Genomic DNA, 144179 nt, shown 5'->3' on the forward strand with positions numbered 1-144179 from the left:
GACCTCCATAGGGAGAAATTATCATCATAATAAAATAAGGAAATCAAAACTCGCTCGGGAAGATGTAGGTGTTCGTTTTTTTCTCGCGCTGTTTGGGATTGAAATAACAGAGGATTATTGTGAAAGTGGACCGATGAACCCTTTGCCAAGTACGTAAGTGTGATTTGTAAAGTATCCATGTAGACGTAGATGTAGATTACGAGTTTACTACGAGTGATATTATAGTGGACTTGAAAGGCCGTTTATTGTTCTTTCACTTGCTCGCATAAACTGTGGTAATAATTCATTTAATGCATGTGTTTCTTTTATGTTGTTACTTTCTTTTTTGTTACCCCAATTTCTTTTCCGATAAAACTTTTGGCTATGTAATTAATCACGTGAGCTGCAATGGAATTTTATTATATGTATGTTTATTATCTTTCTTTTCTGTCATACATTCTTTGGTTTAGGAATAAACCCCTCTGCCTTCAGATATTGCCTCTAAGTAGCATCTGTGACTCAGATATGACGTCGGTGAAAGCCATAAAGTAGAAAAATTTCTGGAGTAAACATTTCGTGCTGCACTAGTTGTCAACATTAAGCTGAGATTGTCGCGTGATCTCGGGATGACTCTTTTTAAGACCAGTTCACCTTGGGCGTCAGGTCCTGTCATGTCAGATTCAAAGATTCCACAATTTACTTCAAACGGCGGCATTCAGACAAGTCGTCAACAGACCGTCACGTCACGTCACGGCAGCTCAAGGTTTCTCGGGAAGGAAGTATCGACAGCATCATCGCCTGCTAACATCGTAAGTTAACCTATTTTGCCGCGCTCACTCGTATTGTAGTAGTGGATTGTGTGCTTTTGTAACTTCTTAACCTATATTTCGATATTGTGTTTTGTTTTCGTGGCAAATTGCAGATGTACCATGACGACTTGGATGTTTATTGCATTGGATATTGTTACACAAGCAACGTGAGATATCTGAAGGCGAAAAATTATTTACGTTTCATGATAACGGAACAAATGTCCGCTTCCCCAAACCACAGAAATGTCGATGTTTTGAAATGTTGTGTCACATCTCAGTACTTCAACAAACAAAACTGATCAAGAACGCAAGTTATGAGGTTTGCTTTACCCATGAATCACCTTAGTTCCTCAGCTGCAGTACTGTACTCTGACGCGGACTAAGCGGAATGACGTGACGGTGCCATGCCGTGGTGCCCGCTAATTTTGCTCATCAAAGCTAAGAGAACAATTTATTCTAGGTATCAAATGCCAATTGTTATGGTGTCTACAAAACGCCTGTCCCAAATACACAGCACATATGAGGGCAATCTATCTGTACTGACGATATGGCGGCATTCAAAATTTATAGGACGTTTTACGGGCAAACCTATGCCGACCCCAGATCTCGTGCCCACGGTGGCAATGTGTGTCGACAACAGAAAATCAGTTCTGTGCATCTGAATGCTCACTCTGTGATTAAGGCCGACGGTGAAATCGTACACTAGAATTTGTTCATTGTTTCTTTCTGTTTGTGTATCATTAAATGAGGCGTCTTTATCGTCCTCGTGCCAGTGTAATTCGTATCCTTAACACCAGTGCAGTACTGTCGCATGATCTTGGCCTCTCACCTCCCTAGAATTGAATCAGTAGAGACTGCGCCAATTCGGGCTGCTGATATGTTGGTTCATTCCGCTGTCAGCTTTGCCATTCAGGCCATAGACCTGACACTATAGTGGTGTGCAACATATCGCTTACAATGCAAAATATTGCAATCGCAAACTTTCGCCATTGTCTGTACCATGGTTATATATGGCACATGGACATTTTTATCATTTAAACCGGTATATGATGTGGGTATTTCTTTCGGCATGCTGTCATATTTTTGTGCTATGAACATGCTATTTACACCTTGTGGTCACTATTAACAGATGATTTTATGTACCTATGGTATTCCTGTGAACATGTCCATCATGGACTCACAACCTATGCTTTTCATATTTGGCCATGTCAACCATTATTTTCCGTAGTATATTTTCAGATCAAACGCACTACACGTGTAACTGCTGCCCTGGTGTTCATTCTGTGGCTCGATTGTTTAATGACTGGAAAACTTATTTGCTACCAGTCTGCCATAGATTTTTACGATTTTGCACTTTCTGCACGCTGGGGCATCCATTACAATAGATCTTGGCAATGACATCACTTAACAATGTCTAATTTTACCCGACATTGTTGACTTAAGACCAAAATCATGATATTAATATAGAATAAGGAAGTTTTATACCGTCAGAAGGTGGAAATATCATTCTAAAGCTATATTCGTCATTGTTTAATGCTGTGTTTCATTTCGGTGATGCGTAACTTATAGCAGTGAGCGTCATTTGCACAGTTGTGTGTCCCACGATGTGACAGGTTCGCCGACGACGAGTTCATCTAGCAGCACACACGCGACCGATATATCGCTAGCAATGTCGCTAGAAATTGGTCACAAAACACACCAGCGATTTATATAGCAATTTTAATCAGTAATTCGAACGTCACTACGTCTGGAACACCTGCTATCAAAAATTATCTGCAGTGATTAACAAGATTTCGTATGTCGGTTAATACCCGCAGAAAAACAAGAGTTGAAATGCGTTACAGTTGTTTTGGGATTTTACCGACTGGGCACTGTAACATATCAAGTAAAATGGTGTTGAGATTTAAACTGTCTGCTCTTTTTCTTTTTTCCCTACCTCGGCGTCAGTACGTTAATCTGTCAGTGCTTTAGGGTCGCGGGATGCTCCTTTCTGTTGCCAACCTTTTACCCTCCCCTAATTTTTGGAGTGAGTGGTGGGGGACAAAGGCAGTTTCGGCATTCCTAACAAGGGCTCAGGATTGCGCCATTGGAGCTTATATGTCTTTATAGCATATTTCATGGTGTATGACATGGTTGTCAGTTAATTTTTCTCAAAATTTCCCTGGGAAAGAACTACTCACGACAAATCAAAAGTGAGACTTACGTAGTACGTATACATTTCTGAAATGCCAATAACAAACTCCCAGTAGATCTCTTTCACTATTCCACAGCCTCTCCGGCCAGAATTTTGCAGGAGGATTTTTAGATATGGCAAAGATTGTACTGAAACATTCGCCTGTGTCATATTATACGAAAATAATAGTAAGCCACAAAGTAGTATTGTATTTTGTAAAGAAGCATAAAAAAGATTATGGAATATACAAAATATACATGTGACATGCACATAGTCACTGTAAACAAGTGATAAAAAGTAGTGGTGCTAAGTCGCTTTTAAATTAATTTGCAAAAATCTTCGTACATTTCGTGCTCAGGTACACTCCAAGTAAAGTTACAAATGTTGTTTATATTGGCGTTCAGGTTTACTTACAATACGTCACGTTCTGTTTGAAATAAGTGTGCACAGGTTAAAAAAAATTGTTCACTACATTAGTGTGCGCTAGTGGCAAAGTCATTAATCGTGGGAGAAATGACATTCATGGCATTTTTCTTTGTCGTTATTTTGCACAAAATCTCGTGTAACTGATTGTGATTACATTGTCTTTTAGTCGTAGCAAATATGTATCGAAGCAATAACTTGTCGTGGTTTTCATACACGAAGCTGTTGACACGAGTGTGCACAGTAAACAAAGTGACACATGTTGAAGAGTCTTCCAGCACTTATGACGCTGTAATATCCCATCGTGTGAAAGCGTCGTATCGCGATTGTTTGGGAGGCGACTGAGAGCACACTTAGTGGGTGCAGTACGTGTCTATAATAAATCCAGTGACAACTCAGAGCCACACCGCTCACAAAAGGCACCTCCATGTCACTTTAGTAAAATGTCTATGAAGTCATCTAAAGTCACGATAATTGACTTGGCATGTCGTGGTAAAGAAAATATTTATAATGTTTCGAACTTTCTCACAGTGCACAGAATAACTCTACTCAAGTCCATAAATGTGTTGTTTTCACAAAGTACTTATATTCTGTTACAATACAGTGAAAGAAAATAAAGCATACAGATTTATCTAAATATGGTGAATTCTCAGATTAAATGACAAAAAATTACAAACATTTCTTACCAATATCGAAATTACAGATATGTCGGTAGTGACATCTCAAACAGAATAATCATAATCGAAATCTGTTTTACGCTGTGAAAGAAAAGAAACATTAAAATGAAGTAATGCATTACATGTACAACTCGTTGTGAAAATATCAACAGGCAAACACTGTTATCAGTCTTCTTACTTTTTACATGAGCACGAGTCGACCACTGGTGTTGTTATGCAAGAGTACAATAGTGATTTCTGCAGAGTGTATGTTTTTATATACTCCAGTAAATGCGCATAAGAATACAGGCTAAAGGAAAGGACAGGGAGCGAGTGTGAACAACATTTTATTGCTGTAGAGAAAAATAGGAATTGTTACATTTATCTGTTGTCCGTCAGTCACCAAAGAAAATAAAATAAAAGTGTGTTCACAAAACCTTAACCTACGCACGTGCCAGTTACTTATAATTACCCCAAATGCAAAATTTAAGTATTAAGAAGACGAGTAGTTAGTAACTATGAACAAGTAAAGTGAATGTACAGAATGAAAATAATTAAGAAATATTGTCTTTCCGATGAAATCGGTTAACTACAGCCGAAAAGTTATGAGAAACGGTATTTTCCTGTGAATGAGAAAAGACTCATTAGCAGAAGCGAAGTGACAAATTCATCAAAGCAAGTACACGGCAATAACAGTCTCCAATCCTTCACGTTGTTGTTCACAAACAAAAAAATTCATATTTTTGAAAGAAAGTTTTATATTCCTGTAACTTCATAGCCTTGTGTTATCGTTTGGCAACACCTTATCAGACGTCATTATAAATATTACTTATCAGAGATACATACCAAAACACAATCAACAAAGCACACACCAAGGGTAAAATCATCACGTAATCCCTGACAATCCCTAAGATCAGTATGCCACACTTCATATCATAAATCATAAACGTCTGCATAATAATCATAACAAGTTTGCTATCCTCACTTCCTATTATCTCACCATATCCTCATTATAAAAATCCATAAATCATTGCTACGCATACTTCACCTATAGTTAATCCTTAAGTCTTCACTTCACATACGACACGTACAGCAAAATCCTTACAGTCAATGAAGAAACCCTGATTCTACCACGGTGTTACAGTATCTCGGTGCAAGACGATGAAATTAAATATCTTCTCCGATAGTTGACAGTACGTGTTACACATGTTCAAATATATACTGTCTACCTGTTGTATCAGTACTATCTGGAATCCGTTATTGCATACTTTTGTACGTTAGCCTGTAAGAGAAAATGCATTACAACGCACAAAATTCGATGTTATTGTTTCTCATGTTGAATTTATCTTTTGTGATGCCTTTGTCTTTGACGAAAAAATCATTGCTGTCTTCTTTTACGTAGCATTTGCTTGTAAAACAATGGACTGTAAAGATCTGGGTTAATTATCTTAGAACATCATGTGGTGTATGCTCTGTAAGAATCGTTGTATCTATTTACATAAAAGCCATTACACAGTGAAATTAAACATACGAAATGGCTTGTACTTATGGTACTGTATGAGGGAAAAATGTTATTGTCATATACACCTACATGTCAATGAAGGAACACCTGTAGAAAAAGTTAAACTACTGTGTACAAAGGGTTGATGTCATGAAAAAAAATGAAGTTCGTGTTGTCAGAACGTACCTGATATACTGCGTGATTATAATTAAAGTCAAACTTTCAGAGTGCTGTAGAAATAACACCGCTGGGCAGAATGACGTCAAATTGCAACGGAATATTATCGGAGAAGGGGGAAATCGCATGGCAGTAGAAAAATAAATAGTTACAAAATGTAGCAATACATGGCGCTGTAGGCATCATAATTTAATGTGGTCGACTACAAATGACAAATGAATTATACAAGAAACTGTACTCAGTGTGCGTGGGTGTACCGGTGTGGTACTGTCATCTACGTAAGCCCATCCACCAGGGCAAGGTCATATCACATGGATTGGGAAAAATCGGTTTTTAATTGTCCTGAGCCCAAAAACAGCATAAAAAGCATCAATCAAAATCAAATCTGACTATTAATTTCCTTGTGACTGGCGGAAAACATATTCAATATGCTGTCGACCGTTTTGTGCAACAAGTTGATGGTTCAAATGGCTCTGAGCACTATGGGACTCAACTGCTGAGGTCATTAGTCCCCTAGAACTTAGAACTAGTTAAACCTAACTAACCTAAGGACATCACAAACATCCATGCCCGAGGCAGGATTCGAACCTGCGACCGTAGCGGTCTTGCGGTTCCAGACTGCAGCGCCTTTAACCGCACGGCCACTTCGGCCGGCGCAACAAGTTGAAGTCGAGAAACAGCACGTTCCACTACTGATCGTAGTGGTTTCCGGGATCACGTTCAGAATGTGTTGCGCAGTGCGTGCCTTCAGTGCAGCTAAGTTCGCAGTCTCAACACGGAACGCAACATCTTTCAGACAGCCGCACAGCCAGAAGTCACACGGATCAAGATCAGGTGACCTGGACGGCCAGGCTGTAGGAAAATGGCGGCTGATAATTGTAGCATTTCCGAAATGGCGCTTCAGCAGCTGCTTAACTGGATTTGCAGCGTGCGGAGGTGCGCCATCTTGCATAAAAATGATCCCATCCACACATCCACGCTGTTGGAGAGCTGGGATGACGTGGTTGCGCTAAAGACACTGATAGCGCTTTCCAGTGACGGTACAGGTAACAGGACCGGAAGCACCTGTCTCTCCCAAAAATTATGGTGCTATGAAAAACCATGACGTAAGCCCACACCACACAGAGACCTTTTCAGGATGAAGTGGTACTGGTTGGTTTGCGTGTGGATTTTCCGTTGCCCATATTCGACAATTCTGTGTACTGACATATCCTGTCTGATGAAAGTGGGCTTCGTCTATCCACAAAATCTTCCACGGTCGATCATTGTCCATTTCCGTGCGAACAAGAAATTCTAAATCAAAGGTCTCTCTTGCTGGCACATCGGCAGGAAGCAACTCGTGCACATGGGAAATTCTGAATGGATAGCAAAGAACGATGTATCGTAGGATTTTACGCGCCGTGCTCTCAGGTGTGTCCAACGTTCCTGCAGTTCTCCGTGCACCACACGTTTGCACTCCGCCACTCGCCTCCTCCTGCACTGCTGTGGCCGCTGCTTCCACTGACGTCGAACCAGTTCGTTTCCGCCCTCTACCAGGTTGCACACCAAAATAATCCGTCTTTCGAATTTCGGAATCTTTTTCTCCAGACCCACGGCAGTCATCGCCTTTTCTCAAACCCTTCAGTGTCCGAAACTTCTGCAGGGCGACGTGTTTTTTTCTTCTGCCATACGTTTCCCACCTTCTCCTATAATATTACGTTGCAGTTCGACGTTATTCTCACGAGTGGTGTTATTTCGACAGCGTTTTGAAAGTTTAACTTTAATTATAGTCCCCCTGTATAAAGGTGTGGTGTTGTCGTCATTAAGGAGTAGAAAGTCAAGTATTTGTTCAATGAACGATGTTGTATTGGTGATGTGATGAACACCTCTCCAAGCTTTCATTCTGAGAGTTCCAAGATGTACTACGTTGGGAAGTGGAATTCGTCGAATCCGAAACGGTCGTTATAAAGTACTGCAAGTTTCTGACACTTGTTTGCCCCACAAGATAATGGATATACTCGAACTAAAACTTTTTGTCCAACTCTGAATTTTCTAGTGCGACTTATCTTCTTTTGTAGCATTTTCCTCCTCCCAATTGCTTTTTTTATATTAGTAACTGCAATCTCAATCAGTTCACGATGACGTAAAAAATGTGACTTGGGGAAAGTAATTAGTTCTTTTATTTTGTCTGGTCGATTTATATTGTTCAAAACTAAATGTGGCGAGAGCAAAGCTGAATCTCTAGGAATTGAATTAATGCTGTCCTGAAAAATCTGAATATGTCTGTCCCGTTCAGTGTGTTGTTTGTCTTCGTCTGTTACTGCTTCATAATTGTCTAACTTGGCTTCCATTATCTGCGAAACGTCTAATTAAATTCTTCATGTCCAGTGTCAGTATCAAAAGACGGGTAGTGAAAAATAGTGTGTACCACTGTGTATTCTTCGAGTATGAAAAAAGCTGTAATTTGTTTATATGCTGTTCGTCCGTTGAAATGCTCTGCTGCAACTGTAATGCAACTTGCTCGTTATTGTTGCGTAGTACAATAGAAGAGTCCTAAAGGACCAAAATCTGTTCGTGTTCTGTCAAGGAGTCCATGCCTAGCATAACTTCATTTGTTAAAAGTGGGTCGATCCAAAAATTTGTATAAAATATGTGGCCATGAAGAGCAAATTTTAGATGTTTCTGTAGGTTTACATCTACTCCTGTTCCTGAAACTGCTCCTCTAACTTTAGTCTTTTCTAATGGGATTGCAGGGCAAGAATTATTCGCATTGACTCTATTTATTACCTGCTTGATCAGTAATCGATGTAACCGGAGAGCCATAGTCAGTCAGTGCGCTGAAATTATGTGAGTCAGTTGGTGTCTTTACAACCGGATGGTACACATTCTACTGTGCCTGTTGTTTTTGCTGCAATAACGGGAAAACACGCTCGGTTACTGTGTTCATATAGTAAAAATGTGCAAACTGATTAAATCCTGAACTTTACTATTAATCTCTTTAATAAAAACAAAGTGTCCCCGTGCGTTAATGATCTGTAAATAATCCTATTGTTGAAATGATCCCTGTCCGTTGGCGATTTTCGTAGCAAACAGGTCCTGAAATGAAAATGTCTCACCTCGTAATGTAATTTCTTGGAAACGCGCTCCTTGCTGCTCTCTGCGCTCCAGTCGCAAATTTCTGACTCCAGTCGCTGAGAGCCCAGTGCAGTGCTCCAGACAGCGAGCAAAATGTTTTATACACACCACTGAGTGCGGCACGATTTTATATAAATATGCTCTTAGGTGAAATATGCCTTTAACAAACTGTTTTTGCATTATCTGATATGTAATTAACTGTATGATATTCATGTTACAACACGCATTAACATTGACAAATGGCAATATTGTTAACAACACTCATTGTCAAAAATGTGGGACAAACAATTGACAGACATGAAGAAACCGTTACAGAAAAACTCATTCAATTTTTTTAAAAAAAACCTCAATTTCCTTGATATGGCCGTCTAATTCAACAATGAATGTTGACTGCAGTGCCACCAAATAAAAAATGTTACCTTCATACTCTTTTCTAATATCCTTACATCTCATTTCTTTCTGAACCCTTATCTTTCTCTTCTGTTTCACACAAAGCACTTTACTTAAACGCAGGTGCACTTAACTTTACGCCTGCACTGCCCAGAGTCCTCTGCTCGGCGTCTTAACTCACAACTACCCTCCTGACACTGGAACTCCAGCGCCCGTCTCGCTCCCCGGCAGCGACGACAAATACGTGGATACCTTCCAGCAACGCAGCTGCTCTGACCAAAGACTGCACGCGAATAATAAGCGACTCACAGTTGTCGCTTAGTGTCTGAGCCATACGCTAAGGAAGTGCGTACAAAATCCAGAAATGCATATAACAAACTCCCAGTAGACCTGTCCAGTAACAGGTTTGTTCTCCTGTTCTTTGTCAGCAGGTTGACGAGTGTATTCTAGCTGCCACCATTTACTTTGCCATCGACTGCCTTTTATTTTCAATGGGAAGATACCGTGTTTGAGAGGAGGCTTTTAAATGTAGAGAAATGAGCCTTCTATCTTTGGGTAAGTAATTATATCTGGTAGACGATTTTAATATTATATTCTGCTACGTCAAAGACTATCTCCAGATTCCTATTTGGGATGTAATAACACGGTTCTTCTCCTCTACTTCATCAGGTTAATGAGCGCGTTGAGATTTCTACCGTTCATCCTGCCATCGACTGGATTTTTTCGGCAAAGGGAAGGTGCCCTAGTCGGTAGCTCGCTTTGACATGTAAAGAAACGATTACATCTTTTTTTAATTTGCTACGTAATTGTATTGCAATTTACTCTTTGAGAAGTTTTGTCGCCATCCCTACACGCCCAGTCTTTTTTTGGTGTAATATGCTTGCAGCACTTCCCATCCCGCACTTCTTTGCACAACGAGCGTAATCCTGGCCGCTTAATAAATCATCTACGAAGCCTTCACTGGCCGTGCACGAGACTCTTGAACATCCCTCTACGTGCAATCTGCTCCTCACGATTTCACAGGCGTCCGTAAGGAATGCATACTCTGCACTACTTGTCAAAAAGTCTGGTGAGTTCACATCGTCAAGGACAGCTGCAATCATCTTTTATTTTCTGAAATTCTACCACCACAATGGTGAAGAATTTCGTTCAATACATTCAAACATAGGAGAAAACAAGGAATTGTCTGCCCCATGGACATGATATTACGTACGCATTTCAATATCCTGTGGTCTCTTACTGTTTTCCCTTATTACTATAGTGCACTTTCTGGATTTTCTGGAATGGGACGGATATCCATTACTTCTCTCTCTCTCTCTCACACACTCTACTATACTGATTGATTAATAACCTAGAGAATTTACTAACGGTCAGTTTATTCAAGGATATTCACACGAAGCATTTGGTTGTATTGACAAGGGATTTCCGATTGATTTCGTCTTTCCAGAGTTCCAGAAGACAGCTGACACTGTACCTCACAAGCGGCTTGTAGTCAAATTGCGTGGTTATGGAATATCGTCACAGGCTGGCCAGTGACTTGATTCGTGATTTCCTGTCACAGAGTTCACAATTCGTATTAATTGGCAATTGATCCTAAATAATGAAAAGTGTGAGGTCATCCACATGAGTGCTAAACGGAATCGGTTAGACTTCGGTTAGACGATAAATCAGTCAAATCTAAAGGCCGGAAATTGAACTAAATACCTAGGAATCACCGTTACGAACAACATAAATTGGAAAGAACGCATAGGAAATATTGTGGGGGAGGAGAACCAAAGACAGCGATTTATTGGCTGAAGATGCAACAGATCTACTAGAGAGACTGCCTACACTACGGTTGTCCGTCCTCTTCTAGAATACTGCTGTGCAGTGTGGGATCATTACCAGGTAGAATTAACGGACTTCATCGAGAATGTTCAGGGAAAAGCAGCACATTTTGTATTGTCGAGAAATAGGGGAGGGTGTGTCACTGACATGATACAGAATTTGGGGCGGACATATTTAAAACAAAGGCATGTTTCGTTGCGGCAGAACCTTACCACGAAATTTCGATTACTAACTTTCTCCTCCGAATGCGAAAGCATTTTTTTTTTTCGCCGACATCCACAGGGAGAAACGATCATCATCATAAAATAAGGAAATTAGGTCTCGCTCGGAAAGGTACATCTGTTCGTTTCTTCTGCATTCCGTTTCAGACTGGAATAATAGAGGATTATTGTGAAAAATGGTTCGATGAACACTTTGCCAAGCACGTAAGTGTGATTTGCAAACTGTCCATGTAGATGTAAATTACGAGTTTACTACGAGTGATATTGTAGTGGACTTTAAAGGACATGCATGGTTCTTTCACTTGCACACGTGAACTGTGATAATTTGTTTCATGCATGTATGGTTTTTTATGTTGTTACTTTCTTTTTTGTTAGCTCAATTTATTTGCAATATAGCTTATAACTATGTAATTAATCGCATGAGCTGCAATCGAATTTTATTGTATGTATGTATATTATCTGTCTTTTTTGTGATACTTTCTTTTGTTTAGGATTGAACCTCATTGCCTTTAGATGTCGCCTCTAAGTAGCATCTGTGAGTCAGATATGACGTCGATCAAAGCCATAGAGTAGAAAGATCTCTGGTGTGAGCATTGCGTGGTGTGCATGTTGTCAACATTAAGCTGAAATTGTCGCATGATCTCGGGATGCCGTCAAGTCTCGTCGTGTGAAAACATTCCACAATGCATTTCAAATGGCGGCATTCAGACAAGTCGTCAACAGACCGTCACGTCACGTCACGTCACGTCACGTCACGTCACGGCAGGTCACGGTTTCCAGGGAATGAAGTGTCGACTGTATCATCATCTGCTATCAGCGTAAGTTAACTCGTTGTATAGTAGTGGATATTGTGCTTTTGTAACTTTTTACTCTCCATTTTCTTATTGTGCTTTGATTTCGTGGCAAATTGTAAATGTTCGATGCCGACTTGGAGGTTTTTTGCACTGGATGTTCTCACACAAGCAATGTGAGATATCTGAAAGCGAAAAATTATTTAGGTTGGTTGGTTGGTTGGTTTGGGGAAGGAGACCAGACAGCGTGGTCATCGGTCTCATCGGATTATGGGAGGATGGGGAAGGAAGTCGGCCGTGCCCTTTCAGAGGAACCATCCCGGCATTTGCCTGGAGTGATTTAGGGAAATCACGGAAAACCTAAATCAGGATGGCCGGACCCGGGATTGAACCGTCGTCCTTCCGAATGCGAGAATTATTTAGGTTTGGCAATAACAGAAGAGACGCCCACTCACCCGTAACATAGAAATGTCGATGTTTTGAGGTGTTGCTTCACGCCTCAGCACTTCAGCAAACAAGACTGATCAAGAACACAAGTTACGAGGTTTGCTTTGGCCATTAGTAACCTTAGTTCCTCAATTGAAATACTGTACTCTGACACAGACTAAGCGAATTGACGTTACATGACGTGACAGACGGTGTGAGTACACGCTGACGTGACGGTGCTGCGACGTGATGTCTGCTCATTTTGTTCGTCAAAGCTGAGAGAACAATTTATTCCAGGTATCAAATGCAAGTTGTTATGGTGTCTGCATAACGCCTGTCCCTAATACACAGCACATAGGATTGGAACCTATCTGAACTAACAATTTGGCGACATTCAAAATTTATAGGACGTTTTACGCACACACCTATGCCAACCCAAGGATACACAACCACTGTGGCAATGTGTGTCGACAACAGAAAATAAATTCTGTGCATGTGAATCCTCACGCTATGGTCAAAGCGGAGGGTGGAATCGGGCACTAGAATATGTTCATTGTTTTTTTCCGTTTATGTATCATTAAATGAGGCGTCCTTATCATCCTTGTGCCAATGTAATTCGCATCCTTAACACCAGTGCAGTACTCCCATGTTATCTTGGCTCCTCATCTCCCTAGAACTGAATTATACACACTGCGCGAATTTGAGCTGCCGGTATGTTGACTAATGTCGCTGTCAACTTTGGCATTCAGGCCATAGGCCTGAAACTGTAATGATCTGCCACATATTGATTACAACGCAAACTATTTTTATGGCAAACTTTCGAAATTTTCTGTACCATGGTATGTATGAAACATGGACATTTTTCTCATTTAAACCAGTAAAGACGTGGGTATTTCTTTCGGCATGATGTCATATTTTTGTGCTACAAACATACTTTTTACACCTTGTGCTCACAGATAACACTGCCCTTCCACAGATGTATTTATAAATGTATTCACAGATACCATAGTTCTTCCAAAGATGTTTGATTTTATGTACCTATGATCTTCCTGTGGACTTGGATTGTCCAACATAGACATGTTATTCATCTTTGGCCACGTCAACCAGTATCTTCCATAGTATAATTTCAGATCAGATTCATTACACATGTAACTACTGTACTGATGTTCATTCTGTGGCTCGACCGTTTAATGACTGGAAACCATATTTGCTACCTGTCTGTCGTTGACTTGGACCATTAAGCACTTTCTTGATGCTGGAACATCCATTTTAGATCTTGACGATGCCTTCACACACACTATGTGGTCAAAAGTATCGGGACACCTGGCTGAAAATGACTTACAAGTTCGTGGCGCCCCCCGTCAGCAATGCTGGAATGCAATGTGGTGTTCGATTTGTTATCATCCACAACTCCAAATGGATTACACGCTTTCTCTTTAAAGTACTTTAATCACCACATGGGGTCGCAGTAACCTTGAAAATTAAATTTCAAATGGTCTTGGGAAATCGTAAATTAAAAAAAAAAAACCAGGAGAAAAGTTGTGCATTATTCGGGCTAAGCTTGGCAGCACTTACTCAGTCGTATTCCACGCTAAACTCCAGCCGTGACAGAGATCTCGTTCAGACACCGACTTCAGTTCTCCAGTCGCTAGGCTGGAGTGAGAGCGGCACTGTTGCAGGGACGTCGCTAATGAGGAAAATGGAAGAGGAAAAGGGGTTGATTTCGGAATCCCAAAGTGGAAGGAGTGAAGATTAAAGAGAAAGGAAACAGAAATAAACACGGAAACACTATCTAATACAACGTTTCTGGCGATTGACAACCCAGTGTTGGACGCCATTAATTGGAAAGGACCGAAATAACTCTTGGCCCCACCCGATTCTGCCGAAAGCCCGCAGAAATTGACAGGTATGTGGTACTAACGTCGTAGAAAAACAGTACATTGCCTCCTGTGCGGCAAACGTTCGTCACAACTAGTATTGCTGTGTTTGGGACAGAATTGTACATTTCGATTTGCAGCTTCAGAGTGAATAATGTAACAGCTTCTGAAGCAGCCTGCTGGACACCCAGTACTTGCCGCCGTCCAGAGCGAAAACTTTCTGAGGCGAATTACCTCTCTAAGTGTGCGTCATCATGGTTTCGTGCAACTTACAGAATCGCGACCTTCGGTCATATGAATAAAACGGAGAATGTACTTTATACTCGAAATTGTGGAGAACATCCCAGGTTCGCGCGGATAAAGCGAGTCGGAAAATATACTTCACCCGAGAAATTTCTCAGCTTGAGTAAATGAGTGGAAGAAGCCGCTAAAAACAAAGAACATGCTCCTATTTCGTATGAATAAAACTAGAGGGGCGAATCACGAACCGAGAACATTCTCCGTTTTTTGAGGTGTGCTCTGTAGCATACATCGAACTGATTAAGTTTTGATGACGTTAGCTTTTGCACACTTTTTGGTATTAAAGGCAGAGTTTATATTGCCTGGACGGCAAGAAGGTATACGTAGCCGAAGAAATACAGAAGAGAGGCACTTCAGAAACTTCTACGAGTTTTCCAATGCAAACATTATTTGCATGGCGAATTTCCTTCCAAAAAATCATGAAAGAAGAGATGAGCGACCTTTCAAAAGAAGTGAAAATTAAAATGTTTTTGTTGCTATTTAGTAGACTCAAGTTTTCACACTGATGTACGAGAAGACTTTGGTATACACACAACACCTGTGCCGGCCGAAGTGGCCGCGCGGTTCTGGCGCTGCAGTCTGGAACCGCGAGACCGCTACGGTCGCAGGTTCGAATCCTGGCTCGGGCATCGATGTGTGTGATGTCCTTAGGTTAGTTAGGTTTAACTAGTTCTAAGTTCTAGGGGACTAATGACCTCAGCAGTTGAGTCCCATAGTGCTCAGAGCCATTTGAACCCACAACACCTGTGCCGCTGACGTTTCCGGATATTCGTGTCTTCTCACACCGTAAATCTTACACTTCGTTAAGTTCGGAATATAGACGAATCAGAAAAATTAACAGCTGGCTGATTACAAACCTAGCGATCTGTTTCTCGTAACGAACGCCACGGGCGATCGCTTGCGTCCTTGACACGCGAGCACACCAATCTGCGTCGTATTTGAACAAAATTATATCTTCTTAGAAAACTCGGCCATAGTTCCGGTTTGGAGTCGATGAAAAATTATGTAATTTTAAGATTTCATTCACATAATGTGTTCACCTAACTTCAGTAACAGAAAAGGTTCGTACGAGTCGTATACTCAATACGATCGCAGAAAATGCGTTTTTCCAATTGTCTTTAATCGTCTTAACTATTTGCTGCCGCACATAAAAGTGAAATCTAAACGTAGTGCAGCTCTTTACAGAACACACTGACGCCAGTTCCATCTCCGTACACTGAACGGTTTGCCTGTTTGAGCGAGCTGAATGAAGTCTGACGTCACGCGTGACACGGCAGACGACACACACAAGAGAACCTTCTCAGGGAGGTGGGGAGGCAGTGGGGAGGAAACTGTCTCGCCACAGAATACGCTTCCGATTTTTCATTCATGGGAAAGTGAAACTTTCTGAGAGAATATTCTTTTGCTCTGATAATCTTCTCCGGACAAAGATGTCTTTTTATGTATACGACTCCTAATCCTCACGATTTCTCCCCACGAATGCGAAATCGAAGGGCGTACCCACGACATAAACTAGAGCAATTGTGGCGGGAGGGGGCAGGTCATACTATTCGCAAAGGGAGTAGTCAAACCAGGCATCATTTCTTGATAGAGAAAACAGAAAACTGGCGACAAACTGCTTTCAATAAACATTTTAAACATAAGAATGCACTCCCGAAAGAATACAATAATTTAAGTTCTTGGATTGGACTCAGATGTTTCTGATACTTTCTTTTTTTAAATCTCGCCGTATTCTTTCACGTAGTTTCGGTGATCGCTCAGCAGGAACAACGCAGCCAGTCTCCCTGGTCTGTCTCGATTCGGTTCTAAGCCAAGTCTTTGCTGGTCGTAGGGTATTGAAGCATCGTTCCATAGCCACAGTTTCCGTGGAATAGTACTCAAAATATTTTGTGCTTCTATAATGCTAGAGAAAAGATTCTTGCCCTAGTGAAACAGATCTGCGACCTATAAACCACTTAATTTAGAGTCAGAGACACACTTTCTCCTCGATCAGTTGTACTGCGGGTGCAGCTGAATGGCAATGGCCTTAAAACCGTGAAGCTTTTAAAACAACTCGGTGTTTTTATGGAAGTTCAGTGCGCTACTTTTGCACATATTCAGGGGATGTAGCTTGTTCAGAGCAAGCGCTGGAACACTTTCAGGGGAAACTGAATACTTAACGCAGACGGGAGTGATTCGATATACGGTAATACGACCGAACGTCATCAGCACTTCGTCTCAATTTATGTCAAATTTTTTCTTTCGAATTTTTACTTACGAGCCAAAAGTCAAAATTTAATTTCTACCTCCGGTCCCCCTGCAGGAGCAGCCTGTGCTTCTACAAGTAATTCCACACTCATCGTGTCTCGTTCACTTAGGTCTGCACTCAGATGGTCGATAACCCATGCCGTGTGTTCACCCACCGACTTACATTGCAGGACATCCACAACGGGTACCACAACTCTAGAGACCTCGCTACTACTATTCTGCGAAGAGAAGATAAACTACACCTACGTTGTCTTTAACATGTGGATAACTGAAAACCACTTTCTGTTACTTGGTAAGTAATTATATCTGATTAACTTTTTACAGATTCATACACGTCATGTAGTAATACGCTTATTCTCCTGTTCTTCATCAGCAGCATAACAAGTACCGTCTGCCTGCCACCATTAACTCTACAGTCGACTGCCTTTCATCTGAAAACAGAACATGCCCTGCTCGAAAGCTGCCTTTGAGGTGTAGGGATGTGTCTTTCTTTCTTTAATTTGATAAAAATTATATCTACAAATTCCTATACGAAATGTAGTGCATCTACACAGATGGGTTACTGCTGCTACGATGGCAGCTTATCAACATTTAAGTGAGTCTGAACGCGGTGTTATAGTCGGCGCACCAGCGATGGGACACAGCAACTCCGAGGTAGCGATGAAGTGGGCATTTTACTGGACGACCATTTCAGTGGTGTACCTACAATTTCAGGATACAGGAAAACATCAAATCTCCAACGTCGCTGCGGTCTAAAAAACATCCTGCAAGAACAGGAGCATCAACGACTGAAGAGAATCGTTCGACGTGACAGAAGTGCAATCCTTCCGCAAATTTCTGCAGATTGCAGTGCTGGGCCATCGACAAGTGTCGGCGTGGCAACCACTCAACGAAAAATCATCGAAAAGGGGTTTCGGATCCGAAGACCCACTCGTGTACCCTTGATGACTGCACGACACAAAGCTTTACGACCGTCACCACCATCACTGGACTGTTGATGATTGGAAACGCGTTGGCTGGTCGGACGAATCTCCTTCCACATTGTACCGAGTGGATGGACGTGTACGGGTGTGGATACAACCACATCAATCAATGGACCCTGAATTTCAGCAGGGGACTGTTCAAGCTGGTGGAGGCGCTGTACTGGTGTAGCTGGAGTGATGTGGGACCCGTGACACGTCTAGATACGACCCTGAGAGGTGACAAGTACGTAACCATCCTGTCTGATCACATGCGTCCATTCACGTCCGTTGTGCACAACGACGGATTTTGGGAATTCCAGCAGGACAATGCGACATCCCGCTCGTCCAGAGATACTACAGAGTGGCTCCAGGAACACTCTTCTGATTTTAAACACTTCCGCCGGCTGTCAAACTTGCAGCATACTGTTCAGAGGAGATCTCCAGCCCCTCTTATTCTTCCGGATTTGTGGACATCCCTGCAGGATTCATGGTGTCAGTTCCCTCCAGCACTACTTCAGATATTAGGCGAGTCCATACCTCGTCGTGTTGCGGCACTTGTGCATAAAATATGTCGACTTGAACAGCAAATATTAAGTGTGTCTTTAGGGTTACATCTACACCTTTTCCTGAAACTGCTCCTCTATCTTTATTCTTTTCTAATGGGACTGTAGGGCAAGAATTATTCGGACTGCATTTATTACATGCTGCATAAGTAATCAATGTAACTGGAGATCCATAGTCAATTCCCGCAGTGAAATTATGTGTCAGTTGGTATCTTTATAATCGCAAGATACACATTCTTTTGTGGCTGTTCTTTTCCCTGCAATAACGTGTCTCTTACATCTTCCAACGTGATAAACGTTCTGTTACTGTGTTCATATTGTAAAAATGTGCAAACTGATTAAATCCTGAACTTAACTACTGATCTACTTAACAGAAACAAAGTGGTCCTCATGTGTTAATGCTCCTGTTGATGAAATGATCCCTGTCCGTTGACGATTTTCGTAGCAAACTGATCCTGAAATGAAAATATCTCACTTGTTTTGCAAGTAGTGGCGACTACTCGCTCATAAATTATTTTGCAGAAAGCTTCGTCCATTTCGCGCTCAGGTGAACGCCAAGTCAAGTTACAAATGTTGTTTACATTGGTGCTCAGGTGTACTCAGAATACGTTACATTTCGTTTGAAAGAAGTGTGCGCAAGTTGAGAAAATGGTCTACTCCATTATTGTGCATTAGCTATAAAGTCATCAATTGAGGGAAATAATTACATTCATTGCTTTATTTTTTATCGTTGTTCTGCACAAAATCTCGTGAGACTTATTGTGATTACGTCGAAGCAATGTCTTTTTCTGCTTTTCATACACGCAGCTGTTGGTCTGAGAGTACCCAGCACGCTATGTAGCACCTGTTGGAGTGTCTTCCAGCACTCATGACGTCGTATCGTGACTATGTGGGAGGCGGCTGAGAGCACACTTGGTGCACTCCGTACGTGTCAGCAACAAACCCAGTGACAACTCAGGGCCAGACCGCTCACAGAAGGTACCTCCATGTTACTTTAACAAAATGTCTGTTAAGTCACCCAAAATCACGATAATCGATGCGGCATGTCGTGGTGTGGAAAACGTTAATAATACCTCCAACTTGCTCACAGTCCAAAGAATAACTATACTCGAGTCCACGAATGTGCCGCTTTCACAAAGAACGTATATTCTGTTACAATACAGTGAAAGAAAATAAAGCCAAGATGTTTATCTAAAACTACGTATCGTAGATTCTCGGATTACATGACAAAGACTAACAAACATTTGTCACGAATATCGACATTGCAATTTAAACAGATGTGTCCGTAGTAACATGTCAAACAGAAAAATCATAATCGAAATTTGTTTTACTGTGCTAGAAAAGAAACATTAAAATACAGTAATCATTACATGTATAATGCATTACGAAAATATCAATAGGTAAACATTGTGTTATGCAAGAGTACAATAGTGATTTCTGCAGAGTGCGTGTTTCTATGTACTCGAGTAAATGCGCCGAAGTATACAGGCTAAAGGAAAGGAACAATGTGTTGCTGCATTCTCTGTTGTCTGTCAGTAACAAAAAAAAAAGATAAAGCAAATGAAAATGTGTCCACAAAACCTTAATCTATGCACGTGCCAGTTACTTATAATTACCCCAAATGCGAAATTTAAGTGTTATCAAGAAGAGTACTTAATACTTATGAACAACTAAAGGCAACGTGCAGAATAAAAATAATTAAGAAATTATCTCTTTCCCATGAAGTCGATTAAATGTGGGTGAAAAGTAATGATAAATGATATTATTCTGTGAATGAGAAGAAAATCGATTAGTGGAAGCAAAGTCACAAATGTCATCAAAGCAAGTAAATCGTAATAAGCGTCTTCAATCCTTCAGGTTGTTATTCCCAAAGAAAAAAAGGCATATGTTTGAAAGAAAGTGTTTATCTTTAAGTAAATTCATAGTTTTGTCTTACAGCTTTGTAACACCTTATCGCAAACCATTAGAAGTTCTAGAATGAGAGTTTAATTCTGCAGCGGAGTGTGCGCCGATATCAAACTTCCTGGCAGAGTAAAACTATGTGCCGGACCGAGACTCCAACTCGGGACCTTTGCCTTTCGCGTGCAAGTGCTCTACCATCTGAGCTGCCCAAGCACGACTCACGCCCCGTCCTCACAGCTTTACTTCCGTCAGTACCTCGTCTCCTACCTTCCAAACTTCACAGAAGCTCTCCTTCGAAAGGCAAAGGTCCTGAGTTCGAGTCTCTGTCAGGCACACAGTTTTTATCTGCTCGCAAGTTTCATTAGAAATTCTATTCATCAGAGAAACACACCAAAACACAATCATCAAAACATGCTACAAAGGTTAAATCATCTCGTAATACCTAACACTCCCAAACATCAGTGTGCCACACTTCATATTATAAATCATAAACGTCTGCATAATAATCGTGAAAAGTTCGCTATCCTCACTTCCTATTATCTCACCATATCTTTGTTGCAAAAATCCATAAATCATTGCTACACATGCTCCATCTAAAATTAATCCTTAAGTCTTCACATACGACACAGAGTAAAATTCTTACAGTCAATGAAGAAATCCTGGTTATAGCTCAGGATTGGAGTATCCCAGTGGAAGACGAAGAAATTAAATACCTTCTCCGATAGTTGACAGTACGTGTGATAGCTGTGCAAATACACATTGTCTACCTGTTTTATCAGTACTATCTGGAATCCGTTATTGCATACTTCTGTACCTTAACCTGTAAGAGAAAATGTATTAGCTCGGGCGAAATTCTATGTTATTGTTTCACATGTTGCTTTTATCTTTTGTGATGCGTTTGTCTTTGGCGAAGGAGTCGTTACTGTCTTCTTTTACGTAACTTTTGCTTTTAAAATGATGTATTGTAAAAATCGGGGTCAGTTATGTTAGAACACGGAATGGTATATACTCTGTAACAATCATGACACAGTGAAAATAAACATCCGAAATGGCTTGTGCTGTATGAGATAAAAATGTTATTGTCATGTACACATACATGTCAATGAAAGAAAATTTGCAGAAAAAGTTTAATTTCTACCTACAAACGGTTGACGTCATAAGGAAACGAAGTGTTATGTATCGTTGTGGTGTTGTCCTCAATAAGGAGTACAAAGTCAAACAATTACACAGTGAACGGTTTTGTATTGGTGATGTGATGAAGACCTCTCGAAGCTTTCGTTCTGAGTGTTTCAAGATGTCCTACGTTAGGAAGTGGGATTCGTCGATTCCGAAATGGTTCGTTATAAAGCAATGCAAATTTCTGAGACCTGTTCTTTGCTTTACAAGACAGTGGGCGTGATTGAACTAAAACCTTTTGTCCAACTTCTAATTTTTTAGTGTGACTTACCTTCTGTTGTAGGGTTTTTCTCTTCTCAGCTGCCTCTTTTGTATTAACTGTTGCAGTGTCTGTCAGTTTACGATGACGTAGACGTTGTGACTTGGGGAAAGACACAAGTTCTTTTATTTTGTCTGGCTGATTTTTATCCTTCAAAATTAAATGTGGCGAGAGCAAAGTTGTATCAATAGCGATTGAATTAGTGGTGATCTGAAAAATCTGTCCAATGGAGTGTGTTGTTTGGTTCGTCTGTTGCTGCTTCACGACTGTCTTCCTTGGCTTTGATTGTCTGCGAAACGTCGAAATTTAATTCTGCATTTGTCGGTGGCAAAAGACGTGTCAGTGAAAAATGATGTGCACCATTCTGTATTCTTTGTGTATGAAAATGTTCCCATCTGTTAATTTCCTATTCGTGTATTGAAATGCTCTGCTGAAAGTGTAATCCATCTTCATAGTCCGAAATGCCATCATGTTCTGTTAAAAACCCATACCCAGCATAACTTGATTTCTTACAAGTGGAAGGATCCAAAAATTTGCATAAATTTTCTGGCTGTGAACAATAAATTTTAAGTGTGTGTGTGTGTGTGTGTGTGTGTGTGTGTGTGTGTGTGAGTGGTTTTTACATCTATTCTTTTTCCCGAAACTACTCCTCTAACTTTAGTCCTTTGTAATGGGATTGTACAGCAAGAATTATTCGCATTGTGTTTATTGCCCGATGCATCACTAATCGATGTAACTGGAGACCGATAGTCAGTCAGTGCGGTGAAATTATGTAAGTCAGTTGGTATGCTTCTAATCGCATGATGCACATTCTTTTGTGGCTGTTCTTTTCCCTGCAATAACGTGTCTCTTATGTGTTCCAACGTGATGATATGTTGTTTTACTGTATTGATACCGTAAAAACTGTAAACTGATTAAATCCTGAACTTTACTATTAATCTCTTTAATAAAAACAAAGTGGTCCCCGTGTGTTAATGGTCTGCAAGTAATGCTGTTTGTGAAATGTTCCCTGTCCGTTGATAATTTTCGTAGCAAACAGATCCTGAAATGGAAACATCTCACCTCGTAATGTAATTGCTTGGAAACACACTGCTTGGCTGCCCTCTGCGCTCCAGTTGCATATTTCTGACTCCAGTTGCTGAGGGCCCAGTGCAATGCTCCAGACAGCGAGCAAACTGTTTTACACACACCACTGAGTGAGACACTGCTTTGAATAAAAATGGCTTGGACCGAGGATGTGGTGAAATGTGCCTTTAGCAAAATGTTTTTACATTATCAGATATGTTATTACCCGTATGCAGTTCATATTACAACATTTATTAATATTGTCAAAGGAAGACACCGGTACCAAAATCTTACTCTCACAAACGTCAGTGAAATAATTGACAGACATGAAAAAACCCTCACCGTGAAAATTAAACAATCTTTAATGAAAAATCTCAATTTCCTTGATGTTGCTGTCTAATTCAACAATGAAACTAATGTAACTAGCGCGACTGCAGTGCCACTAAATAAAAAAATGTTACCTTCATTGCTCTTCATACTCTTTTCTGATACCCTTACACCTCATTTCATTCTGAACCGTTAATCGTATCTCTCTCCTCTGTTTCACAGCATTCAAACACAGAGCACTTTACTCAAACGCAGGCGCTCTTAACTTTACGCCTGCACTGCCCAGAGTCCCCTGCTCGGCGTCTCAACTCACAACTACCATCCTGACGCTGGAACTCCAGCGCCCCTCTCTCTCCCCGGCAGCGACGACAAACACGTGGACACCCTCCAGCGACGCAGCTGCTCCTCCCTTCTTCCGCTTGGTAGGCAAACAGACCTGGTTAGACACTGTTCATATGGGACCCTGCTGCCTCAAATGCTGTCTCCTGTTCCTTACCAGCAGGTTAATGAGCGCCACGTCGCTGCCGCCATTTATTCTGATATCGACCGCATTTTTTAATTTTTTTTTTTTGCCAAGGAAAGATGCCCAAATGAAGAGAAATAAGTACTTCCTTCTAGCACTGGATAAGTAATGACATGTGGTTAACATTTTTTGATATTACTCTCTGCAACGTCAAAGGCTATTGTCTACAGCTTCCTATTTGGAATGTGGTAACAGGGGGTACTCTCCTGTTCTTTATCAGCATTTAACGGACGCCTTTCAGTCTACTCTGCCGATGACTGCATTTTATCTGCAAATGGAAGATGCCCTCCTCGAACAATCTTTTTGAGAACATCTTTTTTATAACAAATTACATCTGGTTAACGTTTTAAACATTACATTCTGCTGCCTCAAATGTTTTCTACAGAGCCCCACATGAATTGTAGTAATAGCACTGTTCTTTTCCAGCACGTTATGAATGTCTTTTGGCTGCCACCATTTCCTCTGTCAACAACTGTGTTTTATTTGCTAAGTGAAGACGCCCTGCCCAAAAGCACGCTATGAAACGTACAGAAATCAGTACCTCCTCCTTTCATTTGGTAAGTGATTACATCTGGTTTAGACTTTCAATATTACGTTCCACATATTGAAAATGTTACAATTGTCGTAACGATAATGGAAAAGAAAAACGTTGTAATTTTGTGTCGCGTCACCAAGACCTCAGTGAGTGTGTCTGCAGTTTCTTTGCCTCAGTCTGTCATCAACTGGAGGCCGCGGCAGGCGCCTCTTGCCGACACACTGTGGTGACGTCACAACACCACCGCCCACACACGCTGGCCCCGCAATCGAGTGAGCCTGGCCTTGTTGCCTCTCACCGGAACAACAAATCAACACTTTGAAGTCTGGGACTCAGTATGACACACTAGCACGCCAGACTGGGGTCTTCTGTCGTTTTTTAAAAAAAAATCACAATTTACGAACGGTTACAGATAAATCGTTGCACTTTGTCCGTTTCACCCCTGTACATTAAACTTTAAAATGAAGTAACGCGTTATAGTAAAAAACTCCGCTTAAATTTACACTGTTATCGCAAGTTTATAGCTGAAACAAAGAAAATAAAGTTTTTACAGTAGGGTTTATTATAGGTAGAATGAATATTGGACTTGTTTATGTTTTATAAAAACAAACTGAAACGCGTTTATTAAAAAATATCCCAATACACAACTAATTACAATTTTTTATAAATAATTTGTATACGTAAATGGCTTTCGTGTTGTAATGGTTCTTTATTTAACTGACCATTACGGCACTCCAACTCCAGTTGTCGATACCAGTAATATCTTACTACTTTTCTGCCAAGTAACAGACATATTTTTGTGACAATATTCACATTTTTTTTATTAATGTATAGCTACTCTGATGTATCGATATATTACAGTGATATGGTTCTTGTGTGTATTCTTTTCTGTGAGACTGTCATAATCTTTGACTTAATTGTAACCATTTTGGCGCGAATGCGCACAGAGCAGTCTTTGTTTCGCTTTGGCAGAAGTTATTTCGCTTTATAAAAGAGCAGTCAAGTCTTGTATTTCGTTAAAGTGGAAATGAAGTATACGAAGATTGATACAAAACTGTTTTCTTGATTTGACAATTAAGAAGAAGTATATGTGAATTTACAAGAAGTTTAATAAAAATGTGGATCGTGAACACCAAGTCAAAAATTACTTCTACCATACCATTATTCTGATCTGGGATTGTTTGATCGTCAAGAATTTCCGCAAAAACGCATTTGTTACGTCTTCAAATATTGCTAAAACACAGATCTGGAACTTCTAGCAGTCAAAGTGGAATCACCCTAGAATCAACAAGATGAGCCATAACGACTTGGACGAAATCTACGTGGGAATCCATTCAGGGTAAGTGCCAAATTAATGACTCTTTTTGCAGTGACCTCATTATTTCCATTCTGACGATACCATCCAAAGTGAATAACTTTGATGATGCCCGATAAAGATAACATATGCTGCGTGAGCAACATTATTAATCTGATTTCTAACTTACTTTGCAAGTGCTGGTATATTGTTAGAGCGTGAAACGATTCAAAGCATTCTGCCTTGCACAGCGCAACATCACACACTGAACATCAGTATGTTGTTTCTTTCCGTTTCGACTCTCCAGTTTCTTTTTTAACTTTGTCACCACACGCTTTACACCATCTTCACGGCCTCGCTTTGCTGACAGTTGGAGGAATTTTTCTTCCAAAATGTCGCCCAGTTAGTCTGTCGCCTGCAGTCGAAGGCTTCGCCCATACTTGTTCCTTTCCAGCCACCGTGGCCAGTGTTTCTCCAGTTAACACACATGAGTTTATCTGGAGGACATGGCTGCCTGTATAGCATTTTATACATGACTGTTTACTATTCCCCAAATGAAAATTCTGTAGATAAGTAAGTCGTATCTAGGACTTGCCAACATGTTTTGTATTATTTACTGTCTGATATGTCACGTGAACGAATTATTTTTTTGAGTGATGTAGTGGCAATTACTAATTATTCTTACAAGTATCAAATAATTCAAAATGTAATTCACGCTTTACTTCAATCCTGTAGGCGACATTTGTAACTAATTTCCGACCACCGGGTTTTGCAAGGTTCAGCCGCCACTCACTCGCGTTACGGAAGAAACGTCTGCGGTTAACCCACGATTTGTACCGACCAATGAAATGTATATTCACCGATGTTATGTGGAGGAGGTTACAATTTAATTTTCGTTATCCTCTGCCAATTATTTTGGGACGAGGTAGACCTTTTGCTTTCACAATTACAGTGTCACAGTCGAAGAAGCCGACAGGGGCTGCGTCGTAATCCTGCACAGTTACTCACACCCCCCTGTGGTGTGGAGTCTGTCAGGCCTCGAAGCCGACACTGGCGAGGCGTGCGTGCAGTGAGTGCGTGTGGCGGCGCGCCGCTCAGCTGCGGCTTCCGTGTCCAGACCTGCAGTCAGGTTTTGCAGGGCGCCACAGAAGGGTGTCGCACCTTCTGAGTCGATGGCTGAAAAATCTTTCCCTTGGAGCTCTCTTGTTTGATGCGGAGGGAGTGCAGAGGTTTAGAGAGGTGACCACATTCGCAGCTCCTGTAACAATTCGTCCTCCCGGCTGTTTTTCTACATCCTTTAGTTACTGTGTTCGTGAAGAGTTACTCAGTGAAAAAGGCGCAAAATCTGCATTACGAAACTCTGCACTTGGCCGGTGGCCACCCGAGCGAGAAGCAGAAGGCGTACTTCTGCGCATGCGCGGGCGTATCGAATCCGTTTGCTGACTGACGCTGGCACCCTTTCTGCCTCCAGACGGCTGTCGCGCTGGAACTGTACCGTACGTTTTTGACAGTTCGGTCACTCTCTTACTAGTAACTGGTTCCAGAACAGAGGAGCGTTCCGTTCGGACAGCTAGGCCCACAAATTTAATTACCATCAATGTTCATGTCCACCGCAAGATACAGTGACTGTCACAATGTATCTGTGAAAATATATCATTTTAGATGTTTCAAACAGGTAAATCAAGTCTAAACATGAAGATCAACAATATTCAGGGCCAACATTTTAATCAGAGTAATTTGTTTTGCAGACAAATGACATATACAAATTACACTGAAATCGGCCTCCTCTCTCGCAGGCGAATTGTTTGACGTACTGACTAGCCTCTAATTCGCATCGTGTAGCGTGTGCTTCCCATATACATATTTACCAAAAGATGTGGGAAATCCCGATTAAAAAAAATAGTCCGATCGTGCATATGTAACTTCAGTCCCGGATGGCGCGTAAATATTTAAGCGCAATGTCTCAGCGACAGAACATGCAATTGCACGTCTGCTGGGATAAAGTTGGACGTTTTCAGGTGTAAACCCATCCCTTAAAAGAACTGCCGTAGCGTTGTTTATTTCTGCATCGATAGTAATGACAGCTTGAAAGCCAGCTGATGTCCCTACAGCTGCCGTTGAGACTTGGTGCAAAAATAAAACATCAAACGTGACATCTTGTATTAAATCATCTAGCGCACTAATTGTAACAGAGGTTGTTATCGAAGTAATGTTTAGTGTTAGTACATCGTGGGCTGCCATTAGATAGATGTAGCGCGCTCTGACATAACTGCGAAATTGCTGCGAGAGCGGCTGAAAATATCTTTGTAATACCGGGACATTAAATGGCAGCCGGACGCTCGCGTCTGCGATCTTCACCGATTTATAAACTGTTGAGTACAACTGTAGCTCTAATCGCTAAACAGTGTTACACATTTTATGCAGGAAGTGATCGTCCTGACTCAGTTTCAGCCCCGCTATCGTGTGGCCGGTCTTTTGTCCGCCGCCGTGGTCGGACCGCCCCTACCGCCTGCTCCCGCCCCGCCGCTGCTTCTGCGCATGCGCGGCCCTCTGCCGGATTCGCTGCCCGCATTCTGCGTCGCTCCCCCACCTGCGAGTTTCCCATCGGCGACTGCGCCGGCCGTTTGCGCGGGCTGTCTGACGCCACCTGTTGCTGTTTGCACGTGAATAACAGTGTCGTAAGCGTTTCTGCCTTACAGACAAGACCGAATGTTTACACGGGCTTTCGTTACGTAGAGAGTAATGCAACATGTTACAGATACGTTGCTCTTTCCAGAAACAACTGTTTCTTTGGCGTCATTTTTATCGATGAAATTCGGATCTCGGAAATTCCTTTGTTATCTCGTGATGTGGCGTGCGGAGACGCGCACTTAAATGGAAACCAGCGCCGTAAACTCATCGCTGTGAAACTGGGCTTGAAACGCATTTGGTCGGTACACACCTGTCTGAAGCGTATTTCACAATGCTCTTCAACTTCTTCCACTGATACCCGCGCTGTTGGTGCTGCAGAGGAAAGGAAAGCTGAAGGCTGTTTCTCGTCGCTCTTGCTAAGCACAATAATATTCCCAACTTATTTTCTATTTATGGTTACGGTCGTATTCGGTAACACTGTAACGGTCTTGGCATAGCTGATTCCCCGTTCTACCCTAACAGATTCGAAAAGTTCGGGTCTATTTGTCACTTGCAAGTCTAAGATGCTGTCTTCACGACTCGTTTCTCAGATTGATGGCCCGAGGTAGTTTTTGAGTAAAGCACTTGGATCAGTTTCTCACGATTCCCTGGCCCTGCCGTCAGTCTCGGCCACCTATGTCGCCCACTGCAGAGGTGGCAGGTTAAAGGTTCCACCTAAAACTGTAACATGGCGAGGAAATGCACGCCAGATGTTCTCCGGGTTTCTTACTTTCCATTCAGAGCTCTTAATAGACGAGTAGTTCAAAGAAATTTCTAGCATCGCTACTGCAACAGGAAAAGGCCGGAACAGCTGTGGCACTCAAACTACCCTCCGCCACACACCAGAATGTATCTGTGAAATTATCATTCCAGACTTTCCGAATCCCTAAATTATTTCAGAAAGGCGTTATCTTGTGAATTTTGGAGCAGTTTTGACACAAAGCGGGATGCGTTACATTTTATCTTCATTTGCACTATAAATACGGTAGCAGATCTGGTGCAGTTATTGTTTACAAGTCTCAAGATAAAGATTTACAATATTCAGGACCAATATTTTAAATTGAGTTATCTGTTTTGCAGATAAATGGTATGTATAAATTACATTGAAAACGACCTCCTCTCTCGCAGGCGAATTGTTTGATGTACCGGCTAGCCTGGATTTCGCATCGTGTAGCGTGTGCTTCGCATACTTTGGTACAAAATTTTATTTCTAGACTTTTCTGTCGCACTGGACTGAGATTTACATATTTCGATATCAAAATAAATTTTAGCCATTTCTCAGATACCAACCACACACTTAGAAGCACTAGTTTAAATAAATGCGAACACGTTTCAAAATATATGACGTCCGTTTCGACAGCGGATGTCTGGCGTGAGTGCTATTGTGTTTGACGATGCGAAGAACACAGGTGGAGTTCTGGGCTGTTTTCCGTCTGCTGACGCGTGCCATACCGTTCCAAAGTGCCGTAATAGCAGAGTGCAACAGGTGAACGGCGTTAGGCGCGATCCGAATTTTGGGGAGTCACCGTTTTTTTAGGACGCTCTAGCGCGGTCACCACTCGCCGTCAGAAAATCACTGCTGATTGCTGCATGTTGTAGAAGAGTTTGTCCAATTTAATTTTGTGTTGGGTTTTGAACTTTGAGAAACACGTAGTCTTTGTGAAATAAATGAAAATCTGAGAAAAGTCGGAAAATTTTGAGGCTTTCGTTGTGAACTCCACATACTACAAGGCAGGAAGCACGAAATTTGGTTTTAGGAGCCCAAAACATGTGATTATGGAATCGCTGAGAAAAGATGTACTGCAGTTTGTTACCAATTGGTATTTTTGGTCATTGCACGTAGCGTCGCTCTGGATAGTTACTGCTAGATATTTTACGGTAGGTAACTTACTGTTTCCAGCAATTTGTGATCAGCAGTGTAATTGTACAGTAGTGGATTTCTTTTCCTGTGTATGCAGAGTGTATTACATTTATTTATGTTGAGGATCAACTGGCAGAGCCTGAAGTATTCATCAATGCCGTGGAGGTCACTCACCAAGTCAATACTGTCTCCTGGCGCCGCTGCTTCCTCACAGAGAATGTTGAGGAGCTTCCGCGTGTAACGCCGCCACATGAGGGCCACAGAAGCTCTTGTTCAGAATGCAGTCTGCCGCTTTGGTCACACATGCACGCACGGGGATGCCAAGTCTAATTGTATCACAGCAGACAGGGGAATGAATGTTCGAAGTGTGGTCTGCTTCCAAAGCATCTACAGAGACGCAAAAGTGTAATTTGGCGAAACTGCCGTATAATTCCAGTGATGGCTGCATGTCCCACGTGATTGAGTATAATTCCCTGAGAGATGGTAGTTTGTTCTGTAAGAGCAGCAAGGGAGGTGTTTAGGAGTCTAATGATTTTAGGTGGTTCTTCAATTCTCTTTATTTGAAGGTGAGCTGCCAAGAAGGCTGCAGATGGTGTGAGCATGATGTGGTGTGAGCACTGCTACCAATGTGACATTACAATTAAACACGAAAAGTACTTGTGCGGTGCAAGCACGTAAGTGAATTCAGTGTGAGATCGCAAGTGAAGATACATTCTAACTGAACAGCTTATATGGCAGTAATATGAGAATGGTGCAGTTCGCAGTGATGTAATGTAGCAACATAAGACACTGCTAGCAAATAGTTTGCAGTAATTAGGTAATGTAGGAGACTGGTGAAAAGAACTAACATTAACGCACAACAACCGGTATTCTCGCATTTGTGTCTTGGAAGAGATTGGGTGTTTACATTTCGAAATACAGGCGGTTGTGAGAGACGTCGGCTGTATTCTTGTAAGCTGTTTCAATACTGTATGTGGGACGAGAAACACAAGACAGAGAGGGAGAGAGAAGTGGAGTTTATGAATGATGGAGTATTTGTCAATTGTTGCTGAGCTTTTGCAGAAATTGGTTGTGAAATGTTTTACAGAGTGAATTGTGAAAAGTAAGGTTTGTCACGTTGGTTTACAGATATCTCCTGTTGTTGCAGTAGTTGTGTTACTGGAGTAATTGTGTGGACTGCAAAAGGTAGAAATGAATAGAGAAAGCGATCTTTTTTTTTCAATTTTTTATTTTAATATCATGTAGAATGAAGTGCAGGATGCCATTTCCTCTAGTGGCGCGTATTAACTCTGTGTTAGCATCCTGACGATCTCCTGATGGTTGCACAGCCTGGCTAAGTCCAGGGCGGTGTTCCCACTATTAGTCCTCACCCCCCTGTCGGCTCCGGCCTGCAGCAACGCAGCCGCCGCTTCTGCCTGGCCCCAACATGCCGCCAAGTGCAGCGGCGTCTGCCCCCACCGATCCCTGGCGTTGGGGTCGGACGCCGCAGAGAGCAGCAGCCGCACCACAGCCGCGTCGCCTCTGTCTGCAGCGCAGTGCAGGGCGGTCCACCCATCCCCGTCCCTCGCCCCCACGTCCGCCCCAGCCGCGAGCAACAGCCGCACCTCCTCCACCGCCCCCTCCTCAGCCGCCTCTATCAGCCTCCCGCCTCGCTCTGCATCAGAAAGGCTCCTGCACAAAACATCGACACACTTACTCTCTACTATCGAGACACGCACACCAAATGAAAGAAACTGTCACAGCCGCAAAACTGCCAACAATTCTGAATACACTTCTTCCGAGCAGCAAGTCACAAATCTAGAAATCTCGCTTCTGCGATACGGGTTAACCAGCGTATTACAGACAGATCCACAGCACTAGCCCATAATCAAAAACTTCAGCCATCTCCCATTAAAAATAGGTGCACTCCATCTCCTAACAAATTCATTTGGTTTTCCTCATAATTCACTCCACAGATCCGCCTCCTTTCACCTCGGCATGCAGCTGCTACCCAATCCTTCATCTACATTCAAACACACCCCAAAACTACCTTCTCTGGGTACCAATTCCTTCTGTCACTTAGGAAGAAAACACTAGAAACTAAACGTATCTGTAAGTACTGAAATACAATTTCCTCACCAGACAGCTAAGTGATTCAGACCAGTAACATGGAAATTTCCTGACATACCGACAAAAGATATAAAAGTCACTCCTTCGTACACAATAAGTTGGTCGACATATTTCAAATACAACAAGGCCACCAGGTCGACTCTCCCTCACACACACACACACACACACACACACACACACACACACAAACTACCCGCTGCATAATAATCGTCACATGTGCTCATATAATCATGCATGCAACAAGAGATACATCCACTGGAACATTCATTTCCATCTACTTACAAACTTTGCAACCCACCATATGGTCTGTGGCAGGCGGCATCCTGCACAACTACTATATTCAGTCATGTTAACTTTGTGCAACTTTTTGCATTTTCTGAAAATTCTGGACACAAAATAAGTTACACACCACTACAGAAGGCGTAAAACTTTACATTTATACTTAAAAAGGTCTAAGTAAACTTCAAGTGTACACCAGCTACGCTGCTTCCGAGTAAAATTTCTCTTTCAGTAGTAGTACAAACACTTAAACCGTAACTTTAGACCAGTCTCAAAAAAGTACTGTATTTCCTGTATCTAATGCAATGCATAAATTAGATCATGCCAGAAAGAAATCAGGTGCCTGTAAGAAATACAAACAGAGTGTTGATTCATTATCGCATGTTCACTTACAAATACCAAAATACTTGTATAGATCTGGCATTGCTGAACTTTAACCAATGTCGCGGGAACCTCTCCCCACAGTTGAAGGCTAATCCCAAGCGAGAGAGCCAGTAAGAAGCTCCAAAGACAAGTGAAATACCATCTAGAAACTACAGACCTAATAAAACTGCTGCATTCAGTGCAAAATAATCAATATAGGTGGAGCAGCAACCATATGAAACAATAGTAGTAACTGGTACATATAAAAAGTTCTCAACTGACTGCAGTCATCTGCTTTTTCCGTTCCGCTCCCAAGTAGAGCGAGGGAGAAACGACTGCCTGTATGCCTCTGTACGAGCGACAACGCCTCTCACCCTATCTTCACACGCCTTGTCTCAAGTGTACATTGCCACAACTAGAATTGTTCTGCAGTCAGCGTCAAAAAACAGTTCTCTAAATTTTCTCAACAATTCCTCGAAAAGAATTTCGCCTCCCCTCCAGTGATTCCGATTCGAGTTCCTGAAGCTTCTGCACAATACCTCTGCGTCACTCGAAACTACCGGTAGCAAATCTAGCAGCTCAGCTCTCAGTCCTATAGCTGTCTTCCTTTAATTATACCTGTTGCCGATACCAAACACTCTAGCAGTACTCGAGAACAGGTCGCACCAGCGGCCTACATGCAGCCTCATCTACAGGCCAACCACACATTCCTAAAATTCTCCCAACAAACTAAAGTCGACCTCCCGCCTTCCCTACCGCAGTCCTCTCAACCTCGTTGCATTTCGTATCACTTTGCGAACTTTCGCTCAGACATTTAAGCGACGCCTCTGTGTCTAGCGGAACACCTCTACTGCTGTACCTCAACATTACATGTCTGTTTTTCCTACTCACCTGCATCAACTTACGTTTCTATACATTTACAGATGACTGCCATTCGTCACACCAACTAGAAATTTTGTCCAACTCGCCTTGTGTCCTTCTACACTCACTCACGACGACATCTTACTGTACACTAGGGGACAATTAGCAAACAGCTGCAGATACCTGTCCACCAGACCATTTATGTATACGGACAGCAACAGCGGTCCCATCACCCTTTTCTGGAGAACTCCTGCCTCTGGCGAACACTCGCCACAGAGGACAACATACTGGGTTCTGTCACTTAAGAGCTGAGGTCCACTCACATACATGGGAACCTATTCCATACATTTCTATCTTCTTCAACGGTCAACAGTAATCCACCGTGTGAAATGCTCTGTGGACACGTACGAATATGTTATTCAGAGATGATCGACAAGCGCACCACATCACAGGAAAATCTGCACAATGCAAAGAATTGCGATCTTTGGGGTAAAAATGGCTCAGTCACCTCTGTTGCAATCACGGATTGTATTAAAGAGTCGGCACAGAGAGAACTGGGGGCTAATGTTGCCAGTCTCAAAAAGAAAGGATTGTAGTTTACACACAAGTCAGCCTTGCCGCTATTGGACGCATCAGAAAGGCGACCGAAAATAAACCACGCGGTTTGCCAGAGCCGCCAAGAAAGTGCACTACGAAATTTGGAGTATAAATCCATCATTGCAAGCAGCTTCTCAAAATAGGTAATTTGATCAACCATAGGGACGTTTGCATGGCTAAAAACTAGTGCTGACATTACACAAATAAGTTGTTGGCGTAAAAACAAAAAAATTATTTTCCTTGGAAGAAAGCTGTTTAGCGTAAGACACTGCATGATATGCGATTTACTTGCAACAGACCTCTAAGTAAAGGAAACATCCCTCTAGAGAGAAGTGATGACTGACTGGCGATGCAAATACTTGATACAAGTCAGGAAATTAACAGAACTCTTTTCTATCGACGAAACTTGGGTGGTGAACCAACGACATTCCTCTTAGAAGACGGTGACAGGGTCGTGACATTGGCACCAAAATGGACAATATGAGAGTGGAAGCAACAGCGGTGAATGTTGTATCCAATACTTGGTTTATTTATTAGTCTACATCAATGTCGTCTTCACTAAGATATTTCCCATTACATATTATACATTTATTCCAGTGGTTCTTCCAATGCTTAAAACGATTCTGGAACAATCCTTACAGTAGCGTTTAGTTCTCTCAGACGTGCAGTTTGAATCTCATCTCTTATGTAAAAGACAGCTCTTTAAGGTTTGTCTTTATTTTTGGGAACAAATGTCACACATGGAGCGAACGTGGGGCCAAGGACATCACTACAGTATTGTTTCTAGCCAAACATGCACAAGCACGCAACGAACTGTGAGCAGGTGCGTTACCGCAGTGCAGAAACAATGAACTGCTCCGCCACAAAGCGGGACACCTTTCCGTGTTGCTTCAAGCCATCGGGGTTGAGCTGGTGAGAAGTACTGCATACTGGCCGTTTCATCTTGGGACAAGGAGTCGTTGTGCACTGTACTGTCAAAACCGAAGATTACTGTCAGAAACATAACATTCACAATTCACTGGTCTCGGCCATATGTCACCGAGACGATTGAGTGTTAATTTACGCATCGTTTGGTTTGACTCTCAGTTCGTCTTCTATTATGAACTTCTCGTCATCCTCATCTTCTTCTAAAGGTTTATACCAGTCGTAAACACCTATTTCACTCGTAGTATACTCACCAAAAGCAGTATATAATATTTCTAAAACCACGATGCATTTTAATCCGTTCTCATAGCAAATTTTAGTACAAATACTCATCTGACTCAAATGGATTTCTTTCTACGGGGAGCACTAAAAGATAGAGTCTGTCATGAACCCCAGGTATGTCAGATGATGCGCGCCAGATCACACAACGACGTATCATCCAATGTAGCTTGTCCAGTTCATCTCCCTCTCTCAAACAGCCATTCCAAATGTGCCTAGCAGTCGATGGTGTGCAATTTGACTATATTGTTAATTAAAATGTAAAAACACTCTTCACTAAGGAAAGTATTTAGTCTGTGGATGACAAGGCATCAGTTATTTTGAATAAATGTTTAGCTTATTTAAAATCTATTCCGTCTACGTACAATTTCGAGTAGTCTCTGATTTGTAATTGACAGCAGCTCTTTTGCGCTGTAGAACCACCCGGGTGCTTCCAGGCAGAGACAGGCTGAGCTGACAGAAGGTCATGGGATAGCGATATCTACACATACAGATGGCAGCAGTATCGCGTATACAAGGTACAAAAGGGCAGCGCGTTGGCGCCGCTGTCACCTCTACTGAGGTGGCTCCTGGGAAAGGGTTTCCGACGTCTTGATGGCCGCACGACAGGTTTTAACAGACGTCGATTGCGGAATGATAGAGTTTGCCTATGACTTGATATTTTTAAAATGTACAGTATCCGATGTATCGACACAAAATAAAATACCGTTATCTGCTCCCCATGTATCGAGAAAAGGATTGATATATCAGCGCAAAATCATCAACGTGCCTGCCTATAAAAACATGGGTTGCACGTTGTAAGTACACTCCCCGTTTTAGAGCTGTTCGTTGGAGTATTGATTTATTATTGGATACTCTGTACATCAACAAGCTGTCCCCCTCAGAGCAAGAACTGAAAAGAAAACGACGGATGTCCACGCCTCCCGACAACCACCGTGCAAGCTGCGGTAATTTCATGTAAGTGGCACACTGAAAGGTGTCTCGTGGGTCCATCGTTCGGTTTCGTCACGTATCGGATTTGTCCGCAACACTTCACGTCGACTTCCCTGCTTTTTTGTTTCAGCAAATGCCAGCGACCCTGCAGCTGTAGCGCCAGAACTGGGTCGTGAATCTAAACGTTTGCCATTTCTGTTGGTAGCTCTGGGCGCCGATTACGCCAGCAGTTCCCTCAGTCCACTGCAGCGACCAGTTTTGTCGTTTACATTTTTGTTCATTTTCAACGTCTGTTTTTGAAGAATGTCGATGTGAAGAAAGAGCACACTAGTTTCGATAAAAATTGTGTAACGCAACTGGTGTCCTGTTTCCTCGCATTTGATATTCCATTCAAACCGCCCCTCCCCCCGGGGCAATGGGTGTCACATATACTTGCCTCACATAATCAAAATTAAACACTGGACCTGATGAAAGTTCAAAAAGCGACAACACTCCTTTACACAGTGAAAGTAAAATTGTGCCTCAGTACAAATTCAAAAAAGCAACTTCAATATTTTCCGAAAACTGTGAAAAAAATCTAAATTAGAGAGACTGTCTTTAGTTGCCGTGGCGAGGAGACGTATTTCTAGTGATGCAGAATGTTGTCTGAATAATACACCACTGGCCATTAAAATTGCTAAACCACGAAGATGAAGTGCTACAGACGCGACATTTAACCGACAGGAAGAAGATGCTGTGACATGCAAATGATTAGCTTTTCAGAGCATTGACACAAGGTTGGCGCCGGTGGAGACACCTACAACGTGCTGACATGAGGAAAGTTTCCAACCGATTTCTCATACACAAACAGCAGTAGACTGGCGTTGCCTGGTGAAACGTTGTTGTGATGCCTCGTCTAAGGAGGAGAAATGCGTACCATCACGTTTTCAACTTTGATAAAGGTCGGATTGCAGCCTATCGCGATTGCGGTTTATCGTATCGCGACATTGCTGCTCGCGTTGGTCGAGATCCATTGACTGTTAGCAGAATATGGAATCGGTGGGTTCAGGAGGGTAATACGGAACGCCGTGCTGGATTCCAACGGCCTCTTATCACTAGCAGTCGAGGTGACAGCCATCTTATCCGCATGGCTGTAAGGGATCGTGCAGCCACGTCTCGATCCCTGCGTCAACAGATGGGGACGTTTGCAAGAGAACGACCATCTGCACGAACAGTTCGACGACGTTTCCAGCAGCAAGGACTATCAGCTCGGAAACATGGCTGCTGTTACCCTTGACGCTGCATCACAAAATGGCTCTGAGCACTATGGGACTTAACTTCTGAGGTCATCAGTCGCCTAGAACTTCCAACTAAGTATACCTAACTAACCTAAGGACATCACACACATCCATGCCCGAGGCAGGATTCGAACCTGCGACCGTAGCAGTCGCTCGGCTCCAGACTGTAGCGCCTAGAACCGCACGGCCACCGCGGCCGGCGTGTTTGCATCCCAAACATTTCCCCACTTCTTACCTTTCCAAGTCTTGCATGTCATCTTGGCGTTCTATATTTTTCTGCTTTGTTTCACATTCTCTACGGAGCATACGGATTTTGATATCAGCATGTGCTGCATTATTAATACTATTATCCTGGACACTAAGTATACAATTCGACACTGTCGATGTTTTCAGTGTGCATGTAGCACATGTAGGTGTGTGTCATCTTATGTGTAGCGTTTTTAAAATTTTTTTACTTGTAGGTATGTACTTCCTGCGCTAAATTACGCGTTATTACCCGCATGATTTGTATGCACGAAAATTGAAAAATTTCTGTTTGTTGCCTGCCCCTGATATAATTTCAACACTAATTCTCTGTGTCTTCCATGACTGCGAGTGGAAATGGGTGTGCTTCTGTTGCCTGCCTGAGGTGCAGCAGGGTTTTAAATGTTCACTGGATTCCAAAGTCGATCAAATCTGCAGCTGATTATCTTGGTCAATCAAAGCAGAAAGTACTTGAATCTCTATACAGGAGGGAATCAACATCTACATCTACGTGTTTACTCTGCAATTCACACTGAAGTGCCTGGCAGAGGGTTCGATGAACCTGTTTCATACCATTTCTCTACCATTCCACTCTCAAATGCCGCGTAGGAAAAAGGAACACCTCAATCTTTCCATTGGAGCTCTTGATTTCTCTTATTTTATTATGTTGATCATTTCGCCCTACATAGGTGGATGTCAACAAAATATTTTCCATCGGAAGAGAAAGCTGGCAACTGAAATTTCGTAAACAGATCTCGCCGCAAAGAGGACAGCCTTTGTTACAGCGACTGCCACACCAACTCGCGCATCATATCAGTGACACTCTCACCCATATTGCGCGATAACGCGAAACGAACTGCCCTTCTTTGCACTTTTTAGCTGTCCTCCGCCAATCGTACCTGGTAAGGATCCCACACCGTGCAGCAATATTCCAGCAGAGGACGTACAAGTGTAATGTAGGCTCTCTTTGGTAGGTTTGTCGCACCTTCTAAGTTTCTGCCAACAAAGCGCAGTCTTTGTTTCGCCTTCCCCACAATATTATCTGTGTGATCTTTCCAATTTAAGTTGCTCGTAATTGTAATTCCTAGGTATTTAGTCGAATTGACAGCCCTTAAATTTGTGCGATTTATCGTATACCCAAAATTTAGCGGATTCCTCTTAGTACCCATGTCGATGACCTCGCACTTTTCTTTGTTTGGTGCAAACTGACACTTCCCGCATCATACAGAAATTCTCTCTAGATCATTTTGTAATCGGAATTGATCGTCTGATGATTTTACTAGACGGTAAATTACAGCGTCATCTGCAAACAATCTAAGGGGGCAGCTCAGATTATCACCTAGATCATTTATGTAAATAAGGAACAGCAGAGGGCCTATGACACTACCTTGCGGAACGCCGTATATGACTTCTATTCTACTCGATGATTTGCCGTCTATCAGAATGAACTGTGACATCTCTGCGAGGAAATCAAGAATCCAGTCACACAACAGAGACGATACTTCATACGTATCAAATTTGATTAATACTGGATGTATACATGGACAAGGAAAAAAATTCCCGGATTTTCCCCGGATTTCCCGCTTAAAAATACACTTTCTCCCGCGTGAAAACACTTTTTCCGTCTTACGTGACAGTATATTTTCCCTCGGAAGTGCAAAACTTATCAATCCTTTGAATGGTTATGGTTTTGGACATGGGCTTAGAATTTCCTGGCACTTTAGAAACCGAAACTCAGGGAAAAAGTCACATTTTGGAAATATCTTTGATGTGCAGCAACATGTACATTGCACACATTGGAATTCCACCAAACACCGCATGTTACTTTCCGAATCACTGAAATCGAGATTGCGATGCGCTTTTGTAAGCCAGCCACAGCTCATGTCACGTGATCTCGCCAGCTCATGACAGCGAGTATTCAGGGCATAGGGCGCGTGACGTAGTCAGCCAATAGCAACACCCCTGTTAAGCAGCAGTAACACACGAGTTAACGGCTTACATTAACATACATAGTGTTGCTACAAGAAAAGCAAAGCTTCCACACATAATATTGGTCACAAAGGTTAATAAGCTGCAAGAGAAGCTAATCTTTCGAGATAATGTTGATTTTTTGCGCGTGTTACACTTTAAGACACATCACACAAATGTGGCAGTAAAATTTTTAATAATGACATAAATGTCTGATCTTCAGGGTTCGAAATTCTTCTACATTGTTTGTCATTAAAGAGTTGATTTTTAAATGGAGTCAAACACTCTGTGATTTAAGAATTTCATGGTACATCCTCGCGCATAGTCCAACTTACGTTAAAAGATATTTACTTTGAAATTAACGCTTTTCAAACCAACATTCGCAATATTTTTCCACGACCTGCTGGAAACAGGTTCGTTCCAGCAGCTGCCGGAGAGCGCCGGGTAAGAGGCGCCCCGCGCTTGCGCAGCTAACATGACGTAGGAAGCCCGTATGTACGTACGTGTAAAACATTAAAAGATCTTACATTACGTTGTAAAAGCAGTAAGACGTCACAGGGTACTCCAAGAGATCAGAATTTCGTGAACCATACTAAAATGTGCACATTTAAACTGCTACTTAAAGCGCACATTCGTATGTCCAGATTCAGATGTAAATTTTCTTGGAGTACCAGTGCTGCATTATCTCATGTTTGGTTCATTATTATGGAATAATGCCATACGTGCTAGAAGATGAAAACTTGCACTTGAAATGCAGCGACCAGTTGAAACTAGCCAGTACTGTGGAATTAAAAATTTCGTTTCAAATACACTGGATGCCTCTGCAGAAAAGGTTAATAAAGGCCAAATTTCTTTAGCAAACAGACAAAAATAACTTCATTGTTCTGCAAGGCGATTGGTGCTTGATGTCAGAAACGTGGAAACAAAATAAAATCTGAAACTAATAATGTATATCAGCCTTCAGTAATTATGTGAATGTATTTTAATTCACTTGATACCTCCCGGCCAAAGATATCCGTTTTGCTTTCATGTGACGCGAGAGTAAACGAAGGAGAAACAGCAAAATCACTGAACGTCAACACGGGCCACGTGGTGACTGCCCACTGTAGTTCAGACTTCTCTGCGCATCAGCCTCGCATCTACGATATTTGCGAACCGGTCAACACCAAAAAAATCGAATTTTCAAAAGTACCCTAGGGCATCTTGTAAAACACATCATTCTGAAAAATTTGAAACAAAAACATACGTGTTCGAGAAAATATAAGACATGTTATATGGTCTGAAGTGTGCCGAACCGCAGTGCCACGCCTCTTCATACAGCATTCTCCTATCGCACGTCACTGTATTTCACTCTGTGGAATTGAAACGGGTATATTTTGTAAGCGATGACAAACTATATTCAGGACTGTGGAAATAGAAATGTCCTGTGGTGCCTCTCCTGCTCCCAGTCAGCCAGTTTGACAGCCTGCCCCTCTTTATTTTTTTAAAAAAACTCGCCATTAATAGTGGATGGGATTATTTGTAATCGGGAGAACAAGAACTCTTCAGAAAATTTGGACTCTTTATTGCCTAATAGCTAATAACTTCCTGTTTTGTGTGACAAAAGTAAAATATAGGATGCATAAAACCAATATAGATAAGAGACAAGCAAGAAAGTATACATTTCAATACTTACCTCCTAGCATTTTTTCTCTCTAATCTGGCTACAGCTTTAAATGGCGTGCTTTTGCTTTCTGCACATGAATCTATTACCTCACCAAAGTTCGCCAAACTTTTTGCTGCATGAAAAATCGAAATTTCGTTATCTAATACTGAAAAAGCTGTTAATACAAATTATACCCAAGATTGGTGTTTTCTGGATCTGATCACGTCTATTTTGTCGCTGGATGCTAAATAAAACAAAACAGGCCTTTCTAATATTGTAGCAAATTTTGTAACACACACACCAAATTAGCGAGACTGTTTTGACACAAATGGTCATTTTTAAAACACGATAGAATATAATTCACTAAGTACCAATATCAAATGCCTATTAGGCCTACAACAAGCAAAAAGCTTTATGTTAGGAAATAGTTTCACATTTTATTGATGCGCACCAGTTTCTCAAGCATGAGATCGGAAAGTAGTATTACGAAATTCTTATATAAATTTGGAATAGTCTCGTCCTTCCATAATTTGTGTGATGTCCCCGTTTATTCTGCTTTCTCGTTCTAACAATCTTGTCATCACCAATTCTGTGGACATTCCTGCTACTGTCAAAATTTGTTCGCAGATTAACTTCAGTAACCCTGCCAGAAACACCGGTTTAGTTACCCCGTGATTGTTCTGCCATTAGGCGTTGTTACAAATTCGTACGAAACGTTTTCTGCGTTACTTCCGAATCAGAACTTAAGCGGCTGCTAGCCGGGGACTGTACAACTGGACCTTACTAGTGTAGCAATCTGGGCAGAAAGTTTCTGTCAAAATTTCATTTTCTTGGATACAACGAGAAGATAATACGTAATCTTACCCACTTGTCATTCCTGCAGTCGTTTATTTCCGTTCTGGTAGGCTGAATCTACGGATTTCGCTACGAATTATAAGAAAGCTGAACATTCGAAAACCCAATCAACCACATAATCAGACAGCGACTGGCATTTATCCGTTCGGCTTTACTCCGCTCAGCTCGTACGGCCCCATCCCCTTTTGTCTGCAGAAAGTTTATTTTCTAGATGCGATTAGGATTCTCCTGACAGAGACATCACGTACACTATGCACGCATTCAAAAATCAACTTACGATTCATTCAGAAATGAACTTAAAATGTTTTCAGAAACCAACAAGGATGCGCTTCAAAATCATATAAATGATCGATAGATCAACGTGCGCTGGATGCTAGGCGCTTTGTGAAACAAGTTTTTTTCCTTGAGAATATGAATTTGGCGCCCCCTTTTCCTGGTACCATCTAGCTGCTTGCTGCGACTGCTTGCACAGCGGAGAGCCACATTCCTGTAGCCAGAAGTGGGAGAATCTGCTTCTCAAACGCGACTCAACTGCGCATGCGCATGAGCTCGCTCGTAACTGCTAACACGAATGTAATGTAAACAGTTGTGACTTCACGGTCATCGGAGGGAATTTGTTGTTACGAAGTATTGCACAGCCTTCCCAAAGCTGTTGACACGTTTTGCTGTTGGCAGACGCTTGCATGAGGACTCTGTGTCGTCGTCGTATGTGGCGCATTTCTTTTGCATTTTAAGTTATTTTGTTTTTTTTTCTCTCGTTAAGTTTCATTGTTGCAGTATTATTCTGCAGTTGCGGGATACAGTAATATCATTTGTTCTAACGGTTCTTGCCAGTCAAAATTACAGAAATTTAACTGAAAACTAAAACAATGAAAAATTCCCATAATTCTAAAAAATTCCCGGTTTTTTCCTGGTTTTCTCCCGGATGAAAATGTTCCCGGGTTTTTCCCAGATCTCTCGGTTGTCCCGGGTCGTATACACCCTGTAGAAGATGAAAACGTGCCCTTGAAATGCAGCGAACAGTTGAAACTAGCCAATAGTGTGGAATTGAACACTTTGTTTCAAACAAACTGGCTGCCTCAGCGGAAAAGATCAATAAAAGCCGAATTACTTCAGCAAAGCGACAAAAGTAACTTCATTGTTCTGCAAGATAATTAATGCTTGACTGTCAGAGAGGTGGAAATTGTATTAAAATCTGGAACTAATGACATATTTTAATCTTCCATAATTGTGTGAACGTATTTTAATTCACTTGATATCTCCCAGCCACAGAAACCACTCTCTTTCATTTGACATGACAGCAGTGAACAAAGAGGAAACAGCAAAGTCACTAAATGTGAACACAGATCACCCCCCCCCCCCCCCCCGTTCCTCGAGCGCTTGAGATAGGGCGTCAAAAAAAACTTTTCAAAAAATGTTCATTTTGTAGAGCACTTCTTCCTGAAGAGTCCTATGCATAAAACATGTAACTTCGAACGAAGAAATTTAAGACGCGTTATTTGGTCTTAAGTGTGCTGAAGTGCAGTGCCACGCCTCTTCACACAGCGTTCTCTTACTGCACTGCACGTCACTGCACTTCGCACTGTGGGACTCAAATGTGTATTTTGTAACGGATGCCATCGAAGTACATTCAGGACAGCGAAAATTAAAATGTCCTTTGATTTTAAACAAAATAACCTCGCAATTAATACTGGATGGAATTATTTGTAACCGGAAGAAGAAGAACTCTTCAGAAAATCTGGATTCTTTACTGCCTAATAGCTGATAACTTTCTGTTCTGTGTGACATAGAATGAAATACAGGATACACAAAACCAGGTAAGACAAGAGATAAGCAAGACAGTACATATTTCTTCAATCCGTGCGTTCTTTTCTCACTAATCTCGCTCTAGCTTTACACGCCGTGCTTTCCTTTCTGCGAAAGAATCTGTTACCTCATCAAAATTCGTCAAATGTTTTGCTACAAGAAAAATCGAAGTGTTGTCTAATACTCAAAAAGCTTTTAATACAAATATTACCAAAGACTGGTGTGGTTTCTCGATCTCATTACGTCTATAGTCACTGTTTGCAGGACGAAAGAAAATAGGCCTTTCTAATATTGCAGCAACTGTAACACACACCAAACAAGCGAGATTGTTTTGGTAATCATGGTCATTTTTATAATACGGCAGAATATAACTCTGCCAAGTAATAATATGAAATGCCTGTTTGGCCTACCACAAGCGAAAAGCTTTGTGTTAGGAAATAGTTTCATGTTTCATTCGTAAGCTCCAATTTCTTAAGCATGAGATCGAAAAGTAGAAAAGTAGTAGTGCGAAATTTTTGTATAAATTTGGAACCGCCCCGTTTCTTCTCCTTCCTCGTTCTAACAAAAGCTTCTCATCCCTAATTCTGTAACTATTCCTATCATTGTCAAAGCTCATTCTCCAGTCAACTCTACTAACTCTGCCAGAATCACCGGTTTAGTAATTATCCAGCGATTATTCTCCGGTTAGGCGTTATTACGTGTTCGTACAACGCGTTTTCCGCACTACTCCCAGAATGGAACTTAAGCGGCTGCTAACCAGGAAATGTACAACTTGCCCTCTCTAGTGTAGCGACCTGGTCAAAAACTTTGTCGAACTTTCATTTTCTTTGATACAGCGACAAGATAATACGTTAATATTTCGTATCTGGATAATACGTTAATATTTCGTATCTGTTATTCCTGTCGGTCGTTCATTTCCACTCTGGTAGTCTGAATCTATGGACGTAGCTATTCGCTCATCATCTGCATACCAGTCAGTCACACACACACACTACATTCACCCGTGCGGCTTTATTCCGCTCAGCTCGTGTAGCCCCGTCCCCTTTTGTCTGCAGGAAAGTTTATTTCCAGATGCGACGAGGATTCCCCTGGCAGGTACATCACGTACACTATGCACGCATTCAAAAATCAACTTACGATTCATTCAGAAATCAACTTAGAATGTGATCAAAAATGTTCAAAAATCAACAGCGATGAGCTTCAAACTCTTTTGAATAATCGATAGACCAATGTGCTCTAGATGCTAGGTCCTTTGTGAAACAAGGTTATTTTTCCTGAACAATACGAACAATACGTAACTACAGTTGAGTGACTGAACTGAACGTAATTCTCACTGCAAATACAGAGAACGAGAAATCTTCTGCGTATGCGCTCAATCTTCAAAATATCATAGCCAAAAAATTGAGAAAGGAGTAATGTTTAATGGCAACTGTAACCTCTATCCAAAAACTGAAGGAATCTGTATTTTATTTTATTTACTATATCGGCTGGTTAATGCCAAAATAAGCAGTACTGCGAGGGTAAGACTTGGGCACGTGTGGTAACAACTCACCGGAAGCGAGAGACGGCTGCGTCATCGGGTGGAGGGGTGTGTCGAGCAGACGTGGGAGGCGCAGCTGCAGCAGGAGTCCGGCTGTGGCCGCTGTGGGGTTGACTGTCAGAGTTGGGGGTGGACCCGCCCCCTGTGGCGGTCGGCGAGCTGCACAGAGAAACACTGTGTGGGTGGGCGTGTTCACACAGGGGCTCACTGCAGGCGGTACAGCTGAGGGACTGTCCACCGGGGCAACAGAACACTCAGTGCCAACAACACCAGCCCCTCACTTAACCTGACTGTGCCACCAATTAACTGATCTTTTTCTGCACTACTTCTGCTACATTCCCCATCGGCGTAGCCTAAGATGCAAAACAACAAATTGTTCACCATGAAGCATAAACCAAATCCCAAACATAAGGGCCAACAATTTTGCTGCCCTCACAGAACAACTATCAGACAGAATTTAGAAGCAGTTACAGTCAACTGGCTGCTACTTTTGGTTGTGAGGTAATTTGAAAACTGATATATGGATGCTGAATTATATCACTGGAGGAAGAGAGAGAGAGAGAGAGAGAGAGAGAGAGATCCAGCGATAGAGAAACAAACTGATAAGTTGGGGTATCAACTTACTGTTGAAACAATATGGTCATGGATATGCAGGCGCTGTTTGATGTGAAGCCCAAGGGAATGAAGAAGATGGACAAGAATTACAAGAGCTATGCTATAAAAGTTATCAAGAGTATATTCAAAATCTGCATTTGAGTAAAGCAAATAGAACTGTATATATGCATGTAATGTCTCCACAATTCGATTCATTGAAAAGACAGCAGTGGTGATGTGTTTCTTAAACAACAATTTTCGTGTTGAGCAGTTTGCAGTAGAGGCCACCATTAAAAGAAAAAATATGGGTTACGCAGTGTATGCAATTTTATCTGATGGACAATGTTTACAACTTGTGAAGTAACCTGTAGTCTATTGAATATGGATTTTTTTTTAAATTGAAAAGGAAACAAAATAGACTTGTATGGAGCATATGTATCCGAGAGACAGAGGCAACAAATGATAGCTGGATGGAAACGTCACATCAATACTGACGTTGTGGGAGATATGTCGTACACCTGTAGGTGGACAGCGAATGTAATCTGCTGTATCCCAGTAGCGGAAAACCTCATAGGATTCCGTGGACGACCTCTGGTAACGCCATGGGGAACTTCAAACACGACAGGGGGGGGGCAGAGATTTCCTGTCTGTTTAGTGAAAGGGAATGCACGGAAAAAATTCGGGGCGATAGCTGAACAGAGACGAGAAGGAAATGTGATTGTAAGGCACTGCATCGAGTGTGACAATGTTACTGTGCTGGCTGGAGTATTCACTTCTTGTTTGCCCCCAGTGTGCATGAGTAGCCCCAGTGCTCATAGCTCCTGCTTTACTGGACATCTCAGTGAGTCACACCCTGCTCTTTGGGGCCAGTCACCCAGGGGTAGCGTCTTTTTTAGTAATCAGGAAAGTCCTCAGTCCCAGGTTTGAACCTCACCATCACTTGAATTTTGAATACGAATCATCAGCATTGGTGTCTGAAGACTTTTCCAGCATCAGGTGTCACCCTCTTTCAGCCAACAGCCTTTCCAAAGAGGGCGGAGGGGCCGACAGAGGTTCACGGCACTCTCTTTCCCTTGAGGTCTGAAACTGCTCCTAAATGAGGAACAATTGGCAATGATCAACAACGTGAGGATACAAAAGGCAATGTAAACCACTGCTTAAAGATACATAACGTCCGTCAATGAGGCATGTGACTCATTAAGTCTGTGCTGTACAGACTCTCCATTGGCAAGACTAGTCCCCCATTCAAACCTCCAGGCGAGGAGGCACAAGGAGGAGGTGACCATGGGAAAAAAGTTGAGTAATCAACAAAAGGATAACAATCTACGAGTCGTCATGTGGAAAGTAAGGAATTTGTATGTGGTTGAGAAGCTAGAAAATAAGAAAAGGGAAATGCTGAGGACGTATCTAGCTGTAGTGCGTGTCAGTGACGCGTAAAGGAAAAGGAAAAGGAAAAGGGAAAGGAAAAGGAAAAGGAAAAGGGAAAGGGAAAGGGAAAGGGAAAGGGAAAGGGAAAGGGAAAGGGAAAGGGAAAGGGAAAGGGAAAGGGAAAGGGAAAGGGAAAGGGAAAGGGAAAGGGAAAGGGAAAGGGAAAGGGAAAGGGAAAGGGAAAGGGGAAAGGGAAAAGGGAAAGGGAAAGGGGAAAGGGGAAAGGGGAAAGGAAAAGGGAAAGGGGAAAAGGGAAAGGGGAAAGGGAAAGGGGAAAAGGGAAAGGGGGAAAGGGAAAGGGAAAGGGAAAGGGAAAGGGAAAGGGAAAGGGAAAGGGAAAGGGAAAGGGAAAGGGAAAGGGAAAGGGAAAGGGAAAGGGAAAGGGAAAGGGAAAGGGAAAGGGAAAGGGAAAGGGAAAGGGAAAGGGAAAGGGAAAGGGAAAGGGAAAGGGAAAGGGAAAGGGAAAGGGAAAGGGAAAGGGAAAGGGAAAGGAAAGGATTTCTGGTCGTATGAGAATAGGGTAGTAGCAATAGCAGCAGATAACAGGAGTAGGATTCAGTATCAATAGAAAGGCAGGGCAGTAAGTGAGATACTGTGAACGGATGAGTATAGAATCGAAAGCAAACCAACAACATCCATAGTTCAGGTATACATGATGACGTCGCAAGTTGAAGGTGAAGAGAGAGAAAGTATGAGGATATTGAACAGGTAATTCGGTACATATGTGATAGTCATGGAGGGATTGAAACGCAACCGTAGGCGAAGGAGTAGAAGAAACGGTTACACGAGAATATGTACTTGATAATAGGAATAGGAGAGAAGTAAGGCTAGTTAAGTTCAATAGTAAATTTATCCTAGTAATAGCTGGTATAGTCTATTCAAGAATCTTGAGACAAGGGGGTATACTTGAGAAAGGACCGAAACATGGGAGGTTTAAAGTCAGATTTTTAAATCAGATACTGGACTGTAAAGCATACCCAGGAGTAGATTTAGACTCATAACAATTTAGCAATGATGAAGAGTAGGCTGAATTTTACGAGACTCGTCAGGAGCAATCGATGTACAAAGAAGTGGAATACAGTAGTACTAAGGAAAGAAGAGATGAGATTTATGTTCTCTGAGGCTACAGATACTGCGATAATTAACAGCTCAATAGTTGGAAAGAAAAACGTAGGTACAAAGAAGCTAACTGCGAAGAAACCATGGGAAACATAAGAAATCCTTCAGTTGATCAATCAAAGACAGAAGTTCAAAAATATTCAGGAAAATCAGTAATTGAGAAGTATGTCACTTAAGGATGAAATGAATAGGAAGTGCAGAGAAGCTAACGTGAAATGGCTGCACGAAAAATGTGAAGAAATCAAAGAAGAAATGGTTCTTGGGACGACTGACGCAGCATATAGAAAATTCAAAGCAATCTTCCACGGAATTAAAAGCAAGCGTGGTAACATTAAGAGCACAATGGGAATTCCAGTGTTAAATACAGAGGCGAGATCGGATAGTTGGAAGGAGTACACTGAAGGCCTCCCTGATTGGAACAACTTGTCTGATGGCGTGACAGAAGAACAAACAGAAGTCGGTATGGAAAATATTGGTGATTAGAATCAGATTTTAAAAGCGCTTTGGAAAATTTAAGATCAAAGAAGGCAAAAGGTATAGACAACATTCAATCAGAAGTTCTAAAATCATTGGAGGAGGTGGCAAAAGGTCTATTCTCACTGGTGTGTAGAATGTATGAGTCTGGCAATATACAATCTGACTGAGAGAGAAATATAACCTGCACGATTTGGAAGACTGCAAGAGCAGAGAAGTGTGAGAATTATCGCACAATCAGCTTAACAGCTCTAGCATCCCAGTTGCTAAGAAGGATAATACACAGGAGAACGGAAAAGAAAATTTACGTTCCTAAAGTTCATAGGATTTGTGGTCCTGGCGAAAGCGTTCGGCAATATCAAATGTTGCAAGATGTTTGAAATTCTGAGAAAAATACGGGTAAGGCAGAGGAGAAGAGTAATTTGCAATATGTACAAGAGACAAGAAGGTAAATTAACAGTGGAAGACCAAGAGCGAAGTATTCGGGTTAAAAAGGGTGTCAGACAGGGATGTAATCTTTCGCCTCTACTGTTCAATCTATATACCGAAGAAGCGATGACGGAAATAAAGGAAAGATTGAAGAGTGGAATTAAAATTCAGGGTGAAATGATATAAGATTTGTTGATGACTGATTCCCTCAGTGACTGTGAAGAAGAATTACAGGGTTTGCTGAATGGAATGAACAGTCTAATGAGTACATAACAGGGAATCAGAGTAAATCAGAGAAAGGCGAAATTGATAGAAGCAGTAGAAGTGAAAACAGCGAGAGACTTAGCATCGTGACTGATGATCAGTAATTAGATCAAGTTAAGGTGTTACGCAACGTAGGCAGCAAAGAAACCCATGACGAACAAAGCAAGGACGACGTCAAATTCACACTAGCGCTGCCAAAAAGGGAATCGTGCTTACCTGGCTTCTGCAGGTGGCTCACCGAGCATACTGCAGACTTCAATGACTTCTTGCGGGTACTCGAGCACAGCGTCCGCACAGCCCCGCGTGGCCATCACCTGCAGGTGGTCCTTTATGAAGGCGACGGCAGCCCTGGTGGCGTCCGGGCACGAGTGCCTCACTGCCGTGACGGCCGTCACCGCTGCGGTCTCGACGGCCAACTGCGAGATCAGCTGCCGCTCGCAGGCAGCCTTCAGGGCCGACAAGCCGTACTTGTCGGCCGCCGAGAGCAGCTGGGCGGCCGTGTCGGGCAGCTGGGGGGCCTGCAGGGTATACGTGTAGGCGACCAGGAGCTTCAGCACCGGGCCCTCCACGTCGTCGATGCTCACCTGGCCGCAGCTGGCCTCCAGCATGTCGTGCGCGAACATCGCTGCGAACACGGGGCTCGCGGCTGCCAACACGGCCCTGTGAGCCGCCACCCTCGTCTCGCCCGCCACCAGCGTCACCAGGGCGTCTTCACCCCCATCTACCAGGGCGGCCAGGGCCTCGGTTGTGTTGTTCTGAACCTCCGTAACTGCCGACATGGTGGGTGGTCCTGAAACACAGTGCCACTGAGCAGCCCTCACACTGCACCCTCAACACTTGTACGAGGCGCATGCATACCTGTATGAAACAGCAGCTGTGAAAGTGTTGTCCACCCTAAATCAATTGCAACGTCACCAGTTTCCTTAAAATGACAAGGGCCCGTACTGCTTCGCGATCACCTAAGGTTTGTAACTACCACTGCAGTGCTGTGATAGACTGCTTTCACCTTGTAAAAATGTTATCGTTCTCAGTCAAAAGATGGTTTATTTATGTCTCAGCAAAAAAATTAGCAAAGCAACAAACGTGTTTCAGCCATAAAGTTACACGACTTATATTTAAATCCAAGTTGGTGGCACCTCTAACTAGGAAAAATTTTCTTCCTCCTTATCTCAAGTTCCTCAGATCCGTGACACCTGATCAGAAGCAATGTACATGTAATGCAGAAATCAGTTTCCTCGGTGAATGTCTCAGGGTAGGCACGATTAAACTTGACCGGCCACCGTGGCCGAGTGGTTCTAGGCGCTTCAATCCGGAACCACGCGCCTGCTACGGTCACAGGTTCCAATCCTGCCTCGGGCATGGGTGTGTGTGATGTCCTTAGGTTAGTTAGGTTTAAGTAGTTCTAGGTTCTATTGGACTGATGACCTCCGATGTTAAGTCCCATAGAGGTCAGAGCCATTTGAGCAGTTTTGAACCACTAGTCTAAATTCATTGGTATGTTTAACTCTCCTTTGAACAGATTGATACCTGCGTCTTCTTTCTTCAGAAAAAGATGCAGCGCCCACCTCCGTGGTAAAGAATGCTGCATAATACAATCATAAATCATGTCGCCATTTTATCCGATTGTTGCGAGCTACGGTGTACCCAGGTATTTCCAGGTTGAGCAGTTTAGGAATGAAACTCGTTGCCTCCATTTCCAGAGCATGTGTTGTGGAACTTTCGCACAAATATAAATTTGCATCTCCTTTTGGCGTGGACGTGTTTGTATAGCATCTTTGCCCCACAGAACGTTCGGATAGTTATTAGATGACAGATATGTCATGGTTAAACCAAAGTAAGCTCTATCACAGCTCCGACATCACTCTTGACTCTCCTGGTCGTATGAGGGGGCAAACGACGGAGTCAGTGAAATAGTTCCACACCCTACAGTGTGAACTGGTTTCCTTGATTCAGACAAGTGGGTTTCGCGAGCACGGCGTCCACTTTTTTCGAATCGTCCCGAATTAGCACCTCCATTCCACCAGCGTAAGAGGTCTGCCGGACCGTTACGGTGCCGGGAGAGCGCCTAAGGATTCGTCCCAAGGCTTCTGTCACGCCAGCTCGACGTGGATGGAGACGCCGAGGCAGTGCTGAACAGAGCGTAGCGCCGGAGGTCAGCGCAGGGTCGCAGGCCAACACGTACACTGCAGGCCTCTGGAAGCCACCCGACCAACCCAAGTCTTCCTTTCCCATCCCTCATTAGTTAATTGTACATTTGCTTGCGTTTTATATCGCTTTGCCGTTTTTTTCGCCTCGCCATACCAAGTATGCACTCAATGTTATAGGCTCAAAACTCTTGACACTGGCGTTGTAATCGCAAAATGAACGACTTTTTACTGTTGTTTACAGGTATTGTTACCGTATTTTCCTACATCCAAGTGGTGCTGCATGTAAATAAACGAAGCGGTAAAAGCTGTAAAGCGGTTTACATTTCCATACAGTCTTCGAGCATCGATATGTTCCTCGTCTAAGAATCAGACGTCATTGTCTTATAAATGTTTAATGTATCCTGAGATCAGTGGTGTAGTATTCTACTTTATTGTGACACTCGCAATGCGACAGTAGTTTACACTGAGCTTCCGCAGAGTCTTTCACTCAAACGGTTTTCTAGGTCATCACAACTTTGTCGAGATACTGAGCGGGATCGCGTCTGAATTATTAGTAGACAGAGAGCCATGGTCCCGATCACCTTCAGCATATTTTGGAGACACAATCTTCGTGCGTGTCTGCGCCATGTAACCGGCAGAGAAACGTGTGTGAAATGCAAGTAGTGGACTGGATATGCAGGCCGTGGCGGTGAGACTCTCTGGAGTCACATTCGGGAGGACAGTGGTTCGACCACACACCGTGCAGTGGTCTGCAGCAGGTCTGCAGACGAAGGGCGAATGAGTGGATGTGGCTGCTTGTCATTTGTGTCTTCTGCACGGGTTTTCTGTTTGCTGTCCACCCACACAGGTTTTTCTTCATAGAGTCTCTCTCAATAGGAGTTCCGTGATGGTGCCTCTGGTTTGGAGCCGAGTGGAAGGCTTAAACCAGAGGCTCAGACGATTCTGCGGAGATTTGGGGTGCAAATTTCTCGACCTCCGCTATCGGGTGGAGAAACGTAGGGCCCCCCTGAATAGGTCAGGCGTGCACTACACGTGAAGCGGCTACAAGGGTAGCGGACTATGTGTGGAGTGCACATGGGGGTTTTTTAGGTTAGAGAATTCCCTCCCTAGGACCGACAGGATGCCTCCTGAGACGCGGCAAGGTAGGAGTAGGCAAAATGCAACAGGGAATAACAATATTAATGTGCTAATAGTAAACTGCAAGAGCGTCTATAGAGGTCCCAGAACTGTTCTCATTAATAAACGGTCATAACGCCCATATAGTACTAGAGACAAAGGTGCCTGAAACTAGACGTAAACAGTAATTAAATCCTAAACTTTGATTGGAATGTATACCGCAGAGACAGCCTGGACAGTCAAGGGGTGAGGCGTGTTTATAGTGATAAGAAGTGCTATAGTATCGAAGGAAATTGACGGAGATCCGGAATGTGAAATGATTTGGGTGTAGGTCACGGTTAAAGTAGGCTCAGACATGGTAATTGGATGTCTCTATAGGCCCCCTGGCTCAGCAGCTGTTGTGGCTGAGCACCTGAAGGATAATTTAAAAAATATTTCGAGTAGATTTCCCCACAATGTTATAGTTCTGGGTGGAGATTTTAATTTGCCGGATATAGACTGGGAGACTGAAACATAGATAACGGGTGGCAGGGACAAAGAATCCAGTGAAATTTTTGTAAGTGCTTTATCTGAAAACTACCTTGAGCAGTTAACAGAGAACTGACTCGTGGCGATAACATATTGGACCACCTGGTCACTGGACTCGCATTCGGAAGGACGACGGTTCAATCCCGCGTCCGGCCATCCTGATTTAGGTTTTCCGTGATTTCCCTAAATCAATCCAGGCAAATGCCGGGATGGTTCCTCTGAAAGGGCACGGCCGACTTCCTTCCCCATCCTTCCATAATCCGCTGAGACCGATGACCACGCTGTCTGGTCTCCTTCCCCCAACCAACCAACCAACCAACCACCTGGTGACAAACAGACCCGAACTATTTGAAACGGTTAACGCAGAACAGGGAATAGGCCATCATAAAGCGGTTACGGCATCGATGATTTCAACCGTAAATAGAAATATTAAAAAGGTAGGAAGATTTTTCTGTTTAGCAAAAGTGACAAAAAGCAGATTACATAGTACCTGACGGCTCAACACAAAAGTTTTGTCTCACGTACAGATAGTGTTGAGGATCAGTGGACAAAGTTCAAAACCATCGTACAATATGCGTTAGATGAGTATGTGCCAAGCAAGATCGTTAGAGATGGGAAAGAGCCACCGTGGTACAACAACCGAGTTAGAAAACTGCGGAAGCGAAGGGAACTTCACAGCAAACATATACATAGCCAAAGCCTTGCAGACGAACAAAAATTACGCGAAGCGAAATGTAGTGTGAGGAGGGCTATGCGAGAGGCGTTCAATCAATTCCAAAGTAAAGTTCTATGTACTGGCTTGGCAGAAAATCCTAAGAAATTTTGGTCCTATGTCAAAGCGGTAGGCGGATCAAAACAAAATGTCCAGACACTCTGCGACCTAAATGGTACTGAAACAGAGGATGACAGACTAAAGGCCGAAATACTGACTTTTCCAAAGCTGTTTCACAGAGGAAGACTGCACTCTAGTTCATTCTCTAGATTGTCGTACAGATGACAAAATGGTAGATATCGAAATAGACGACAGAGGGATAGAGAAACAAAATCGCTCAAAAGAGGAAAGGCTGCTGGACATGATGGGATACCAGTTCGATTTTACACAGAGTACGCGAAGGAACTTGCCCCCCTTCTTGCAGCTCTGTACCGTAGGTCTCTACAAGAGCGTAGCGTTCCAAAGGATTGGAAAAGGGCACAGGTCATCCCCGTTTTCCAAGAAGGGACGTCTAACAGATGTGCAGAACTATAGACCTGTATCTCTAACGCCGATCAGTTGTAGAATTTTGAAACATGTATTCTGTTCGAGTATAATGACTTTTCTGGAAACTAGAAATCTACTCTGTAGGAATCAGCACGGGTTTTGAAAAAGACGGTCGTGTGAAACGCAGCTCGTGCTATTCGTCCACGAGACTCAGAGGGCCATAGACACGGGTTCCCAGGTAGATGCCGTGTTTCTTGACTTCCGCAAGGCGTTCGATACAGTTCCCCACAGTCGTTTAATGAACAAAGTAAGAGCATATGGACTATCAGACCAATTGTGTGATTGGATTGAGGAGTTCCTAGATAATAGAACGCAGCATGTCATTCTCAATGGAGAGAAGTCTTCCGAAGTAAGAGTGATTTCAGGTAACCCAGGGGAGTGTCATAGGACCGTTGCTATTCACTATGTACATAAATGACCTGGTGGATGACATCAGAAGTTCACTGAGGCTTTTTGCAGATGATGCTGTGGTGTATCGACAGGTTGTAACAATGGAAAATTGTACTGAAATGCAGGAGGATCTGCAGCGAATTGACGCATGGTGCAGGGAATGGCAATTGAATCTCAATGTAGACAAGTGTAATGTGCTGCGAATACATAGAAAGATAGATCCCTTATCATTTAGCTACAAAATAGCAGGTCAGCAACTGGAAGCAGTTAATTCCATAAATTATCTGGGAGTACGCATTAGGAGTGATTTAAAATGGAATGATCATATAGTTGATCGTCGGCAAAGCAGATGCCATTCATTGGAACAATCCTAAGGAAATGCAATCCGAAAACAAAGGTTACAGTACGCTTGTCCGCCCACTGCTTGAATACTGCTCAGCAGTGTGGAATCCGTACCAGATAGGGTTGATAGAAGAGATAGAGAAGATTTAACGGAGAGCGGCGCGCTTCGTTACACGATCATTTAGTAATCGCAAAAGCGTTATGGAGATGATAGATAAACTCCAGCGGAAGACTCTGCAGGAGAGACGCTCAGTAGCTCGGTACGGGCTTTTGTTAAAGTTTCGAGAACATACCTTCACCGAAGAGTCAAGCAGTATATTGCTCCCTCCTACGTATATCTCGCGAAGAGACCGTGAGGATAAAATCAGAGAGATTAGAGCCCACACAGAAGCATACAGACAATCCTCCTTTCCACGAACAATACGGGACTGGAATAGAAGGGAGAACCGATAGCGGTACCCAAGGTACCCTCCGCCACACACCGTCAGGTGGCTTGCGGAGTACAGATGTAGATGTAGATATGCAGGGCGCGGCGGTGAGACACTCTGGACTCACATTCGGGAGGACAGTGGTTCGACCACACACCGTGCAGTGGTCTGCAGCAGGTCTGCAGACCAAGGGCGAATGAGTGGACGTGGCTGCTTGTCATTTGTGTCTACTGCACGGGTTTTCTGTTTGCTGTCCACCCACACAGGTTTTTCTTCATAGAGTCTCTCTCAATAGGAGTGCCGTGATGGTGCCCTAGGAGAGGCATGACCTTTAAGGTAGCCCTACCGGTCTTCATTACCGAATGTTCCACAAATTGCAACAGGTATTTACTTGTCGGTGTGTCGTTTCCCAGAAAAACCGTGAGGTCCATCATTAAAGTTGTTTACAAGCTTTCCAATGAGTACAACTTGCATTAAACTACTTTTCAATATTATATAATTTCCAATGGTGGTCATGTTTTCTTCTACAGAGTAATTTCCGTGTGTGGGTCTCACAAGTCAGAAACGATTTCACGGTGCCATCAATTTGGAATCTTTACAGTTGCCTCATCAGTATGAATTGCAGACTTCTTTATTCTTTTTCCATCCGAATTAGAAATTAATCAGCGAAAGAACTACGCCCTCTTGGTTTATTAATGACTAAACATTTGGCTGAGCTTTTGATATATTATCAATTTCTTCCACCCCTGAGAGGCGTTTTTAATGTGATGGGGCCTTCCACTGTAATTCCACGTGTCTGATGGCATCTGGTCTTTATCAACCAACTGGTCCAGAAATAGTCAAATAATCGACGAAACTAGTTTTTCAGACAGTATTTTCTGAATAGACAGCCAACCATGGTCCAATATTTCTAAGACAATATATCGTAGTCCGGATAGATTGTTAGGTAACAATGTCTTTCTTAGTTTTTCTTAAGAGGTGACTTCTTTCCACGTTGATTAAAATGAAAATTGCAACTCGTAATCTCTGGTTCAGGAAATAATTTTCCAGCTGATGGGAATGGACATTAGCAACTTCCAGAGTCAGTATGAGAGAACAAGGTTCGATCCGAGCACATTTTTATTTGCCAAATAATAGTAAATATTAGGACTATATAGTATGTCTCAAATAGTGAGGTGCATTCTGACTCCTAACATGTACACAATTATCTTTCATGATTCAAACCAACTGTTAGCAGTGGTTAAATTGTGCTCTGTGCAAAATTCTGCCAGGCAGCTTCCCCTTTCATTCCCATAATTCAATTCATTTTCCTCCAACTTTCCTTCCACTTCGTATTCCGACTATCAATTTCGAGTGCCGCATCACAAGTTTTCATCTCGCTTAAAGATCTGAGCAATTTCTCCTCTCTCAAAAAGCATTTCCTTAATCTCTTCGTCATTTTCGGAACTAGTTGACGTGCAAGCCAGTACTTCTGTAACTGGTTTGGCTGTGTGTCTGTCCTGGCTGTGGTAGCGACTTCACTGTGCTGCTCAGAGAGCTGTCACTGAGTTTCTTTCGGATGAAAACCAGAGCATCTTCATATCCGCTTGCAGAATGTCTGAGGAGATTTGGCAGTGGACAGAAGCACCGTGAGTCGTAGTGCGAGGTGTCTGTCAGCGTCAGAAGAGCTTACTGGTGATCCACGCCTGGCCTAGCAGCGCCATCGTCGCAGCAAGGTTGTGCACATCTGGCCGACCTCCACGTGTCGGTCAGCTGGAGACGGCTGTGACTCCTGCGATGTGGGGACGTGCTCTCATTCAGGGTGACCGGTGGATCACTCAGAGCTGAACAACCCGCATCTCGCACCTTCCGACTTCCGTCTGTTTCGTCCAACGAAGGATGCACTCCACGGCAAGCAGTACACGGATGACGGGCAGGTCACTGATGCAGCAAGACGTGAGTGGTTGATCAACTGTTTATTCACTATCAGTTTAATGGAACTACCAGATGAAACTGGCCATGTCAGCTATATGAACACTTTTTCAACCACTCTCTGGGTTTGCAATGTAGCTAATTATTACGAATTGTCATCTTACATCGAAAGCGGAGCTGGGAGGAGAGCAGAATTTTGGTTCTCACGCTGGCCCAGCTGATTTCAAGTGAATAACTTCAGTACTTTCGGAGATATAAATTTTTACCCAAGGGACGACTGTGATGGATTCATCTATAGTATCAATTGAAACTACAACCAGAAGTACAGGTCCATAAAATCTAATTGTCCGGAATTTTCTTTCGTTTCATTACCACAGATTTCTGACTAAATAAAAAGTACTTTGGAAAATTATTATCTGAACGTGTTTCGGCCACGCACGTGTTTCGCAGCGTCTGAGGAGATACGTTGAAATTTTATGGAAATTAAGTAAATGTATGTGTGAGAACGTTTCTTGTACAATAGTGGAATTTGTGGCGTATGCCCGACTTAGTTTGGTTTTGTAAAAGGCATCCAGAAGGGGAGTTGAGTATTAAACTTGTAAGTAATTTATGTTGCGGAATGGAATCTAATTTTGTCTTCATTAAATTTTATTTTGTTTCGGAATTACGCGATTTCTCGTCTAAATTACCTGCAGTAATCTGACTGGCTGTTATTAAAAATACCTGAAGTACACAAGTGCTCGAAATGATCTGATTGGCTGTTTAACATATTAGCCAATAGGAATTAAGCATATCCCGTGCGTACGAGTATGGCTTTGTGCCTCCGATCTAGGAGCCGATTAAGTTGTTCGGGAGCCATCTTCTGGTAAACGCCTATGTTAAATCGCGCTGATCAAATTTATTCCAAAATAAAGAAATTTGCGCGTTTTATTGCTTCTCTTGCCGTTGACAAAGAGCGACTACAGTACTGAATATTTTCTGAAAGCTTCAGATTTGAGAGTGATTTATTTTAAGAGATATTCGCATGTGAACATTTTATTTCGTACACAAACACTGCGCGGCGTGTTTCGTGCAGATTACGAGACATATGCATTATAGGAATGTTTCTATACTGAGTCTGGGTGAGTGATTTTACTGACTTTTGTTTTCAAGGTTTATTGGAATGCCACAATTGTTAAATCAGCCCAGAATTTTTCCATTCTGCGTGCTTTTCGAGGAGCTAAGGACTGCACTGAGTGCAGGTGATTTCTGGAGGAGACAATATTCCATAAAACCACATTTAGAAAGTCTGTAGAACCAACGTCAAATCATGACTCTGCGAATACATCACAACTCCATTCGTATTGCTCTCGCACAGATCTCGAAAACAAGTTTAGACTGATTACTGCACACACACACAGAGGCACTTTAATGATTCTTCACACACCCCTGAACGTGAATGGATCATGAGAAACTCTTCGTAAGTGATACGATGGATGTACCCACTGCCATGCACTTCAGTCATTTCAAGGGTGTAGGTAAGTGAGACTCAGTTTGGGAGGAGGAAGAATCACACTACCCTTTAAAAGACTAACTGATTGGTTCCTCCAGTAAATATAAGGGCCTTGCTGCTCTCACACGTAAACAACTCGGGTAATACATAACGAGTCCGTAATTATGAGCAATACATCATCCATCCGCGGTAACTATAGACTTTGCATTACTGTACTGAAACTTCCTGCAGAGCTGAAAGGAACATTTAGAACTTAACGGTCGTTAAATACTGGAAGAAACCCATAGTGTGTGGCGTTTTCAGTCCTTATTACGACCATGTGCTCCCTCTGAACGTCATCACGTCATCAGCGCACACAAATGCAACTGTGAGGCTACATAAATTGACGGCTGTGTGTCTACCAAACGTCGGTTTTCGTCATTTGTTTTTTTTCCCCCTGTATGCAGACATCGTAAAGTGATCAATGGGCAGAATTACTGACAACAGAGTCAGTGCCCATACTGACACATACGATGAGTTTCATTATGCACTTAGTCGGGGAACTGCGATTGTGCAACATTATTGCATTGTAGGTAACATATGAGACACGTCGCCCGGCTAAAAACCAGGACGGCCTTCCTGAAAAAGACACGCGCGAGATTCTCCTGTCCTCCGGCAAAGTGGCTCTGCTTCCCCACTCAAACCACCAACCTCCGAAAACCATGCAGTCCTTAAAGGACTGCTTAAAACCTATTCGTGGCTCAAAGTCAGATCCCTCATCAGTGAAGAGCCGTCGAATGACTAATCAGTTGAGTGGAAAAAGCTAGTCAAGAGGTATCGATTATATTTATCACATCACCCACCAAATGTCTGAAGTACGGCAAGCTGCAATCATTCTGGAGTGTTCTACATGGTAGAAACAGATTTCCTCTGGAAAAAATTAACAGCAGCTACTGCACCTTACAAACACATTCCCGCTGGGAATCGAACCCGGGACCCCGTGCGCGGGAAACGAGAACGCTACCGCAAGACCGCGAGATGCGGACACCTCTTCACTGTGCTCGCAGCAGCCGGTTTCCACCAGCCTCGCCGCGTGACGTCACCCGCTGACCCTGGACTGGCGACCCGCAGTTGTCTGCACTGGGCGGACGCCCGCTTCCTGCCCACAAACCGCTGTTCCGCCGTGCCAGCGCGTCTCCTCGAAGCTTCCAGGCTTGCAGCGAAATGACGACGACGAGAAAAATCGAGAAATTGCGGCCAATACAGACGCCTTACCGAGGATCACCCTACCCACGCGCCATTCGCTAGCGTAACTGGAGTGAAAAGATAATATCAAGAGAAATGTTGTCGAGATCAGTATCTTAGTTGCCACTAATGCCCGCTGTGATACTATCAGAAACCGACAGGGTCCCCCCTCCGTTGGTAATTGTTACAGTATTACATCGGCTGCATTCTAGGGCAGGACCAGAAATTCGAGGGTATTTTAGTCAGCACGTACTCCAAACTATGTTACCTATTTCATCGTCAACACTGTCATAGTTCGACTTCTTAACGTACAATAACATCCGTTTCGTAAAAAAGCATTCCTGGGGGAACCCGTATTTCTCTCTCGTTTCTGTTCTGCCACTTAATAGCAAGCTGAATCTATCCTACCTACATGACCTGTATAAAGGTCAAAGCTGCATGTCGCTGCCTCGTGGTATCACCGAAACAACGAGAAAACTCGTTCGTTCTGAGATTAAACTGAGCACATAGAATAGTCGCCCAGAACAAGGTTGCAACCCTCATTTTTACAGAAGTTGGGTTTTACATGGAATAAGGTTCCTAACAGTAATTGGCGCAAGGTAGGGATACCGGAACTGTCTACCAACTCTTGTGTTGGCGTCAGATTGCCAAGTTTGCGTTGCACAGAACGAGGGTGTATCCATACGCAAGATGGCGGACACAGCAAGTACCGGTACACTTATTACGGTCAGTACTCAAAAACCGGTCACCTCTGTACAACATGACTGTAGAGGTCTGGTCTCTTGAGTATGGAACTGTAGCGTGTCTGCCGATTCATGTGCTTTGCATCGTCCGCCATGTTTTAGTTCGGCAAACATATTTCCATCGGTCCGTACGTGATAAAGAATTGCAGACCCATTTCTTGTTTTGAACTTTATGTCAACATGTGATGTAATAGCCTGATGTGGAAGCCGACTCCGGAAGTATTTTCTTTTCGTGTTCTAGTGACATTTCCTAGCAGTCATGTTGCAGTTTGGCAAGAATCGAAATACGAGCACCTACGGCTGTCACGACCTGACAGCTGAAGTTCAACATGGAGGAAGTACAGAGATGACTGTGAGGAACACACGAACAGAGGCAAACAGTGTAAACAACGTGTGTGTGGTTGGCGTTACGTGAAGCGTAAACGACTCACGGCTGCTGGAAAACAGTACACTACTGGCCATTAAAATTGCTACACAAAGAAGAAATGCAGATGATAAACGGGTATTCATTGGACAAATATATTATACTAGAACTGACATGTGCTTATGTTTTCACGCAATTTGAGTGCATAGATCCTGAGGATTCAGTACCCAGAACAACCGCCTGCGGCCGTAATAACGGCCTTGATACGCTTGCGCATTGAGTCAAACAAAGCTTGGAAGGTGTGTACAGGTACAGCTGCCCATGCAGCTTCAACACGAGACCACAGTTCATCAAGAGTAGTGACTGGCGTACTGTAACAGGCCAGTTGCTCGGACACCATTGACTAGACATTTTCAATCGGTGACAGATCTGGAGAATGTGCTGGCCAGGGCAGCAGTGAACATTTTCTGGATGCAGAAAGGCCCGTACAGGACCTAGAACATGGGGTCGTGGAGTATCCTGCTGAAATGTAGGGTTTCACATGGATCGAATGAAGGGAAGAGCCACGTGTCGTAACACATCTGAAATGTGACGTCCACTGTTCAAAGTGCCGTCAATGCGAACAAGAGGTGACAGAGACCTGTAACAAATGCCACCCCATACACCACGCCGGGTGATACGACAGTACGGCGATGACCAATACACGCTTCCAATGTGCGTTCACCGCGATGTCGCCAAACATGGATGCGACCATCGTGATGCTGAAACAGAACCTGGATTCATCCGACAAATGACGTTTTGCCATTCGTGCACCCAGGTTCGTCGTTGAGTACACCATCGCAGGCGCTCCTGTCTGCGGATGCAGCGTCAAGGGTAACCGCAGCCACAGTCTCCGAGCTGATAATCCGTGCTGCTGCAAACGTCGTCGAACTGTTCGTGCAGATGGTTGTTGTCTTGCAAACGTCCCCATCTGTTGACTCAGGGATCGAGACGTGGCTGCACGATCCGTTACAGCCATGCGGACAAGATGCCTGTCATCTAGACTGCTAGTGATACGAGGCCGTTGAGACCCAGCACGGCGTTCCGTATTACCCTCCTGAACCCACCGATTCCATATTCTGATAAAAGTCATTGGATCTCGACGAAAGCGAGCAGCAATGTCGCGATACGATAAACCGCAATCGTGACAGGCTACAATCCGACCTTTATCAAAGTCGGAAACGTGATGGTACGCATTTCTTCTCCTTACACGAGGCATCAGAACAACGTTTCACCAGGCAACGCCGGTCAACTGCTGTTTGTGTATGAGAAATCGGTTGGAAACTTTCTTCATGTCAGCCACCGGCGCCAACCTTGTGTGAATGCTCTGGAAAGCTTATTTGCATTTTACAGCATCTTCTTCCTGTCTGTTAAATTTCGCGTCTGTAGCACGTCATCTTCGTGGTGTAGCAATTTTAATGGCCAGTAGTGTACAGAGGTATCAAAGAAGGGGTGTTAATAGTGGCAGAATCACCAGATGAGGTATGTAGAGTAAGATTATTTTTCAAGTACTTGTTTTTTAATCTACATGTGACCCTTACAAGTGCTTGTTAGTCAAATAACGAGGTCAGTACACTTGTTTCATTGTAACTTTGTCTTTCGCGGTATAAACCTGTGTGCAACAGAATGTTTCCTTCTTCCTGAAAAAGGAAATTAGTTTTGTCTGTTACAACCTTGTTCTGAGCGGCTATTTAATTGTAATAGTAGTCTCTACTTTGCCGCTCTTTATACTGAAGTCAAGGTATTACTACCGGCAACAACTGCAAAGTAAAGCTTACTCACTTCATAGAACAGTACGTATGTCACTGGATACGCGATGTTCTGTGGCTGCAGGTCCTAGCGCATTTAGACGAGCCTCGAAATAAAACACGACGCTGTCTTCAGCTTTAGAAATGACTTCGACAGCTCAGGGACATTACACAGCTGAGTGTACCTGGCGTCAACATGACAGCGACTACATTCTTAGACCCAAATCCTACGCATTAGATCGCATGCATTACGACAATTCCAAGCGTAAGAACTAGGAAAAACAAATAAAAGGTAATTGTCATCGTCAAACAGGAAAGCGGGACTATGACATACGACATATTTCTTTTAACGATAGCTTACTCACGACCATTTATGCTTCTGCTCTCTCTCTCTCTCTCTCTCTCTCTCTCTCTCTCTCTCTCTCTCTCTCACACACACACACACACACACACACACACACACTCAGCATTAATAAAGTAATTATACAATAGTCTACACAAATGAAGTAGTGGTCGGTATTATTTCGAAAGTACGAGTATCGTGAAAGTCTGTGGTGATTTGATGTATTTAACTTGTTGAACTGTATTGCCAATGAAGGCAGATCTAATTACATGGCGATGTCTTTCGAACGACGTGATCTCTTCCTCTCACAAAGCACAAACGGCCAGCTGCCGTATTCCTGTCGCGCGCATTATACTCAGCTCACTGAGCAATGTGTTGTCACCTATCAACTGTTTACTTTTCTCAGCAACAACCGTTTTATTCGCGAATCGCATTGTCAGTTTGCAAGCCGTTAAGTCAGTAACCAGTATATGGCATGTGCGTCTCGTATTGCCCGACGGCTACGCTCGTCATTATTTTAATACTACTCAGATGAAGAAAAGGAATAAAATACTTTGTAAAGTTTCCATTCCAGTCGCTCAGTGTTAAAAATACGATGGGTTATGGGATTCAATCACAATTCCAACAGCATTGGCGGTTTATTTTTGTGTCAATTGCTAACCTTTCCTAATTCGAAGAAGCATCACTATTTTGTGAGTAACGGTCACATTCGTCTTGTTGACCGGTTTAATTGTACTTCTTGCCAAAACACACTATAATTTTAACATTCATTTTTGGAACAGCTACTGTGAAAGAATTCTGAAAGTGTCTCATTAAACAAGTAATTGGCGACCAGAGAGCTCAATACGAGGTGTGGCTAGAAAAAAAACCGGACTAGTACTGGTGAAACAATAAAACGAATGCAATAAGGCTGAAAGTTGCGTGGCCTGTCACGTGACTCTCGCTGCGCCTACTGCTCGAGTTTCATCTGCCTCCTGCACTCAGTCTGCCCGTGGCGTCTGTTTTAAGTAGTTGACGTTTCGTCTGTGCGTCGGAAAATGTTGAGTGTACAGAAAGAACAGCGTGTTAACATCAAATTTTGTTTCAAACTAGGAAAATCTGCAAGTGAAACGTTTGTAATGTTACAATAAGCGTACGGCGATGATTGTTTATCGCGAACACAAGTGTTTGAGTGGTTTAAACGATTTAAAGATGGCCGCGAAGACACCAGTGATGACACTCGCACTGGCAGACCATTGTCAGCAAAAACTGATGCAAACATTGAAAAAATCGGTAAACTTGTTCGACAAGATCGCCGTTTAACAATGAGAGCAGTGTCTGAGTTAACAGGAGTTGACAAGGAAAGTGTTAGGCAGATTCTTCATGAAAGTTTCAACATGAACAAAGTGTGTTCAAAAATGGTTCCAAAGTGTCTCACAATTGAACAGAAGGAACGCCGAAGAATGATTTGTTCTGACATCCTGGAAAACATTGAAAGTGATCCCACCTTCTTACAAAATGTTATTACTTGAGATGAATCGTGGTTTTTTACTTAAGATCCCGAAACTAAACGCCAGTCGATGCATTGGAAAACTCCTGGTTCTCCACGACAAAAAAAAAGCACGAATGTCAAAATCGAAATTCAAGGCAATGATGATTGTTTTTTTTTTTTGACATCAAAGGGATTGTGCACATTGATTGGGTACCAGAGGGACAAACAGTGAATCAGCATTACTACATTAGCGTCCTGGCTACCCTACGGGAGCGAGTACGGAGAAAACGGAACGATTTGTGGAGAAAAAAGTCATGGATCCTTCACCAAGACAATGCCCCAGCTCACAGTGCGTTGTCAGTGAAGACGTTTTTGGCAAAACACAACATTCCCATCTTAGATCATCCACCCTACTCACCTGATTTGGCCCCCTGTGACTTTTTTCTTTTCCCTAAAGTCAAGTCAGCTTTGAAAGGAACTAGATTTGAGACTGTTGAAGCAGTAAAAGAAAAAGCGACGGAAGTAATGGATGTTCTTACCGAAAATGATCTGCAGCATTGCTATGAAAAGTGGAAAATTCGTATGGAGCGGTGTAGAGACCGAGGAGGAGAGTACATTGAAGGAGATAACATGAAATTGTAAATAATTGTAAATAAATGTTTTTTCCAGCATCAGTCCGGTTTTTTTCTAGCCGCACCTCGTAGCTTACGAAGAACCTCATTGTGTCGATTTGTGGTATAGTTCAATTCTTTTATCTTGGCGGCTCGCGCATGCCCGCCCAGACGCGGGAGATTGCTGCGTTGCCAGTTGCACACACAAAGAGAAGCAGCGCCATAGTATAGTATAGTTCGCAAACTTACGTTTAGGGGGGAGCGCGCAGTTTATGAAGTAAAGCCGCCACGGCCGCATTAACCCTTTCGCTGCTGCAGACACGTGCTCCCCGCATTCCGTGCTGTGCGCGATTTTGTCATCACTGCACTGCTCGCCTGTGCAGACACATGGTGTTCCCACTGCTTTGACACACTTATCCGATTTCACATAATCTATCTGGCCCAAATATTTGATTTTAACACATCATCTTCACTGATAACTTCCCCCCGTAACTGACGATTTTGTTTCGATGTTCAACGCAGTTATTGCGCAGATTAAGTGTAGTAAACCATTGCACGAAATTTTGAAGCGTTTGCAGAGGCAAAAGTCCACAGCGTATACTTTCCGTATAGTCGATTTTAGTTGCCACTAGAAATTTCAAATAATTACATTCAAACGAATGAAATTCATGAAGACACTTCGATATTGTTTTTAAATAAAGAAAACATTGAACACCGCACAAGGTTTGAACTCAGAACCTTTTGCTTAGCAGCCAAGCACCTTCACCATTACGCTAAGGCAGCTCGTCATTCAACATAATTCCTGGAGGACTTTAAAGTATCACGCAAAATACCGTCAAACACTGTTGGCATGACTATGAATTATTCACGTTTCGTGGAAGTACAATAGGAAATAGCCGGCCGAGCGGTTATAGGCACTACAGCCTGGAACCGCGTGACCGCTACGGTCGCAGGTTCGAATATTGCCTCAGGCATGGATGTGTGTGATGTCCCTAGGTTAGTTAGGTTTAAGTAGTTCTAAGTTCTAGGGGACTGATGACCTCAGAAGTTAAGACCCATAGTGCTCAGAGCCATTTGAACCATTTTGAACAATAGGAAATAATTACTGCTGTTCTTTATTGTGAAAAAGCGGTTAGTGAGAATTTCCTTGCTATTGCCTGAATTAGGAGGCTTATTGCTTGTTTGGTGTAATTAATTAATAGAATATGGAGCAATTGGTATAAAGAACGCTTTTTCCAAACTTTATTTTATAGAAAGTCTGCTATCAAGACATTGCTTCTGTTCAATTACTTTATTAATGACTGAACGTTTCTAAAACTGAAGACACTCGTCCGTGCTCTGCACTGCAGTCGAACTCTGGCAGCGTCGTTCTCTGTTCATTGGCTGACTTGTTTTGTGACGTCAGAAGCGCAGAACGAACCTAAACTCGGCCGCCATCGTAAATGACGCGCACTTTAGCATAAGAGAACAAATTTCCTGTTTATTTTGATACTAGGAATGTCTTGTTTCGCTAGCTGCGATAACTCTTATAGATTTACAGTCGTTGGAATCTATTAACTAAAATAGAAAGCACAACTTCAGATGAATCGCCACAGATAAGAAAGTTCGATGTGTTTACGAACCGGTAAAGGTAAAGTAATCTCCTTGTGTGCGATCATTCGCCAATACTTCGTTTCCATGTCTGTAGCGGTTTATGAGATATGAGGCACGTTCTAAATATTTCATTCCTGCAGGCGAGAGATAGGGAACGAACGCGCTACGCAGGATCCATTTTCTCGAGATCGAGACCGCCTAACAAGTCTAAACAAAGATTCAAATTGTTAACTAAATTTCATTGTTGTTGTTGTCTTCAGTCCTAAGACTGGTTTGATGCAGCTCTCCATGCTACTCTATCCTGTGCAAGGTGCTTGATCTTCCAGTATCTACTGCAACCTACATCCTTCTGAATCTGCTTAGTGTATTCATCTCTTGGTCTCCCTCTACGATTTTTACCCTCCACACTGCCCTCCAATAGTAAATTTGTGATCCCTTGATGCCTCAGAACATGTCCCACCAACCGATCCCTTCTTCTAGTCAAGTTGGGCCACAAACTTCTCCCCAATCCTATTCAATACCTCACCAGTTATATGATCTACCCATCTATCTTCAGCATTTTTCTGTAACACCACATTTCGAAAGCTTCTATTCCTTGTCCAAACTAGTTATCGCACATGTTTCACTTCCATCTAAATTTCATACCGAGGAACATTTCATACGCAGCAAACATAAAATCATAGCGAGCCCTATTTTTCACTGCAAACTTTTCGATTTTTGCGAAGCGCCTTACGAAAACGTGCTCCTTTGTCCCACTCCAGTCCAGTCCAGCCTCCCGTCTCCAGGACAGAGGGAGGCTCCCTCCCACCTGCTGCTGCTCCCCCCCCCCCCCCCTCACCCTGCCGTAGGAGAGCGAGTGGCGGGGCGGGGCAGCCGCTCTGACGTCACGTGACCCCCCTCACCCTGACCCTACCACCAGCAACGAACACTGCAAGCCGTGACCTTCGCGCTTCGTGTAGTCTTATTTTGTTCCACGTAGCGAGCACACGCAACGCTTCCCGCGACAGAACGCCGCGTTCCGAATAAACAACTCCGTCCTCTGCTTGCGCCTACCTCCGCTCAGCCATGTTCAGTAACGACACGACTGAGATCGTAAGCGCCTGTTTTAATACCGGAGGCCCTGCTTTGCAGTTTAACTGCAAACTGTGCTTTGCACCGTCCACCTCTTTTCCGGACAATACAGGAGTTACTTGTAGACGGGATACGATCGTAAAGTTTTGCATGTACTTATGAAAACAGCGCCATTCGTCACGTAAAGACTGGCTATTGCATCTCTCATACTGTGAGAACAGACACTGCCACACACATACTTCTTTCCAGAGCTCCTGGGTGACGCCTGCACACGTTTTGGGACAGTATGTGACCGCCGTGTCGGCTGCTGAGTCCTGACTGCACTGCGCCGGGTTTCTCCTCGCACTTTTCGTGATTATTCACCATCGCTGTTGGTCCGAGTATTCAGCTTTCCTGATACTCGTTAATAGGCGACGATAAACTGCTGTGACGGTAATAAACATCAAATAAGGATGTGATTAATAAGTAAGCTGACTCATTCTCATTTAAGTAAATAGGATTCCTCCATTATTAATCTTGAGCCACACAGAAAAAAGATGATAGTAATTCTCTTTTGGCCTCATTAGAGAGTAACCGTCCACAGATACAATTTGCATGATTCACGTCTACCTAGGCGGTAATGATCATTTGGATATTTTTGCGCAGAGAACTAAAAAGAGGAAATAATTTGTACACGCGATAGGTGTAAAGAAATATTCAATACTAATTTTCATAGTAGGAAAAGATAAAGAGAAATAGCTTTTTGAAACTTAAATAAGGAGACAAATTATGCGTCTGACTTGCCAGTTAACTTGTCTGTTTGCAGATTTATTTACACGACAAAAGAAAGAAGGCGTGAAGATCGGCGCCATACTTTGATAAACTGTAACTACAACAATATTTGCTATCACTAGATTTGAGTACGTATTCAGAATTTTAAGCGTAAATAAACGAGAGACTATCATTCGTGAGCGGTAACGAAAAATTATATTATCGGTACAAGTCAGCGATGTAATAGCGGTCCAACTGCACGTTGCATCACCTACTGTGGCATATATATGAGCTTCTCGTCTTATGGCGGAATCAGTTTGTGTGCGCTGTGGCACCAAGAAAGATATTTCGTAACGAAAACTTACGTGTATTTCATTATCCAATACAAAACTAAGTTATACAGATGAAGTATTCATCTAGTTTAAGCCACACCACATTTTCTCCATCTACATGAGTACCACGCAATTCGCTCGTAAGAGCCTGGCAGAGGGTTCATCGAATTACCCTCCGACTAACTCTTTTCCCGTTCCACTGCCCAACAGCGCGCGAGAACGGCGGACACTTCAAAACGACCCACGACAACTTGTCTCGCTACCCTTATCATTTCTCTCCGTGCAGGTGAGGATCGGCAGAATATTCTCGCATTCGCGAGACAAACCTCGTGACTGAAATTTCGTGAAGAGATGACACCGCAACGAAATGGCCTTTTACTTATTGCCAGCCCAACTCGCGTATCATATCCGTGACACTTTCTCCCACATTCGGCAATAAAACCAAACGAGCAGCCCTTCTTTGGACGCTCTCGATGTCCTCAGTCAGTCGCACCTGGTCAGCATCCATCACCGCACAGCAAACACTCCCAGCGAGGCAGGGGAGAAGCGTAGCGCAGGCAGTCCCTTTAGTAGACCTGTTGCACCTAACTGTTCTGCGAATAAAACACAGTTTTCGGTTCGGCTTCCCCACAACATTTTCTGTGTGTTCTTCCCAATTTAAGTTGTTCGTAATGGTAATTACAATCGGTTCTCTATTTCGCCTCACACTTCTCCTTACCTAGGAGCAGTTGCCACTTTTCACCAACAAGTTATCGTCTCCAAATCATTCTGCATTTGGTTTCAATGTTCTGCTGACCTTACCAGACGGTAAATGACAGCATCATTTGTATACAATCTAAAATGGTTACTCGCATTGTCTCCTAAAGCATTTACGTAGATCAGTAACAGCAGAGCGCCTTGAACACTTGCTCGGAGCACGAAAGATGCACCTTCTGTTTTACTCCACGACTTTCCTTCAATTACTACGAACTGCCACCTTTGTGAGAGGAAACCACGAATCCAGTCGCACAACTGAGAAGGTACTCCCTGGGTGCACAGTTTGATTACCAGTCGCTTGGCCACCGTCAAGAGCCTTCTCGAAATTTATAAATATGGGATCAATTTGAGATCCTCTATCAACAGTGCTCATTACTTCGTGTGAATAAAGAGCTAGTTGAGCTTTACAAGAAAATTTTTCTCAATCCGTGTTATATGTGTGTGTCAATATATCTTTTCCTTGAGGTAACTCATGGTCGAAGAAGGTGTAATTTCCAAAATTCTACTGCAAATCAATTCCAGTGATATGGGTCTGTAGTTCATGGCATTACTTCCATTTCCTTTCTTGAATACTGGTGTGACCTGTGCGACTTTCCAGCCTTTAGCTACGGATCTTTCGTCGAGAGAGCGGTTGTATGAGGTCCAAGGGACGTGCCTTGATACTCAACATTTACTTTGCCAAAATAGAATACTGAATAAGTGACGGATTAATCACCTTTGAAGTACCACTGCACTGTTATGTTCCACAACAATTTCTGAAGCGAGCCATCAAACTGGTAACTGTACCTTACAGCGTCACTGAGTACGGCTGTAAATGCGCATAGAAAGAAAGGCAGATTATCTGAGGGGTCAGCATGAAAATACCACCACAGGTGGCTGTGTTGAACACCAGTGGAAAAAGTTGTTAAGTCCTGTGTGACACGCTTCAGACGTGTGTGTGTGTGTGTGTGTGTGTGTGTGTGTGTGTGTGTGTGTGTGTGTGACGTTCAGAGTAGTGGGGGAAGGCGAAGACCGGCCGTGGTTCCACATCAGCGTTAGAAAGCAACACAACTGCAAAACTACACGCGGCCAAAGCCCCACAGCAGAATTAAATTAGCGTACGGTGAGCCGTATTGCAGCATTCAACGAATTTACAAGTATAATTCTGTCGATCGTTTTAAGTCAACAAATAGGTCGAAACCATCTGTCCAGCTGCCCCCCCCCCCCCTCTTGTATACTTCCCTCCATTACTACATTGGCGACCCCCCTGTCTCAATGTGCCTATTAAGCGATGCATTCTTCTAGTAAGGTCGTGCCACGAATTTCTTTTCTCGCAAATTCTCTTCAGTATTTTACTAGCTACGTCATCTACCCATCAACTCTTCAGCATTCCTCTGCAGCACTGCAATCCGAAACCTACTATTCCCTTACTGTCTAACGCGTTATCGTGCACATTTCACTTCCACACAAAGCTGCGTGCCAGACAAATACCTTCAAGGAAAGACCTGCAAAAACTTGAATTTATATTGGAATTTGAAACCTCTCTTCTTCAGAGATGCTTTTCTTGGCCACACCAGGTTGCATTTTATGTCCTCTCTACCTTGTTCCTCATCAGTTATGAATCAATAGCAAAACCCTTCTACTTTTAGTGTCGTTTCCTAATTAATTTCCACAGCATTGCCTTATTTAATTCGGCTACACTGCATCGCTTGATGATATCTTCCTTCCACGACACTGTCCATTCCGTTTTGTCCTCAAAACATTCATTTTGCTCCACGAACTTTAATTCCTTCGCCACATTTTTCTTTGGTTTCTTTTACTGAGTGTCCAGTGCAAAGACCGAATAACATCGGGGATAAGCTATAATCTTGTCTCAGTCGCTTCTCAAACACTGCGTCCCTTTCATGTCCTTCCCTTCCAAGTCTTGTAACTGCTGTCTGGGTTCTGGTCAAGTGGCGTAGAACCATTCGTTCCCTGTTCTTTACTCCTGCTGCCTTCACAATCTCAAAGAATATTCCAGTCACCATTGTCAAGTGTTCGTAAGTCTAAAAACGTAATAAAAACAGGTTTGTCTTTGTTTAATTTTATCTTCTAAGAGGAGTCATAGGGTCACTACTGTCACGTCCCTACAATTTTCTGCAGCACAAACTCATCTTTTCCGAGGTCAACGACTTCCAGTTTTTCCAAGCTTCTGCAGATATTACGTATCAGCATTTTGCCACCATGACTTATTAAACTGATACTATTTTGTTAATATTCACACCTGTCAGCACCTACTTTGTTTGGAATCTGAGTTATTACATTTTAGCACAATGGTATAAAAACGGCTATTACACAGAGAGGCCCCAACGTCTTCTCAGAAAACTGTTTTACTGACGGTGTTAGTCCTAGTTCCGCTTTAACCATCGGAAGAATATCAGAATGGCGGATATCGAAAGGTGCGACCATGTGATAGAAAAGCAACTGGAATCAGACAGGAGATAACGCCACTGCGCATTTTCCGACAACTGTCTCGAACCGCTAATTCGAGAACCCACACAGAATGGGAATTGATTAGACTATAGACACAGGGATTAATGATCACGATTTCAACGTAGGGGCGATGGTTACTGAAGCCACTACATCCTTCACGAAGTGTAGGAGAATATTTACGATGCAAAGAGTAGCTAAGCAGGTGTTAGTATCTTAAGACAATGTGCATCATTTATTTTCGATATGATGGACGTGCAAATGGATGGGCAAAGTGTAAAATGACCAGATGGATAGAAAGTAATGTGCAGCACAATGTCTACCGTCTTTCAGGTTTTGGGTTACGTAATTACTGTAATTACGTAAAAACTGTAATTACTGAAGCCGGCCGGAGTGGCCGAGGGGCTCTAGGCGCTACAGTCTGGAACCGCGCGACCGCTACGGTCGCAAGTTCGAATCCTGCCCCGGGCATGGATGTGTGTGATGTCCTTAAGTTAGTTAGGTTTAAGTAGTTCTAAGTTCTAGGGGACTGCACAGAACCATTTGAACCATTTTTGTAACTACTGAAAAAATGTGAAGTCACTAAAGCAAAGTCAACAGTTAGCAAGCTACTAAAGCGACCGCAAGATTTAATTGAAACAAAAATAGCTCTTTTAAGCAATGACACAGCTATATTTGAATTTCACTATCGTTTATGACGAACACGCTTCGTCGATAAACTTTGATTCTGACACGACATTCTTCATCTAGCAGTACAAAATGAGTCCTGAGCTGGAGAGCGATCCAAAAATAAAAAGAACAGCTACTTCCGGCCACTTTACGGTGTGTGGCGGAGGGTACTTGGGGCACGAAGGCCATTCTGCGCTCCGTCGCCGCGTCAGCCTTGCTGCCGCACACTCCTCTCCCCCACAGCAACAGGTGCTTTTTTTCCGCGGGTGTGGCCGCACTGCGCCAGCTGCCCGGGGAAGTCCCGGCCTCTGTGGAGCCTGGGCTGGCCGCGGCGGGCGGCCGCTCAGGGGTGGCAGACCGCGCTCTCTCTCTCTCTCTCTCTCTCTCTCTCTCTCTCTCTCTCTCGCAGTGGGGCTGTGTGTCTCCTCAGTGTTTCAGCCTCGCAGCCGGAGTATTTGCCTCCGCGCCTATCAGCAAAGCGTCAACCACACCCGCGTATTCAGGCTGTCGAGACGTTTACGCCCCACATGAGGATGCTAACGTGGAAGCTTCACTCTTGCCAGCTAAGGTATCCGCCCACGCCTTACGGCACAAATTTCAACATGTCTAGATACGCAAGCTTCATCCATCGTGCTTTACAAAACTAAAGTGTCAGCAAGTTTTACAATAGTATAAGCAACCCGGCAGTGGCAACGATTCACTTTAGGTTATCTCCTTTATACAGAACATGTGCAAGCGTAACATCTGACACAGTAATGAAAAACTTACGAAATCGCCATTTATTCTGATTTTTTTCCGATATACAAGTTGTTAGGGCTTGACAAACATATGCCTATATATAACGGTAGGTTCGTGTAGATGGGAAACAGTTTTACATTTATTGGGTACTGTATTAGAATTTCGCGATTCCGGACTGACCGCCGCTGTTTGCGAAACACGAAAATTTGGGCCGGATCTGAACTCTAACCCGAATGCCGCACAAACTTCCACAGCTCACGTCAATCCGGGTTCGTAGAATGCGAAACCATTTGGTAATGTTTACCACAGCTGCAATCGTGAGAAGAGTGTGTCTGCATCTCTCAAGGGCACTGAAGTGTGATCCGGAGATGGAATTAACACATACATTGCAAACATGGAGTTGAATTTATTTCAGAACTACGTATCACTGTATTTCGATTTAGAATCTCGTTGGGTACACGGGAATATACAATTGGAATTATCGTACATTGACGGAGACTAATCGGTTACGATTTCCCACAATACTGTTGTCACAGCGTACACATGAGACTGGATCTATGGCTTGGCCCAGTTTAAAAGTATGCTCTCTTCTTCATCAGCGGTAGGATTAGCTTCCGTTTTGTTTTGCAAAGACGCAGTTTTATTTCTTGCACGGAAGGACGTTTCTAAGGGAACCTGTAGTTTTCTTTCATTTCTATTCCGAGCTCATCAGCGAACTGCAACAGCGAGTGACGTCGGCACGAGAGCTTCCTGCAGCACATCCCTGTCTTCTGGTATCACGAGGTCTCAAAACGACGTCGTCCTTATGTGTAAAACACAGCCGGTATCGGTAATTTCGAAATTTGTCTGTGCCCGTACCTCTTCAAACTGATGTCTGCATGTATCTACCAAAACCAGGTGTCACGTTTTTGTGAATGAAGCTAACGCACTCCAGAGAACAGACGGGCTGCATGTCGTGCAGACAAATATGGCCGCCGATATGCGGCAGTCTGTGTCGGCAGCGTTTAGTGCGCACCGCGAATACTGCACGACGCTGCTTTCAGCTGTAGGGACAATCTGTGTGCGCCTCACGCCGCCCTGCACGGCGTGTGGAGCAGCCACCAACGACGCTCTTAAAGCCCAACTCCAGAAAATAAGCTGCTTATGTGTGAGCAATAATGAACAGGAGATGAGGTTATTATAACATTTTCAACATTTCGCGGCCCTGTCAGCAGCTGTATAAATATTAATTTGAAATTAACAACAGCCTCAGTTGCAATGTTTACCTAGATTTACCTAGGTTTCAGTTGGGACAACCCAACCATCTTCAGAATAAAAGGAACTACGATTTGTCCATACTGGTCAACGTCAGAAACTAAAAACTGTAATAGAGAAATACGTCGCCACGTTGTAATAACTTACCCGGGAAACAGCCACGGCCCCACTCCGCGACCGCTGTACGGCAGCAACGGACGTTGTACTGGTACTGTCCACAGCCTTGAGAGCGCATGCGCGACAGTCTGTTAACACTAGTACCAACGTGTACTCCTGAACTTAAAATTTTATGAACAACCAGGTGCGGCTAACGAAATTGACGTACACGTTGTCCAGTAAGGAGCACAGACAAAGCGACTGTCTTAACATTTGTAATAATTTGTTGGACGTCAAAAGTGAAGGGACCAATGCGTTTACTATTTTAAGCCAACCTAGCATATTTGAGCTAAACATCGAACTTGACCGCATGGGGATAACTACGGGTTTGAAATACCGGATAATCCCAGCTATTCGGCAAAACGGGAGTGCTAAAACATGTTGATTACTCCCTACGATTATGGCGGATGGAATAACGGTTGAACACCTTCAAAAAAGTTTGTTTCGCAGCTGCAGCTGGTCGTTAAGAAGGTTATTTTTTGTCATGTAGTACGTGAACTTCGCAATGCAAGAGCTGAGTATTATTCGGAGGGTTGAGTGCGTGAGCCGTTTGCACCAAGTGTTCAGCGAATGTCGAACCACGCTTGCCATCCGCAACTTTAGGAGGTATAGGCTCCTTGTATCTCGTTAGTAAGGCTCTTCCTGTTTGGCCGATGTAAAATTTCGGACAATTGTCACATGCAATCTTGTAAACTCCGGATAATGACAATTTAGGCTTTTTCAAAGTGTGAATCAGGTTCTTCTGCAGCCTACTATTAGTAGGCAAAATTGTCTGGAACCCCTGGTTCTTTAGAAGACGCCCTATTTAATATGAAACTTTACCTATGAAGGGACTGACTTCCAGCACGATAACCTAACGTGGAACTTTTACTTTTATTACTATTTACTTTCCTGTCAGAGCCGTCTCTTCATTTCAAGCTCGTAACCATTATTTCGGGCTGTTGTTTCCAGGGTTGCCAGTTCGTGTTCCAAGGCTTCTGCGGATGGGCGAATGGATATCGCTCTATGTATACTAGAATGAAAAAGTGCCATTTTATGCGCCAGCGGGTGTGCAGAATCGGCAGATATGCCAGTTTTCAACCTATGCTTCCTGGAGATGATGTATTCAATGTGATCATCTACTATAGATAACGTAAGATATAAGTAGTTCAACGTCCTACTGGGTGACTCTTTTTCAAGACTAAAAATAATTTTCTCGTGGAGATCGTTAAACAGTAGAAGTATCTGATCTAGGTCTTCTTGGGATTAGTCAATCACCAAGAGAATATCAACCACGTATCTCGGCATACAACTTTATTTTCTCCGCCATCTCTATATTATTAACAAAAAATTGAGATTCTATCGTATCCATGAATATATCGGAAAGAATCCCTGCTAGAGGGCTACCCAGTGCTAACCAGTACGGTTGTGAGTATATTTTGTCTTTAAAAGAAAAGTAATTGTATTTCAAAACAAGGCGCGGGAGATTCATGAGCACATCAATTTCAATATCTGACAATTTCTTATGGAAGTGTAAGTCCGATCTACAGGTACGTTGGTGCGGAGGCTGGAAACCTCAAAGGGGGCCAGCTCAGATGTGGCATGGCAGATTACGTTATTCAGTTTATTTACCATTCGACAGAGTTTCTGGAAGTCATTTTTCTGGAAAGCGAAGTTGTCCTTAATTTTGTAATGTAAACAGATAGCCAGCTTGTGGTACGTACGATTTGTACTGTCCACGATCGGACGTATCGGATGGAAGTTTTTGTGAACTTTGAATTGTCTCGTTAGTACGGGCGGCTTCGGGTTCATATTCAGGAGTCATTTCTTTAGAAACACTCCTATTAATTTATTGGTTTTCTGCAAACTTGTTCTTATCTCTTTCTGTAACGCTTGAGTAGGATCTGATTCGATGGAAGTACTGCCATTTTGATCGAAAAATGCCTGTTTTTTCTATGTATTCCGCTTTGGAAGCTATAATTAACGAGTTCCCCTTATCGGCTTTCGTAACTAGGGCGCCATTATTCTCCAGTTTACCATTAATACTTTTCACCGGTCTATAACGTAATGCTTTGATTGAGCGACAGACAATTCATTTTCCAAGATTTCACAGAATTCTTAGCCTAACCGCGTTTGAACATTCTTTGGCGTTTTGGTACACTCGAAACCTAATTTAAGGCCTGCTATGAAATTGTCTACCACGTGTGGTTCTTTAATCGCAGGTGCGATATTGAATTTCAGCGCTTTTGACAGTAACTGGGTCTTAGCTGTTGAAAACATTATTGAAGTTTTATTAATAACACGCTCACAGAACGTGCGTGTGAAACCTGTATTATTCGAACATCCTTGTTGGTTACCTCTGGTAACACCCTTGGACAAATTTGACAGTTTTTTCGCATGCCTTGCAGCGATTCTTCTTTCTCTTTACCAATGAAATCATTATCTATTCGATAATTTTAAGACTTCGAATAGTGTATCGATATTTCAAGATACAACTAATAAGCTTTCTCGTTTAACCAACCTTTCTTTGTATACAATTCCGCAATTCTGTTATCGAGGATCTGAGCTATGAATTTCTTTTTGAAAGTAGGATATTTGTAATATAATTTTCCTACACAATTCGGAGTACTAGCGTGGCCATTTCATTTATAAACAAGTGTAAACAGAATAACGTGACCCCGAAGTTTGTCAGCGGATATTCCATGCCGCAAAACACAATCGTTGATTCCGTTGAAGGGACAGCACGGCTCTTATCAGAGACCCATCTGAGAAGAAATTCCTATGTTCTAGGTCAAAATGCGAGTAGATTTTTGTTTTGTAGAACGTCTTCGCATCCCCCCCCCCCCCCCTCCAGAGAGACAAAATGCGACGTTGTGAAGGCGGTAATGAACGGAAGAATTTCGAAACAGACTACTTCTAGCAGGAAAGAGGTGGTGAGCCCTACACAGCGTATCCCCGACCCAGTCGTGTTCACGGTCGGTGCAGCAGAGTCCGCAGTCCGTGGTTAGCGTCCCAGGTTCGATTCCCGGCCGAGTCGCTAATAACCTTCTCTCGGTGTTTGCACCCCCCCCCCCCCCCCCGTAACTTCGGGTCATCTCCACCGCCGAGCAGATCGGCCAAGTTGAAGGAAACGTTCTTCTGCCTGAAAACTTCCTGTGGCGTACACATTTGTTACGCGCCAATGTTTCCCGGCTCAGCGTGAAACATCGCTTTCAAACGATATGAAGCACAGAAAATGCACCGTCATGAATGTAACTGTATACCGTCATGTGCATAACCGTAATACGTTACAGTGCTCTTTTCCAACACACTTGTGTATCAATCAAATCTAAACCTAAAGCACCACAAAATTAATATCGTGATGGGGCATGCAGTAAAACTAAGAAACCACCAACAGATCCAAACCTGAGACGACTTTGCGGAATGTGGTGGTGGGTACTTTGTTCACCGAAGCCGTTCTTCGCTGCGCCGTGACGTCAGTGTTACTGCTGCTGCCGCCGTCGCCCCCCCCCCCCCGGCCAAGCAGTGTGCTCGCAGCAGCCTGTTTCCACCAGCCTCGCCGCGTGACGTCACCCGCTGACCCTGGACTGGCGACCCGCAGTTATCTGCACTGCGCGGACGCCCGCTTCCTGCCCACAAACCGCTGTTCCGCCGTGCCAGCGCGTCTCCTCGAAGCTTCCAGGCTTGCAGCGAAATGGCGACGACGAGAAAAATCGAGAAACTGCGGCCAATAAAGACGCCTTACCGAGGATCACCCTACCCACGCGCCATTCGTGGGCGGAAGAGGAACCTAAATTTTTCCTGTCTGTTCCCTTGTGCTGCGCCGAGTAAGATGGTCAGAACTTATCCTGTGGCGGCTGTTTTTTGCAGTAACCCTTATATATTTGCGCTGGTCACTTTCAACAGTTCCCAGTAAGTGGCTGTTGTCTGCGCTCTGATTCGTTGATGCAGAAGAGACTGACCGGTCGCCGTATTCGGTTTTATACTACCGGAGCACTGGTGCCACATTTAGTGGCTTTGTATTGAACCAGGAGCAAGGAAAAAATCCCTCGAAATCTCGTAGCTACAGGTACGAATTCTTACAATATAACCGCGCAAAATATCGCTATATGACGTCATCCCCGCAAACTGCACTCACTTTAGATTCAAATACCAAGTTTAATTTCTGACGCTTCAAAGTAAGCACAGTAAGAAACTAACTACAGTAAGGTCCGCACTGTGGATCACCACACAAACTGGTAAGAGTTGACGCCATCGTTTCCTTTAGTCCTGTCTGAAGTATTTCGGTCGAGAAAAGCCACATTAATAAAGCTTTGCGTGAGTTTATAAAAACTGCACCGTCCATGATGTAATTAATATATTTTTGAAGCACCTACAATAAAGAGGCTACCAAGATGGTAGTAATTATCTTTTAGCCAAATTAGAGACCAACCGTCCATAGATATAATTTTCATGTTTTACGTCCGTCTAGGTGGTAATGATTATTTGCATATTTTTATGTAAATAAGTACAAAGAGGAAATAATTTGTACACGCAGTAAGTATAAGTAAATACGCAATACTAATTTCTGTAGGAGAAAAAGAAAGAGAAACAGCTGTTTGAAACTCCTAGATAAGGAGACAAAAATCCCTGACTTGCCGGTCGTCTTGTTTCCTTGGAGTTGGCAAAATTTACACGACAGAAGAAAGAAGGCATGGAAGGTCGGGGGCATATTTTGAGAAACAGTAAGGAGAACGACATTTGCTATCAGCAGATTTGCCCAAGTATTAAGCATTTTAATCGTAAATAAACTAGAGACGGAATTATTCGTGAGTGGTAACGAAAATTCATTGTATCAGCTGTGCAACTCAGAGACAAGCAAAGGTCCTGCAGTGCTTTATAGAGGACGTTACTTCACCTACTGCGGCATTTCGTAACTTGTAATCGCAGTTTTACGTACGGAAAGGAACGACGCTTCAGTGACACTGTAAGTGAACTAAGGGTAGGTAGGGCGTGAATTACAAGTTAATGAACAGCAACACTGACAGCTCACCATACACTAGGTATTTAAGCGTTAGAAAGCACTTGTGTATAAATTTCTGAGCATTATTTTGAAAGAAGAATAAAGCCATTGATGCAGTGGTTTTCCGTACTTGGCTCTCCACGTAACGAACTTCTACATCCAATTTTAGAATTCAAACACTTACACTCGACGTATTAACGATACCTGCGTCTTTGTATACGTCAGTTACACGCGGAACCGCATCGGTTACGTGTACGTACATAATTAACTTGTGTACCAGAGAGGAGTAATATGGGTTCAGTAGAAGTAGGCATGTTCTTGTTGTTGTGGTCTTCAGTCCTGAGACTGGTTTGATGCAGCTCTCCATGCTACTCTATCCTGTGAAAGCTTCTTCATCTCCCAGTACCTACTGCAACCTACATCCTTCTGAATCTGCTAAGTGTATTCATCTCTTGGTCTCCCTCTACGATTTTTACCCTCCACGCTGCCCTCCAATACTAAATTGGTGATCCCTTGATGCCTCAGAACATGTCCTACCAACCGATCCCTTCTTCTGGTCAAGTTGTGCCACAAACTTCTCTTCTCCCCAATCCTATTCAATACCTCCTCATTAGTTATGTGATCTACCCATCTAATCTTCAGCATTCTTCTGTAGCACCACATTTCGAAAGCTTCTATTCTCTTCTTGTCCAAACTATTTATCGTCCATGTTTCACTTCCATACATGGCTACACTCCATACGAATACTTTCAGAAATGACTTCCTGACACTTAAATCAATACTGGATGTTAACAAATTTCTCTTCTTCAGAAACGCTTTCCTTGCCATTGCCAGCCTACATTTTATATCCTCTCTACTTCGACCATCATCAGTTATTTTGCTCCCCAAATAGCAAAACTCCTTTACTACTATAAGTGTCTCATTTCCTAATCTAATTCCCTCAGCATCACCCGACTTAATTAGACTACATTCCATTATCCTTGTTTTGCTTTTGTTGATGTTCATCTTATATCCTCCTTTCAAGACACTGTCCAATCCATTCAACTGCTCTTCCAAGTCCTTTGCTGTCTGACAGAATTACAATGTCATCAGCGAACCTCAAAGTTTTTATTTCTTCTCCATGGATTTTAATACCTACTCCGAATTTTTCTTTTGTTTCCTTTACTGCTTGCTCAATATACAGATTGAACATCGGGGAGAGGCTGCAACCCTGTCTTACTCCCTTCCCAACCACTGCTTCCCTTTCATGTCCCTCGACTCTTATAACTGCCATCTGGTTTCTGTAGGCATATACTTATAATTTACGTACATTATCTTTCGCTGCTTACGGAAACATTCCCGACACTAAGGTACACAGTGTATGTACTGGGATTAAAGTCAGCACGTCAAGTGTAACCACGGGTGTTCAGAAAGTACCAGATTCTGTGAATTAAATATTACGCGCTGCAGTGGTTAATTGTAAGAGCACAGAAGTACTTTGATGATTAACATTTCGCGGGTGTTCCTGGAAGCACATTATGTGTACAGATATTATGTACGTTATTGAAATAATCCGTAAATGCAATGTTGTCAACCAGACTGACTAAGAATTTAAAGACTTCTTGGCCTTGTGTAAAATGAGCTAGGGGATCGAGATCATGAGTTGAGCTGCTCAGCACCGTACTGGTGTAGAAACTAAGGACGACGGGTAAAAGGCGAGACAAAGGGCTACCATGAACGATTCACTCGTTTCCAGAATTCACATTTTTCCGAAGTATTAAGTGTACGAATATGATTGCATGCCATTACGAATTCAGCGCCTTGCCAAAATGCCGACAAGGCAAGACTTTTCATGTGTTGGAACATGCGAGGTATTTGACCATATGTGGCAGCTGCAAAAAACCGTATAAGGGGGTGGGGGGGCTGAACGAGATTTTTGTACGCAGTCCACACAAGTCAACAGCACGCAAATGCCACGAACTCTGAACACCGCAGCAAAGTGTGTGGAAGACAGTGCGTCGGCGGTTACACTTCAAACCGTACCGTCTGGATCCCTTACAACAATTAAAAGCGGACTGTTACGGCCGGCGCCTTCAGATTTGCGCCACATTGCAGGGATCAATTGAGGATGGACATTTCGCCCCCACGCTGATATTCAGCGACAAAGCAACTAACACTTTTCTGAAAAAGTTTAGATCCGCAATGTGAGAGTGTGCCGTACTGAAAAGCCTCACCAAATTTCGGTGCATGTAGGAGATTCGCCGAGGGTTAATGTATCCTGTGCAGTGTGACTGGCGAAGCTGAATGGGCCGTTTCAATACTGTGAGACAACTGTGGCGGGTACATCTTACCTCGATATGTTGCACTTGTGGTTGTTTCGACTACTCATTCCTTCAGGGAGCATCGATGTTTGTTGCTACCTAAACGACGAAATTTGGCATCGCTGGATTGGCCGTAGGCGGTTAACGCAAGTACTGACCAGCTTGCAAAAGCACTTAACAATGGATGTTTGAAAATCTGAAACTGGTCACGGGTTTGTGTAGTTAAACTGTGTGTGTCGTAATTGCGGTTGTCTCCTATATTTAAGTCATAATGTTTATAATTCTAGTACAGCCCTGTTTCTCTTAATGTTTATTTTCGAAAATCTAGCGATTAAAATAGGGTTTCATTGCACTGTGGTTGACTCAAATGAACTTGAAATATTAGCAGAAGGCCACTCGATCACTGATTACACAAAGTAGAGGCCATACTGGATGTTACCGAGAACTCGCGTCACAGGTATGTATGCACGATGATCTTCAGAGCCATTTTGTTTCTTTTTAGACCACTCGGCCAATGGGCTTGCGAAAATTTGGAAGGGCGCGAAACACAGGAAAGTAACCGTGAGACGTGGTACAAAAAACAGACAAAAAAACCGTGGACGGGAGAGCGCGGTCTGTACTCGTCCTGAGAGTGGGGGCTGCCGCGGGGCGCCGTGCTCACGTGTCGGGGGCGTGCGCGGCTGGCCGGCCGGCTGCACAGACTGCAGACGCTGCGTGCGTCTCTCGCACACGCAAAGTTGCACAGGTGTGGACCTGCCTCCACACTAGGGACAAGCGGTGCCCAGCACTGAACCTGCCGATTCAAACTGTGCATCACCAAAACGGACATACAACACTCTTCGAAAGCTAACATGCGTGAAATACGTGCCACACAAAAATTGTTACTGTAACATTCCATTTCTTTGGCTCCGCTGAGTGACAACCATACTGTAACCTGACAACCTGTACCAGAACTCTGGCTAAGCAACGGACCACTTCTCCACAACACACTTTACAAATAATATAGCAGCCACGCGTTCTGTTGTATCCGTGTGACGTCACGCAGCACACCATTACGCAACGGGTCAATGTCGACGGCCGCTATCAGCAGCTGCGAGCTGCTCCAGTTTAGGCAGCCGCCTGTACTGGAAATACGGGTACTTGCAGAGCCTTGATGCTTTGAGAAAAGTGAAACACACGACGGAGGTCTGAGAAAACTGCAGATTTTTTTCACTGATTAACTACTAAATGGTTTATGACCACATGGGCCACCAAGGCGACAGCGAAATTTTCACGAACCGTTTTTTCTCCGTCTGAGACATTCAAGTACCGGGTGCTTGTAAGTAAAATGCAGCTACTGACCCAAGTCCACTGTGGTCTGAGTATGGTAAGGCAGCGAAATACTGTAGACATGCTAATGCGTTAACGCGAAACCAGTTGGCGCCGGAGGAAATCAATTCCAATACCAGGTCCGAATCTGTCACTGTGCAACACCTCGCGGAAGTCTCCGGTGCTCAGACTGAACAAGTTCTGCAAGTGGCGGCTAATAATATCGACATTCTGCCTCTCTCACTTGTTTGTCCCTTCCTGTCCACATTCCGTTCCCAATGCATTAGATATGGGAACATTTCTTTCCAGTGTAAATCGGTTCCCCAAGGGCGCATTAGCATACCAAGTTTCGCTGCGATACAGCAGTCACAGCCCACGATGGACCTCTGCGAGTGGCTCAACTTGAGACTAGAAGCACACACCGGTACAGCACGGTTCCTCCTGCACGCAGACTACCCTCAGCCACGTGTCAGGGCGACACCACGCCACCGTCTCCACGTTGCGTCACGTTTACTGCCGGCCCAAATATCCTGCGAGACACCACAGTGTGAAATTTTATGCAGCTATCACATTTTGCTGGTGGACAGAACACCCAATGAATTGAAAGCACCCGGAAACATCCTACACATTCCTAAGTCACGAGTGACCTTACTCCCTTATTATGGGATATGTGTGTGTGAGCTAAAGAGCTGATTCCACACAATCGCGATTAAATGGAGGCCTTCTTAGGAAACTGTTTTGGCTGCCGTTACTGTTCATCCGTGAATGCCACAGTTTTCTACAATTCAGAAAATCTTATCTCGCTACACACGATACGTTTTGAACAGCTCTTTAATACGGCGTGCATCAATTGCGTTGTATATTTTGTGATAGGCGAGTATAAATACGGAAACCACCACACACAGTTCCACGTCACGAAAGTGAAGGGCATTTAGAGCACCGATTCCGGGTTACTTATTACACATAAAATTCGCGCAACTTTTATCAAATCATCGTGTCCCTCGCGTGTGACGACAGTCACTTTTCCGTGACGTCACGCGTTCTTTGCTGGCAGTGGATGAGGGGAGCACACTGAACAGCCGTCGTGTTTATGTACCTGTTTGCCAAGGAAATTGTCAATTTTATGGTTTTGTTATTCAAATTTGCGTTTTACGACGATGTGCAGTCTAACTGACACATGGCATTTTTGAACTCTTCAAGACAGGTCGTCTTCAGTACTTTGTCATGCCGAAGTGTCTGTAAATGCGACGTCAGTGGCCACCGACAATTCCGAAACTGTGACTTACCATCAATAACGGGTAAGACTTCTGTAACAGTATCTGGCTAAACGAAATAACGTTTACTGTAGGTTTCTGTCAAACAATTAGCAAATGCCCCCACACATGTTATAATTTTGACGTGATTCAGCCCTCTGACGGAACAACAAATCTACCTCGATTCTCACAATTGTTGCACTGGAAATGGCACAAATTAAATCTAGGTTCTGCCGCCATTAGTGCCTGCACATAGAAATCTACACTGCACTTTAATCGTGTCATTTCAACGTCAAATGAAGCTGGTAAGTGACGGCGTCAGAATCACCGACATTCATTCCTCCCTCACATAATACACGACTGAAGCGCAGGCCGCACACAACACGGCGCGTCTCACAGATCGCTGACGCGTTGCTTTGTCGACACACCGGGCTCTCTCATCAGACAAATAGTAACACGAGAACAGCCCAACAAAGCGATGCAGCGTTGCAGAGCGCTAAAAAATTTCATCAGCAAATCACAAACGAGGAGACGTGACAGAGCGATAAAAAATACGAAATGTTTATTTCGTGAAGTACAAACATTACGATAAATTCTCAAGAATTCGCCAACTACTACGCAGATGGTCGCCTGTTTGTAATGAGGGTGTTGGGGAAAGCTACAGATTGCTCGTTGACCATAACCTTAATTCCAGAACATTGTGAAAATACGCAAATGAAGGCGAGTGCTGCGTCTCATCGCCACAAGCGTGTCGGCGTCACGCCACGAGTTGTGATTCGCGAACGGATTTCAGGATCCGCAACGCCCACGCAGGAAACAGCTTCCTACGTCTCATTACTTTGCAGACGAGTTTACGTGTGTAACATCTGACGTTAAGCATGTAAGCGAGATAAAGTTTACAAACGGTTTGAAATTGTTCTTAATGTGTGTTCGAAAGCAAGTGCTCATTCTGAAATACTGGGTAAACACAGTCTGCTTAATTTGCGCTGCTTTTTAAAGAAAAGCCCGTTTATCGCGCGTCTAAATTTTTGACACGTCATGTCTACTGATGTGTGGGCCGTACGACGATGTAATTTTTGCAGATACCCTACGGGGTGTGGGGATACTGTCTGTAAACTGCGTCGCGAATAGGTAGGTACTGATAAATTACAACGATACGTCTGATGCCCAAGTTGACTCCATGAACAGCGACAACGTGGCCGGAGTAGGGGGGTAGCGGAAAAATCTCTCCAGTTCTCGTAGTCTTGCGTGCAGTTTCTTGGAAGTCGGTAACGGCCCTCATTCTGAAATACTGTCCGACTAACGTCCGCGTATTTCGGCGCCCTTAGTCACGTTACCTCGCGACGCGCATGTTTCCAACTGCGGTACTCCTCTTACTGCGTGACAACCGCAATTTAAGATTATACCTCTGAATGAGTACATCTTGACAACATTTTAGATGTCTGAATTCGGCCACATTACGCGAAACATTAAAAAATAAATTTCTGCCACGCCTGCAAGCCGCTACACGCCTTGTCGCACTAAAACTCGCTTACTGCAAAGATCTGCGTTTGATGGTTTTCGTAAACTTGCGTCCTACGAACATAATCAAGAACGCGAGGTTTTCATTTTAAATGCCTGTTGTACGTGAATTCCGTGGAAATCTACACTGGCACATCGAAACACTAGCCGACTGAATGTGGCGTTATTTTCCATTCGTTCCACGTTATTCTCGCTCAAGTTTTCACAGACTGGAGCAATATCACAAGTAACGACCTATAAAGTACTGAACACTCAAGACGGTAATTTAACACACTGTTAGCCACCCCTTTGTTCGTAGCGGTCGTAATTTTTCAAATTAAGACAAGTATTCGACAAGAGCAGTAAGTGAGTTACGCGACAAAAACCACACAAAAGCGTGCAGGACATCCGCCGCTCCCATAAATTCCTGCCTTACCTTTCTGTGGTATTCCCGTGCAGACACAAGATACACAAGCTCTGTCTGGGTAGGCAGGACAACGTGGCACGCTGCTTTCCTCCAGGCTGCTGCGTCACAACTGGACCGCACAGACAGCCGGCTGCCCCCCCCCCCCCCCCCCACAGCGCTGACGTCACGGGGCGGCGTTGCCAGCTCGCGCGGCAGGCGAGGGAACGGCTGCAGCAGGGCGTCTACGTCTGTGTCGGCACTGCCGGACCGCCTGCGTCCCATCCACGCCACAGTCAGTTATCTCGAACCGCGCTATACAGCTGCCAACACACACACACACACCCTTTCGCCTGGCGCCCCAAAAACCGGATTTCCTAAACCGATTTCCCAGTACCGCTTTTGGTGAACGCAAAGATGGAACAAAGACGCTGCATTTTGGTCACGGGACGAGGAGAGGTGTGAACACAACATCTTCCGTCATCGTGCTGAGTGCCAGTGACTTACGCGCGAGTTTCGCGATTCGTATCGATCATTTCCTACTCCAGAAATGACGGACGAGTGTGACAAGTTGTCGTTAAAGAACGTTACAGGGATATCAATGCTGAGGTCATCGGTGCCTGGGCTCACGTACTACTTGCTCTAACTTAAAACAAGTTACACTGAGCACGACACACATTTACCCTCAACGTGTGGACCAACTGAAATCTTTCTGTGATTTCGTTGATACTCGATACGGGAAAGTTCTTGGTAGTATTAAAACTAGATGGTTGTCATTGTTGCCAGGAGTTACAAAAGTTATTGACATGTATGAACCTTTGAAATCTTGTTTTCTATCTCAGAATACATGTCCCACGTTGCTGAAACAAATTTTCGAGAACCGACAGTCACTTCTTTGGCTTCATTTCACACAATGCCCATTGAAAATGTTTTTTTAAATTCAATCCAAAAGTTGGAAATAACCACAGTTTCAGCTTGCTTCAAGAAATAATACCATTTTAATTAACTTGGAAAAGAAGGTACTTTCACTCAGTCAAAATACGAGCCTTTTACCAATTCTAAGACACTTTTGTGACTTGTTTGGAAAAGTAGAGTTCTCCACCTCAACCTCTGAAATCATCTCATTGGATAACACACACAAAAAAAAATACTGTTTCTTGGGCTGAACTTTTAAATTTTCTGATAATTCTTAAGGCAGTAGACTAATGTGCAACATTTCAGACGAGATACGATGCGTGAACATTGTATCCCAGAAATTTGAGGAATTGGAAAAAGCTAATTTGGAAACAGTTAAGAGACTGTGTGATATATTCCACACACTTAAAAGTACAGGTACTTCATGTAAAAATATAGACACGCTTGTGAATTTTGCTCCTGCTGTACTATACACAAATATTGTTGTGGAAAGAATATTTTCAACTGTGAAGTCCCTTTGGAGGGTGGAATGTGTAGTGCTAGAACCACTTCATTTCCCCCACACGAGTTGTGTGTCTCATATTAGAGGCCAAAAACGAACATAAAATTCTTTGTCAAGTACAGAGTAGAGGTGCTCTTATTCAGTAATTGTACTGTCTAATTATTGGATTTATAGTGAATTCTTGCAATGGGCCTTTGTCCTCAGAAGTTGACTGCCGAAAGTAGTTGCTCTCTGTCCCAGTGTACTTAAAAGCAGAATAAGCAAGCATTCTTCAAAACTATATAATGTATGGATGGTCAGTGTCTGCATCAAGTAAATCCTACCCCATATTTAGCAGATTGGGTTCCGCATTTGGAGGCTGCATTCGAGAGAGACGTACCATATGTCGAAGTTTAAGCACCATTTAATATTTTCGTGTGTTTTAATTCAGACAGAAATGTCGAGTGGCTCTTTACATACCACCTCATAGAGCCACTCTGCTTCCTAGTCAAGCTCCCTCAAATCATTCAGTTCTTATCTTCCCTTAATAGCGATCAATCTATAAAATTGTAATATGTTGTCTTGTGTATCCAGTACGAGGATATTTCATTCCTTAGCTCATACAACAGCCTGACAGGTTGTGGTTTTCTCGGCTATTTTTCCAGTACTTTAACGAATTTCAGCCACAATCTAAGTTTGTGTGTCTGGTGCCTGCTCAATGAAACGAAAACGAAAATAACCTCCGTTTGCCTGGTGGCTGTTGGTATTTGAAGTCAGGAACAGGTTTCATTCGTAACACCGACTTTGCCATTAAATCTGAATTTTGCGGAGAACAGGTAGCCTTCATAATGGCGAGACCCTTTTGCACAGGATTTCGGTCACCCCAGGGATCTTATGTCGATGCTGTGACATTGTTAGGGAGTACTAACATGTAAATTTTATTTTCTACAGATCTCTCTCAATTACTTCATTGTGGTTGATCAGCGTTGTTGCTTGCTTTATGAAAGTGTCGTCTTTGTTGTCTGTTTTGAATTTTGTGTGAAGTGTGTTTATGGTACTCCGGGAGCTTTTCGTCGTAATCCTTTTCATTGTGGAGTTTTTTAAATGTAATTAATGCTCGTGTGACGATAATTTTGCGCTGGGAATTGCGTGTGAAGCTCATTTTCATTCTATCAGGTTGCTTGTGATGAATGCTCTTGTTTAGCCAGTGTGATGAACTTGGTAAAAATTTAGCATGTTATTTAAGTGAATCTGTTTTAGATAGTGTTTTTTCTGTATAAGATTTTCATTTGCGTTATTCGAAAATAATTACGTGTAGTCGCTCCAAAAGCAGTACGAGGAGAAAAGAAAAAAGGTGGTGAGTAGACGAAATGCCTAGAAAAGAGACTTCGAAGGTACAGAGAAGTGTAGGGACATATTCTCCCCACTTTTAGCGACGAAAATGTGCAAAATGAAACAGTAGGTTCCTCCGATGCGAGGCAAATGAGTGAGCCAGACTTCAGTGGTGCAGCGGAGATGTTTAGATTTAGGATGTGCACAGCCTGTTCCACTCACAGCTAGCAGTGTTTCGGGTCGAGTGCACAATTTACTAAGTGTAAGTGCGGGCGAGGCTGAAGCAACGATAAGTGAACAGAGGGCAGCAGAGCATGTAGCTCTGAGCAGAACATGATTGGCCAATTTGGCCACGCTGATAAAAAGAATAAGCACACAGCGAAGAGTTAAAGGCAGACTGCAGACTTGCTGGCGTCAAAGGAGGAGCTGAACTGGGATTTAGTTGCCGAATATGGCACCTTAACGACTACAGTAGAATCACTGAGCTCAGAAATTGATGATGATATGGAAGAAACGTTCAGAACTTAAAATCAAGGACGACACTGCGCAATTTGAAGAAGCTAAGGCCATCGGTCTCTAGACTTACACACTACTTAAACTAATGTAAACTAACTTATGCTAAGAACAACACACACACACACACACACATGCCCGTGGGAGGATTCGAACCTCCGGCGGGAGGAGCCGCGCAATCCGTGACACGGCGCCTCAAACCTCGCGGCATTTGGAGAGGCAGGATACAGGTTAAGTGGGATAGAAGGAGAACAGAAAAGAGTGAGCGGGAAAGGCTGGTTGCCAGGTGGCTAGAACAGGAGCATGGGGGATGTGACTGATGGTGATCATAGGGAATTCTTTAATCTACTAAAACGAATGCCCATGTTCACTGGCAACATACAGGGTGGCGCACGAAATGTGTTACCATTTTGTTTTTGAATATGAACTTTGTCAATACGATCTGAAAGGAACATATACTACAATGAAGAGCCGCCGATGGAGATTTGTTCTAACTCAGCGCATACTGAATATGTCCGCCAGTTCGTTTCCGACCTTCCTTCAAACGAATACTGAAGTTAGTGATTACCTACGGCACATGTCTTCCGCAATTTCAGTGCAAGCTTGAAAAATAAGTTTTCTGAGCTTCATTAAATCAAGTGGACGTTTCGGGGAAATTTTTTCCTTTAGGTACCCCAAAAAGAAGAAAGTCACATGGATTGAGGTCTGGACTATGAGTTTTTACACGAGCATTTCGACGTACAGATCATTTCACTCAGGCTTCCAGCTCGCTTCAATGACGGACAAAATTGGCTCCCCAATGGCGGACATATTGAGCATGTGCTCAGTTAGAACAAATCTCCATGGACGGCTCCTCATTGTAGTATATGTTCCTTTCAGATTGTATTGACAATAAAGTTTATATTCAAAAACAAAATGGTAACACATTTCGTGCGCCACCCTGTATGTAAGCCAAGTACGGACATTATCGAGACACTTTGGAGGGAATAAACAGCAGGAGTTTTGGAACTGGAAAGTACAGTTAAGGAAACGCCCGATGTTGCAAATACAGTACATGCACAGAAGCCTTAGGCAAATCATAACAAATAGCTACAGGCAATCCACTTACACTGGAATCATTAAAATTTTATAGGAATCCACAGTACTTGCGAGCTGAAATTAGAAACAGCATTCGGTAATTTTGAAAGAGAAAATGGGAGCTCAACTTGGAATCGACCGAAGTACAAGTAGGCACAACTGTGGATGAATAGGCCGGATCGAAAAAGTGCAGAAGAAATCTGCAGCAGAAACCCTGCGTCTGTGATGTAACGAAAACTAAGATGCACTGCGATGAAAAAAGAAAAGAAAATGAGAACGAGAACTGCCCGAAACTACGGAAGACGCTGTGATAATACGATGCTAAACAGCATCTTCTACATTTGCATCTACATCTACATCCTCTGCAAACGACCGCGGCAGAGAGTAGGTCCCACAGTACCAGTTGTCAGGGTTTGTTCCTGTTACATTCACGTATGGAGCGCGGGAAGAATGACTGAATGCCTCTGTACGCTTAGTACTTACTGTAATCTTATCCTCACGATCCCTATGTGAGCGGTACGTAGAGGGTTGTAAGTATATTTCTAGCATTACCATCTAAAGGCAGTTCTTGAAACTTTGTTAATAGACTTTCTCAGGATAGTTTGGGCCTGTCTGAGTCTGGAAGTTCAGTTACTTGCGTACTTCCGTTACACTCCTACGGGTCAAACAAATCCATGACAATTCGTGCTACCCTTCTCTGTATGCGTTCAGTATCCCTAGTTAGTCGTATCTGGTGCGGGTCCCACACACTTGAGCAATATTCTAGAACCGGTGGTACGAGTGGTTTGTAAGCAAAGTCCTTTGTAGGCTGACCGCTCTCCACCAGTAAACTGCAGTCTGTCACCTGCTTTACCTACAACTAAGCGTATGTCTTCATTCCTTCTCATACCAGGTACTTTTTATGTGTCGGCCAACTCCAACAGTGACTCCATGATATAGTCTTAGAATATTACTTTTTAGTTTTCTGGAGGCACAGTTTTACATTTATGAACATATAAATCAAGTTGCCGTTTTTTCACCGCTCTGAATTCTTATCAAGATCTGACTGAATATTTATGCAGCTTCTTGCAGACAGTACATTACAGATAACTGGATCATCTGAAAAACTCTGAGGTTACCATTATTATTAATACACTACTGGCCATTAAAAATGCTACACCACGAAGATGACGTGCTACAGACGCGAAATTTAACCGACAGGAAGATGCTGTAATATGCAAACGATTAGCTTTTCAGAGCATTCACACAAGGTTGGCGCCGGTGGCGACACCTACAACGTGCTGACATGAGGAAAGTTTCCAACCGATTTCTCATACACAAACAGCAGTTGACCGGCGTTGCCTGGTGAAATGTTGTTCTGATGCCTCGTGTTAGGAAGAGAAATGCGTACCATCACGTTTCCGACTATGATAAAGGTCGGATTGTAGTCTATCGCGATTGCGGTTTATCGTATCGCGACATTGCTGCTCGCGTTGGTCGAGATCCAAAGACTGTTAGCAGAAAATGGAGTCGGTGGGTTCAGGAGGGTAATACGGAACGCCGTGCTGGATCCCAACGGCCTCGTATCACTAGCAGTCGAGATGACAGGCATCTTATCCGCACGGCTGTAACGGATCGTGTAGCCACGTCTCGATCCCTCAGTCAACAGATGGGGACGTCTGCAAGACAACAACCATCTGCACGAACAGTTCAACGACGTTTGCAGCAGCATGGACTATGAGCTCTAAGACAATGGCTGCGGTTACCCTTGATGCTGCATCACAGACAGGAGCGCCTGCGATGGTGTACTCGACGACGTACCTGGGTGCACGAATGGCAAAACATTTTTTCGGATGAATCCAGGTTCTGTTTAAAGCATCATGATGGTCGCATCCGTGTTTGGCGACATCGCGGTGAACGCACATTGGAAGCGTGTATTCGTCATCACCATACTGGCGTATCACACCGCGTGATGGTATGGTGCGCCATCGGTTACACGTTTCGGTCACCACGTGTTCGCATTGACGGCACTTTGAACAGTAGACGTTAAATTTCAGATGTGTTATGACCCGTGGCTCTACCTTTCATTCGATCCCTGTGAAACCCTACATTTCAGCATGATACTGCACTACCGCATGTTCCAGGTCCTGTACGGGCCTTTCTGCTTACAGAAAATGCTCGACTGCTGCACTGGTCAACACATTCTCCAGATCTCTCACCAATTCAAAACGTCTGGTCAGTGGTGGCCGAGCAACTGGCTCGTCACAATACGCCATTCACTACTCTTGATGGACTGTGGTATCGTGTTGAAGCTGCATGGGCAGCTGTACCTGTACACGCCATCCAAACACTGTTTGACGCAATGCCCAGGCGTATCAAGGCCGTTATTACGGCCAGAGGTGGTTGTTCCGGGTACTGATTTCTCAGAATCTATGCACCCCAATTGCGTGAAAATATAACCACATATCAGTTCTAGTATAATATATGTGTCCAATGAATAACCGTTTATCATCTGCATTTCTTCTTGGTGTAGCAATTTTAATGGCCAGTAGTGTATTTCGTCTTCCGTAGCGCTGTGGTGTGATCTCGGAGCTGTGTTAAGGGCAACTTACAGTTCACAGGAGTTTCTGCAAACGTGACGTTATTTTGACGCCATAAGTATTGCATTCATGTGGACCGGGCTGTGGATAAGGGAGAGATGTTGGCAAGAATTAGCTCCGAAACTTACTGAAAAAGTTGTGCCAACTGCTTTTGCTAATACACCTTCATCAACACCAAAAGTGAGACCACTTGCTGATTTACAAGCAAAAAGAATCTTAAGCCAGCCAGCACATATTGCAATAACCTGCTCATTCAAGCTTCTCAAGAAAATAAACTTATTTTTAAAACATCTGAAAACTGATGTGTGGAGTTGGTCCGTAGTCAGAAAAAAAAGGGAGGGGCAGTCATTCTAACAAGTGAGGTAAACGATCAGCTCACTTACCTTGTGTCCAGTAAGTAAAGCCTTTTCGAAACCTCAACATAGCTAGCATCTCTCGAAAACACGCCACTATCTGTAGCATTTTGTGTAATAAAATCAAGAAAAGCGTAATATAGGTGGTTGAAGAGAGCCTTTAATGGGAGATTTTTGTCTGGGAAAGAAGTGGCCTAGAAAAACTAGCCCGTAAATTGTCTTTTGTACACTTCACATATGGCTAAATTTTATGTATAGCTGAGACTACGCTACCTTTTTATTCTGTGGCAAATGTGTCGTTCAGTTCTATGCTTTTTATTTTGAATGGCAATTTGCTTTTCCAGATGATCAACGTGTGAATATTTATTCACATTTGCGAGTTTCACACTTAATATGTAGATTTGTAAATTATTGACAATGACAACCCAGACCTGAGACGCACGCCTCCAGAGAAAGGGAACTACTGTATGTACACAATGTCTAATATCTAAGAACTAACTGCAATTAACTTAATAAAGAAGTCCCAGAACCTTTACAAACGTGAAGGTGAGATGGTAGGACGCGAGTCACCTCCGTAGCTACCCTCTGCTTTGTAACTCAACGCTTACAACCGCTGCCTCACAATCAACCGCTGGAAGATCAGCCCCCGCACCGTAAACTGACTGTAATGAAGGCTTTAGCAGCCGATACGTCCTTATATGACGTCTGATAACACATCAGAAAGAAAGTGTCGTGTTTTAAAAAATCTTCCATGTAGAGTTGCCTTGAAACGGTGCTGTTTCATAATACGGAATTTAGGACCTCCTATCCAGTAGCAGCCATGACAAATGATTACGTTTTTTTATGGATAAATAATTATAACAGTCAGGTGCAAATGTCTTCAACTCACGGGGTAACAGTGTGATAAGTTTCTTTTTTTAACCATTCTTGACGGCCCACATAAAGTCTTGTCTTCCGCCATTTCCTTTGTTTGTCTTCACAGGAACACAGGCGACCAAGCGAGCAGAACCGTTCTTCCAGCTCCAAGTACTGGAGACGCTGTCCAATGCTCTGTACTGCATGCCTGGACTGCACACTTGCGAAGGGCGTTTCACTTTTCCAATACCTATGTACCCTAAAATGTATCACAGAGTTTCGTGGTGTGCAACTTAATAAATAATGACTCCGAAATGCACCACTTACGCTTCGCGGAAACTGAATATAACCTGGCGTCTACTGCGACTGCTGTTTCCCACCAAACACAAAACGACACAACTGAAGTCATGAGAAAAGTTACTGACTTCTAAATGACGGGAAAATTCTCCGTACAACTTTGTATGCATTACGTAGCTAAAAATGAAATTTCCATCCCGATGACAAATTTATTACTGTCTTCATTTGCATACTGACGAGTGAACCATCATTTCAATTCTGAGTTCCGTATAACACTTTACAGGTTTGCATCAGAAGATCACGTGATCAGAAACACCTAAAGAGTGAATAGTAAAGATATTGTTTTCCGACGCAGACTGAATGCACATTTAACACCACATGACTAATCTTGCTGCACGAATTTCGTGAAAGGAAATACGGACCAGTACTGTACGAGATGTGTCCACACTAGGAATAAGAAAATACCGCACCCATCATATTTGACCGACGAAGAAAATGCCGGATAAACCACTCACCAAAATGCAGTATGCGTAAAATACGCATAGTAAGAAGGACTATTTAGTTTGTTTCCATCACAGCACATTCATACACTTCACCAAATCACAAACTGCCCTTTCAGTCTCAGCTGCAGAAAAGTGTCAGCACACCCCGCCTTCCAAGCAACAATGTGGGAGGGAAACAAACGTCAGTGTTGTGTTCTGCCTCCGCACTGGGAGTAGAGAGAGTCCCGTGAAGCTACGGCACAGGTCAAAGCCAGTGTGTGGCGTCGCTAGGACACTCGGTGGGGAGTCTTGTTTTACGGTACGTGGTTGTGCCCTAGCAGTTTAAGATTTTAATTTGGAAGGCATGATATATACGGCAAAGTGCGTTGAATGTATTGCAAATCTGGACATCGGAATATACTCCGTCGATCACATTAAACTTCATGTAAACATTACACTATGCACTCTTCCGCGTTTGCTGGAACCTCTTTGGATTTAGTTTCAGGTGGAGCAGATGCCAAGCGGTCACAAGTGCAATCAAGTACGATGATGAGGGTTCGTTTTATGCTGTGCGTATCGACTTGTGCTGTAATACGGGACAACAGCTTTACCGGCGCGTTTAGCTCTGACAGCGCTGGCCGGGCAAGTGGTCCAGCTAACGTGCACTGGTGTGAGCAGTGGCAGTTCAGACGTAAACAGAGACGAGCAGAGGACAACACAGCTTTGGATGTGAATTTTTAAACAGAAGGAAATAATATATGGCAAAACTCAGGCGATTTTCTCTTTACGTGACCGGACGGAAAATATAACGTGCCATCGTTATTAGCGAACATAGTATTTTAATTAAAAGCAGGAGTGATGAAAATTCGTGACTAACGAGGGTAATTTTTCTACTTGAGCTGTGTGTGGCGTGAAAGCGCACTGTAGTAGCGCAATGTAGTAAAATACTAAGCCACTGAAGGTATCGGAGTCAGCTGTCTGGTAATCTCTGAACTCCTTCCACATCGGACACCGCTGAATACACTTCAGTACAACTACGTTGATAACGAGTCATCAGAGACAGAACCCCAAGCCACAAAAATGTCCACATTTCCTCCTCCTCTTTCGTGACGTGCTGTTCTGCAGTTCGCCATCGTATGGCAGTGCCGTGTCACAAAGCTTCGCGCATTAGTTGCAGTTCGTTTGACATCGTAATGTCTTGTTATTTCTCGCGACAAATACCCTAACTTGGCTCCATATCAATTCTGTCGGGTTCAGACTGCAGTGTTACGACCACAACTCTAAATATAATTCATTTGTACAGCGTGCTCGACGCCATCAAAATTGTCTTCCATCTTTCTGCGACATTTATCACTCTGACTCATGTGAGACCACATCTGTCCTACAAAACAATGGGCATATTCAAACAGTACTTTTTAATTTTTCTCCAAAAAATTTAATCACGTAATGTTTTATCTTCAACCATCTTTTGCAATCTTTTATAATATATCTGTAATTAAGAACGTATACTTGCGATGAAAACCAGAAATTTTCGTGTGATATGTAATTGTAAACTACAAGATGTGCATTTTTCTTAAAATTGGTGATGCACAAGTTAATTGCCATATATGACTCAAAACCGTATCAACCAAAACCACTAAAAATAAACGCAAAATATATATATTTAAAACAGCAGATAAAAATTCTGCTTCATGCCTTCCTAAGAGAGAGTCTCCATTACTCCCAAGCTAATTATGTAAGTGTAGACCAGATATGGCTCAAATTCAAAGATACAGTATCGACAGCAATAAATTCATACCATCTAAGTTAATAAGAGACGGGACTGATCCATCACGGTACACAAAACACATCAGAACACTGTTGCAGAAGCAACGAAAAAAGCAAGCCAAAATCAGAAGAACGCAGAAGCCCCAAAACTGGCTAAGTTTCACGGAAGCTCGAAATTTAGTGCGGACGTCTATGCGAGATGCTTTTAATAGTTTCCACAATGAAATATTGTCTCAAAATATGGTAGAAAACCCAAAGAGAATATGGTCGTATGTAAAGTACACCAGTGGCAAAAAACAGTCAACACCGCGATAGCGATGGAGAAGTTACCGATGATGGTGCCTCTGAAAAACCACAGCAGCTGTTAGCAAGAGTGACAAAAGTAGGTAGCTTAGGTGTTGCGATACAACTCAAATCACTTAAGAAAGGCAATTCTTCCGGTCCAGATGATATACCAATCAGGTTCCTTTCAGAGTATGCAGATGCAATACCGCCTTTCTTGGCAATCACATACAACCCTTCACTTGGCGAAAGGTCTGTTCCTGAAGACTGGAAAGCAGCACAGGTCACACCAATACTCAAGGAAGGAAATAGGAGTAACCCACTTAATTACAGACCCACATCACTGACCTCAATTTGCAGGATGATTCTGGAGCACATACTGTACTTTAACATTATAAATCACCTTGAAGAAAATGACTTATTGATACATAATCAACACGGATTCAGAAAATATCGTTCTTGTGCAACACAGCTAGCTATTTATTCCCATGTAGTAATGAGTGCTGTCCACAAGGGATCTCAGATCGATTCGATATTCCTAGATTTCCATAAGGTTTTCGATACCGTTCCTCACAAGCGACTATTAATCAAATTGCGTGCATATGGAGTATCGTCTCAGTTGTGTGACTGGATTCGTGATTTCCTCTCAGAGAGGGGTCACAGTTCTTACTGATAGACGGTAAATCATCGACTAGAACAGAAGTGATATCAGCCGTTCCGCAAGGTAGTGTCACAGGCCCTCTGCTGTTCCTGATTTACCTAAATGATCTAGGAGATATCTGGGCAGCCCCCTTAGATTGTTTGCAGATGACGCTGTAATTTACAGTCTAGTAAAGTCATCAGACGATCAATGCCAACTACAAAATGACCTAGAGAGAATTTCTGTATGGTGCGAAAAGTGGCAGTTGGTACTGACAAGGGAACCTCTCCATCGCACCCCCCTCAGATTTAGTTATAAGTTGGCACAGTGGATAGGCCTTGAAAAACTGAACACAGATCAATTGAGAAAACAGGAAGAAGTTGTGTGGAACTGTGAAAAAATAAGCAAAATATACAAACTGAGTAGTTCATGGGAAGATATGCAACATCAAGGACGCAAGGAACGCAGGAGCGCCGTGGTCTCGTGGTAACGTGGGCAGCTGCGGAATGAAACTTCCCTGGTTCAAATCTTCCGTCGAGTGAAAAATTTTAACTTTTTATTTTCGGTTTATGTGACAAACTCTTATATTTTCATCACTTTTTTGGGAGTGGTTATCACATCCACAAGAAAACCTAAATCGGGCAAGGTAGAAGAATTTTTACCCATTCGCCAAGAGTACAAGTTAGGTGGGTCGAAAACATATTCCTGTCATGTGACGCACATGCCGTCACCAGTGTCGTATAGAATATATCAGATGTGTTTTCCTGTGGAGGAATCGGTTGACCTATGACCTTGCGATCAAATGTTTTCGGTTCCCATTGGAGAGGCACGTCCTTTCGTCTACTAATCGCACGGTTTTGCGATGCGGTCGCAAAACACAGACACTAAACTCATTACAGTGAACAGAGATGTCAATGAACGAACGGACAGATAATAACTATGCAAAAATAAAGAAAGTAACATTTTCACTCGAGAGAAGACTTGAACCAAGGACCTCTCGTTCAGCAGCTGCTCACGCTACCACGGGACCACAGCGCTCCTGAGCTCATGTTCTCCATGATGTTTCCTATGTGGTCCATGGACTACTCAGTTTGTACATTTTGCTTATTTTTTCACAGTTCCACACAACTTCTTCCTGTTTTCTCGATCTGTGTTCAGTTTATCAAGGCCTATCCACTGTGCCAACTTATAACTAAATCTGAGGGGGGTGCGATGGGGAGGTTCCCTTGTAAGCAAAGAAAAGTGCGAGGTCATCCACATGGGTACTAAAAGAAATCCGAGTAATTTTGGGTATACGATAAATCGCACAAATCTTAGGGCTGTCAATTCGACTAAATACCTAGGAATTACAATTACGAGCAACTTAAATTGGAAAGATCACACAGATAATATTGTGGGGAAGGCGAAACAAAGACTGCGCTTTGTTGGCAGAACACTAAAGAGAAAGCCTACATCACCCTTGTCCATCCTCTGCTGGAATATTGCTGCGCGGTATGGGATCCTTACCAGGTAGGATTGACGGAGGACATCGAAAAAGTTGAAGAAAGGGCAGCCCATTTCGTGTTATCGCGAAACAGGGGTGAGAGTGTAACTGATATGATACGCGAGTTGGGCTGAGATACACTGAATCAAAGGCAGTCTTGATTGAGGAGATATCTATTTACGAAATTTCAATCTCCAACTTTCTCTCCCGAATGTGTAAATATTTTGTCGACACCCAACTACGTAGGAAGAAATGATCATGATATTAAAATAAGAGAAATCAGAGCTCGAACGGAAAGATATAGGTGTTCCTTTTTCCCACGCGCCATTCGAGAGTGGAATGGTATAGTATTAGTATGAAAATGGTTCGATAAACCCTCTGCCAGGCACTTAAGTGTGAATTGCAGAGTAACCATATAGATGTATATGCACATGTGATGAGTTTCATATTTAAATGCTTTAGGTATTCAAACCGAACAAAGAAAATTTCGCACCACGTGGAGTGTAGAGCCACCGCCCGCCAGCACACACGATGGTCAGTCTACGACCCTGTCTATCACGCCACGCATGTAGTTAACACCTCCCTTATTTCTGATACATGGTCCTACTCGAAAAAAAGTCAAAAGCTGATTTTTGTCTGTAATCTTGTGAAGAACATTAACTCCTTGTTTCTCGCCATTAACGGTGTTCCACGTGCGTGTTTCACTACGAAGCAGGAAGCAGTGTCGTCCATTTTCGCGGTACGTATGAACAGCGAGACAATCAGAGCACACGTACTGGTTACAGAGACTGTGACTGTACACAATTTAAGATAAAAGTTACGTAGGTAAAGTACGATTAAGATAGACGTTGATGGCTGTTAATACGTCAGAATGTCTGAAAGGTTCTTCCACACTGACATAGTAATAAGCTATCGAACACTTAAGTTGGACCTACTTCCGAGAGCGGAGCACCACCAGTTTAGGAGAGCTACGGCTGCAGACCTGTCATCGCGCTTGCGTTTGTTTACATCTGGTTTGCTCTTATGATGAAGTACATGCTAGATACGAACCCCGTACCCCACCCTTTATTTCGCATTAACGTTCATTGTCCTACCCGTCTCACAGCCATACCACCTTACTCCACACCATCCTAGACTTCTCGCTGTGCTACGGAGTACTGAAATCTTGTTCCCAACAAATAAGTAGGGGTCTCAGCCAGATATGTATTTTTCCTCATAGACTGAAATACTCTGTTGTTCAAAAACTGCGTAAAAGTGAGGGGTCGACAGAAGCGTCCGATCCCACGCGTCGGCTTTGACCCGTGACGTAAGGGTGTTGTGTGTCACGTCACGACGGCGCGGAGTTTGGTTTGTGAGTGTGGCATATTTGTAGATGTCGTCGTGTTGTGGTTTGTTGTGCTCTCTGGTGGTATGTTCAGGGTTTTCGTTCGTGTGGTGTAATGGGCTCAGTTTGCTTTTGTTCATTATCCAGAATTGTTAGTGTGTCAGCTGTGTTTGTAGTGGAATTCGTTTCAGTGAGTTAAAGATTTTGTGTGAAGGTTAATTTAGTGTTCGCTGTACATCGTATGGTAATTTTAGTAAAATTAATCGGTTGTTTTTGTTCAGGAATGGATATGACGGACAAAATTAACAGTGCGCAGGTCAAGGGAGGTGTTCGATCCCAATGTGTGGCTGTGTATGTTGGTATTGGTATCGGGAGATGTTCTTGAGCTATATAGGCCAAGGAAAGGGTTTGATCCTAATTTATGGGATCGGGAGCTGCTGTTGAGCTATATAGGTCAAGGGAAGTGTCCGATTCCAGATCATATTGTGTTTAGTGGTATTTGGGGAGTTTTGTGATGTCTGTTTTTTTCGTCGTTTTGTGTTTTGTATGGGGGTGGGCGTCCAAATTAGTTTATATTTAGTTTGCCCCCACCCAAGAACACCCCATTTCCCGCACTTGTCCCGTTAGTGTCATTGGGCTTTTTGTGGAAAGTGTGTGTGTTGGTTTTTCGATGTATTTTCGCCCTCATAATGTGTACGTAACGACTTTATATGCGCCATATTGGAATCGTGGTTTACGGTCGTTTCCGCCATATTTGGGACGTCAAAGCAGATGGGCGGGATCGGACGCTTCCGTATTTCCAAAATGGGGATAGGTCTGATGCTAACAACTACCAGCCAGTCTCACTTCTGATAGCTTTATTCAAAAGTCTTGAAAAAGTAATGTATTCAGGAGTAGCATCACGTACCTGTAAAAATGAAGTACTAACAAAATGTCAGTTTGGTTTTTCAGAAAGGCTTTTCAAGAGAAAATGCTATAAATATGCTTTCACTGATCAAATATTAAATGCACTGAATAACCACACATCACCCATTAGGATATTTTGTCACCTCTCAAAGGCTTTTGATGGTGTGAATCACGAATTTCTTCTGCACAAGCTTAAGTATTGTGGCATGAGTGGGACAGTCCACAAATGGTTTAATTCATATTTAACTGGAAGAAAGAAGGCTGAAATTAACAGTACAAAGAGTCTACGAAAACCAGCAGAGTCCTTTAACTGGGGAGCTATCAAGAACGGTGTCCCACAGAGTTCAGTCTGTTTCCTTATTGGTCTTAATATACATTAATGATTCGCCACTCTATATTCATGAAGATAGGAAGCTAGTTCTTTTTGCTAATGATACACGTACAGTAATCACACCCAAGGAAATTGTAAATAATGTCTTTCACAAAATTACTAAGTGTTTCTCTGCAAGTGGACACTCATTAAATTTTAAGAAAAAGCAGTGTATGCAATTCTGTGCAGTAAATTGCAAATACGGAAGCGTCCAATCCCGCCCGTCTGCTTTGACCCATGACGTCACAAATATGGCGGAAACAAAAACACACACACACTTTCCACAAGAAGCCTAATGACACTAACGGCACAAGCGCGGGAAATGGGGTGTTTTGGGTGGGGGGGTGGGGCAAACTAAATATAAACAAATTTAGACGCCTTGCGTAGCTACTACGTGTAAGTGAAGACAGCCATGCATGAATACCCACCCACCTCCCCAGGGGTCGTAACCCCTGCAACCCATAGAAGATAAAGATGCTTCAGTAGCTGATTAGTGTTTTTTGTATTTTTTAAAAAAATTCACGGGATAGAACGAACAGATCAGAAAAATAAACAAAATAAGATAAAACAGAACTGGAGACAGTCACACTTAAACCAAACTCCGCGCCGTCATGACGTCACACACGACAACACCCTTACGTCACGGGTCAAAGCCGACGCGTGGGATCGGACGCTTATGTCGACCCTCCTGAATGACAGCTCCTACTGAACAGATGAATCTTTAGACATGAAGTATTAACTATAAAAATATTTACTATTTTGTGTAAAGAAAGCTGATGTTCAAGTGACACATCCCACATCATTACGAAATGTATTAATACTCTAGGCAACAAGGATCAATTTATGTATCTATGGATGCAGACCAATTTGTCAACACAACCCATATTTCAGGGAGGTGGCTATCGTATCAGCCCCTCTTTGTGGAAGTTTGTCTACAACCACCTGCATTGCTATTTTTCATTTACATACACAAAAGACGATGAAATTACTCGTAACGTATTAATGATAAGAGATCCGCTTGCTGTGATATAAACTGTATTCCTTCCTCTACGCAATAGCAACACACTTTATACTGTAAGCACCTACAGATGTAACAATGCGTTCTTCTTAAAGCCGCAACAGGTCAATAATTCTTTATTTGTCCTAATAAAGTATTACTCAGCAGTACCCGTTTGGTTTGACAAGAACATGTATGTGAAACTTCAGTTTCTCCCAGCTTATTTTTTGATGGAACAGTCCACAGGTGAACTGCCTGTTCGTAGTGTCCAGCGTGCACGCTATGAACCGAGAGTACAGCTATGGACTGTTCCATCAAGAATATATATAATAGTTGAGTTCTGCAGCGAGATTTGTAGCTGATACTCTGTATCTTGATATCGTTCTGAGCAATGACAAACACTTGTCAGAAAGGATTCTTAGGATGGCTGGTTTTACCGCCAAAGTGTTTCAGTACTGGTCCTTTACGTGGGATACTGCTTCACTCGTCCAGATATCCCCTTAGCAGAAAACCGAGTACTCTTCTGGTAAGTCTACTGCACAGTCACTGCCTGGAGATGCACGATTATTAATAGAAGTGAAGACTAAGTCCCTAACGCCGGGAATTTTGACAACTTTTCCAGCAAGAGGATCAATTTTAGACAAACGAAAGAATTCATTAATTTCTGCACTTACACATATAGTCTTACTGACTACCCAACAGACTACCTTGTCACCAAAAACATTTCTCTAGAAAAGTGAAGATATCGAAATTCAATGGAACAGCGTTCTGTATTAAGAAACATTTACGTGACCTAACGTGCTGACGATTGCTAGTGCAGGACTGGGGGAAAGAAGCTAACAGATTAGTTGTACTAAATTCGGCAGTTTTCCTGGAGCTGACTGCTTGGGGAAATACCGGATTCAAAGCTCCACTATCTAACTGTCAAAATGCGTCTAGCTTGGTTTCATTTCAAACCATTAGCAATAGGATCAGACTGTCCCTAGGTTTACGCACTATCCTGACGTAAAGTAATTGTTTAGTTCCTCAATAGTCTAAGTTGCCATAGCATCTTATTTACTTGCAGAAGCAGTGTTCCGTCATTCTGTTCTGTTATTCCTAACACGCACAATAATTCTTTAATGGATCACATGTGTACAAATACGAACCTGTATTTCGGGGAAAAAAATTCAACAAAATGGCGCGAATACGAGTACAAATCTCGTCCGAGCCTATGCTTTTCACTCATGCCTAAAGTCCGTAGAACAGCAGAATTAATAGGAACGTCGGTAGGACTTCAAAATAACAAGATTTGTAATACGAAATTCGTTAGTATTTTGAGAGCGTAATAACCGAACGCGATTTGCTTTATAAGCGATAGTCTCCATAGTGAACCTAAATGAGACCTTACAGCTACCGTGACTTTGGAAAAACAAACCAAATGAAAACAAAGAAAATAATTCAACACTACAGGAACGCATGAAAACAGTCGTCCTTACCTTATTAAGGGTGTGGGTGTAGCAGAAGAAATTCTCGGCGCAGAAACAGCAGCACGAAATCCCAACGCAGAACGTCGCACTGGACACGACTCGCTACAGATGCGACAGACGCCTGAAGCGGCAGGGCTGTGGCACGCAGTCAGTGCTGCCAACGGCTGCGAGGCCGGCAGGTACCAACTGCAGTCTGCTACGGGGGCTCACAGGGGGCAACGCTTCCAGAGGCCCCGCGCAGAACATGCGAATGTAATACGAAGACTGTCGTCCTAATTTTGTTATTGCGGACAAGCTGAAAAAAATAAAGTAACATGTTTGTGAAAGTACTTTTAGAGCTATGTAATCCAATTCTACACTCACTGTGACACTGCTGTGGCCACTGGAGTACCTCTCAGAAAATTATGCCCACACCGGAGTCCAGGGAACCAGGGTTATTGTGATACCGACGCGCTACAGTACTGTTTATTGTCAACACGTGGCTGTTGCCCATGCATATATTCAGTTCATTGCTTCGTAGCCCCTGTTCGCGCCATTTCTACTCATTGCTGTGGATAACAATGAAGCATTACATCCCACCCGTCAGCAGGTTGTTTCCCACAGAATGATTGTTTTATCGTCGTCAGGTGAAACATATGCCTGCCGTACTTTCCCACTTCACGTGTTGTGTGTGCACTGTGTGTCAAGATACAGTGTTTTTCCCTGTCCTGTGGAGTTCAAAGAGCCAAAAGGGAAACCTTTCATGAAAAGATACGATTCATGTATTCAAAATATCAAGAAAGAGCTACAACTGAACAGTTTTTGAACTCACAAAAAGGCACTCCCGGAAAATTTCTCCTACCAACAACGTCAGACAGTGAGACTTAAGCGTGCTTAAAAGGCCATGCCCCTAACAGCAGCCTCTCATCGTGTGGTGCTTCAGATGCAAGTGAACACAAGCACTGGAACACGGACCCCCAGCTGTCCCACATGCGGGTAGGCCTACTGCTAGCAGTTGTGAAGCAATCACGAATTTGGACCCAGGCACTTCGCCTAATAGCTTAACATCCACAAAGATAAATGAAATTTTACATAAAGGCCCTAATAACATTGTAAGTTTTGAGTATCCTTTAAACGAGAATGGAAGAAACTTTTCAACCCATTTTTAACATAAGAAGTTTACCAAATTGAGAAAAACAATGATCCTAAATGGCTTATGTATTCGAAACCTACCGACAACTTTCTTTGTTTTTATTGCAAACATATTCGATCTCCTTCAAACAAGCTATCAGGTGATGGACTCTGTGACTGGGTTCATTTAGGAAATCGGCTTCAAGAGCATGAATAATAATTTAACAACATAAACAGTACAAGAAAGTGGGTAGAATCCGAGTTAATTTGAAACAACAAAGTGGTGTTGATCATACTGACCTTGAACTACTGGAAAAAGAGAAAGAACATTAGCGTCAGGTTCTAATATGAATTATACTCACCATCAGGTACCTAGTTCAAAGTAATATTGCCTTAAAGGGAGGCAGCGACAAGCTCTATCAAGGAAATAATGGTAGTTTTCTTGGTTTGATCGAAAGACAGCAGAATTTCACCCTGTTTTGTAGGAACATTAGAGGTGGGTAAATGCTCAAGTAAGTCATGACCATTTTCTTGGAAAAAAACATTCAAAATGAACTCATAAATTTGCTTGCCAACAAAGTAAAAAACAGAATTGTTAATTCTGTAATCGAAAGTAAATAATTTTCTGACATGCTTGATTGTACTCCTGATACATGCCACAAGGAACAAATGACATTGATTGTTAGGTCTCTAAATTTATCAGAAGACGCAGCGACTGTAGAAGAACACTTCCACGACTTCCTGAACGTCACTTCAGCAACAGGAGAAAGTTTGACTGAAACCGTTTTGTCGATACTAGATGAACTAGGACTCGATATTCATGACTGCAGAGGTCAAAGTTATCGAATATGAAAGGTGATGGAAGTGGTGTTCAAGCCAGAATATTAAGGTGCAAACCAAGAGCATTTTATACGCCATGTGACAGCCACAGTCTTGTGTAATCAGATGCGGCGAAATCTACTGCAAAAGCAGTCACATTTTCTGGTGTAATTTAAAGAATATACGTTATTTTCAGTGCGTCCACTCAGAGATGGGAAATCTTATTGTACAGGGGGCCAACTTTAACAGCGATGAATCTTTCAGATTCAAAGTAGGGTGTAGAGTGTCAAAGCTGTTAAAGTGCCAGACGAGAGAAGTCAGAGGCGCCCTTCCTGAGGTGAGCGACGGCGCTGTTGAATCGAAAACAAAGAGCGGAGCTCACTCGCTTGCTGTGGACGATTTGAAAAGCTTCGAGTTTATTGTAGGCGTTGTCGTATAGTATGGCCTTGTCTTTGCCATTAGCGCAGCAAGTAAGGCAGTTCGAGCAGCAAAACGTTGACGTGAAAGTAGCAACTAAATATCTCGAAAGTCTAGTTACGTTTATTGGAAATTTCGCGAAAGAGGTTTTGTTAATGTGCAGTTAACAGCGAAAGAGATAACTGAAACTTCGCAGACTTGACCAAAATTTGGAGAAAGGAGAACTGGCAAGAAGGCGAAGCAATTTCATTATAAAGGTGACGACATGGTTTGCAGAGCTCAACCGTCAGAGGAGACATATAGGATCGATTTTTTCTACCCTGTCGTTGAGACAGTGTTAAAAAGTTTGAAACAGAGGTTTAGTCAAATGCTAAGTATCCCGGAGTACTCAACTTTTTGTTTTCTCTAGAAAGTTTAAAATACACTCCTGGAAATTGAAATAAGAACACCGTGAATTCATTGTCCCAGGAAGGGGAAACTTTATTGACACATTCCTGGGGTCAGATACATCACATGATCACACTGACAGAACCACAGGCATATAGACACAGGCAACAGACATGCACAATGTCGGCACTAGTACAGTGTATATCCACCTTTCGCAGCAATGCAGGCTGCTATTCTCCCATGGAGACGATCGTAGAGATGCTGGATGTAGTCCTGTGGAACGGCTTGCCATGCCATTTCCACCTGGCGCCTCAGTTGGACCAGCGTTCGTGCTGGACGTGCAGACCGCGTGAGACGACGCTTCATCCAGTCCCAAACATGCTCAATGGGGGACAGATCCGGAGATCTTGCTGGCCAGGCTAGTTGACTTACACCTTCTAGAGCACGTTGGGTGGTACGGGATACATACGGACGTGCATTGTCCTGTTGGAACAGCAAGTTCCCTTGCCGGTCTAGGAATGGTAGAACGATGGGTTCGATGACGGTTTGGATGTACCGTGCACTATTCAGTGTCCCCTCGACGATCACCAGTGGTGTACGGCCAGTGTAGGAGATCGCTCCCCACACCATGATGCCGGGTGTTGGCCCTGTGTGCCTCGGTCGTATGCAGTCCTGATTGTGGCGCTCACCTGCACGGCGCCAAACACGCATACGACCATCATTGGCACCAAGGCAGAAGCGACTCTCATCGCTGAAGACGACACGTCTCCATTCGTCCCTCCATTCACGCCTGTCGCGTCACCACTGGAGGCGGGCTGCACGATGTTGGGGCGTGAGCGGAAGACGGCCTAACGGTGTGCGGGACCGTAGCCCAGCTTCATGGAGACGGCTGCGAATGGTCCTCGCCGATACCTCAGGAGCAACAGTGTCCCTAATTTGCTGGGAAGTGGCGGTGCGGTCCCCTACGGCACTGCGTAGGATCCTACGGTCTTGGCGTGCATCCGTGCGTCGCTGCGGTCCGGTCCCAGGTCGACGGGCACGTGCACCTTCCGCCGACCACTGGCGACAACATCGATGTACTGTGGAGACCTCACGCCCCACGTGTTGAGCAATTCGGCGGTACGTCCACCCGGCCTCCCGCATGCCCACTATACGCCCTCGCTCAAAGTACGTCAACTGCACATACGGTTCACGTCCACGCTGTCGCGGCATGCTACCAGTGTTAAAGACTGCGATGGAGCTCCGTATGCCACGGCAAACTGGCTAACACTGACGGCGGCGGTGCACAAATGCTGCGCAGCTAGCGCCATTCGACGGCCAACACCGCGGTTCCTGGTGTGTCCGCTGTGCCGTGCGTGTGATCATTGCTTGTACAGCCCTCTCGCAGTGTCCGGAGCAAGTATGGTGGGTCTGACACACCGGCGTCAATGTGTTCTTTTTTCCATTTCCAGGAGTGTACATACAGGACGAAGAATTGAAAATGCTGTCTACAAACCTTGAGAATGAGCTAAGTGTAAACATAAACTGTGAATGTTCGATAGACATTGTTGCTTCAGCTCTTTTGACAGAAATTAATGTGCTCAGAGAAATGACGCCCGATGACGTGAAAACTCCTACTTTAATACTGAAATACTCGAATGATTCTGCAAACCCGTTTCCCGGCGTTTATATCGCCACAGAATTTAGCCAGCCGTGCCAGGAACTATCGCCTCCGCTGAAACAAGCTTTCTACGTTCAGAGCTCGTCAAGAATTATTTCCGAAGCAGCATTTCGGCCATGTTGTCAATAGAACACGGCGTGGTTCCAAAATTGAGTTCTGAAGATATTATTCATGAATTTGCTCTTCAAACAGCGAGGAAAAGATGTTTTGTGTATACCCTTTGTGTTTATAACCTACAACTCACTCAAATTCTTGTGAGACAAGGAGCAGAGTCGAGTGATGAAACAAAATTTGTGAACCTTACCTGATTTTGAATTTCATTGAATTGGAAGGATTCCTGTAGCAGTCTTATTATTAACATTTTTGTAATAACCATAACTATTAAGATTTCTTCTCCACTTAACTATTTTCCTGCAGCGACAGTAGATCCCCTGCGGTAACAGTCTACTGAAGCACTGGTACTGCGTTAATGACGGAAGTTAGAATTCTTTTGAACGTCACGGAGATATGTGAGCTGTGTTGGTGGAGGGGCTGAGAGGTTGGGGGGGGAGGGTGTGGGAGAGCCCCACGCAGAACTTGGGCACACGTCCCCACGCCGGCTGAGTGCTGCTCACCCACTGCTGGCTCTGGAATTTCCTGTAAGCAGGCTTTCACGCAAACACTACTTTGCCTATTCCCACTACCCTTCTCTGTACGCGTTCAATATTCCCTGTTAGTTCTCTTTGTAATGGACCCCACACACCCGAGCCATAGTCTAGGATGGACCACACGAGTGTTCCGTAAGGTGTCTCCCTTGTAGACTCACCGCATTCATCCAGTGTCTCGTCCACTCTGCCATCTAGTTTACCTAAAACTGAGACTATGTGATACTTCCTTTTTTTATCACCACAGTGTGCCACATTGAAAGGTGGCTACACTGAGCCACAGCGCCAGAGATCGCGCCAGAGAGTATTGTTCCGCCACCTCCACTGGCAGTGATTATTGAGAAGTAGCGGCAGGCAGTTCTTGCCGAGAAGTTGTGGTGGACACTGCTTGTCGTGAAGTCGGAGTGAGATGTGGTAGTGGAGAGTGTTGTTCCATGTTTTATGCAGTTATTTGATGGGAGAGATAGCAGATGTTATTCTAATGGAGATATTGTAATGATCAGAGTGCATTTCGTCAATATATATGAAGGTAATAAAACGCTATGTTCTTTTATTATTTGTGTGTCTCAAATAATGCATCATTACAGGTTCAGTCAACAAAGCATCTGGCTTATGTTCTTGTATTAGAGTGTAATTTTGGTTTTCTTGCACAATTATAGTATTTCTAATTTTCTTTTCTCACGTCAATATTTAAAAATTCTTGTCTTGTTGAAGAAGAACCGTGCCAGATGTGCGTTGAGTCATACTACCACATACAGAACAGCTACACTTGTGCTTGTTGTGGCGTTGGTTTTATAGTTGCTGAGGACTTAATTAATTAATTGTGTTAATGAAAATTTTCATTTCATTCTTTGTTGTTGTTCTATGCAGTCAGATTGCGTACTAATACTAGTCAGGGCCAGCCGTTTACGAGACTTGCGTAATCGGGCCTACAGCCACTAAAATTATTTGCATTCATATTTTTTAAATCAAGCCCCCATGCACGTGGCGACCGCTGCTTCGGATCGTCCCTTGGAATTCTTCTGATTGTAAAAATAGTAGACAGTAGTATTGTTGTAGTAATTTGTAGTTTAGTAATTGTAGTTATATTGCATGTGTAGATTTGGTAATTGTCATTCTTGTTATGGTATTTCATAATTTAATTTTGTTGTCTTGTATACGCGTTTGACGATTTAGTGCAATTATTTCAATTGTTCGTCAATCGTGTTTGAGGGAAACATTTCGAGTGAATGGTATTGTTGGACATAAGGAGGCATTGTGTGTAATTTTCGTACAGTGACGAGTTTTGTATGTTTTGTAAATGATTACGCGATCAATGAAAAAGGCAAAAATGATGGATAGTGAGAATGACGAAATTGTTGACATGGCGAACTCGCCAACACAGGGGAACAGTATGATGAATAATGAAGTGGAAAACAATTTAATAAGTCGGGAAAATAGTCCGGAACCATTTCAAAATTTTTCTGAATCAGAAAATTCACAGAATACGAGATTAACGATAGAAGATTCTGAAATATTATCGAACACAGATAGCGTTATGGCTATGCAGAAGGAAGTTAGTTTTGCGGGAAATGTTAGGGGCGAAAAGAATTTCGAACCGGCTAACATGGAGCAGTTGATGGATGCTATATTGCATTTGGGATCACAGATGGGAACTTTGCGATCTAAATTAAAAACAGAGATGGGGACAATTAAAACAGAAATGGGAACAATGGAAACACGATTAGACTCATTGGGATCACAGTTAGGATCTGAATTTAAAACAGAGATTGGAACTTTGGAAACACGGTTAGACTTACGAATAGGGACATGTTTCAAAAACATGAAAGATGAATTAAAGAAAGAAATTCGAGAAGAAGTACAACCGATTTTGAATGCTCACAATAATAGATTAGTTGCAGTAGAGATTAGACAAAGGGAACAGGATAGAGAACAGGAAGAAAGAGATCGCGTGATAGTACAGAAATTTTCAGAGTTAAATTTGCAACGTGCAAAAGATAAGGAAGAAATATTTGAGAGAATCGAGGAATCCGTACCAAATGACAGATTAAATAACCTAACACAACAGTATGAACAGTTAACTACTAAATTCGTTAATACTGAAACGCGAGTCGCGACACTTACGGAAGACGTAAATAAACAGAAAGAACAAATTGGTGACTTATCGGAAAGAGTGGAGGAGATTTCAGATAAATTGACAAATCTTAGTTTAAATAGGGACAGAGATTCAGATGACACAGCTCCATTGCCATTTTCAGAAACCGAAGAGTACCAGAACATAAATAAACATGTTGAAAATCAGGGAAAATTTAATGAACGCGTGAAAAGGGAATTTGAGGCATTAAAAAAGCAAGTCAAACAAATTGAAGGCGAAATCGTAGGAAAAGACGGCAAAAGAAATTTAGAATCACAGATACCAGAGGGGTTTGAAGAAAATAATTTGTTTCATTTACGGGATGCAAGAAGAGAGTGCCAGGCGCGCGAACTTGACAATAATCGACATTGGGACTGGGACAGACGCGGTAGGTCTTTGACGCCACGAGGCGAAAACTTTGACTATAAGCACTTTTTGACTGTTCGGAAATTCAATTCTAAGAATGACATACATCCATGTGCATGGTTAGATCAATTTACGTACGCACTTCCACCAAATTGGCCACTAAGTCACAAACTGGAATTTATGTGTGGATATTTAGAAAACGAACCGGCGACGCGGATGCGCGCACTCATTAGAGATTGTAATAATCTGAATGATTTTTATCATGCATTTCTATCGGCGTATTGATCCGAAAACACGCAAGATGGAGTCAAACATAGTCTGATTATGCAGCGTAATTTCAAACAGTCTGAGTTCCGCACGCCGGCAGAATATTTTGAAGACATGATTCGAAAGGATCAGTTCCTTTCCAACCCTTATAGCCCGACTGAATTAATTTGCATTTGTTTAACTAAGCTGCCACAATCCATAAGACAAATTGCTTTAGCCGGAAGATGTAAAGACGACATTGAGACTTTTAAGACTTTGTTGCAAGAATTTGAGTATGACAACGACGACGGGACTTCTTGTAACTTTTTCAGTAACAGTAATTACAATAGATTTTCAGAGAAAAGGGATAGTGATCGGAACGGGCGTTATATGGGTAACTTTGAGAATGACAGACGTAACAGACAGGACAATAGATACCAGCCTTATGACAATAACAGACGTTCTAACAGAAATTACACAGACAATTATAATAATGGTAATTCGTACCGGAATGACCAATCATACGGAAACAGTAATCGGTATTATCAAGACAGAAATTATTCAAACAGTAATAGAAATTCTTACTACAGAAATAATCGGGGTAGTAGATACAACAATAATTTCAGAAGTGACAGTAGAAATTACACAAGAAGTAGTTATGCAGACAGACAGGAAAACAGAAATTTTAATAACAGACACAACCAAGAATTTGTATCTAACAGACAGGAGGGACCTAATTGGCATCCTCCACGTGACAGAACTTCAGAGATACAAGTGCAAATCGTAGAAATGGATCCGCGAAATGACGCGAATAATCAAAGACGTGACGCAAACAATCGACAATGACTAGCAGCTTCGGCTTCTGGCAGCAATATAGACGGTTCAGAAAGTAATGACACTACGGCTTTACACTACGTACGCCTGGAAGACATGAGAGACATTTTGTTAGACGAAAAGGAAAATAATGTAGACGCATTTTTACATCCTGTTATTGAAGTATGTGTGGGTAAGAATAAGTTCACTGCAGTTTTAGATTCTGGGAGCCCATTGAACGTCATTAGTGAATCAGTTTTTCGTATATGTGAAAGGACTATTGCCTGTCCTGTGTTACCTATTTCTAAAACTACAATTCGAGGAGCGATTTCTGGAAAAGGTGTAGAAGTTAAACAACAGACCGACCTAAATTTCAATTGTCTGTCTTCGCAAGGTGCGCTGCCTTGACAAGGCGTGCTGTCTTGGCAAGGCGTGCTGTTTTTTTAATCCGTGCTCTTGGCAAGATGTGCCTTCTGGGCAAGGCGTGCTGCCTTGGCAAGGCGTGCTGCCTTGACAGGGCATGCTATCTTGACAGGTCGTGCAGTCTTCATAAGTCGTGCTGTCTTCATAACGCATGCTGTCTTCGTAAGATGGGCTGTCTTGGCAAGGCGTGCTGTCTTCAGAAGGTGTGCTGTCTTGGAAAGCTGTGCTGTCTTGGTGAGGCATGCTGTCTTGGAAAGGCGTGCTGTCTTTGCAAGGACCACTGTCTTCGCGAGGTTTGCTGTCTTGGCAGTTCAAGCTATCTTGGCAAGGTGTGCTGATTTGTCAAGGCATGCTGTCTTGACACAGCATGCTGACTTGGTGAGGCGTGCTGTCTTGTCCGGGTGTGCTGCCTTTGCAAGGTGTGCTGTTTAGGCAATGCGTGCTGTCTTCACAGGGCGTGCTGTCTTGACAGGGTGTGCTGGCCTGACGAGGTGTGCTGTCATCGCAAGGAGTGCCGTCTTAGTAAGGCATGCTGCCTTGGCAAGGTGTGCTGTCTTGGCAAGGCATGCTGTCTTGGCAAGGTGTGCTGTCTTTGCAATGAGCGCTGTCTTCGCAACGTGTGCTGTATTTGCAATGCGAGCTGCCTTGGCAAGGTGTGCTGCCTTGACAAGCAATGCTGTCTTGACGGGGCATGCTGTCATGGGGAGGCGTGCTGTCTTGACAGGGCGTGCTGCCTTGGCAAGGTGTGCTGTCTTTGCGAAGCCTCTTTCTTTGCAAAGCGTACTGTCTATGCAAGCCATGTTGTCTTTGCAAGGCATTCTGTCTTCACAAGATGTACTGTCTTTATAAGGTGTGCTGCCTTTGCAAAGCATGCTGTCTTGGCAAGATGTGCTGTCTTGACAAGTCGTTCTGTATTTGCAATGCATGCTGTCTTCGCAAGGCATGTTGTCTTCGCAAGGCGTGCTGCCTTGTCAATGCATGCCATCTTGGCAATGCGTGCTGTCTTGGCAAGGCGTGCTGTATTGGCAAGACGTGCTGCCTTGCCAAGGCGTGCTGTCTTGGCATGACATGCTGGTTTGGCAAGACCTGCTGTCTTGGCAATGTGTGCTGTCTTGGCAAGGCGTGCTGTCTCGGCAAGGCGTACTGCCTTTGCAAGGTGTGCTCTCTTGGCAAGGTGTGCTGTCTTTTTCATGCATGCTCTTGGCAAGGTGTGCTGTCTGGGCTTGGCGTGCTGCCTTGGCAAAGCGTGCTGCCTTGACAGGGTTTGCTATCTTGACAGGTCATGCTGTGTTCACAAGGTGTGCAGTCTTTGCAAGGCCTACTGTCTTGGCCAGGCGTGTTCTCTTGGCAAGGCATGCTGCATTTGCAAGGTGTGCTGTCTTGACATGGCATACTGTCTCGACATGACATGCTGTCTTGACAAGGCGTGCTGGCTTGACAAGGAGTGTTCTCTTGACAGGGCATGCTGTCTTGACAACATATGCTGACTTACAGGGCATGCTGTCTTGACAGAGCGTGCTGTCTTGAGAAGGCTTGCTGTCTTCGCAAGGCGTGCTGTCTTGCGGAAGTGTGCTTTCTTGGCAAGGCATGCTCCTGGGCAAGGCGTGCCATCTTGTCAAGGCATGTTGTCTTGGCAAGGCGTGCTGTCTTTGCAAAGTGTACTGTCTTGGCAAGGCGTGCTGTCTTGGAAAGGCGTGCTGTCTTGGCAAGGCATGCTGCCTTCGCAAGATGTGCTGTCTTGGCAAGGTATGCTGTCTCAGCAAGGCATGCTGCCTTGGCAAGGGTGCTGTCTTGGCAAGGGATGCTGTCTTGGCAAGGTGTGTTGTCTTGGCAAGGCATGCTGCCTTGACAAGGCATGCTGTCTTTGCAAGGCATGCTGTATTTGCAAGGTGTGCCACCTTCGCAAGGCATGCTGTCTTGGCAAGGCGAGCTGTCTTGGTAAGGCGTGCTGTCTTGGCAAGGTGTGCTGCCTTGGCAAGGCATGCTGTCTTGACAAGGTGTGCTGTCTTGACAGGCGTCCTGTCTTGTTAAGGCGTTCTGTCTTTGCAAGGCATGCTGTATTTCCAAGACTAGCTGTCTTTGCCAGGTGTGCTGTCTTTGCAATGAGTGCTGTCTTTGCAAGGTGTGCTGTCTTTGCAAGGTGTGCTGTCTTTGTAAGGTATGCAGCTTTGGCAATGTGTGCTGTCTTGGCATGGCGTGCTGTCTTGGCAAGGCATGCTGTCTTGGCGAAGTGTGCTGTCTTTGCAAGGCGTGCTGTATTGGCAAGGCCTTCTGTATTGGCAAGGCTTGTTGCACTGGCAAGGTGTCCTGTCTTGACAAGGTGTGCTGTCATGGCAAGGCATGCTGTTTTTGCAAGGTGTGCTCTCTTCACAAAGTGTGCTGTTTTGGTAAAGCGTATTCTCTTGGAAAGTGTGTTGTGTTGGCAAGGTGTTCTGTCTTGGCAAGGTGTGCTGTCTTGGCAAGATGTGCTGTCTTGGCAAGGTGTGCGGTCTTGGCAAGGCGTGCGGTCTTGGCAAGGCATGCTGTCCAGTCAAGGTGTACTGTCTTGGTGAGGTGTGCTGTCTTGGCGAGGTGTGCTGTCTTGGCATGGTGTGCTGTCTTAGCAAAGTGTGTTGTCTTGCCAAGGTGTGTTGTCTTCATAAGGTGTGCTGTCTTGCCAAGGTGTGCTGTCTTTTCAAGGTTTGCTGTCTTTGCAATGTGTGCTGTCTTTGCTAGGTGTGCTGTCTTCACAAAGCATTCTGTCTTGCCAAGGCATGCTGTCTTCTCTGGATGTGCTGTCTTATTGAGGCTTGCTGTTTTCTCGAGGCATGCTGTCTTCTCAAGGCATGCTATCTTTGTGAGGTGTGCGATCTCTGTTAGTATTGTTGTCTTTGTGAGGCATGCTGGTTTCACAAGCCATGCTGAGTTCGAAAGTCATGCTTTCTTTTCAAGGTGTTCTGTCTTTGCAAGGAAAGCCAGCATGCACTGGAAGGGAGCAAGCACCAGAATTGCAGCACGCTCTATGAAGCCAGCTCACTGTGGAAAAGCAACACATGCTGCAAAGACAGCACACACTGCAAAGGCAGCTCATGTCGCATTGGTATTACACACATTGCAAAGGTGCCAAATGATGGAAAGTCAGCATATGCTGCAATGGCAGCACACTCTGCAATGGGAGCATGCTCCGCAAAGGGAGCACACTCTGCAAAGGTAGCACACGCCGCGTAGGCTGCACATACTTGAAAGGCAGCTCCCACCGAAAAGGCATCAGTCGCAGCAATGGCAGCACACACAGCAATGGCAGTATGCACCCCAATTACAGGTCATTCTGCAATACAAGAAGATGCTTCATTGACAGCAGAGTCTGCAATGGCTGCACACACTGCAAAGGCTGAACACACTGCAAAGGCAGTATACGCTGCAAAGGCAGCACATGCTGCAAAGGCATCACATACCACAAAGGCACAAATGCGGTAAGGCAGCACGCATGCGAAGGGCAGCTCCATTGAAAAAGCACGTGCACTGGTGAGCCACTACAGTGGAAAAGCAGCACAAACTAGAAAGGCATAAGAAAATGGATAGGCAGCACACACTTAAAATACAACATGCACTGGAAGAACAGCATGCTGTGGAAAGGCTGCACTCACGAGAAAGTCATCACAAAATGATAAGCAGCACTTACTGGAAAGGCAGCATGCACTGAAAACGCAATATGCACTATAAAACAAGCACACAATGGAAAGGCAGGACAAGCTGCAAGGGCAGCACACTCTGAAAAGGCAGCACAGTCATCAAAATCAGCACACTTGCCAGCCAGAGTGTCCAAGTGGTTCTAGGCACTACAGTCTGGAACCACGCGATCACTAGTCGCAGGTTTGAATCCTGCCTTAGGCATGGATGTGTGTGATGCCATTAGGTCAGTTAGGTTTAAGTTGTTCTAAGTTCTAGGGGACCGATGGCCTCAGAAGGTATGTCCCATAGTGCTTATAGCCATTTGAACCAGCATACTCACAAAGGCAGTCCAGGCTGCAAAGGCAGCACACGCTGAAAAGGCAGCACATGCTGAAAAATCAGTACATGCTGAAAAGGCAGCACATGCTGCAAAGGCAGTACATGCAGCAGTGGCAGCACACTCTGCAATGGCATCACATGCTCCAGCAGTAGCACATGCTGAAATGGTGTCACAGACTGCAATTGAAGCACAGCATGTGTCAGCATGTGATGTCAGCACACACTGCAAAGGCATTACACACTGCAGTGGCAGCTCACGCTGCAAAGGCAGCACATGCTGCACGGGCATCACACACTGTAAAGGCAGCACATGCCGCAAATGCAGGAGATGCTGCAAATGCAGGAGATGCTGCAAAGGCAGCACAAGCTGACAAGGCTGCACATGCTGCAAAGGTAGCTATTGCTCCAATGGCTTCACGTGCTGCAAAGGCAGCACAGGACCAGAAGGCAGGAAACGCCATAAAGAAAGCACACACTGCAAAGACAGCACACACTGAAAATCCAGCATGCTGTGCAAAGGCTGCAATGATGCAAGACAGCACATGCTTCAAAATCATCACACGCTGCAAAATCAGCACATTCTCCAAGGCAGCACACACTTGAAAGGCATCACACATCTGAAAGGGAACACACATATGAAATTCAGCATACACTACAAAGACAGCACACCTTGCAGAGACAACAAGCTCAGCATCGACTACTCAAATGGCAAAAACAGCACTCCTTGGGAAGACAGTCAAGTTGCTAACACAGAACACAAAATGGTTCAAATGGCTCTGAGCACTATGGGACTTAACATCTGAGGTCATCAGTCCCCTAGAACTTAGAACAACTTAAACCTAACTGACCTAATGACATCACACACATCCATGCCCGAGGCAGGATTCGAACCTGCGACCGTAGCGGTCGCGCGGTTCCAGACTGAAGCGCCTAGAACCGCTCGGCCACACTGGCCGGCACACAGAACACATTGGAAGGGCAGTTCAGACTGGAAAGGTAGCACACACAGTGAGGGCAACACACAGGAAAGGCAGCACACCCTGGAAAGGCAGCACACATTGGATATGCAGCACACACTCGAAAAGGCAGCACACGCTATAAAAGCAGCACACACTTGGAAGGCAGCAGACACTGGAAATGCATCACAAACTGGATAGGCAGCACTCACTGGAGATGCAGTACACACTGGAAAGGTAGCACTCACTGGAAACACATCACAAACTGGATAGACAACACACACTAAAAAATCAGTACACACTAGAAATCCACACACAACGGTAGGCAGCACACATTGGAAAGGAGCACATGCTGCAAAGGCAGCACATGCTGCAGTAGCAGCACACACTGCTGTGGCAGCACACACTGCAATGGCAGCACACACTGCAATGGCAGCACACACTGCAATGGCAGCACACACTGCAATGGCAGCTCACACTGCAATGACAGCACACATTGCAATGGCAGCACACGCTGCAAAGGTAGCAGATATTAGAAAGGCAGCACACATTGGAAAGGTACCTCATATTTTAAAGGCAGCACACATTGAGAAGGCAGCACACATTGGAAAGGAAGCACACATTTAATAGGCAGCACCACTGGAGAGGCACACAAAGTGGAAGGCACCACACACTGGAAAGGCACCACACTTTGGTATGGCTGCAGTTGCAGCATGTGCTGCCTCTCATTGTGTGTGGTTTTCTAATGATGTGGCTTTGCAGTCTGTTCTGCCTTTCCAGTGGGTTTTGCCTATCCAGTTTCCAATGCCTTGCCAATGTCTGCGCCTTTCCAGTGTGTGCTGCCTTTCCAGTGTGTGTTGCCTTTCCAGTGTGTGCTGCCTTTCCAGTATGTGCTGCCTTTCCAGTGTGTGCTGCTTTCCAGTGTGTTTCAGGCTTTCCAATATGTGCTGCCTTTGCAGCATGTGCTGCCTTTGCAGTATGTGCTGCCTTTGCAACATGTGTCGCCTTTGCAGCATGTGCTAGCACACAGGACATGTAGCCTTCACAAGGTATGCAGCCTTCATAAGATGTGTAGTATTTGTAATGCTTGCACGGTGTGCAGCATTCACAATTTGTACAGCTTTCACAAGGTATGCTGCCTTAGCAAGGTGTGCTGTGTCCACAATAAGTGCTGCCTTTGCGATGTTTGCAGCCTTCACAAGTGATGCTGTCCTCGCAATGTGTGCTGCCTTCACGATGTGTGCTGCATTTACACATTGCACTTGCTTCACAAGGTGTGCTTCCTTCACAAGTTGGCCCTCCTTGACAATATGTACTGCCTTTGCAGTGTCTTATTTCTTCACATGGTCTTCTTCCTTTGCATGGTGTGCTACCTTATCAAGGTTTGCTACTTTCGAAAGGTTGACTGCCTTCACTGGATATGCAGCTTTCGCAAGGTAACCTTGCAAAGGCAGCACTCATTGTGAAGGCAGCACACCTAGCTAATGCAGCACATCTTGTGAAACAGCACCCCTTGAGAAGGCAGCACATCTTGTGAAGGTATCACATCTTCTGAAAGTAGAACACCTTGTGGAGGCAGAAAACCTAGCATAGGCTGCACACCTTGCAAAAGTAGCACACCTTGCGAAGACAGAACACAATGCAATGGCAGAAAATCTTGGAAAGAGAGAACACCTTGCAAAGAAGAACTGCCTTGCAAAGGCAGCACACCTTGTGGAAGCTGCACACATTGCAAATACAGGACACCTTGCAAAGACAGCACATTTCCTAAATACAGCTCTCCTCCAAAGGACAGCACATATCCCAAAGGCAGCACACCTTCTGAAGACAGTTGACTTTCGCGCATATTGTCCACAAACTGAGGAAAGAAATATAGGATGTCAAGTTACCTTCCCATTCCTGCATATTTTTGCGGGAACGGTCGCAGCATTCGGAATCTGGCAGTAGGTGTGCAGGGTTGAGGTTCCGCCATGACTTCTGGTGTGGTGGGCGATCTGCCGCTCCACATCAGCTGTGCACGCGAGTGCAGCGTGCTCAGTGCAGCTGCAGCGCCACACTTCTGTGTGCAGCACGTTGGTCTCTGTTCCACAGACGTTCCAAGCAGTTAATAATTAATGTAAACCCAGCCATGTCGCTGTTTTGTGCTCTACGTGTTAATTTAATGGTACACTTGTCTTACGTTTTATAATTCAATAGAAGGGTTCCGATTAGGAGATTGACCTCTTGGACGTAGAACGCCTTTGATATCTTCTGCCAAAATGATATTACCTTAATGAAATCTGAAGAGAGGGACAATTTCGTATTTAAAGAAACTCTGCTCGTTTACTGCTACCAGGTGGAACATATATATTAAATAGCCAGGTGTTGTAAACAGTACAAGCTACAACTGTATTACATGTGAGTTTTCAACGTGATCAACTATTATACCCTCTTTCGCGAGTATCACCGTCTCCATTTCATCTCCAGTTCCAGCATTAATTACAGCACTATATCCCAATACACCGTGTAGTGCAGTATCCTTTACTTCTCTAACTAGAATAATATCAATGTTTGCCTCATACATAAAGTCTTTCAAGCTACTTGCTTTTAGGGAGCTCCCTACGCTGTTTATGCTTAAAGCTGCAATCCTCTATGCTTGAGATGGGTTCATAATGTATCACATTTCATAAATCCAACTCTTTTATCGCATGCAGTCGGTATGAAAGCTATGGACAAGTGTCACATATGTATCCACCTCTGGTGCTTGGTTTGGATGAGGTAACCATTCCCGTCCCCTCTTGCAATCTTAGTAATCATGCAGCGAAAATCGTGCACAGACACACATGTGAAACTTTTAAATTGATCGAATCAGTTCGATAGCTGTGATTCAGGTCCTAGTGTAATGCCACCATGTGTTTGAAACCTCCGCAAAGAATTCTGTTGCATGGTTCATACTGATGTCTCGATATCGCCATCGTGTAACTTACAGCAAGTATTTTATTCTTGTCGCTCACCTACATTAAGGAATATGGGAAACATTTACCACCTTCCGATATTGTTGAAATTGTTAGTAAGTAGAATAAAAGAAGTCTCTGGTCAGGAGAAACTAAAAGCGATTATTTGTTCCCACAGACAGAGCTTAACAATTCGTATCAGCACACTGTCCCATCCAAGGGTCAGATTCGTTACTCTGTCGTATGCATATAACGAGATAACATTAACACTTTACGTCACAGCCACTCAGTTTATGGGGCCAGGTAACCTACACACATCGACATCATTCACTTCTAGTTTGCTGAGATAAATTTCGTAAGTAAAATGACATTGCAAGTTGTTGTTGTAGTGAACATCTTCTAAAAGCTTAATACAAAGACACTATTTACACAAGGTCATCCTGACTGACTATGCGAGGAAGTAAATTGACTGGCTCGGTTAAGAGGTGTATATAAATTTGAGTCGTTTCACAATAGATTCACGTAGAATGGTCACTGATGAAAGTTTCGGCGAACAATACAGTGAAGACTTTGATTACGATACATGCATCACATTCTTGTAAAGCTATTGTATTAATCGTGTGCTACTTTCGATATTAATCGCAATTGCAGAAAGCAGCAATGAATATGTCTCGTCTCGTTTCTCCGGCCGTTTCCCGTACTGTGCGACCCACAGAGCTCTATCGCCGCATCAGCGGTCGATTGTTGCTGTTGCCGCCACGGAATGATGGCAGTTAAATTCAAATTTCCTCCAAGTATAAGGGATTCTACGATATAAACGAAAATGGAAAGAAGTAACGAAAGCGGCAACTAGCAGTCAAACTCAACGTTCCTGGTGGTTTAATGCTATGACAATTTTAAACAATAAACTACGCAGTGGAACTGAGAGCTATCACAGGAATCTGCAATATACCCTCGATGGACAAACTGATTAAAGTTTTCGTCCTTGCCATTTCTCATTTTACAGACAACTGATTCTGACTACTTCTTATGAGCTGAACTGAGGCCATAACTCATGTCCAAGTTGTCTGTTTGTATTACTACTATCGTATCCTTCATAGGTAAAGAACGAGCAAAATAGCAGTTTTGCGTTTAGCATGCCATCATCCAGGATACAATTTCTACAGTCAGAGCATTTTCTGTTGCGGCATAGGAATGATTTTGTGATTACATCTACATGGAATTCATCTGTAACTTTATGAACTCAATATTTAGTAAGAGGGCCAACCGAATTACATACTGCACATTGTGAACAATTGCTGCAATTTTGGTAGCAACAACAACAAACAACCAGTGAATGCCGAGATTTGGCTGTAGAATAGTGGCAACACAGAGCTACCGTTGCAGCCGAGTGGTTTATGAAACCTTGGCCGTGACCACAGCGGCTGAGGCGCGTCTACAGCCGTAGCAACCGCACAGCAGCCCACACTGAGGTGTGACGTCAGAAGGCACCCCTGTCTCGGTTGACCACCCACAACGTGTTTCGCTGCATTTGATCAATTCACTATTTGCTCATACCTGAAACGTCAGTATGTTTTTTTTTTTTTTTTTTTTTTTTGTTATCAGTATAAGTAAATGAAACGTGTTGTATAATACTTCCCTACGAGGGGCATTATTATTAACAATTTTACATTCAATTTTTATCAATAACTTATTTGCTAGTTACCCCATTTCCTCTTTCTATGCTCAGGTAGCGTCAAGCAAATCACGTGTACCTTCGAAACTTGGACCTTTTTACCAGGTACATCTCTAGAAGTATTAGGTGCATAACATGTCTTTGTAATTTACACGCAGAACTTAATTTTCTACGAAAAAGACAGACGTCAATCCTTATCTCTGTTTAAGATACGCGTCGGAATCTCTCCCTACTTGAAGCGGCGAACGTATGTCCGAAACTCCGCCCATAGCTCATCCCCGCATATACTGCCGACTGCAACGTGCGTGCCCAGTAGTCACTGATCAGTTACGCCATTGTAATCTGTCCAGAGTGAGCTGTTTCGCCGTCCACAGATTATTACAGAACGTGCACGGCCTTTATATCCAGTTTATGTATTTTAGACTTTCCGTTTCAAGGTTTGCCAAATGACAGTCGCTCCCAGTCCGTGTTTCACGACCGCTTTCTTTGCAGTCTGCCGCCGATTGTGAACTTAGCTCCTTTTCCTGTCACATAACATTTGTTCCAACGTTTATTCTAATGACTGATGCCTCTTGTTACTCCATGCCATGAATGGTTATCTGCATTCCGAATAGCTAAATGAAAATTAATGCAACGTAGACTATTATTTTAAACTGATGGAAGTAACAGTTCTTAGCGAGTAGCCTCGAACCCGATATTCAATTCAGAGTTTACCTCGGACGAGAAAAAATGTTCTGTGTGGTGTTGAACGCTGTGACGAAAAAAGGAATCTATTTATTTCCATTCTCTAGAAAGGCAGTACAAAAAAATCAACTTATCCCATATCTGTAATACAAATTTATTTGAAAGCGCTGGCCTTCGCTACGGTCGTACGAAGGCAATCCAAAGTTTATTCCCCACCGCCAGACTGCGTTATGCGATACTCTCTGGCGCTGTGTGCTGACGGATTTTAAATCGCAGCCGCCTGTCTCTGTGACGTGGCAGTCTTGTTCGCTCACAGTTATTTCATATTTCGTGTTACCTCCTTTCATGCTAAAAGACCGCAGCCTTCTCTCCACGTACACAAAAACAGATTTCTATTTTTTTTTTTTTTTTCATTTCACGAAAATGCGTGATTCGCGCCGAACCAGCGATACGCAAAGACACGTTCTATTGGCGCCTCGCGTGGCAGAAGACGTTGACTGCGGAAGGAGTTTCGGAGGACGCAGTGCAGCCGTTGATCGACAGATGGCAGTAGGCGACTTGCAGTGTCCGGCAGTGATATAAACAGCAAGACGTTAGAAAGAAATACACAGCGCGGAAAAGAGTAACATGTCTACTGGGCATCTTGTGACACGCGGCGATCACGGACATTGTATATAATAGTGCACACGAAAATTCTGATAGCCTTTTGTTGAGAATTGTAAATATCGAAAGCGGGAGAAATGTTAAGCGTAAAAATAAAATCTTTGCTTCTCTGTGTTTCCGTTTTGTAACAGATAAGGTATGTTAATATTTACTTTCATTGCGTGAAACGAAAAGTAAAACATTCCTTAGCAGTTCTACATATGTCTACCGAGTGTGTTTTTCACAAACCGATCTTCCACCACCACTTGTGGTTCGTCATGTAAACACTATCATATCGATTTTCGAAATGCGGTTACCGGTTACGGATTTTTTACTGTGTTTTAAAAGCAAAATACACTACCACAACATTCCATCATTTTACCGTTTGTAGCACAATCATTTTATCAGAGACTAAGTAAGTATTGAACTCCTGGGAATGCGGTCAGCGCTCTAGTCGGCTCATCTGTGGCGTGAACGACGGTGCACGATGACAAAATCTCGCTTAAACGGCACTGCTTAAGTTATGCCTTTTTTCACATACGTGGCACATACGTCTCTGGATGACTTCCAAACGGGTCGTCCCCCCATGTTCCGCCACGTCACTGGAATACCATCACTGGTTACACGAAATCGCCAAATAATGACAATGTATTGACTGTGAACGCATTTAATTATGCTTGCAGATCTTAGTAACGTAGAAGCCGAATGTATTTTTCTGTTGATTCTCCCTCTTCTGCAGCCCACAGAGCTTTGTCAGTGCCCCAGCCATTGATTGTTGGTGCTAGCCATCCGCAACGTCGGCGGTGGAACTTTCTAGCTAGTAATGTCGATTTTATTAAGTAAATGAAAACGGAGGAAAATGATAATAATTGCACAACCACCAGTCAAACGTAACGTTTAGCGAAGTTATAGGCGAGCAAAGCCTTAAGCCATAAATTACGACAATGGGGCACACATAACCGTTATTGCATAAATCCACATTCAGAATTGGGCCTTCCACGCACAATGTCGCAAAAGTTACCGTTATGTCCAAACGAAATTACGCATCGTATTCTTCGATGAAAAATGCCACTGACTTCCACTAATCACTTGTGGCGTAATGTTTTCATAACACTTCCACCTCACTACAATAAACGGTTGTGAGCTCTATTACACATTCTGTCCGATGTAGAAGCACTTCAATATTTCCGCAATAGTAATTTAGGAGATACTCAAAGCTGTCACCTTTGGTCTTCTTAATTATCACATCAGTATTCACATGTGTTATGTGAGCGTCGACCACCGGTTTGTTCACACGGAGAGATAATGATTTACTGTCATCAAACAGCACATGTGTAAATCGAATCACAAAACTCGTCGTTCATCCGAACATGAGTTAACTATCGTATTCGTCTCTATAAAACTGTACTTATTGATAAAAGCGACAGTAATTTCCGTAACCGTTCTCTTTCCATGTTTCGTCAACTGTTAATTGCATTCTTCTTGGTTCAAGGGTTTTCAGTTCTTCAGCAATACATAAAGCTACAGTTTCAAAGACGAGGTATTTATGAAATGCCACTAAAACAGCACTGCGCCGAAAATTCCGTTACGACTGGGAACGGAGTGTGTCGCAACGACATTCTTCCGACACACACTTCCGGCGTTCTTGGCCGGCTTAGACGTGAGTAACAAATCGAGGTTCGGATGAATGTCTCCACCGCCTCTTCCTGAACCAGCTGACTCCAGCCGTGCTGCCAAACGAGGTGTCGACGTCTGCGACGCTGTTTCCCCACGTCGGGGCGTCAATGATTCGACGAATTACTCTGGAGTACAGTCGCTGTCCAGGTTGAAACTACAGTTGCGAAATCTGATCTGTGCGGCCTCTCTGATGACAGAATACGTAAAGCCTTTGTATGAGATAAAAAAGTCTGTTTACCTCGGTTTTGCGTCGATAACAGTACTGTCAATATAGTTCGCAAAACACACGTGCGAAATATTATACATAGTTAAGCCGAACACATTTCTCCGTCAGTTCTGCGTCCCCTGCGGCCTACAGAGCTTTGCCACTGATGGCGCTCCGAAAGGACAGCAGTTCTACTCTCTCGCGAGTGACGGCTGTTATCTGACCTTTCTTAAAATCCACCCACAGCAGGACGTCGCGTCGCCCGCCATTCACGAGATGCGTGTCCGTTCCAACACGTGAATCACACGCCTAGTCGATGGCCAGTTGCACCATTTTAATGCATCCCGACAGTGCTGTTTCGCAGTCCGCACATTCATGGCCGGCCTTCTGTTCCAGCTGCCTCCAGCTGATGCTGTCCCAAATTTCTGAGGAGGAGGAGGAGGTTGTGTGAGAAAATCTTCCAGAAAACACGTACTGAAATCGTCAATAAACATTGTCAAAACATTTTTTTATCTGTGTCAGTTAATGCATGAGATTCTGTTTTATTATGCTCACCCGGATCACACGCTTTGTGTGGTAAGAGTTGTTACGTATTTACGCTTCAAGGTTATCAAGACTTGTAACGGCTAGAAAGATTCGTCTTGAGTCACACCCAATTCTTAATCATATACGCATTATCAGCGTCTATATTGTCAACAGACATCGATTGTGAAGATGTATAAAAAATTGTCGACAATGTCACCTGCTTTGTGCCGATGCGGAATTTAAACGCGGTGTGTATCAACAGATTCCATTCGTAACCTGTGAGGACAAAGAACACGTTCAAGTCAAACAGTAATTCACTGACAAGGCGGTAGAAGATTAAAACAAAAAAACTTGTCCCATCCATATTCTTCTGTCCTGTTGCTGGGCAGAGCCGGTCGCGAGAACCAACTCCACAAGAGCTTTCTTGACGGTGCCTGAATGCGTTACACGCTGCACGCCGGCCTGTGCAAAATTTTGGACACAAACCGTGTTCCGTACCTTCGGCCAATCCCGAAACTCTGCCGTAGTGTCCTTCATATTCTTGCCATGTATTAAAACAATCTTGCAAATTTTTTTGATTATCACGTAAAACAAAAGTTAGTATTTTGATTGTCTCTTATTAAACGTGCTATCACTCGTGTTTCAATAGTCGACATCGCAAAGTTCTCCCACGACCCAGTGCCATTTGTATGTCTACGTACTCTTTCTAAATAATTGCCCAGTGTGGGACAAGCACATCTGCGGGAAATTCGTTATGATACAATTATTATCTAGTATTCGAATCTCTGATTTGTCGGTTATATACATATTTCGGGAGGTGTATGCGGCCTTCAAATCGTTTTGTGACAGTAAAATAGTAGGACTGCTACTACATTCCACACCTGCGATGTCGATGCTGGATGTGTCCCTACAACCACAGCCGCCTCTCGCTTAGTGGCACAGCCTCCGGCTCACAACAGTGGCTGGGAACAAAAACATCCCCTAACCCTGTGTACAGCGGTGGGAATGTGAATTTACTCCAAGTCTCCTGCCCACATCTAAACGCCTAATCTTTTCAGGTGCAAAACGCTTCCACCAGTGCCCGCCTTGTATTTCTTTCGACAACGAGCGTAATTCCGGTCTACTAATAAAGCAGCCACGAACGCTTTAATGGGCCTGGATAAGACTTTTGAACAACCCTTTACGTGTGATCTCCTCCTCACATTTCTCCACCTTATATTTTCACTGGCGTCCGTAAGGAATTCGTACTCTACATTACATATTGACGTCTTCCTTTCACAATACGAAAACACCGCCAAGTTTGTTTCATCGTCGACAGTTGCTCAGCGGAGACCATAGGTGTGAAACGTATGAAGCTTGGAACGTACCGCAGGCGGTCGTTCCGGCTAGTGGAATCTATTAAGGTCTCACATGTAACCACCACAACAGAAAATTGGTTTCCGAAATTTTGGTCATCTAAATGTTCCGTCCCGCGTAGTCGATGTCTCTGTCGCGCCTTTCGTCTTGACTGCTCAGTACAAACATGGATACTCGCGGCAGGTATCCGATTCTGTTAGCCCACCTTGATGGACAGCTAGAAGCGATATTCACCACATTTCAGTATTGTCAAAACAGTTAATAAGTAGAATAGTGTTTGCCTCTGGTCGGGAGAGGGAATAGGGGCTACTTGGTTCCATAGTGTCGTAGATATTTATCGAACAAAAAAAAATTAGAGGAATTAATTTCACGGTATTCATCACTCTCTGAATCCACACTTTCACATCATAGACACTATAAATTTATTTCGTCTTCATTCACGATGATAGTTCCAATGTCATAGACCCAGTTAAGTGTTTTGTTTAATTTTGAACGCTTTGGCAACTGAGCAACGGTGCATGCTTTCACTAATACCGATTCTGTGGGGTCTCATACGTTGCTCCATAATAGCGTGACACACACGCTTGTCACTACATTTATGCGGTTACCGCTCCACTAGAGAACTTTTTGTAATCAGAAAACATATTACACGTCTAATTCCGTAGTGCCTCGTTATACGTGTCACATTTCCTTTTACATAGTTACTGTCTACTGAACTTTAAAGTTACAAATCGCTACCAACGCATTCTGACCTCTTGCCATTGTTAGAACATCCTAGACTGCTACGTTCGCAGGTTCGAATCCTGCCTCGGGCATGGATGTGTGTGATGTCCTTAGGTTAGTTAGGTTTAAGTAGTTCTAAGTTCTAGGGGACTGATGACCACAGATGTTAAGTCCCATAGTGCTCAGAGCCATTTGAACCATTTTTTTAGAACATCCTACGAACGATTAAGTGTACTGGACTCCTGAGAATTCGAACAACATTCTGTAACGCATCGTCTGGCATATACAGGGCGGAAAAACTATTTGACCAAAAGCGCAGGGCACAAAGAGAGCGTCAAATGAAGGAATCTGAGTATACAAAATACAGGTCGGAGTTAAACATTTAAGGCGCTGCGGCAGCATGAAAACGGTGGTCAGTTAAGACATTTTCCATACATACTCCTGTTAATTAAGTGGTGGCTCATTTTTCACTTTTTTGAAATATACTCAAACAAGAAACATGGGCATGTGATTGTCCTCATTTCTGAAGAAGTACTGTCTCGTTCGTCAGCTAATGCGATACACGTGTTTGTGACGCTTGAAATTTATCTTGTTCTCGTCGTGACGACTGGTTAGTGCAAACATTCTGTTTACGTATACGTTTTCTGTGAAATACCTATCATTTTGAACAAGGGCCTCAGTATGGCAGATTTCAATTACGTTCCCGTAGCGCTGAAAATATGGATTTACGACCGTTAGTTGCCATACACACATTCCTATGATTCATGCTGTCTTTCCGCCCTGCATTTTTGGTCAAACTGTTTCTGCACGCCCTGTATATCGGTGCTGGATGGCAAACCTCGCTCAAACAGCACTGTTTAAATAAGTCGCTTCATACGTTCGTTACACATACGTCACTGAATGACACCCAGCCAGGTTGTCCGCCTATATTCCGCCACGTCACTGGAAAGCCAGTACGCGATCCACAAATCACGAAACCGCACCGGATTCGCATAGTGACACTGTACTAGTTGTAAGCACATTCGGACATTAATCGCAATTGCAGATCGTTGTAATGTAGAAGCTGAGTTTATCTTTCCGTTAATTCCCCGTCTCCCGCAGACCACAGAGCTCTGTCGCTGCATCAGCGGTCGATTGTTGCTGTTGGCGCCACGGGATGATGGCAGTTAGATTCAGGCTTTCTCCGGAGTAACTGGGGCTCTCTTAAAGGAATGAAAACAGAAAGAAGTAACGAATGAGGCAACTCGGAATCAAACAGTACGTTTCTAGTAGTGTAATGCGATGACAATTTTGAACGAGAACTTTCGTGATGCGATTTAGTTACCACCAATTAGAGAAACCCAGGTTTTAAGTTGCGCCCTCCACAGACAAACTCACTACAGTTATCGTCCGTGCCAAGTTTCATTTTAAACACAACGGAATTGTACTATTTCCAATGAGCTACACATAACCTAGCCTGTAATTCATGACCAAGTTGACTATTACTAGTACCACTCTCGTATTTTTTTTTGGTAAGGAATTAGCAAAATGCTCACACGAGAAAGCAGTCTTGCGTCTGTCACGCAATCATCCTGGAAACAATTCCTCTATCCAGAGCATTTCTTTCTCCGACATAGGAATGATTTTACAATTACCTTTGCATGTAGTTCATACTTTACTGTATAAACTGAATATTTAGTAAAAGGGCGAACCGAGTTAAGTACTGCATAGTGTGAATGAATGCTGCGATTTTCCAACAAAGAACAACGGGCACAAAATACTGAGACTCGGCTACAGATATCTGCCGTCACCGAGCTGCAGTGGCAGCTGAGTCATTCGTGAAATCTTAATGGCGGCCACGGCTGCCGAGGCTCGTCCACAGATGCAGCAGCAGCCCACAGTGTGGGGTGACGTCACAAGGCACCCCTGTCTCCAAGGCAACGTGCGACGTGTTTTGCTGTATGTAATCACTTGTTTCTCTTTATCGAGCATTTCCATATTTACACATCTTTGAACTCCAGTATATTTTCTCGGTATCAATACAATCAATTTAAACGCTCTGTATAATACTTTTTACGAGCGGCACGATTATTAACAATTTTACATTCAATTTTTGTCGGGTACTTGGTCGTTAGTTACCGTATTTCCTCATTCCAAACCCAGCATCAAGCAAGTTACGTGCACCTCTGAAACTTGGCCCGCCTTTACGAGGTACATCTCTAGTAGTATTGGGTGCTTAACACGTCTGTAGGATTTGTATGCAAAACCTGATCTTCCACGAAAAAGGCAGACGTCATTTCGCGTCTGCTGCCAGTTGTAAGATTCATTCCAGTAATGTGTCCCACTCACTGACCAGTTACGCCGATTTTGATCTGTCCACCCGGGGCCATATCGCCGCCCACAGATTTCTGGGTAGTCCTCCTACGTAACACAACTTTTCCGCTCTTTGCCTCCCGCTGCTGTCGATGTAGTTCAGATTTTCCGTTTCAAGATCCGCCAGACAGTCGATCGCTCGTAACACGCGGTCCGCGACCGCTTTCTCTGAAGACTGCCGCCGGTTGTTAATTTGGCTCTTTCTCCATTCAGATGATGTATCTTCCAGCGTCGCACCTAACTGCTTATGCCTCTTGTTACTCCATGCTACGAATTGTGCCCTTTTACTGAAGAACTAAAGAAAAATTAATGGCACGTATTATTTTGAGTAGTTGAAAAGTACACTTCGTAGGCAATATACTTGCACCTCACATTGAAATCAATTTATTTTCCTCTCAGGAAAAAAGAAAAGATGTTCCGGGGAGTGTTGGAATGTGACGAAAAAAACAGTATTTATTTCCATTCTTTGCAAAAGAAATACGAAATATAAACTTATTTTATGTTTTAATATGCTACTACCTATTTGACAGCGCTGAGCAACGCTTCGCTCGAGAACGAAAACAGTCTGAAATTTATTCTACGACAACTGACTGCGTTATACGATATTCTCTGGTGCTGTGTGGAGGCGGATTTGAAATCGCAGCCGCCTGTTTCTCTGGTGTGGCGGTCTTGTCCGCTCACAGTTATCTCATTTTATCTTCTGTCATACATATAGGCTACAGCCCTCCCTCGTTGCCCACTACAAGAGATTTCGATGTACGGATGTTCTGTTTTTATTTCTTGGAAGTGCGTGATTCGCACCCGAATCAGCGGTATACGCTGTGATGGCGCCCCGTGTTGCAGAAGAAGGTAACTGCGAAAGGAGTTACAGAGGACGCAGTGTCGTCGATGGCCGACAGATGGCAGCATGCGACTTCCCGTGTTAAGCTTTGATATAGGGAATATGCCGGTGAAACGGAATACACAGCGCGAAAAAGATGCTCCATTGTGTATAATATGGACACTGAAATTCTGATACCTTTTTATAGTAAATTATAAATGTCGAACGGAGGAGAATGTTTAGCGTAAAAATAAAATTTTTGAATCTCTTGTGTTTCCATTTCGAGAAAGTAACGGTATGTTAATAATCGCTTCCATTCTGTCAAACAAAATATAAACTTTATTTAACAGTTCTACACACGGCTAACGAATGTGCTTTCCATAAACCGAACTGCCGCTACCGCTTCTGGTTCGTCATGTAAACGCTATCATATCGACTCCCGAAACATGGTCACCGATGCCGGATTTCTTGCTGTATTTCGAAGGAAAAAAACACTACCACAGCATTCCATCATTTTACGGTTTTAAGCACTTTCATTTTATCGAAGAATTGAGACTGCGGTCAGCACCTGGTCATGTCTGATAATGTGTAACAGTGCAGGATGACAAAACCCCGCCCAACCGCCACTGCTTACGTTTGCGTTTTTCCACACACACGCAGGTGACTGACTACCAAAAGGGACGCCACTCGAACGCCAGCACGGGTTACACAAAATCGTAAAACCAGCGTCGCATTCGCATACTGACACGGTACTGACGTTGGGCACTTTTAATCGCGGTTGCAGATCGTGGAAAGATAAAGCTGAGTTTATTTTTTCGTTAATTCTGCGTCTGCTGCAGCCCACAGTGCTTTGTCGCTGCCCCAGCGACCTATTGTTGCTGCTGGCGCTCCACAATGTCGGCAGTTTATCACTTGCTCGCTGACAATGGCGGTTTTATGGAGAAAATGAAAACGGAGATATTATAGTAAATGCACAACCACCAATCAAACTTTACATGTAAACGATAAACCTTTAAACGATAAACAACGTCGGTGGGGCACACATAACTGTATGTTGTTCATTTAAACGCTCATTTAGAGTTAGGCCTTCCACACACAAACTCGCAAAACTTATCATTCTGTCCAATCGAAATTACGCATCGCATTCCTCAATGAAAAATACTACTCACTTCCACTAATCACTTGTGGCGTCGTGCTTGCGTGACAGTTCCACCTCCCTGTAGCAAACGATTGTCTGCTATATTAAACACTGTCCGCATATAAAAGCATTTCAATATTTTCGCAATAGTAATTGACGAGCTAAAAAGATTTTTCGTCTTGTTACTGCTTAATTATCATGTGGGCATTCACAAACGTTGTGTGAGCTCCCTGTTAACTGGGATTGATAATGTTTTATCGCTCTGAAACAGCGGCTGAAACTCGTATGCAGACGTAGAAACCGAATCGCAAAAGTCGTCGTTCGTTCCAACAGAAACTACCCATGATACTGGTCGCTAGAAAATGATATTAACTTACATAAGAGAGAGTAATTTCCATAGCCGTTGTCTTCGTAAAGCTGAATGTTTTGTAAACTCACCATCGTAATTAGTTCAGAGGCTTTCGTTTCTTCAGTAATACGTAAACGAACAATTACAGAGACTTAGAACCGTGCCGAAACTTCCGTTACAAATGGGAACGGAGTGTATCGCAGCGACATTGCTCTGACACTCGCTTTCGGCGTTCTTCGCCGGATTAGCCGTGAATAACAAACCGAAGTTCGGACGAATCTCTCCGTCGCCTCTTTCTGGACCAGTCGACTGCAGCCGTGCTGCCAAACAAGGTGTCAATGTCTGCGACGCTGCTTGCACCCCGGGTTAAAAGTTATCGAGTCTAGGAGAGCCTCTGCAGCTTCCCAACGCTAAGGCAGCAGCCGCCGTGACGGTACAAGTTACTGCTGCACACTCTCGTCTCTGCGGCCTGTCTTCTCACGGAGCAGATGTTCCTTGGTTTTACCTGAATATAAATAACGTAAGTAATGTTGTCAAAACACTACGGCGAATATTTACATTTATTACTAACTGTTTTCTCGCATTATCGCCCTGAGCATATTCAGGTTTCCTAATACCCTCACTGTTTTCACATGTGTTTGTGGCCGCCGGCAATCAAATGCGCCATTAGCAGTGCAGGAAACACCGTCGTCAAACCAGCATCGGAGACAAATTTGCTTACCGAGAAAGCAACTTGTGAAGGTTTACATCTATTCTAGAGCCGACACAGCTTGGCCTGTTGTTGGCCACACTAAGAGAAGACATGTAGCACTCGAAAAAGACCGTCGTTTTAGGAAGTTAAGGAATTTCAAGGGTATACTTTTTGTTTGGCTCTAGCTTCAATACACTCTAAAATCGTCTCAGAGGTGTTTATGTTACCGTCTGCAACTCTGTCGCTTACGTATAATTAATCTGGCCTAAACTTTTGTTTTAGGAGCTGACGGCTTGAGATGTTTTGCTTAATTTGGCACCTTCCATTGCGACGTGGTACTGTGGCCCTTTACATATTCGGCCACTCACTAAAAGAGTGTTACAATTGTCGTGATGATAATGGATAGAGAATGAGTTGTTGTTATTACTGTATCTCGTATTATCGAGAGCTTAGTGCGTAGCTGTGCAGTCTCTTTGCGACAGTACTCCATTAACTAGAGACCACGGCCGGCGTTACTTGCTCGTACACCACAGTGACGTCATAACATCCACACTCGCGTCTCATTCATTATGAACGGCTGCGCACTGCCACATATGCTAGCCCTGAAATCGGGTGAGCCCGGCCTTTTTGCTTCTCACTAGAATAACACGGCAACTACTCTCAAAAGAGCCATGCATTTCTGGACAGACGATTTTTTCCATTTAATACAACTTTTCTTTCACTACAGGTATTAACACACTCGGAAAGCGAGTAATCGGCGGATATCTGTCCGATCGTGTTTACTCACTGGGCTACAAGAGCAAAACGTGTACTCCTCACGGCTTTGTGTTCGCCTCGACCAACGGATTACGTGACGTCTGTTGCCAACATGCTGATTTTATTCCTGCAGCGTCTTATATCTCGAAATTCTACCGTAGTCGGTTCCACATTCTTGGTATATATTAAAACAATCCCGCGATTTATTTGAATGACCACGAAAACAAATGTTGTCATTTTTATTTCCTCTTCTTAAACGTACCATTCGTCGCGGTTCAACAGTCGACATCGCAAAGCTGTACCACAGATCGGCGCGATTTGTATATCTACACACTCTCTCGAAGCGATTGCCCAATATGGGACAAACACAACTGCCACGACATTTGCGATGATACAATTGTTCTCTACTATTCGAGTCTCCAATTTCTCAGTAATATACTTGCGTGGGAAAGCATATCTGGTACTCAGTCCGTTTCTGTGAACGTCAAATAGTAGGACAGCTACTATTTATTACATAGAGCAGTCTCTGCAAACGGATCTGCTAAAAGGATCTGCTAATAGCAGTTCCGTCTTATCACGCAACCTCTGCGATATGGATCCTGGAAATGTGCTTATAACCACAGCCAGCCTCTCGCTTAGTGGCGAGGGCTGCGGCAAACAGTGGCCGGAGACAAGACACCTGCTAACTCTGTGCACAGCCGTGTGGATGGGTCTGTAGTCTTTGACAAGTTTTGTCGCCGTGCCTAAACGCCCAAAGCTTTTTGGTGAAATGTGTTTGCAGCAGTGTCCATCTCGCACTTCTTTCCACAACGAGCGTAATCCCGATCGCTCAAGAAATCAGCTGTGAACGCTTCAATGGCCGAGCACGAGACTTTTGAACGTTCGTCTACTTCCAATCTCGTCTTCACCCTCCACCACATCACGACTCCACTGGCGTCTGCCAGGAATCCGTACTCTAAACCATCTGTTAATGTCTCCACCTCGTATTACGCAAAGACTGATAACTTTGCTTCGTCGAGGACAGCTGCATTGCAGAGACCACGCGTGTAAAAATTATGAAGCTCGGGACATGGACGTTTGCTCACTCTAGCAAAACCGATTACTGTTTAACATGTAACCACATGATTAAAACGGTTTCCGAAATTTTCCTTATCTGAATGTTGTTTCCCGTGTAGTCGTCGTCTCTGTCGTACCGTTCATCCTGACTGCTCAGTACAAACATGGAAACTTGCTGCAGGTGTCAGATACCTACATGGAGGACTTGAGGCAAATTTCACGACGTTTCAGTACCGTGAAAACCGTAAATAAATAGAATGTAGTTCGCCTCTGCCAGGAGAACAAATCAGGGCAACTCGGTCTCGTAGGTTACTGTGTCGCAGGGATATATCGAGATACGGAGAGCAGCTGATATCAGACTATTCATTGGTCTCTGAGTCATCACTTCCATATCACAGAAACTATAAAATTAATTCGTCTCTATGATAGGAGCAATGCTACCAACGCCATTAAAAGTTGCGTTTCATTTTCAGTCCATAGGGAACTGATCAATGGTGCATTGTCTCTCTCGTTCCATTAATACCGACGCTGTAGGGGCTCATAATATGTTGCCCCATAATAATGTGCCAGACGCTTTTCTCACCACATTTATACATTTACTACTTGCTTAAACGTTTCGCATTTTCTTTCACGTACTTGCCGTCCACTAAATTTTATAGTTGTATATCGCTACCAACGCGTTCCGTCATTTTGTCGTTTCCAGCACTTTCTATGGAGTCGTGAGAGTTCGACTATCATTATGTCACTTGCTACGACACGCTTACTTAATTAAGTGGTGACTAATTTTTCTTTTACTTTGACCTTTTTAAGACATCTTCAAGTATTAAATATGGACATGCGATTGTCTTCAGTTCTAAGGAAATATTGTGAGGTACGTCGCCTAAGTATGATGAACGTATATGTGATGTTTTAAAGTTTTCTTCTTCTCATCCTGAAGACTGGTTAGTCCAAAGACTGTGTTCACCCGTACAATTTCTATAAATTACCTTTCATTTTGGGTAAAGAGGTCCCCATGTCAGATTTTAATTACACTCCTGTAGCGCCGAAATTACGCATTTGCGGCTCTTACTTGCGGCGCTCAAATTCCTACGATTCGTACTGTCTTTCCGCCCTGCACTTTTGATCAAATTGATTTTCCGCACCCTGTATAACATTCCTGGATGGCAAACGTCGCTCAGCCAGCACCGCTTAAATTATTCACTTTTTACAGACGCTACACATATCTCACTGAATGACACCCAGCCAGGTTGACCGCCTACATTCCGCTACGTCACTGGAAAGCCAGCACGCGATCCACAAAATCACCAAACCAGCACCAGATTCGCACGGTGACACCGTACTGGTCGCAAGCACACTCAGACATTAATCGCAAACGCAGATCGTAGTATGCAGAAGCCGAGTTTATCTTTCCGTTAATTCTGCGTCTCCTGTAGACCACAGAGCCCTGTCGGTTCATCAGCGGTCGATTGTTGGTGTTGGCGCACGGAATGATGGCAGATTCAGGCTTTCTCTGGGGTAACTGGGATTCTATTAAAGGAATCAAAACGGGAAGGAGTAACGAAAGCGGCAACTGGCAGTCAAACAGTACGTTTCTGTTAATTTAATGCGATGACAATTTTGAACGATAATGTTCGTGACGCGATTGAGTTACCAGCAATTACAGAAACCCAGGTTTTATGTTGCGTCCACCCCAGACAAACTCACTAAAGATATCGTCGCTGCCACGTTCCTACGAACTACGCACAACTGAGCCTGTAATTCATGACGAAGTTGACTATTAATTTTACTAGTCTCGTATTTTTCTTAGGTAAAGAATGAGCAAAATGCTCACACGTGATAGAAGTGTTACGTCTATCATGCAACCGTGGAGGAGACAATTGCTCCATCCAGAGCAGAAATGCCCTTCATGTAATTTATATTTTTCTTTATAAACTGAACATTCAGTAACAGGGTGAGGCGAATTACACACTGCATAGTGTGAATAAATGTTTCAATTTTTTGAGCAACCGTGATAAACAAGAACAAAATACTAAGACTTGGCTACAGATGTCTGCCATCATAGGGCTGCAGTGACAGCTGAGTCGTTCCTCAAGTCTTAATGGCGGCCACAGCGGCTGAGGCCGCCACGTCGCGCTCCTGTCTCCGTAGAGCACGCGCGATGTGTCTCGCTGTATCCAATCATTTATTTATCTTTATCGAGCATTTCGATAGTTTCTCACCCTTGATCACCTGTGTATTTTCTCGGTATCAGTATAATCAATTAAACGCTCTGTATAATACTTTTTTACGAGCGGCATGATTATTAACAATTTTACATTCAATTTTTGTCTGGTTATTCGTTTGTTGCCGACTTTCCTCATTCTACACTCAGTAAACGTCAAGCATTTTTGCTTGTACGTTTCAAAGTTGCCCCGCTATTGCCGGGTACATCTTTAGTAGTATTAGGCGCATAACATATCTTTATAATTCATATGCAAGTATTGATCTTCCACGAAAAAGACACATGTCAATCCGTGTACCTGGTTAAGAGAAACATTGGAATCTCTGCCTACTCAAGCCTGCGAACTAATGTCCAAAACTATGAGCACAGCATAATGCTGCGTCTGCTGCCAGTATCCTGTCCCACTCACTGACCAGTTACGCAACTTTAATCTGTCCACACAGTGGTATATCGCCGCCCACAGAATGATGGATACTCTTCCTGCGTAACAGAACTTGCCCGGCCTTTGCCTCCCGCTACTGTTCATGTTCAGATTTTCCAGTTCAAGATCCGCCAGGTAGTCCGTCGCACTCAACACCTGATTCGCGACCGCTTTCTCTGAACACTGCCGCCGGTTGTTACTTCAGCTCTTTCTCCGGTCAGATGATGTATCTTCCAGCGCCGCACCTAACTGCTTATGTCTCTTGTTCTCCATGCCAGGAATTGTGCCCTGTCACTGAAGAACTAAAGAGAAATTTAGGCCACCTATTATATTAAGTAGTTGAAAAGTAAGCTTCGCAGGGAATATACTTGCACCTGACATTGAAATCAATATTTTTCCTCTCAGGAAAAAAGAAAAGATGTTCCTGGTAGTGTTGGAACGTGACGAAAAAAAACTTTATTTATTTCCATTCTTTTCAAAAGAAATACAAAATATAAACTTATTTCATGTTTTAATACGCTACTACTTATTTGAAAGCGCTGAGCAACGCTTCGCTCGAGAACGAAAACAGTCTGAAGTTTATTCTACGGCTCCTGACTGCGTTATACGATATTTCTAGTGCTGTGTGGAGGCGGATTTGAAATCGCAACTGCCTGTTTCTCTGATGTGGCAGTCTTCTCGGCTCACAGTTGTCTCAATTTACCTTCTTTCATACAAATAGGCTACAACCCTCCCTCGTTGCCCACCACACGAGATTTTTATGTACGAATGTTCTGTTTTTATTTCTTGGAAGTGCGTGATTCGCACCCCAAAGACCGCTATCGAAAGACGTTGTGATGGCGCCCCGTGTTGCAGAAGAAGGTAACTGCGAAAGGAGTTACAGAGCACGCAGTGTAGTCGATGGCCGACAGATGGCAGCATGCGACTTCCCGTCGTAAGCTTTGATATAAGGAATAAGATGTTGAACGGAATAAACAGCGCGAAAAAAATGTCTACGGGGGCCATTCTGTCACACAACGACCAAGGACCTTGTATATAGTAATGGACACGGAAATTCTTATATCTTTTTGCAGAAAATTATAAATGCCGAACGGAGGAGAAATGTTTAGCGTAAAAATAAAATATCTGATTCTCTGTGTTTCTGCTTCGAAAATGTAACGACATGTTAATAATCGCTTTCATTGTGTCAAACAAAATATAAAACGTTATGTAACAGTTCTACAAACGGCTAACGAATGTGCTTTTCATAAACCGATCTGCCGCTACCGCTTCTGGTTCGTCATGTAAACGCTATCATATCGACTGCCGAAACATGGTCACCGATGCCGGATTTCTTGCTGTATTTCGAAGGAAAAAAACACTACCAAAGCATTCCATCATTTTACGCTTTTAAGCACTTTCATTTTATCGAAGAATTGAGACTGCGGTCAGCACCCTTGTCGTGTCATGTCTGATAATGTGTAACGGTGCAGGATGGCGAAACCGCCCCCCCCCCCAACCACCGCTGCTTACGTTTGCGTTTTCTCACACGCGTCACTGACTGACTACCAAAAGGGATTACACACAATCGTAAAAGCAGCTTCGGATTCGCATAATGACACGGTACTGACGTTGAGCACTTTTAATCGCGCTTGCAGATCGTAGAAATATAGAAGCTGAGTTTATTTTTCGGTTAATTCTGCGTCTCCTGCAGCCCACAGACCCTTGTCGCTGCCTCAGGTACCTACTGCTGGTGCTGGCGCTCCACAATGTCGGCAGTTTTAACTTTCTCGCGAATAATGGCGGTTTGATGCAGAAAATGAAAACGGAAAAATGATAGTAAATGCACAGCCATCAGTCAAACTTCACATTCATCGGAGTTAGAAGCGAGTAAACATTTAAGCGATAAATAACGTCGGTGGAGCGCACATGACTGTATTTAATCTATATAAACCCACGTTTAGAGTGAGACCTTTCAGTCACAAACTCGCCAAAGTTATCATTCTGTCCAATCGAAATTACGCATCGTGTTCTTCAATGAAAAACACTACTGACTTCCAGTAATCACTTGTGGCGTCATGCTTGCATAACACTTCCACCTCCCTACAGCAAACTATTGTGTCCTATATTACACACTCTGTTCGCATTTGAAAGCATTTCAATATTTTCGCAATAGTAATGGACGACCTATAAAGATTCAACATCTTCTTACTTCTTACTTACCTTGTTGGCATTCACATACATAATGTGAGTGCCGAGCAGCGATTTGTTCACGTGGAGAGACAATGATTTATTGCTCTGAAACAGCGGCTAAAACTCGTATGCAGACGTGGAAAGTAACAATCTATCGTATTCGTCACCAGGAAATGATACTAACTGATATAATCGACAATAATTTCCATAATCGTTCTCTTTCCAAAGCTAAATGTTTCGTAGACTCATCATCGTAGTTAGTTCAGAGGTTTTCGTTTCTTCAGCAGTACATAAACCAACAATTACAAAGAGGTGAATTTCTGAAATGTCGCGAAAGCAGTACTGCGCCGCAGATTTCGTTACAACTGGGAACGGAGTGTCTCGCAGCGGCATTCTGGATACAAATGATTTCGGCGTGTTTGGCGCGTTAGATTTGAATAAGAAATCAAGATTCGGACGAATCTCTCCATCGCCTCTCTCTGCACCAGCCGGCTGCAGCCGTGCTGCCAAAGAAGGCGTCGATGTCTGCGACGCTGCTTCCCCCCCATGCTTGAATCGCAACCAAGTCGGGGAAATCCTCTGCTGCCTCTCGAGGAAAGACGGTAGTCGCGGTGCCGGTGTAAGCTTCTGCTCTACGTTCCCATCTCTTGCGGCCTGACCTGCCTTTCCACGGAACTGATGTACCTTGGTTTTACCTCAATATAAATAACGCAACTAATTTTACCTAAAATACTACAGCGAATATTTACATATATTGCTAACTGTTTTATCGCATTATCGTCCAAAGCATATTCAGGTTTCGTAATACCCTCTCTGTTTACACACGTGTTGTTGGCCGCGGGCAAGCAAATTGCACCATTAGCAGAGCAGGAAACTCACCACCGTAAAACCAGAGACGAATTTGCTTACCTGGAAAGCTGCCTATGGCATTATGTATTCTGGAACCGACACAACTTGGTCTGTTATTCGCCACGCTAAGAAAATACATTTGGCTCTCGAAAAGCTCCGTCGTTTTAGGAAGTTAAGGAATTTCAAGAGCATACTTTTTGTTTGTCTCTGGCTTTAGTACACTCTAGAAACATCTCAGTGGTGTGTACGTAACCGTCTGCAACTCTGTCGCTTACATGTATTTATTCAGGCCTTACTTGTGTTGTAAGGGCTGACTGCTTGACACGTTTTCCTTGATGCACGATTTTCTGAAGAGGTGATTGTTTCCGTGTAGTACGACACTTTTTTTTCTAGTGTATGTGTTAACCCTCTTTGAAAGCGTGCAAATGGCGGATATCTGGCCGATCGTTTTTAAGTCACCGGGCTACAAGCGCAAACCTTATACTCCATATGGTTTCAAAATTCTAACGTAGTCTGTTTCACATTCTTGGTATACATTAAAACAATTCCGCAATGTTTTTTGATAAACCACGAAAATAAAAGTTTTCATTATTTATACCCTCTTGTTAAACGTGCCATTCGTCGTGTTTCAACAGACGGCATCGCAAAGCTGTACCACACATCGATGCGATTTGTATACCTAGATACTCTCTCGAAGTCATTGCCCAATATGGGACAAACACGTCTGCGGGACATTTGCGATGATAGAATCGTTCTCTACTATTCGAATCTTCGATTTCTCCGTAATATACTTACATTAGGAAGCGTATCTGGTACCCAGTCCGTTTCTGTGAACGTCAAATAGTAGACATCTTCAACTTTTGTAGTCCTGTCTTCCTCAGTTGCGTGTAATATTACGGTATATTGATAATTTTTACTTATGGACCGTCTGACAGTCGGCAACAGAAACCAAAACATTGCATTGAAACAAGCGTTCAGTTCATAGTGCTGTGGAATGTGGGAAAAAAACCGCGAATTCGCATTCATAAGAACAAGAACACCGAAAATGCAACAGGAGCGTAATATGTAAGAAATTGTCCACGCAACCTGCCACTGATGATTTCTTGCAGAAAATAAAGGCGAAACGCGTATGGCACTAAAATTGT

The 144179-nt window shown here is 43.4% G+C and overlaps 2 protein-coding genes across 3 annotated transcripts; both read right to left on the reverse strand.

Annotated features, from left to right (window-relative positions):
* Positions 1–31295: 31295 nt before the first annotated feature.
* LOC124719962 (poly [ADP-ribose] polymerase tankyrase-like) lies at positions 31296–105964 on the reverse strand. 2 transcript variants are annotated; one of them, XM_047245176.1, is made up of 4 exons: positions 105834–105964; positions 50252–50825; positions 45740–45886; positions 31296–31719 (listed from the first exon to the last, which is right to left on the reverse strand). In XM_047245176.1, exons 2-4 carry the CDS (start codon positions 50812–50814, stop codon positions 31332–31334), a joined length of 1098 nt encoding a protein of 365 aa, XP_047101132.1. In that variant the 5' UTR covers positions 50815–50825; positions 105834–105964; the 3' UTR covers positions 31296–31331. The 2 variants fall into 2 exon arrangements, with proteins under 2 accessions (XP_047101132.1, XP_047101133.1); XM_047245177.1 differs by lacking the exon at positions 105834–105964 and adding an exon at positions 87736–87841.
* Positions 105965–117210: 11246 nt separating this feature from the next.
* On the reverse strand, positions 117211–142236 carry LOC124719713 (ice-structuring glycoprotein-like). The gene is made up of 4 exons (XM_047244917.1): positions 142216–142236; positions 119148–119450; positions 118936–119056; positions 117211–117725 (listed from the first exon to the last, which is right to left on the reverse strand). Exons 1-4 carry the CDS (start codon positions 142234–142236, stop codon positions 117211–117213), a joined length of 960 nt encoding a protein of 319 aa, XP_047100873.1.
* Positions 142237–144179: the final 1943 nt, after the last annotated feature.

The sequence above is a fragment of the Schistocerca piceifrons genome, chromosome 11, assembly GCF_021461385.2.
Source record: "Schistocerca piceifrons isolate TAMUIC-IGC-003096 chromosome 11, iqSchPice1.1, whole genome shotgun sequence".
NCBI classification, from domain to species: Eukaryota; Metazoa; Arthropoda; class Insecta; order Orthoptera; family Acrididae; genus Schistocerca; species Schistocerca piceifrons.

Excerpts from the sequence above, each read along its gene's own strand:
- LOC124719713 (XM_047244917.1), bottom strand. The coding sequence starts at position 142,236 with ATGTATGTGAATGCCAACAAG. Across the intron at positions 119,057-119,147 it reads CAGCATCTCCTGCATTTGCG|TGTGTGCTGACATCACATGC; the intron begins GCATGTGCTGCC and ends ATGCCTTTGCAG. Across the intron at positions 117,726-118,935 it reads GTGTGCTGCCACTGCTGCAT|CATGCCTCACAAAGACAACA; the intron begins GTACTGCCTTTG and ends TTGTGAAACCAG.
- LOC124719962 (XM_047245176.1), bottom strand. The coding sequence starts at position 50,814 with ATGTCGGCAGTTACGGAGGTTCAGAACAACACAACCGAGGCCCTGGCC. Across the intron at positions 45,887-50,251 it reads GAGCCACCTGCAGAAGCCAG|CTCGCCGACCGCCACAGGGG; the intron begins GTAAGCACGATT and ends TTCTCTGTGCAG. Across the intron at positions 31,720-45,739 it reads GCAGCCGTCTCTCGCTTCCG|GAGCCTTTCTGATGCAGAGC; the intron begins GTGAGTTGTTAC and ends TGTTTTGTGCAG.